The sequence below is a fragment of the Cucumis sativus genome, chromosome 5 (genome assembly GCF_000004075.3).
Source record: "Cucumis sativus cultivar 9930 chromosome 5, Cucumber_9930_V3, whole genome shotgun sequence".
Classification (NCBI taxonomy): domain Eukaryota; kingdom Viridiplantae; phylum Streptophyta; class Magnoliopsida; order Cucurbitales; family Cucurbitaceae; genus Cucumis; species Cucumis sativus.
Window position 1 is genome coordinate 562189 of NC_026659.2, and position 136513 is coordinate 698701.

General features: G+C 31.2%; 19 protein-coding genes, 2 long non-coding RNA genes and 5 other non-coding genes across 37 annotated transcripts; 15 read left to right on the forward strand and 11 right to left on the reverse strand.

Annotated features, from left to right (window-relative positions):
* Positions 1 to 10972: 10972 nt before the first annotated feature.
* On the forward strand, positions 10973 to 13529 carry LOC101214502 (hypothetical protein). The gene is made up of 2 exons (XM_004145848.3): positions 10973 to 11523; positions 12726 to 13529. The coding sequence occupies exons 1-2, from the start codon at positions 11184 to 11186 to the stop codon at positions 13427 to 13429; spliced, it is 1044 nt and encodes a 347-aa protein (XP_004145896.1). The 5' UTR covers positions 10973 to 11183; the 3' UTR covers positions 13430 to 13529.
* Positions 13530 to 15090: 1561 nt separating this feature from the next.
* LOC101213928 (cucumisin) lies at positions 15091 to 19994 on the forward strand. Its single transcript, XM_004145926.3, has 10 exons — positions 15091 to 15234; positions 15321 to 15415; positions 15930 to 16024; positions 16142 to 16388; positions 16569 to 17085; positions 17388 to 17491; positions 17601 to 17822; positions 17952 to 18063; positions 18395 to 18608; positions 19308 to 19994. Exons 1-10 carry the CDS (start codon positions 15145 to 15147, stop codon positions 19844 to 19846), a joined length of 2235 nt encoding a protein of 744 aa, XP_004145974.1. The 5' UTR covers positions 15091 to 15144; the 3' UTR covers positions 19847 to 19994.
* An 897-nt stretch (positions 19995 to 20891) lies between these two features.
* On the forward strand, positions 20892 to 25656 carry LOC101213682 (protein DETOXIFICATION 35). 2 transcript variants are annotated; one of them, XM_031885328.1, is made up of 8 exons: positions 20892 to 21329; positions 21965 to 22590; positions 22912 to 22968; positions 23249 to 23487; positions 23576 to 23694; positions 23873 to 23959; positions 24208 to 24273; positions 25500 to 25656. In XM_031885328.1, the coding sequence occupies exons 1-8, from the start codon at positions 21075 to 21077 to the stop codon at positions 25578 to 25580; spliced, it is 1530 nt and encodes a 509-aa protein (XP_031741188.1). In that variant the 5' UTR covers positions 20892 to 21074; the 3' UTR covers positions 25581 to 25656. The 2 variants fall into 2 exon arrangements, with proteins under 2 accessions (XP_031741188.1, XP_011656148.1); XM_011657846.2 differs by lacking the exon at positions 25500 to 25656 and having other exon boundaries at positions 20898 to 21329; positions 24208 to 24611.
* Positions 25499 to 25582, forward strand: TRNAL-CAA. The gene has a single exon. It is a non-coding gene; the product is annotated as a tRNA-Leu (tRNA).
* A 619-nt stretch (positions 25657 to 26275) lies between the features above and the next one.
* Positions 26276 to 32666, reverse strand: LOC101214264 (30S ribosomal protein S9, mitochondrial). The gene is made up of 4 exons (XM_004145847.3): positions 31775 to 32666; positions 27913 to 28353; positions 26778 to 26858; positions 26276 to 26674 (listed from the first exon to the last, which is right to left on the reverse strand). Exons 1-4 carry the CDS (start codon positions 32376 to 32378, stop codon positions 26583 to 26585), a joined length of 1218 nt encoding a protein of 405 aa, XP_004145895.1. The 5' UTR covers positions 32379 to 32666; the 3' UTR covers positions 26276 to 26582.
* A 999-nt stretch (positions 32667 to 33665) lies between these two features.
* On the reverse strand, positions 33666 to 33737 carry TRNAD-GUC. The gene has a single exon. It is a non-coding gene; the product is annotated as a tRNA-Asp (tRNA).
* Positions 33738 to 33807: 70 nt separating this feature from the next.
* TRNAD-GUC lies at positions 33808 to 33879 on the reverse strand. Its single transcript has one exon. It is a non-coding gene; the product is annotated as a tRNA-Asp (tRNA).
* A 69-nt stretch (positions 33880 to 33948) lies between these two features.
* On the reverse strand, positions 33949 to 34020 carry TRNAD-GUC. The gene has a single exon. It is a non-coding gene; the product is annotated as a tRNA-Asp (tRNA).
* Positions 34021 to 34667: 647 nt separating this feature from the next.
* Positions 34668 to 36123, forward strand: LOC101214743 (hypothetical protein). The gene is made up of 2 exons (XM_004145849.3): positions 34668 to 35224; positions 35742 to 36123. Exons 1-2 carry the CDS (start codon positions 34775 to 34777, stop codon positions 36030 to 36032), a joined length of 741 nt encoding a protein of 246 aa, XP_004145897.1. The 5' UTR covers positions 34668 to 34774; the 3' UTR covers positions 36033 to 36123.
* Positions 36124 to 37220: 1097 nt separating this feature from the next.
* LOC101213448 (SKP1-like protein 21) lies at positions 37221 to 43712 on the reverse strand. Of its 3 annotated transcripts, none has more exons than XM_011656351.2 (10): positions 43557 to 43712; positions 41302 to 41650; positions 40127 to 40348; positions 39797 to 39988; positions 39593 to 39703; positions 39220 to 39295; positions 38837 to 38949; positions 38527 to 38708; positions 38128 to 38258; positions 37221 to 37786 (listed from the first exon to the last, which is right to left on the reverse strand). In XM_011656351.2, the coding sequence occupies exons 2-10, from the start codon at positions 41335 to 41337 to the stop codon at positions 37770 to 37772; spliced, it is 1080 nt and encodes a 359-aa protein (XP_011654653.1). In that variant the 5' UTR covers positions 41338 to 41650; positions 43557 to 43712; the 3' UTR covers positions 37221 to 37769. The 3 variants fall into 3 exon arrangements, with proteins under 3 accessions (XP_011654653.1, XP_011654651.1, XP_031742131.1); XM_011656349.2 differs by having other exon boundaries at positions 37221 to 37791; XM_031886271.1 differs by lacking the exon at positions 43557 to 43712 and adding an exon at positions 41779 to 41985 and having other exon boundaries at positions 37221 to 37791.
* Positions 43713 to 45360: 1648 nt separating this feature from the next.
* Positions 45361 to 50823, forward strand: LOC101214020 (short-chain dehydrogenase TIC 32, chloroplastic). Its single transcript, XM_004145846.3, has 8 exons — positions 45361 to 45809; positions 46963 to 47194; positions 47374 to 47453; positions 47998 to 48151; positions 48587 to 48665; positions 49058 to 49142; positions 49824 to 49870; positions 50350 to 50823. Exons 1-8 carry the CDS (start codon positions 45704 to 45706, stop codon positions 50506 to 50508), a joined length of 942 nt encoding a protein of 313 aa, XP_004145894.1. The 5' UTR covers positions 45361 to 45703; the 3' UTR covers positions 50509 to 50823.
* A 335-nt stretch (positions 50824 to 51158) lies between these two features.
* Positions 51159 to 54887, forward strand: LOC101213775 (short-chain dehydrogenase TIC 32, chloroplastic). Of its 2 annotated transcripts, XM_004145845.3 has the most exons (8): positions 51160 to 51459; positions 51788 to 52019; positions 52204 to 52283; positions 52406 to 52559; positions 52844 to 52922; positions 53374 to 53458; positions 53730 to 53776; positions 54535 to 54887. In XM_004145845.3, exons 1-8 carry the CDS (start codon positions 51354 to 51356, stop codon positions 54709 to 54711), a joined length of 960 nt encoding a protein of 319 aa, XP_004145893.1. In that variant the 5' UTR covers positions 51160 to 51353; the 3' UTR covers positions 54712 to 54887. The 2 variants fall into 2 exon arrangements, with proteins under 2 accessions (XP_011654654.1, XP_004145893.1); XM_011656352.2 differs by lacking the exon at positions 53730 to 53776 and having other exon boundaries at positions 51159 to 51459.
* Positions 54888 to 55336: 449 nt separating this feature from the next.
* LOC101213539 (cell division cycle 20.2, cofactor of APC complex) lies at positions 55337 to 57797 on the reverse strand. The gene is made up of 5 exons (XM_004145844.3): positions 57453 to 57797; positions 56949 to 57221; positions 56566 to 56835; positions 55886 to 56467; positions 55337 to 55716 (listed from the first exon to the last, which is right to left on the reverse strand). The coding sequence occupies exons 1-5, from the start codon at positions 57549 to 57551 to the stop codon at positions 55573 to 55575; spliced, it is 1368 nt and encodes a 455-aa protein (XP_004145892.1). The 5' UTR covers positions 57552 to 57797; the 3' UTR covers positions 55337 to 55572.
* A 1703-nt stretch (positions 57798 to 59500) lies between these two features.
* Positions 59501 to 62250, forward strand: LOC116403663. The gene is made up of 3 exons (XR_004216426.1): positions 59501 to 59663; positions 60919 to 60977; positions 62124 to 62250. It is a non-coding gene; the product is annotated as an uncharacterized LOC116403663 (long non-coding RNA).
* Positions 62251 to 62342: 92 nt separating this feature from the next.
* On the forward strand, positions 62343 to 66359 carry LOC101213204 (protein DYAD). The gene is made up of 8 exons (XM_031885366.1): positions 62343 to 62352; positions 62400 to 62503; positions 62598 to 63265; positions 63363 to 63746; positions 64055 to 64172; positions 64256 to 64339; positions 65163 to 65648; positions 66029 to 66359. The coding sequence occupies exons 1-8, from the start codon at positions 62343 to 62345 to the stop codon at positions 66182 to 66184; spliced, it is 2010 nt and encodes a 669-aa protein (XP_031741226.1). The 3' UTR covers positions 66185 to 66359.
* A 432-nt stretch (positions 66360 to 66791) lies between these two features.
* Positions 66792 to 74217, reverse strand: LOC101213297 (8-amino-7-oxononanoate synthase). Of its 3 annotated transcripts, none has more exons than XM_031886185.1 (11): positions 73588 to 74217; positions 71506 to 71645; positions 71296 to 71403; positions 69982 to 70220; positions 69823 to 69864; positions 69244 to 69331; positions 68860 to 68993; positions 68111 to 68199; positions 67809 to 67953; positions 67636 to 67704; positions 66792 to 67194 (listed from the first exon to the last, which is right to left on the reverse strand). In XM_031886185.1, exons 1-11 carry the CDS (start codon positions 73829 to 73831, stop codon positions 67065 to 67067), a joined length of 1428 nt encoding a protein of 475 aa, XP_031742045.1. In that variant the 5' UTR covers positions 73832 to 74217; the 3' UTR covers positions 66792 to 67064. The 3 variants fall into 3 exon arrangements, with proteins under 3 accessions (XP_031742045.1, XP_031742044.1, XP_004145891.1); XM_031886184.1 differs by having other exon boundaries at positions 67809 to 67962; XM_004145843.3 differs by having other exon boundaries at positions 67809 to 67959; positions 73588 to 74211.
* A 298-nt stretch (positions 74218 to 74515) lies between these two features.
* LOC101212967 (PLAT domain-containing protein 3) lies at positions 74516 to 76029 on the forward strand. The gene is made up of 2 exons (XM_004145922.3): positions 74516 to 74727; positions 75308 to 76029. Exons 1-2 carry the CDS (start codon positions 74653 to 74655, stop codon positions 75791 to 75793), a joined length of 561 nt encoding a protein of 186 aa, XP_004145970.2. The 5' UTR covers positions 74516 to 74652; the 3' UTR covers positions 75794 to 76029.
* A 1537-nt stretch (positions 76030 to 77566) lies between these two features.
* On the reverse strand, positions 77567 to 79223 carry LOC101213053. The gene is made up of 4 exons (XM_004145842.2): positions 79165 to 79223; positions 78888 to 79077; positions 78074 to 78167; positions 77567 to 77868 (listed from the first exon to the last, which is right to left on the reverse strand). The coding sequence occupies exons 1-4, from the start codon at positions 79221 to 79223 to the stop codon at positions 77567 to 77569; spliced, it is 645 nt and encodes a 214-aa protein (XP_004145890.2).
* Positions 79052 to 82553, forward strand: LOC105435430. 2 transcript variants are annotated; one of them, XM_031886025.1, is made up of 5 exons: positions 79052 to 79552; positions 80527 to 81253; positions 81334 to 81480; positions 81569 to 82081; positions 82207 to 82344. In XM_031886025.1, the coding sequence occupies exons 1-5, from the start codon at positions 79311 to 79313 to the stop codon at positions 82213 to 82215; spliced, it is 1638 nt and encodes a 545-aa protein (XP_031741885.1). In that variant the 5' UTR covers positions 79052 to 79310; the 3' UTR covers positions 82216 to 82344. The 2 variants fall into 2 exon arrangements, with proteins under 2 accessions (XP_031741885.1, XP_011654656.1); XM_011656354.2 differs by having other exon boundaries at positions 79054 to 79552; positions 82157 to 82553.
* Positions 82554 to 83495: 942 nt separating this feature from the next.
* Positions 83496 to 86051, forward strand: LOC101212726 (serine/arginine repetitive matrix protein 1). Of its 3 annotated transcripts, none has more exons than XM_031885030.1 (4): positions 83496 to 84139; positions 84228 to 84315; positions 84401 to 84524; positions 84789 to 85720. In XM_031885030.1, the coding sequence occupies exons 1-4, from the start codon at positions 83968 to 83970 to the stop codon at positions 85533 to 85535; spliced, it is 1131 nt and encodes a 376-aa protein (XP_031740890.1). In that variant the 5' UTR covers positions 83496 to 83967; the 3' UTR covers positions 85536 to 85720. The 3 variants fall into 3 exon arrangements, with proteins under 3 accessions (XP_031740890.1, XP_031740889.1, XP_031740888.1); XM_031885029.1 differs by adding an exon at positions 85730 to 86051 and having other exon boundaries at positions 84000 to 84315; positions 84789 to 85511; XM_031885028.1 differs by having other exon boundaries at positions 84000 to 84315.
* A 12549-nt stretch (positions 86052 to 98600) lies between these two features.
* LOC101212651 (probable aquaporin NIP5-1) lies at positions 98601 to 103260 on the forward strand. The gene is made up of 4 exons (XM_004145841.3): positions 98601 to 99361; positions 101134 to 101553; positions 101632 to 101693; positions 102708 to 103260. Exons 1-4 carry the CDS (start codon positions 99143 to 99145, stop codon positions 102901 to 102903), a joined length of 897 nt encoding a protein of 298 aa, XP_004145889.1. The 5' UTR covers positions 98601 to 99142; the 3' UTR covers positions 102904 to 103260.
* A 1366-nt stretch (positions 103261 to 104626) lies between these two features.
* LOC101212485 (probable aquaporin NIP5-1) lies at positions 104627 to 107779 on the forward strand. 2 transcript variants are annotated; one of them, XM_004145920.3, is made up of 5 exons: positions 104627 to 104771; positions 105208 to 105364; positions 106735 to 107154; positions 107235 to 107296; positions 107437 to 107779. In XM_004145920.3, the coding sequence occupies exons 2-5, from the start codon at positions 105293 to 105295 to the stop codon at positions 107630 to 107632; spliced, it is 750 nt and encodes a 249-aa protein (XP_004145968.1). In that variant the 5' UTR covers positions 104627 to 104771; positions 105208 to 105292; the 3' UTR covers positions 107633 to 107779. The 2 variants fall into 2 exon arrangements, with proteins under 2 accessions (XP_004145968.1, XP_011654661.1); XM_011656359.2 differs by having other exon boundaries at positions 104645 to 104771; positions 105231 to 105364.
* A 1428-nt stretch (positions 107780 to 109207) lies between these two features.
* Positions 109208 to 111160, reverse strand: LOC101212406 (probable receptor-like protein kinase At1g33260). Its single transcript, XM_004145840.3, has 2 exons — positions 110545 to 111160; positions 109208 to 110214 (listed from the first exon to the last, which is right to left on the reverse strand). The coding sequence occupies exons 1-2, from the start codon at positions 110873 to 110875 to the stop codon at positions 109487 to 109489; spliced, it is 1059 nt and encodes a 352-aa protein (XP_004145888.1). The 5' UTR covers positions 110876 to 111160; the 3' UTR covers positions 109208 to 109486.
* Positions 111161 to 117243: 6083 nt separating this feature from the next.
* Positions 117244 to 117327, reverse strand: TRNAM-CAU. Its single transcript is given in 2 exon segments — positions 117244 to 117279; positions 117290 to 117327. It is a non-coding gene; the product is annotated as a tRNA-Met (tRNA).
* A 7644-nt stretch (positions 117328 to 124971) lies between these two features.
* Positions 124972 to 128461, forward strand: LOC101212243 (trihelix transcription factor GTL1). Of its 2 annotated transcripts, none has more exons than XM_011656360.2 (3): positions 124972 to 125883; positions 126012 to 127578; positions 127664 to 128461. In XM_011656360.2, exons 1-3 carry the CDS (start codon positions 125489 to 125491, stop codon positions 127916 to 127918), a joined length of 2217 nt encoding a protein of 738 aa, XP_011654662.1. In that variant the 5' UTR covers positions 124972 to 125488; the 3' UTR covers positions 127919 to 128461. The 2 variants fall into 2 exon arrangements, with proteins under 2 accessions (XP_011654662.1, XP_011654663.1); XM_011656361.2 differs by having other exon boundaries at positions 127668 to 127850.
* LOC116403852 lies at positions 125898 to 126276 on the reverse strand. Its single transcript, XR_004216760.1, has 2 exons — positions 126136 to 126276; positions 125898 to 125945 (listed from the first exon to the last, which is right to left on the reverse strand). It is a non-coding gene; the product is annotated as an uncharacterized LOC116403852 (long non-coding RNA).
* Positions 128462 to 136513: the final 8052 nt, after the last annotated feature.

Consider the following 136513-nt stretch of genomic DNA (forward strand, 5'->3'; position numbering starts at 1 on the left):
TAATTCTTTTCAATATTTTTCTTTACAATATCGTTTAGATTGGGATGATCGCTTTTTCTTCTAGATTGGGATGATCGCTTTTTCTTCTATAATCGCTTTTTCTTCTAGATTGGGATGATCGCTTTTTCTTCTATAGACGATCATTTAAATTTTGGTAATCAAATCTCAATGTTTTTCTTTTGAAGATTCTTTATTCGTTTTCCTTTCCTTGATTTTTTTTAATCTAATTTGATTTTTGAAATCTTATAAATAAAAAAGGCAAGAAATTCAAGGGGTGAAATGTACCTTTATAGGTTTAATTTTGAACAATTAAAAATCCAAAATTAAATAATAATTAACTAAACTGTACTTTAATATTTGAATTGTAGAAAACTAAATACTGTTTTTTAAAAGTTGATTTTACCTAAACCAACTTATTTCATAATCAAATCACATTTACACGCTATATCAAGATATTCTAAGGTTTTAATTTCAAAATTATAATATATTTAAAAGTTATATTTTTCTCAAAACAAATAAAACAAACTAGCTTAATGAATTAAAAGAAATTCCATCTATAATTTATCAATTCCAACTAGTGGGAGATATTAAATAAATAAATAAATATGTGATGTAATGGTGATGGTGTCTTGTGTGATATTGAATATGTGATTAACCAATTGTTCATACTTATTAAAGCCTACTAAAGTCTAAAACTAGTAACATTAAATTTATAGAAGAAATTAAAAATTTTAAAATCATATACCTTCCACACAAATTTGCACCAAAATTAAATATTAACTTAACCTAATATTAGGTCCATAACTTTCTTCACATATAATTATATTTCATTTTGCCATCAATTTCCACTTTTTTATTTTTAAATTTAAAAGCCATAATTTATATATTTGTTAATTTATGTTTGTATTGATAAACAAAATTATTTGAAAATGATTCCAATTTATAAACAATGTATATGTTTTCTTTAAATATTAATGAGAGATTGTAGAAAAAAGGAACAAATTTCTTGAAATTGCAAAGAGAATGTTGGATATGATAATTTTTAAATATAGGACTATAGTCTATAAATTAGAGAAACTACAATAATGATTTTGTAATTACTCTTTTGGAAAACAACTACTTCACACCTATATTTAACACAATGAGTCAATTTTTTAAACTTTTTTTAGCATACAATGAGAGAAATTAAACATAATTATATATAAACAAAAAACTAACTAAACAAAATGTTTATTTATACTTAACTAGAGAATTATTTATTCTTCAAACTATATAAGATATTTGGAGGGTTTCTTTTATAAAATAATAATCGACTTTATGTGTGCATTGAATTTCATATATAAATTTGATAATCAGTTTTAGATAATAAATTCATTCCATTTATTACAAGAGCAGTCGGTTTCTATTGAAGTGAATTTAATTTCATTAATAATATTTTTGTCGATTACAATAATTTTATATTTTTCAGAATATTACATCAAATTTTGTTTACAATATTTCAAGAAAATATATATTTCTAGAAGAAAAGAAAGAAAAAAAAAAGAATTACACCTATATTTATTCAATTAGAGGGATGTTTTTAATACGAGAAGACTTTTGAGTTTTGGAAAGGGTAAATCTTTTATCTCAAGTTATAATAATTATTAATATAAATATATTATACCAAAGTTTGAAGGCTAAGCTATAAACTAAACAATAATAACATAATAAATTAACATAAATTATACATTTGGTCCTCTCAACTATGAAAAGGTACCCCTAGGTTTATTATATATAATTAAACAGTGTCTTTCTAACTTTTATCTCTAGAAATTAAACTTTGGATTAAATCATTTCTAATTTAATCAACCTTATGATGTTAAATATAAATCAGTAATTGAGGTACAACTTTAACTAGATTAGTTAAAAGAAAAAGTTGTATAACGAAAAATAACTCATATAGATTATAACATGAAGTTGATAGAAGAGCGATCCATTTAAAACACTTATTTATGAATGAAATTATTGAGATTAATAAGTTAAAACATAGGGTTAGGATAGAGTTAATTAACATTTTAAAGCAAAGGTGGTAAGAGGGTTTATTGGTTGTAATCAAAGTTATGGACAAAGCTGATGTTGAACCAAATATGTAGTTTTTAATAAATTAAGTATTTTGTTCTTTCAATTATACTAAACCTAAAGTTTATTATACAAAGTGATAAATCAACAACAAATGTGACAAACAGATAACTAAACTAAATAAAATTATTCGTTTAATCAAAATATATAGTTTTTTTTGTTTGATTGTGGAAAGTGTTGGATACTTTTAAAGAATTAGTTTTATTAATATTTAGTATCATTTACTCTCTTAATCTCTACCATGCCTAAATTTTAGAAGGTATAAACAATAAGGTTTTGTTAGGGAATTTATCGACTACATAAACTCTCTTAGTCGAACTAAAGTGTCAATGCTTAGAGATACATATTCTCTGTGAACGAACAACACTAGCTATTAGCGTGTGTGAATAATGTAAGAATTAAGCTGTAAGCGAGGGTTTAATTGTTGATTTAATTAAGAAAATGGTAAATAATTTCTCTTCACATAGGAAAAAAAAGTCCAAAAAGGGGTAGCGTGTGGGGAAATCAAAGATGAGAAATTAGTTACCAACTAACTTACTTTTATCTTCAAAAGAAATGGCCAAATCTCTCATACTTTACATGACACGTGTCAGTTTCTCAAACACATGGCCATCTTGGCCCCTTTGCCTAACTCAAAATTCCAACCCCAAATCACTTTTTCTTTCCCCTCTCTCTCTCTCTTTAATCCATTTATTATTGTCTTTATTTTCCAACGTAGAAAGAGAGATTCCTTTACAACTCCAATTTTGCCTATAACTCTTTTCCCTTCTAGATTAGTTTCGAGAAAGGAAGAAATAAGAGAGTGGTTTGGTTTCAAATTTATTCCCAATTTAGAATAAATTCATCTCTTAACGTTACATGACTTACCCCATAAATTAACTTTTAATTAAAGGTTCTTAAAGATGAGTTTATCTTGATAATAACATAACGTGTCCTATTTTAATATAATCATCTACTATCTTTACATTATTTCTACCATTATCATATTAAATTTTGTTATGTGATGGTAATAGTATGCATTGAACTATCAACTTCAAATGTGTTAATTGTTTAGTTCATGTATATATCTAGATACATTTTCACATTGTAACTACCCAATTACACTATTACTAATGGATAGGTTATTGTGTGAAATGAAAAAGGACTAAGGAATTAAATTGGACACATCAATTATACTGTTTTAGTTTTGAATAAGGAAGACGGAAAAAGTAAAGAATTATGTTAAACATTGTCAAAGACTTCCATACGAAACATCATCTTTGGACTGTTTAATCGTCTTTGAACTTCTCCAACCAATAAGATATATATATATATATATATTCACACACACACACATATATATTCTATAGGAAATCATATTATTCACTCCGAAAAAGAAGTTTAATATAAAATTCACCAACCAATCAACCAAAAGAATAATTAAATCCTCTGAAATCTCTTTTCCTCAATAAAACAAAGTGAGAAAGAGAAAGCATTTTTTTTTTAAAATGAAAAATATTATATTATCCAAAATGGCAAAGGAAAAGCTTTAATAGAAATAGTAATAATGCCACGTGTCATATTAGTATATCATTTTCATACTTTGCATGAAATTGACAAATTATTATAAAGCTCTTTTTGCGATGGGCAATATCGTCATTTTGCAATCTTTATTTGATGCCAATTTTTCAGGAGTCGGTGAAGGACCGCCAACATGATGTCATTAATCCATCACAAATAATAATAATAAAAAGAAGTAAAATCAATTTAAAATTTAGAAAGAAAAAAAATCATTTTGTTTCCCACTCTCTCATTACTCTTTGAAAATTAATATTTTCATGTTAAGGTATATAGGTAGATATTTTTCTCACTTATGAATATCATAACTCTTTTAAAATGCATGTTAAGGTAATATTATATTACAAATACATAATGTGAACTATGTTAAGGTATATATATATATATATTATTTAGTAATATATATATATATATATAAGAAATGGAGGGGTAAAATAGTAATTTTGAGGAAACATAATGCGGCGCTTTGACCTGGCGAAACTGGGTTACCGGCAACTTGGAAAGAACCGGTAACGAGAAGCATTTGACGGAGTGCCGACTTAAAGAATCTCACGCGCAAATGACGAAGTTGACGCGCAAACGCCACCAATTTCCTTTGATATGACATTTCTTTCTCTTTTATTAATTTGAATTTTGTTTGCTTTGCAATTTAAGTCAATTACGCAAATTCATCATACAAAATTTAAATTTTAGATTCTCTAAATTAAATCTCATACATTACTAAAGTCATATTAAAGGTGTTAAGAGTCTTTGTTGAGTCTTTTAAAAATGATTATTAATTTAATATCAACACTTTTTATAATGTATCAAGTTGGGTGTAGGTTTGGTTTGAGAATCATTAGATTGGTGCCCCCTCCACAATAAATTTAAGGATGTGATCAATTCTCTCGTAATAAAAAAGATAAGTTGCTTTACCAATAATTTAATTCAATTATATTATTCTCATCTAAATCACTATATGATACGACTATAGTTTATATTTTGACAAATATTTCATCCTATTCACACGTTACCTCTACATATATAATCTTACTTTTATAAAGTTTTCTTTTTCCATCCGATAAAAACTTACTCTACAACATTTTTCGTTTCAAACCATTTACGTTTTCGATTAGTTTTATGTTTCGTAGAGCTTATTTTATTTTGTAAATTATAAAAACAATATTTTCAATTTTCAATTTTAAAATGTTGAATTATATTAAATAAAGATAAAAACGTACAGAGGTAAAATATGTCCGGTTATAAACTTATAAACTAAAATATATATTAACTAATTGTAAAGTTTTTTTCATTCAAAATTACACGTTATTTAAAATGTAATATCGTTTTTATTGAAATTTTTGTTTACTTATGTGTTAAACAAATTCTATATATTTTCAAAATTGAAAGGTTTTGAGTTCAAATCTTTTACCTAATTTGCATTTAAAAAGAAATCCTACCCTTTTAATATTGTAGTATTTCTATGTTATATATGGTTCCTTTAAATGTTTTGTTGTTACACTTGCATATGATCAAAACAAAATAATTATATTCTCATTTCGTTAATTAAAGTCTTTGCTAATGAAATGAGATGATATTTGTGACTATCCAAATATAATTTATATTTTAATTACATTATAAACGAGAGAGAATATTAAGCTCAAAACTTATCACGAATACTTAATCACTTGATACAATTAACTAAAAAATAAAAGCTTTTTATTAAAACTAATAATAATCTCAAATTGATTATTGTTTATATATATATATAAAGGGACCATTAGGAATGATACTAATTACTACCTACATCATATCACCTCCTCATAATTGAAACTACCCCTTTTAAGTTCATACATCATATTATCCTTTTAAAAACTTTATAGTATGAAATAAATTGTAAAATTAAAAAGAAGGAAATTAAAACATTTAGAAAAATAGGAAAGAAATCGGTAAATATGAAACAATAATGTTAGCAATATAATTGATCTTTTTGGTGTCGATTTTTCATTCAACATTTAACTAAAATTGGAATCTAAAGTGTATATATCGGCTCTTGACCTATATAATGCTACATTAAACCCTACTTGTTGTGCACTTGCTAAATAATTAATTATAAACTATTTATTTAAAAGGTAAATGAAAAGATGGATAGTGGTAATTATTTGGAATAATATTTCCTTTTATTAAATAGTTATAAGATGAAATTTTAATGATGGATCCATATTCCATAGTTGCATGGAATAGAGTGTGTTCATAGTCACATTCCTTGAAAACTAGTGAATATCCTAGCTAGTGGTAATTGATATATATCAAAGTAACTAATTCTTCGTTACATCCTTCCTTTATGATTAAATTTGAATCAATTTGTGATCTTTAGGTGGATACGTATTAGGTTTTGCATGCATTCATGAGTTTTTAAACCTAAATTTCATATGAGAAAATATTGTTAGTTTAATATCGAATTTCTCTTCTATACAATTCTTAAAGTAATTACTGCTAGTTAAATATTGAGTTTATGTGAGATCTAAAGTAATAGAAAACAAATTTAGTGGATGGTAACACTAATGTTTATACTTAAAATATAATTTTAGTAAACTAACAAACCAAAACAACTATACCTATAATTTCACATCTTTCCACACCAAAGAAACATCTTAATCTTAAGAAGATTTTAGAGCTATTATAGTATGAAAAAATTTGTTATAGTCTCGAGATTATGCGGATAATTATTCTTTTATCTCATCACCTTTGGTTCTTATACTTTCAAGCAATCAAAATTAGTTAATATACATTTAATAAATGTTATCGTTAATTCTATAAGTTAGGTTGAAGTTAATTTTATAATACATAATAGAAATTCAAGTGTTTTATTTAAGAGAGAGAGGAAAAAAAAGAACACACTGTAATTAAATGTTTGGATCTTTTTGGAAGTGGGAGGGGCCTATTCAGTTTTGAACTAAATTATTGATCCAATTTCAAGTATGTGTGTGTATATATATATATATATGTTACACAATATCAGTAGCAAATAATTGTGGCTTTTTACCTTTTGCTACCAAAAAGGTATTACATTCAATAGTTTGGAAAAAGGATATATGTGAAACAATTTCTTAAACAAACATCACCACCAACAAGCTAAGGCTCACCAACTAATATTAATTTAGGTTACTTTGAGTTTAATTACTCTCGCCCTTCATCAACGTAACTGATACGTTTGTATACGTACTCAAATTTCTCAAACTCCCAAAATTTACTTGTGAGCGGAGGTTATGTAAATACTATCAAATTTGTCTTTTTTTAAAGGAAAATGGGACATTTTTTTTTATATTATATTAGAATGCGTAATTATTTATGAATGATTTGACCTAGAATTTAACTTAACAAACCGTCTTGTGTGATTTCGTATCTATTAGGTGATTGTCACTAATTAACTTTTTTAGATATGATATAAAAACTTGAAGACTTGTTACACGCTTCTAACAATACATGAAACTTTTCATTACCTAACAAATAGTTTCAAAATTTATATAAAAGCTTATCGAATCGAATCGTAGTTAATCGAAGAGAGTAAATGAAAAAAAAAAAGTTATAATAATAGAAATAAATAAAGAAGCATGATGGATATTATCACTATTTCTGATAATAGTAAAGAAAAATAAGATACTTTGTTGATGTGGTCCTAAATTTAATAAACAATCTTTATCATATCTTATTAATCAATTAATATTGTTTTTGAAAAGAATAATCTTTTATACATTATGATTAAACTTTACTTCTAAACAAAAATAATAATAATTGATTGTAGGTTGGCTTAGGGTAGGTTCGTTCGTACTATTTTTAGTCAACTTGTGGTCCGTTTTCTTCCTCTCCTTCCCTTTCTTTTATCTAACTTTTTCTATTTCATCTTCGTCTAAACTATATTAACTTTATCTCTCCATATTCTTTTTATTCAAACTACGAATTTAGATCATCTCCAGAAACCCCTTTCGTTTTAAAGAAATATAGACTAATTTTCATAAATATAATAAATTGACAAAACATTTACAACATTTACGATGTTTGTGTGTAACAGAAAAAAAATGTGCATGAACTTGGTCATTTTTTAAATATTACAGATTTATCATTTCTTTTCATCGGCCATTTCTTTTCCCACTCTTCTTCTTGTGTCATTTATTTTTGAAATATTGATCTTTTTTAATCTTGTATTATTTCGTTAAAAAAATCATTTGAGCTCAAATACAAAGTCAAATCTAAACAATTATGTTAGTATCAAAACTATTGAAAAAAAAATCGTTTAGATTGAATAGTCAAATATAAACAATTATGTGGTAAAATCTCAAATATATTACGCGTAAGTTGATGAAGTATTTTTTATATTTTTTTATTGCGAGTCTAAGCTTTTTTTTCATTTTCGAAATTGTTGTAAATATTTTACGAATTGGTTGTATTTCTTAAAACATCCTTTCTAACGAGAAATTTTCTGTTTTATGTGTAATATATAAAATGAAGGTGAGATTAGGTTTAGATTGGAAGGAGAATTTTAAAAAATTGAATGCATAAATGTTAATAAATTTGATTATTAATTTGTGTGTGCAATATGATCTCTTAAATGATGAGATATGATTTTGTGCCCATACCAATAATCTCAATCTCAATCTCAATCTCAAAACTTTTAATTATTTTGGGTCAATTAATCCTTTTCATATAACAAAAACAGCTAGCACTTTTTTATTTTTCAATTCCTAATTATTATTATTTCCATTTTTAAAGAAAGAAAATTAAATTAAATTAGGTGGCTTTGATGTGATCCAAAAAGATAATGCATATGTTTATATATACTTCTATATACCCTATTCATTTTCCCTTTTCCCCCCTTCTATTTTTATCTTTGGTTTTTGTTTTTATTTTGTTAGTGCCTTTGTGAATGGCTTTTACTCTAATATAGTTTCAAGATTTCTCTTTTAAATTAACAATTATTTAATCAAGTATTAACCTTAATTCATAAATTAGACAACGAAAAATAGCACTCTAACATCAAAATATATCCATGTTATTCACTAACATCAATAATAATATGATATGAAGACTTAAAAAATAGTTAAACTAAAATTTACACCTATAATTTAGTAATATTCATATATTTATTAGACACACTTTAGGGTTTTTTTATTATAATTTTGTTAATTGACTCATTCAAATCCGAGATTGAAAGTTTGAAACAATGTAAATGTTCAAATATCAGTAAAAACCAAACATAATTTAATTATAATGTATTTGGATGACTTTCTTAAATGTTTAAATGAATCTTTATGAATATAAAAGAAGAAGAAGAATAATGTATATAATTATTTAGAAAGTCAATCTAAATGGGTTCTAGAGGTTAAGTTTATAATTTAATTAAATAAATTAAGAAAGTACTAAAACTAACCATTCACATTGGATTTTACAAATTGTTTACATTTAATTAAGGTATTATATTTTGGTTATCAGTACTATATAGTTATTGAATAATTTTTGTCTCGAAGAACATGCTTCATCTCTTAGATTTCAAACAAAAAAATTAAAAAAAGAAAAGAAAACATTATCACAATTATTTTTTTTATAACATCATTAAGTATTATTTATCTATACTTTTGATTATTTTACACACCACTAAAGTAATATTAACATAAATGGCAATGTTGATTATTCATTAAACTAATTTTGGCTTTAAATTTAGAAGAAAAAGAAAAGGATGAACATGTGGGTTGTTGTTGTTTTCCTTTCATCTCAAACATTTGGCTTTAGTGAATTTATTCCTATTGAGTTGTTTCCTTGGAGAATGGTGTTTCAAAGAGAAACCCACCCTTTTAGAGGCAAAATAATAATAACAATAATAATAATAAAAAAAAAGAAGTTAAATAGCACAAAAATAATAATAATAACTATATATATATATAAGAAACACAAATCACTCTCATAGACATTATATCAAACATGTCACATGTCACATGTCACATGCCCATGCATTGTATTCTTTTTTCTTGGTGTTTAAGATTGGCTCAAATTGGTGCTCCCATGGATCACTCACAATCACAAACAAAGAAATAGATTCTCTATCACCTTTATTTATTTATAATATTTGTATTTAAAAAAAAAAGGGTGTTGGGTGTGGTTCAAGCATCTTGACCACCAAAAACTAGGGAATTTCCCTAAAAGAATTTAATAATTTTTTGTAGGTACATACAAAAGAAAAAAGAAAACCCTAATTTGTATGCTTTGAAGAACTCATATCCATAGTGGGAAATTTTAAGAGAACATAATAGGGATATGGTTTGAATGGAAGCATTAGGAAAGGAATATTTAGAAAGTTTAAGTTGGTTTAGTTCAACATGCATCACATTAAGAAGTATAATGTGGATATTTGATAAATTGTGTTTGAGGATGAGAAAATGAAAAAGGGGAAGAAGAGGTGAAATAGTTTATGTTGTGTGAAGAAAATTCTTTGTAAGGGTAGTGACAAAGATGGAGATTCTTAGGGAATATTTATGTGTGGAAGGGGTTTGTTGGGGAATTATATATATCTTCCTTTTCTTTTTTAGGAATAATGTTAATGTAAACATTAATTTAATATTATTAATAAATAAAAATTATATATTATAGTACTTTTTATTAAACTACAAATTAACATATGCTGTGAAGATAAAAATATATTAATTCTAAAATAATTAAATAGATTATATATATACTTTTTATATATAGTATTTTTGTCTTAATTGAAGCATTAAATGGACAAAGGAAATTGAAAATAAGTTTCCTTTTTAGTTTAGAAACTTTGCCAAATTCGAAATATTTGGAACATAAAGCTATAATAAATATACCCTGATTGGGCTTCTCTGCGAAGGCCCACCAAGATTTAGGCCCATTTCTTAGGCGTTGGGCTCGGTCCTAAGATCCATCGCACGTTGGATCCATTTATGACCCAAGTTCTTAATTTTTTTTTTTTTTTTTTTTTTAGGATAGCTAATAGGTATAGATTTTAAGAAATTTACATTTTCATTTAAAATTTACCTAAACCATTAGAGAACATTAACTATTTTCCCCCAAATTGATATTGGATTAGGATTGACAAAAATCTTCCTTTACCTGTGAGTTTCCATTCCGTTGGACGAAATTTTTTTGATTTGATGGAAGATGAAGGTTAAACGAGAAGTATAATATAAACTTTCTATTGACTTCTGTTCTCATCCGATATTCAACCCTATATTCATTCCTTCATCTTTACTTGAACTAAAAAGAACATTTAAAATGCTAGAAAATTTATCGAAAATGATACATTTATAATTGTTTGATGGAATAGGGTTTAGTAGATTTTTGAAGTGATTGTTCTTTTATTACATTTTAAATTAGAAAAATTAATTTTAAAAAGTTATCTCATCTCCACCTTCACCCTTCAGCACTCTTCACTCTTCTTTCGGTTCCGGCGGTTTCGCAGTCAAGGCTTCCCAAAACCCTCCAAATACCCTCACTGGCTCATTAATTTACCAGCCATGGCCACTACACTCATCGCCTCCCTTTCTTCAAACCTAAAACTTCCTCTTCTCTCTGCAATTTCATCTTCCCCTTCAACCTTTCGACGCCAAACCCAAACCGTTCCATTTTCTAACTCCCCAATTCAGACCCTCTGGCTCAATCCCACAAGAAACTGTAATGTGATATCGCATAATCGAAGTGGGTTTTTGATTTCGAGGAAATTGGAATCTTTTACCGTCTTTGCTGCAGATTTTGAAGCTCAAAGTGATGATAGGGAGGAGAGTACTATGCCTGAGCGGTTCAGGTACTTGGCCAAAGAAGGTTCTGATCCTCCTGTGAGGTGGCCTTTCTTTGTGGGTAAACTCTTCTACTCCTTATGCTTTCTTTTTTTCTTGGTTGTTTTAGATGATTCAGAATCTGTTCTGTTTTTGGTCTGTTGAATTTTATCACTTCCTGTGAGTTTAATCTTCAAAACTTGTTGGTGAGCTTGGGATAGTTGAATTTAGGGTAGAAGAGTTTGCCAAAGTTGTGGTTTATGAAGAACAATTACTTTTATCATGACGCCTAATTCATTTAAGAGTGTTGGTACTTGTTAAGATCCTAACTTTGTTGATAAATCCTTTTGGAATTCTTTTCATTTTAACAAGAACACCTGTATCTGCAATAGTTTTTAAGCTCTATAGTGTTCGATTTCATTGCTTAGGTTATGGTACCCCATAGTCTGCCACCGCCTTTTTGTGATAAGGGCAAACTGCAAAGTTCTGTGGCATGCTAGTTTCTTTGCTATCTTATAGGATATTTGGATTGAGCGTTATAATAGGATCTTCGAACAAGTTACGACCTTACTTGAAAATGATCTGTTCCATAGGTTTTACTACTATGTCCTTGAGTTCTAAGTTCTAAGGATCTTTAGACTGGTTGAGAGACTTAAGACCTCTATGAGGCATTAATCTCTGGGCCTTTTTGTTATTACAATCTTCGTTTGATTCTGTTGGATTTGAGTCTTTTTTGTTGTTAGTTTCTTGCGCTCTCATTTTTTGTTGGTTATTTTCTTTTTGTATGGCCTTGTTTATTTGTCTCTCAATAAAAGCTCAGTTTCTTACCGGAAAAAAAAAGGAAATTTTTTTGGTATGGACATGTGAACGTGCTTGAACTTGGACACTTTCCCTATTCCATATGTAGTTAGCCTAAACCATTTAGCAAGTTTATGAGTTTTGTTTCCTTCAATCACTTTCACATGCTGATTTGGATTCTTAGTCATGTATTCGACTCTGGTTCATGATAATTCCCATCTGACGAGAAAAATTGGAAAGCTTGTGGATTAAGCTTAATCTTGTTCATAGTTCCCGTTGAACCTCGTGCAAATATGGTATTTTTGTTTTGTCCCAAACCACATCTCCTCACAATATGAGCAGCTTTAGCAGCTTCTTTTTTTGCTTCGTCCCCTGTTGTTAATCAGAATAATTCAATCTTTATTATATAAAAAATTTGAGTTCTTTATCTTTCGGTATCGTAATTGGAAGATGAATTTACTACTTTTACCTTTGTTTATGATGCAGCTCTTCCATTTCTTCTCTATGCGTGGAGAGCAGTCTTGTTTGAACTTGGTAACTGGAGAAAGATTGTTGTTAACCTCGTCGGCTTTGTGGTATCATTATTGAAAGGTGCCTTGGCCCTCATCCTCTATGTTATTGGAGATCCTATCACTTCTGTGATAAGAGGTATCGAGACAGCTTTCTACACGATTCGATCATTCCACTCAAGCATAGTTGCATATGCTCCCGTTTCTGAACTGACCACAATAATCATACTAGCCTCAACTGTGCTTGCAATATCAGAAGCCAGTGCTCCTGATTCCGTTAGAAGTCAACCGTATCTTCTAACATTATCAGGCCTTGCTGGCTACGCAGCAGTGCGAGGTTACATTTCCGAGCCTTTCTTCTGGACAATTCTGTTGTGTGTATACGGTTACTCCAGCTTTGTCAAGAAGAGAAACGACGTAAGTTCTGCATTACCTGCTGCTGCTGTTTTTGCTGCCATTGGAGAACCATGGGTAAGAATCTTAGCTATGGGTTCATTTCTGGCTTTAGCCATTACTCACCATTGGAAGAACCTTTCACAAGGAAAGAAAGAGGATGAAGATGAAAAGGGTGTGTATCGGTGGGATATTCCCTTGCCTCTTTTGGGTGTAGCTTTAGCTATTGGAATTCATGGTGCTGCCAAATGGGCTGGATATAGGCACTTAACATGGATGATTGTTTGAATACAAACACTTAAATTATGAGGATATTGATTTCAAAGAAGAGAAACTCCCTAATTTATCATTCAATGTATATTTAAAATTTTCTGTCTTTCTAGTTTAATCATCTAATTTTACTTTGTACAAAGATGATATCAAGGTTTTACTACATCTATTTTTCTGTTAAAATGAATCCTACCCTATTTTTAAAACTATGTTGATATGTGACGAATGATGGATAGAAGCAGCTATACGTTAATTAGAAAGTGACAAACAATAAAGGATCTCATATTAACTTAGAATAATCTTTGAAAATTCAAATCTAGAAATAAAAATTTTGGAAACTTAAAGTGTGGAAATGAATGTGAAGGAGCCGGGCAGTTTCATGGATCCTTCAGCTTGTGGAATTTATTGTGTTGGTTAGTATCATCTTTTTCTATTGCCCCAATTAATTCAATGAACCTTATTTCAACAAGACCAAGTCAAATATTATATAATATTTACAATTTAGTTCTTACTATAAATTGTAACAATAATTTAACACTATACTTTGTAAACTTGTAACAAAATTTTGATCAAAATTAGAACTACTTGTATTTAAATTACATTTGATTCTCATCTTAATCAATTTATTGATCTACGTGCACTCATATTTCAACTACCATCCGCACTAGAATGACACTTTCAATTATGTCAATGACGACTCACTTTGGTTATCAATTATTTTTCACCGTTTTGCTTTTTATTTTAGCTTTTGAAAATTAAATCTAGAAACGCCTCTTTCATCTCTAATCATCTATTTTATATTATTGCTCTAATAAATCAAGAGGTTTTGAAAACTAAGAACTATTATCTATTGAAATATATTGAAATTGACAAATTGACATTCGTTTTAGTAGCCATTTTATTTATAGTTTTTTGTTTTAAAAATTTATGCATCATTGTTTTTCAATTTTCTTATCATAAGTTTTACTTGCTTTGAACAACATGAGAATTATTTAGTTAAAAAAGAAAATAAATTTTCAAAAACAAAACCTTAATAGAAAATAGATATATGAGAAAAAGTAGAGTTTAAAAAATAAAAATAAATTGATATTAATTTGAGCATAAGCATGAAAAATGAAGTAAACTCAATAGTCAATATGTAAGAACATTCCTCTATATATATATATACACCGACTTACATATATAACATTTATTCTCGTTAGACATGGTCAAGACATTGTAGGTTTATGTGTATATATATATAAATGTGAACTATACTTTCGAGCTATGATTTTATCAACATTTATTTTAGCCTAAACCTCTATAAAAGAAGAAAAGAAAAGTAGTATTTAACTAATCAATACATTCCAAGGAAGAAAAGGTGTCTCCATGAACATTTATATCCTTTCATCTTTTTTAGCAATAAACTAAATAATTTAAACTTTAATTTTAGTTTTGAAAAATGATAAATTGATATACATTTGGGATCGCTTTCAAAAACATCCTCACAGTTTATACCAAATATACACTTGATTAGATTAGTTCACTACCGCGTTATGTATGAAGACCGAGTAGGTGGTGAGGGTTACTTTCAAAGAAATTAAAACAAAAACCAATAATACTTTCATTGTTGACATTTCAAAATGAGCTTTTCATTTTTCCACAAACGTTTCAATCACACTTTGGCATATAAATACACATTCATATCGTTTCAATATAATTCATAAAGTACAATATTATATTTCTTATTCAATATGTCATCTCTTTCAAGGCTTCTCTTCCTTTGTCTTTGCTTTTCTCTCCTGTTTTCCACCTCAGTTTCTGAAGATGACCAATATCGAAAGGTATTATAATTAAACTTTAATCTTTATTTTTTTATTTATTTTGGATCTGTTATATGTAATTAATATGATTATAAACAAATTTGCAGACATATATTGTATACATGGGAAGTCATCACCAAGTTTCTTCAGCTCCATTATCATCTCATCATCATATGAGAATACTACAAGAAGCAGTTGGCAGGTGATGGTCATGTAATCTATATAGATATATGAACTTTAATTTAATAGGGTTTAGACTAAAATTATTGATCCATCTCTTGCTAGTCTTTGAATTTTTTGTTCGTGTTTTTAATATATATAGACCTTCTTTGAAAAGTACGTAAGTTAGATCGTCGGTCATAGCTTTTTTAATTAGCTATAAGTTTTTGTCATTATATTCGATATAATGTCGTTTCTTCAAATGGATTGATTTCAAATATTGTGACTGCAGGAATTTGATATGGAAATTAAAGTCTAAACTCAATCATTATATTGACTAGCTTGACTTGCTAGGATAAGATCAAAGAAAATTTGTTAGACAGTATATTTTTCTTAAAGTCGAAAAATCTATTAGATACTCTTTAAGAACTCAAAGACATGTTTTTGACCTATGCATGTATCAGTATTGAATAATTAATTCATTATTTGTATGATCAAATCGTCAAATAATGTACTGAACTATGAAGAAAAATAAAAAAGCAATACGTTCATTTCAGTACCTTCGCCCCACACTGTTTGCTCCATAGCTACAAGAGAAGTTTCAATGGCTTCGTTGCAAAGCTGACTGAAATTGAAGCCAAGAAAGTTTCAGGTACCTACATATTTACTTTCTTTAAATTTTGATTTCTAATATCTTATTCTTAATTTGTCATCTGCTGCAACTTTTTATTTTTATTGGTCCATAATGTATTTTTTTTCTTAATTTTAGAAATGGAGGGTGTAATTTCGGTATTTCCAAATGGAGAACTGCAACTTCACACAACAAGATCATGGGATTTCATGGGAATGAGTGAACAAGTTGAGCGAGTACCATCGGTGGAAAGTGATATAATTGTGGGAGTATTTGACACCGGAATTTGGCCGGAATCTCCCAGTTTCCTTGACCATGGATATGGCCCCCCGCCGCCAAAGTGGAAGGGTTCTTGTGAAGTCTCAGCTAATTTCTCTTGTAACAAGTACGTACGTTCTTCACTTAATTACCATCAAGTTTTTTCATTCATTTTGAGAAGTATGGAACTAAATACTAAAATGATTACATGTAAATCACTTGTTAATAAATCAATTTGTTAACTATCAGTATTTCGAAAAACACGCCATAATGGAGCCTAACATAATCTTGAACATGTTGTATATAGTAAAATCATTGGAGCTCGGTCATATCGTAGCGATGGTCGGTATCCAATAGACGATATCAAAGGTCCAAGAGATTCAAATGGCCATGGAACGCATGCAGCATCGACAGTAGCAGGTGGGTTGGTTAGACAAGCAAGTATGCTTGGTCTCGGCATGGGCACGGCAAGAGGAGGAGTCCCGTCGGCACGTATCGCAGCTTACAAAGTATGTTGGTCAGACACTTGCTCTGATGCTGACGTTCTTGCAGCATTTGATGATGCTATTGCCGATGGAGTTGACATTATCTCTATGTCCGTTGGACCAAAAAGACCGAGACCTAATTACTTTCAAGACCCCATCGCTATTGGAACTTTCCATGCAATGAGAAATGGGATCCTTACATCAACGTCCGCCGGCAATGAAGGTCCATTGCATTTCACTGTTACAAATTTCTCACCTTGGGCTTTATCGGTGGCAGCCAGTACTTCCGATAGGAGATTTCTAACTGCTGTTCAACTTGGAGATGGAAGAAAATTCAATGTAAGTCAAATATTAAAACTAGTTCGTCAATTTGAAAAATACACGAGCCCGATTACAAGTTGTGCAAAATTTATTTCTTTGTCAATTTTTTTTTTCTTTTCCTCTTCTTCTCTAGGGTTGCTCGTCTTTCTCCCTCTCTCTTTTTCTTCCTCCACACATTATATTTTTCTTCTTCTTTTCCAGCACCGCATAAGTGTCCACACGAGCAGCACTGATGCGACTAACATCGATACAAGCAAGAGAGACTAAATATTAATTACATGGAATTGAATATGTGCTTTTCATTTGTTTAATTATGACAGGGGGTAACAATCAATACATTTGATTTAAATGGAACACAATATCCATTGGTGTATGCTGGAAATATACCAAATGTTACTGGTGGCTTTAATGGATCCTTCTCAAGGTAACACTCGATATATTTAATGGCTATATTTTGTACAACAATTTTTTTAGTTTAATTATACTTTTAATATTTAATAACATTATTATTCTGTTTTTTTTGGTGAAAAAAGATTTTGTTTAAGAGACTCAGTGGACAGGGAATTGGTGAAAGGTAAAATTGCCATTTGTGATAGTTTTGTGTCACCATCAGATGTGGGTTCTCTAGAAAGTGCAGTTGGAATTATAATGCAAGACAGAAGTCCAAAAGATCTAACATTCGCTTTTCCCTTACCTGCCTCTCACCTTGGCATACAGCAAAGACCTCTCATTTCCTCCTATCTCAATTCAACTAGGTAATATTAATTCCTTATATGCTAGCTTCTATGATCAGTTTTATGGGATATATTGTATGGATAGTTTAACCTATTTCTCTATATTTAAAAAACTCCAATTAATTAATTAGTTGCATGATTTGATTGCAGGATTCCAACAGCAACTATATTGAAAAGCACTGGACTGAAGCTTCAAGTGGCTCCTTTGGTTGCATCTTTCTCTTCCAGAGGTCCGAATCCAACATCCCCGTACATTCTTAAGGTAAATTAACTTCTAATAATTCATTCTTGAGATTGAGTTCTATAGATATTCGTCTCAATCTAAATGAAAACCTAAGAGAAGTTGTTTTATTATATGAATTATATCACACAATATCAGAAAATAATACAGAACTTTGTACACATAAGAACTCAATCTTATATTCTTGAAGTTATCTTCTTCATATCTATAGTCCTTCAAATATTATAGTCATGTCTAAAAGATGCTGAGTCTAAACGAAGAATCACGAATCATATATAACAAAATTCAAATGTAATATTTTGTAAGTAATTTTCTATTTTGTGATTTGATACATTTTATTTTGGAAGTGCAGCCAGATGTGATTGGTCCAGGAGTTGAAATTCTTGCAGCATGGAGTCCTTTACGTTCACCTTCAAATGCTAAAGGCGACAATAGAAAACTTCTTTTTAATATAATCTCAGGAACTTCAATGGCTTGCCCACATGCTACAGCAGTTGCTGCCTATGTTAAATCTTTTCACCCTTCTTGGTCTCCTGCTGCCCTTAAATCAGCACTTATCACAACAGGTAATTAATACTTTTATATATGTATATATATTTCCTTTTGTTAAATCACCTATTATGATCCAAAAATTTATACATATAGATGAAGGTAGATTTAAAACTAAAATGAACCAATAAATTAGATTATTGATGTGAAAATCTGAACAAAGAAAACATATTTAAAATGAATTTGTTTTGAAGGTGAAAAAAACATGGTTTGTAAAAAAAATATATGCATGTTGAATGTGGTGTTTGTCATACACTCTAATGGTTAAAGTTGGAAAGTGAAAGAATGTGAAAAGTAGAGAGTATAACGGTAGGATCCTGATTATCTCATATGAAGTTATACTGACGTGCATTTATATATATATAGAGAGAGAGAGAGGAAATTGATTTGGGGTATCCATCTGAAAGTTAGACTTTACTTGGCCCTGAAGGGACCAGGGTTGAACTTGACCTCGAACTCCAAAGTCTAGGAGAAGTTAGGCCTAGTAACGTTCCTCACCTTTAGCTCCATCATCACAATCTTGTACGTCTTGGTCCTAGTCTAATTTTATCTTTTAGATCTACCATTTTGTTCTAAAATGACAGTAACAAAGACCAAATGATCAACTAAAACATAGAATCAAAGCGTTTCAAGTTCTAAATTGATTATCTTTTTCATATTATTGTCAGAACATATATATAGAATTAATTAACACAATTTAAATGTATGTAATGCAGCATTTCCAATGAGAGGCGACCTTTACCCAGAGGCAGAATTCGCATATGGTTCTGGCCATATAAATCCACTAGGCGCAGTAAATCCAGGATTAATCTACAATGCTTCTGAAACTGACTACATAAGATTTCTTTGTGATGAAGGTTACAACACCACTTTTCTCCGAATAATCACAAAAGATAATTCTACATGTTCTACAACCCAGTCTATACGAGTTTATGACCTAAATTATCCTTCTTTTGCCCTTTTCACACATATCTCAACCCCATTTAGTCAAACTTCGAAAAGAAGAGTCACTAATGTTGGATCAACAAATTCTACCTATAAAGCCACCATTTCTGCTCCTTCAGGGCTTAATATTACTGTCAATCCTTCCATTCTTTCATTCAAAGCCTTGGAAGAAGAGCTAAATTTTGAGGTCACATTTGAAGGAAAAATCGATAGAAGCATTGAATCGGCTTCCTTGGTTTGGGATGATGGTGTTCATAAGGTTAGGAGTCCTATAATTGTCTTTGATTCCGATACCTTCACTAGGAATTAATAACAAGTTTGTAATTTCCTTGTATTATCTCATTACCTATGTGTTCTTCAAATTATTATTAGTTAATAAATTCTCAAGTTGGGACATATGAATGTATTAATAATTTAAAAGTTCGTTGTTTGAATAATAATTACCGTTTCTCGGTTGCTTTTTTTTAAAAAAATTGACTAAAATATATAGTGTTAGTAAATTAATACTAATTAAACTAATAGACACACTAATAAACATCTACGTGTGATATAATTTTTAAAAATGTCCCAAATATATATGATTCGAACTAAAATTAATTTTATTAATTTAGTTTAAATTATACGATAAAATAATTGTTTGTTTATTTTTTTAGAAAAATCATCAAATATATTAGCATTTTTATTACCAACTTTGAAAATTATATTCTTAAACGGGGAATTAAGAAAAAATAGCAAATTTGACAAAAAAAAAAGTCAGTAAAATTTCAGATTCTATCAATAACAAACATTTTAGTATAGGTGTCATTAATAGCTAATGATAGAAGGATATCACTTGCTATCATTGATATAATATAAAAATTTTAATATATTTTGCTATTTTTAAAAATATCTCTTCCCAAATTAAATTTCTTCTGATAAAGTTAAAGATAGTTATTGTAAATATAATAATTAGATTCAAAATAATTATGTATATAACAATATTTTTTTTAAAATTATAAATATAGCAAATCTATCGAAACCTATAAAGGATAGAAGTCTATCAATGATAGACCATGTTGCAAATATTAATCTATATCAATAGTCTATCAACAATAAAAATTGATCGCAAATAAATTTTGCTATATTTGTAATTTTTAAATTACCGCTCATTATAATTATAATTAGGTAAAAGTTAGTATTTTACAATTTATTGAGAGTGGAAACGTTTAATAATAATGGAAGAAAATGGGAAGAAAAATAAAAAGATAATTTGATTTAAAATGTATTAAAAATACAATTAGAGTATAATTAAAAGACAAATGTTATTTTAATTGTTGGGATGAGGTGGAGGTAATAGAAGGGAAGAAGAAGAAGTTGCATGATCCTAACGGCCAATATAAGTAGCAACGAGAAGCTTTCGGAAAGGCGCCATGTTCCACTTTCATGACCTTCAGATTCAGACTCCCATGGTGGCTTACCTTCTACCTCAAAAATATCCTTCCTAACCTCCATTTCTAGTCTTACACACATCCCACCCAAATACACAGAAAATAATAATAATGGAAGCTCCTTTGCTCAATGGCGTCGCCGAAGCCGACTATCCGCCACTCAGAACTTTTAGCGACCTCAAGCGTGTCTTCTTTGCTGAGTCGACGAAGCTCTGGAAGATTGCGGCGCCGATTGTTTTTGGTATAATTTGTCAGTACGGAATCAATTCACTCACTAGCATTTTCGTTGGCCATATAGGCGACGTGGAGCTTTCTGCCGTTTCTATCTCTGTTTCCGTCATTGGAACCTTCGCCTTTGGTTTCATGGTTCGTTTCCTTCTCTCTCTTTCTCTCGATTTTTTTTTTTTTTTTTTTTACTTTTTTGTCTGTATGATAAGAATCAAGAATTTCTCAGTGCTTGTTTATGAACTACTCTATGATGAAGGATTGATTATATTATATCCGTGCTGTTTTGATTATGTCCGTTTTCTCTTTCCAGATTGATTTTTTTTATAATGTAGGATCACGACGGGAGAGTGATTTTCTTTCTCGTTTTGCTAAATTTTTATTACTTAGAAATTGTTCTCCAGGTTCTGGATCTGGTAAAGTTTTTGCTGATTATGCGAATTCTGTCTTTAGATATGCGCTTAGTTCATTTGTATCTACCTGTAAGAATTTATGTGTTCTACTATGCTAGTTTTTCTTCTCCTGTTAGCTAAGATGAAAATGGAAGGGGCTCAGAACAGATAATTTTATACGAGTATTTCAAATTAATTGAAATGTGGCTCGTTAAGCAGCAGCCATAGTGGTGGCCTGTTGAATAATTTCTCGGAGAAGTTATTCCTGAGATAATTGTCTAATTTTGCTTTTAAGTAGAAGACGAATATCTTTCAATTGTGTACCTCTTCTTCTGATTTTCCTATTCTTGACTATCATTGAATTTGATTTTCTCTAAAATGTAGCTTGGTATGGGAAGTGCACTGGAGACGCTGTGTGGCCAAGCTTATGGCGCTGGACAAGTTTACTTGCTTGGCGTTTATATGCAACGTTCATGGATTATTCTCACAGTCTCCAGCTTCTTCATTCTACCGATTTACTGGTATGCTGAACCAGTCCTGAAGCTTCTAGGACAAGCAGATGAAATAGCTGAAGTTGCAGGATGGTTCACAAGGTTGCTAATTCCTGAACTCTTCTCAATGGCAATTGTTTTTCCCACCCAAAAGTTCCTTCAAGCCCAGAGCAAGGTCAATGTCCTTGCCTATATTGGGTTAATGGCCTTATTATTACATGCTGCAATGCTCTGGCTCTTTATTTTCGTATTCAACTCGAACCTAACTGGTGCAGCTATTGCAAGCAACATTTCAAGTTGGGTTACTGCTATAGCACAAGTTATCTATGTTGTCGGCTGGTGTAAAGATGGATGGACTGGTTTGTCTCGCGCGGCTTTCAATGATATATGGGCCTTTGTTGGCCTTTCCTTTTCATCTGCAGTAATGATTTGCCTTGAACTCTGGTATATGATGAGTATAATTATTCTTACTGGCCATCTTGATAATGCGGTATATGCTGTTGGTTCCCTTTCAATTTGGTAAGAACAGAACTTAGTGCTAATTGAATGGCATTATGTTTTACGAATATCAATTGCACCCTTCTGTAGTTCGTACAACAAAAATTAAGTTTTATGCTGAATAATATGATTATAGGCATTGCTTGAGAATGGACAGCAAGTTCATGGCATAATAATGAGATTACAGGGTGATATTCGGTTAGGGCAAGGAAATAAAACCTTGTGAGTTGTAAAGCATGCAGAAATCATGGATACTTTTCTTACGAACTTGAATTTTGAAGTAGGTACATCTAATGAAGGATGTCGAGGTTTGATTAATCCATTTACTTCTACATTTTTCAGCATGAACATCAACGGATTCGAGGCAATGTTATTCATAGGTATAAATGCTGCCATTAGGTATGTGATTTTCATCCATTAAATTTCTTGTCCCTCCGACGGCCTGTTATTGCATCTGACTATTCTAATACCAGGGATTTTAAATCATAAATATAATACTGTAATATATGAATAGTTCAATTGAAAGTTTATCTCACACTCCAAATAAACTATGATGTAAATAAAAAACAGAACAATTTGATAACATGCCAATGTTTGATGTGTCAAAATGTATTGATTGATCTGCGTAGATAATAACTATTATTAATGTATTGAATTTGCAATTGTGTCATCTTCCCAGCGTGCGGGTTTCCAATGAGCTTGGACAAGGACATCCATTGGCAACCAAATATTCTGTCTATGTAACAGTATTTCAGTCTCTCCTTCTCGGATTACTTTCCATGGTGATTATCTTAATCACGAAGGATCATTTTGCTGTCATTTACACCAGCAGCAAAGAAATGCAAGCTGCCGTCTCTAAACTAGCATACCTTCTTGGAGTCACCATGGTTCTCAACAGTGTCCAGCCAGTAATTTCAGGTACCAAATCCACCATGTGTTTACAAGTCGGCAATAAGATAATATAAGATTCTCCCTTTTTTAAAAAACTTTTTTCCGAGTTTTTCAGGCGTTGCAATTGGAGCTGGTTGGCAAACGTTGGTAGCATGTATCAATCTTGGCTCTTATTATGTTTTTGGTCTTCCCCTTGGTTACCTTCTTGGTTATACGAAACATTTTGGAGTTCAGGTCAGTAAATTTCCTTTCCCTTTTCACCAAAATGAATACAAAACGGTCAAAACTGAAATTGACATGATGATTATGGGAGTCTTTTGGGAGTTCCCAACAACCTTAGATGTAGAGTAGATCTTATATATTCTGCATGATCAGCCATTCCAAATGTAACATATATTCTTTATAATCACAGGGACTGTGGGGAGGCATGATTTGTGGACTTTCTCTCCAAACCATTCTGCTTCTAATCACACTCTACAAAACAAACTGGACCCATGAGGTAAGTTTAATCCCTACTAATTCTAAATCTCTCCCTCTCATCACAATATAGCAGTCAACTCTGTTTCACATATCGAAGGTTCAATCTCTCATATTGACAGTTGTGTGTTGTACTCAAATGTGATACCATACCATCAAAATTGATTTGAATGGTTACATAACAAAAGTGATTCTGAAGTTCACTTCCAAACATGCTAATTAAAATGGCTCGGTGGATGCATAATTAATTAAGGAAATTACATTTGGCAGGTGAATCTGTCGATAGAACGGATGAAAAGATGGGGAGGACAAGAGGCCAAAATTGACGTTACAGCAGCCGATTACATATGAAGTACATAGTCAGTAAAACAGCTTGACCTATTGCTCTAACTTAGCTTTGATTTTTTCTCTCTCTCTTTTGGTTCCAAAATTATTTCTGTTCCTCCTTAGTTCTTCATGCCGATCTAAAATAATTAGCTCACAAAAGATAGAAATAAATATAATTTTAAATAATTTTTTTAAAAAAAATCCTTATAGTCAGCAACTAAGCTCTTTCCTTCACTTATATAGACATTGTGTTGTTTGTTTTCTTTCTATTTATTCATAGTTCGTGTCTGTCCATTTTCCTACTTATTAGTCTTATAAATTTCAAATCTTTGGTTTTCTTTCCCCCATTTTTAATCATTCAACATTGTTCCATTTTAAACTTTATCCAAAGGAAATATTTGGGATTATAACATGTTTAAGAGCTGAGAAGTAAACACCACAAAAAATTTAGTAACAGTTTCAAGAATTAACTAACTACCCCTTTGTTAGATATTATATTAAATTTGACTCTTTCTAAGTTTAAATTTCATCCAATCAAATTTCTAAATCAAATCAAGTAATTAATTATCCATTCTTTAGTTTCCTTACAAATTTATAGCAAGACATTATTTGTTTTTTTATTGATTTTTTTTTTAACCGACTGAGCGATAATTAAACTTTCAAATCTTAGAAAGTTACATTTAGACGAATTTTATTTTATCTTTTTTATTAAGTTAAAATTATGAGCGCCAATGTAACTTTATTATGGATGTTCAACATAGGTTAAACATTTGAGTGATTATTATTAGAGTTCTATGCCAATTAGGTCAAAAACCAAAGTAAAGTGCAACACAAGAAGAAGAAAAAACAAATAATTCCTTACCTAGTCAACTAATCAATCTATCTACGACAGTAAGAAACACCAAAATATACAAAGAATTAGTAGCGGTGATTTTCAAAAGTTGTCCAAGAAGGATAAGAATAAGAGTCCATGGATAATATTTTTAAATTTAACTTTTGAACAAATTTTAATAGTAACTTATTCAAATTCTGGGCGTTAGACAAAATTGTGAGTTAAAAGAGTTAAAATTTATTCCTTGAACTGAGTGCAAGAAACAGAATTAACTGAAAGAAAACAAACCTTTGTAAGATTGAAAATTATGGACTGCCTCCTATTTTGTGGTTATGTTAAATAACTATAGAGAAATGATTTTTAAGTTATGTATAGTTTATTGTGAGATTAGTTTAGCATCAAGTCAGGATGGCCGAGTGGTCTAAGGCGCCAGACTCAAGTTCTGGTCTTCGAGAGAGGGCGTGGGTTCAAATCCCACTTCTGACACTATTTTTGTTTTCCTTTTTTCCTCTCATTTTCAGGAGGTGACCTTCTATTGCCAAGAAAATCCCCATTGTGCCCCTGTTTTATTTCAAATATAAATCTATTTTCATTTATTTATTATTAAAGTCGGTCTGCATAACTTCTTCCTAAATGTATAGTATGCATAGTTACGAAAAATAATTAGGGTTTGAAATATTGACATGAACATCAAGATATCGATGGTATGGAAAAGTTCTTTCCAATGGATTTTTCTTTTTTTGAATAAAGCTATTAATGAGTTTATCCATAGGAATAGATCTAAAAAAATAAGCAACATCGAGATAAAAATGGTCGGTTTCAATACGAATTTTTGAAAATCAAGAAAAAAAATGTTAATATTAACTAAAACACTCTGAGATCTATTGTGATGTTGTTCCTCGTTAGTATACTTCCAAAGGCTAAAAGTTCTCGCAACACGAAGTCTACATACAATTTGAAGAAAAGAGAGTGAAAGCAAGAACAAGATGAAAAATATCAATCCTAGACTTATTGATCTTTATACCCTAAGTAATACAATCATCTTATCCATTCTCAATGTCCTTTAAAATCGAAACCAAACATCTCCAAAACGGTTCGGCATTGTAAGGTTATGACTTAAGAAATCAATCCATTAAATTTCAATGAGAAAATGAAAACAATAATAGAATTAGAACGTCCTTGTGAGGAAGAGAGTAGTAATATAATATAATTAAATGTTCATTACATTACAGTATGGGAAAAATAATATCGAAGAGTAATAACCATCGAGCAATAGAATAAATCCCCATGAGAGAGAGAGAAGGGAAAGAGTGAAATTCAATAGCTTAGTGCTAATCTGCTAAAAACAAAAAGGGTATTTGGAACAAACAAATTGTGTATACATTACAAAAACGATGCAAGAACCAATCTGTTTGTAAACCTTTAATCAATTTATTGCAGAAGAATAAAATAAAGTTGAAGTTCCATACAAGTACACATGTATATCCTAACGCTTCACCCATTGGAAGCTCTTTCTTGCTTTCGCCTTACCTGGCTTCTTTCTTTCTACGACACGTGCATCTCGAGTCAAGAAACCACCTACCAATCCAGAAAATTTGGTCAGTAAAAATACAAAAAAAAAATGCTGGTGTATCAGTTTCATCATAGCTAACCAAGAAAAAGTGTAATCGTTTCATCTTACTTGCTCGCAATGGAGGACGGAATTCGGGTTCCCAATTCTGCAAGGCTCTGCTGATCCCCAGCTGAATAGCTCCAACTTGACCTGAAGATTTAGAGCATTCAGTGAGTTGAAAACACATACGAAGAGGATAGAGAGAAGGAAATTTGTATTTGAAACAGATGGAAGCAAAAACAGTTGACTTTCAATGACTTAGAGACGGGACAAAACTTCAGAAGAAGCATAAACATATAAACAGTAAGGTCGAAACTCTATTGCATCATTCCCAGTATAGTCAAAAGCATAAATGCTTCCATCCAACAATTAGACTGCGGTGCTGGCAGTAGTAGATCTTCTATGATAATGCGATAAAAGAAGTATGCTACATCTGTCAGTTTTAATTAACATATGATAAGATGATCAGACGCCAATAGTAAAGGTGCGTATTAATGGAAATAGGTTAAAGGAGGCAGCACTTAGATTGTGAATTAGTTATAAACGACCTACTTTTATGTCCAAGTCATATAATGTAAGAGAGCTGTGATGCAAACAACGCGGAACTTTATTATCCCATGTCCCCAAACGGGGCGAACGATGAGGAACTTATTGAATGGGAGTAAAAAAGAAAGTTTCTTCCGCGAACAGAGATACTCAGCTCTGGAAAAGAAGGGTGGGGCATCATTAAGACCACGAATTCTATTCTATGATGAAGCTCAAATTTATTTGAACCTTTATGGTAGGAGAAAAAATCAAAGAAGTTTAAGCACTCATTTCATGGCAACGAACTTAAGCACAGACTGAAGTCCCATAAACATTTATTGTTGTCTCAATCTTAACATGATCACTAACTTATGCATATTCTATGTTTGAATAGCCGGGTTTAATCACGTGTGATGAAATGAAGTACTATACAATGAAACTGATAAGTTGCAAAGTAGTTGCAAGGAGAAAGAAATATTAAGAAAGCTTTTCGTAAAAGAGAGATAAGTACACAAATAAGACAAGGTGATAAGAAGTGTTAACCCACACAATGTCGGATAGTGAAAAGAAAATGGGCTACAGCAAGCGGAACACAAAAACCATGAACACAAAATTTAAAAACAGACATATCTAAATCTAAAGACATAACGAGAAGTGTTAAATGTGAGCTTAAGCTTACCCGTTGTACCACCTCCTTTAACAGTACATGAGACATCCCAAAGGCCTAATGTTTTGGTCTCAGCGAAAGGTTGAAGAAGAATAGCCCGACTATCAAGCATTGGAAAATAGACATCAAATTCTTTGTCATTCACTACAAACTTGCCATTTCCGGGCTGAATCCATACACGAGCAATGCTGCATTTCCTTCTACCTGTGCCATATGCTCTTCCTTTGTTGTCGACCTGTCTCACTCTTGCTTTTGCAACCTCTTCTTGTTTCTGGCGTTCAATTTCAGCTCTTGAGGATTTTCTTGTGTTTTTCTCATAACGCATATCCTCTATTTCAGTTAGAGGGGGCAACCCCTCAATCCCTTCCAAATCTTTCAAAGCCATCAAACTGTCTATCATATCATCCGTGAATCCTGATGCAGCAATAAGATCTCCGAATGCTCGATTAGGACCTGCAGTTGTCATATTAAATTAATCAAATAATTGATTAAAAAAGTGAAATGTTACAGAAGTGCACCCAGGATCCATATTCCAAACCATCAACAAAGTTCTGTTTTTGTTTTTTTTTTTAAAAAAAAAAGGGACAAATTCACCCGACTGATACAAAAATAATAGTTTATCATTATTAATATTATTATTATTATTTTGATGAGAAACAGAGATATATTCAACCAAAAATAAAAAACAAAACAAAACAAAGAACAATCTGACGGCAAGGGGTTGAGATAACCCCTCCTAAAAACTTAGTTAAAGAGAGTATTTCTGTCGTTAATAACCATCGAAAGGATATAACCACACAAAAATTTGTAGTGATTTGTGTACACCAAGAAGAAATGTGTTGCACCAAATCCCAAAAGGAATGAAAGAAGGAGCATTTATCTTTAAAAACATTACTATTTCTTTCCTTCTAAAGACACCAAAGAAGGGAGCAAATTGCATATCTCCAAAGGACCGGAGATCTTCCCCCCTACCACCAAACACCTTTCCATCAAGCCCTTCTAAAATATTGCATAAGGAAACCACATTTTAGCCTCAAACCGACAGTGAAGAATAATGTGAACCTCCTTTCTCAAGCTCATGGTTTCAGTTGCTGAAGGTGATATACCGATCCATTTAGTTTTTCTTGATGAGCTGGTGCACCTTGATTTGGTAATTCATACAAATTCATCTTCTACTTCATTCAAAGATTTCTATGCTTAGAGCAGTTTTCGCAACTGGAAGGATCTAGCAAGTTTGTTTGTTAGTTCTCATTGCTCATTTTTATCGCTGTTCTTATCTCTTGTAGCCAGAATTTTGTTTCTTTACTTTTCATTCTTTTTCTCCCTTTAGGAGTTTGTATCCTTGAACATTTTTCTTCCTTTTTTATTTATCAATGAAAAGTTTGTTTCTAGTTTAAAAAACAAGGTTGATCAAGCTTCTCATCTCTTCATCGAACAGTCAACTCCTAATCCCAAAGTCACACATTTGTAGTATCCCATTCCAACAATAGACAATGAAAACCTCTTTTTAAATGGAAATAGCATAAATATCCAACAATCTTAGAGCTGAAGTTACTGTTTCGCTCATTCACACCCCTTATTTTCCCAAAATAGTACTCTCCCAATTTCCACAATAACCACAAATGGGATGGTTAAAAGTCAATAGAACACTATTTCACCATATTAAAAATAATCATCCTTAGCAAATAAAGATAGTTGATATTTGATAATCAGTAAGAATATGGAAGCAGAGAGCAAACTCATCCACACAGATGCGTCAGGCTGCCAGCCAAGTAACATAACTATAACCATTTTGTTTTATTTTTGTTTTTTGTTTTTTGTTTCTCTTTTCTCTATTCTTGGACAGGAAACCCAAATTTGGATGGATATATGAAAAGTTAAAAACTAGAAATGGTAAACATATAAAAAAAATCTCTAAAACCAAAACCAAGCGAACTGTAAACTGAAAAAGTTCAGAAAAGAAAGCATCCCAAGAAGAACTAATCAATGAATAGCTACGAAGCACTATGGATAGAGTACTCTAGAAAAGCCACAAACTTTCACTAAATTAATGCTTTCCTCCAAGAAAACCAGCCCAGTTCTTTCAAAAAGTGCTTCTCAAATCAAAAACTTAACAATATTGACCCATAACACTCATCCCTGAAATTTCTGTCCCGTAATTGCTTGCAATAACAATAACAAAAGGGGTAGGTGATCTTCTCCAATCTCCAGCAATAAAACAAGGAGGAAAAAAACTAGGATTTCTTGGAGATTTTCTTGGAATTCTGTTGCTTGGAGCAAAACCTCGAGAAAAACCAACCAAGAGTCAACATTTAAATTTGTTGAACTATTTAACCAGTATAAAGCTGAAACAAACGAATTTCCTAAGAAACTCACTCTAACATTCTCATTAAACGATTTAACTGGATTTCTCTTATACTAAACAAAACTATTTAGTTTAAAAATGAATTAAGACTAAAGGAGATATCTTTAAGGGTCTACAAGTACATTTAGCCCAAGAAGTGAAATCCAGTTAGAAGGATGAGCCCCAAATTTACTCATAATCTAAGAGAAATAGGTGCATAGACAATAATACAAGTTACTAACACAAGGTTTCTCAAAATCTATCTTGAAGATAACCCCTTCCTACATACAAGCCTTGTACTCATCAACTACCTCATTGACAATAAGGATTTTATTGATAAACAGTCAACCTATGATAAAACACTCAGAAACATTGTTAGGGAGGACAATCTAAACCTATCAAGAAATAGCTCAGCAATTACCTTATAAAAGCCGATGATAAGACTAACAAGTCTAATATCATTAGCTCTATATGCAATCACCTTTTAAGGGATAATGCAAATTAAGCTTTTGTTCAAGGATAACGTAAGGATTTCACACTTGGGAAACTCACTTAAAACTTCATCCATATCTTCCTTAATGAGCTCTCAATTTTCTTCAAAGAATGTCAATAGTGAAACAATGAAGGTCTACCGCACCACCACTCTCAAGACTAAGGATCGTCTTCCTAATTCCTCCATAGAGAAAGTGGCATCAATCCCTAATAAAATGCATCGTCAATCTAAACCTTCTAAAAACAGTTATTGATGACAAATCACTTTTTTGTTTGGTTTTCAACTATTGAAAGTATTTCTTGGTCAAGCATTTGCACCAAACTATTGTGTGCGCTTTTCACAAACAAAACAAATTTGGGAGAACCATGCTCTTAACCACACCAAAAGCACTCCTAAGCGTAACTTAAGAAAAGATAAGATGTCCTCCTCAACTACTTCATCCCCAGCCACCACCTGACCATTCTCAGCCTCAAGGGAGGTAACGTCAGCCTTATTTCTCCTCAAGTTTGCAATTCATTGAAAGAGAAAATCTGTGAAAGAGGTGTAAAAGTCGCCCACTTTTTGGACTCACCACACTACAGCCTTTTGTCTCAAAGATGCACCATTACTTATTTTGATTGAAAATACATTCCAATACACATCTATAAATTTAGAAATTTGAAAACCTTGTGTTTACAATATTAAAGAGCGCAAGGGGCATATCAGCTAATATACATCATAGAAGAGTGACGAACCAATAAAATTAACGAATGACAATCCTTTAAACTACTACACATGAAAAAATAAAGAGTTCAATGGCATCAAACCTACATTTTTTCCGTTCTCAAGCTAAACGCAAAAGCAATGAGTCAGACCATTATTATGAATTGTCAATCAGGATAGCCATCAAATAATCAAATAATCTGGAAGACACCAACACTTAACGAACCTAAATCCCCAAACGATACATACATATCCAAAATTAGTAACCCATTCAAATGTATTAATATGTTGAACTTGAAATATAGTCTTCCAAATCTAGGGGGAGAAAAACTTGCCTTTAAGAACGGCAGTGAGTTCCTGCTCCTCCTTTTCAAGCTTCATTGCATTCTCCTTTTCGAGCTTCCTTGCATCCTCACTGCTCTCAGTATCCACTTCCTTAAGCCCATCCCCAAATTCACCAATTTTGACTTCACCCTCCTCAATGTTGAAGACATCACTCTTTTCTTCCTCTACCAGGCTCCACACGTCGAATTTTTTCTCCATAGGCCATTCATCATGAGAAACTCCATCTTTATTTCCTTGAACTTCCTTCTCTAAGCTCGCAAAAAGATCCCCTTCCGCATCCTGATCCCCGCTCTTCGACGTCACCCATGAATCGTCCTTTCTTGGAGCAGAGTCTTCCTCCGCAATGCCGTCAAGGTTGTCAGCTTCCTGAGTGAACAATTGATCAAAATTTTCATCGTTTTCCTGTGAAATTTTCCAGATATTGCTCGTCGGTTGGTCTTTGCTTCCACTGTTATTATTGTTATTACTTCCATTATTATTGGTGGAGAAAAATCGGGGAAGGAGTTGAAAACTAGGAGTTTGAGCTGGTGGTTTAGTGGAAATCAAGGCGAGTAATCTGACATGAGAAGGTTTAGGAAGTAAACGGGAAAGCATTGTGAAACAGAAGATGGCTAGGATAGCAGAGAGAGGGCCGCAGCGCTGAGTATTTTGAGAGAGAGAAGAAGATTTTCGTGAGGTAGGGAAGACTACGAGCGAACACGAGTAGATCTAAATGGCGGAAATGAAAAGAGAAACGAGCAGTAACGACGGCGAGCAACGGTGGCGAGTGGCGGCGACGGCGACAGAGGTGGCTCTGAAAATGTGAAGATGCGGCATGAACGCTGGTGTGATGAGCGACGAGAATTTAGAAGGGTTTTTACCGAAACGAACCGTTTTGCGAAAAGGGAGAGACTAAGTTTTTTTTTCCTTTTTTCTTTTTTATGATTTATGAAATCCTAACAATTCTATATTTATATTTAAAGAAGGTAAATTAGTAAGATTTAGTTAGTTGATAATTAAAAAAAATAGATTAGAAATATAAGATAAAATTACTAAATAAATGTAAGAAAATTTGAAATATGAATAGGATTGAAAAAGTATAATGGTTGAATTATTTGGTAAATACTTTGAAGTTAGGTTTTATCTCATTTTATGAGTTTTAAGAAGTTGGTAGATCAAAAATTCTTTTTTTAACATTAGTTATTTTAATCATTCATTTTTCTCTAATAATATTTTGAAATAGAAATAATATTCTTTAGATGAATTTAAGTTGATTTTAAATTACCAAAATTTGTTTGACATCATAATAATTACAATTGAAAAATGTTCAATCTCTTAAAGATTATATAATCATATACATATTTTTTCTAAATAAAATATTTTGAAAATGATTTTATACTTTATAATAATTTAAACTTTCGAGAGTATTGATCTCTTTTAGTTTTGCATTTTAAAATGCGTTAAAAAAATGACATTGAAGAGTTTTATTTATTTATATTTTTAAGTAAAATGTAAGCTGACGATCAATTAATGTGTATAAACCGGAAGACATATATATCAACGTTGAAATTTTATACAATAACGTAACGAATAAATTATTTTACATAAATAATTCGAATTAAATCTTTTAAAATTATATAACAGATAACAATAATCTTAATATTTTATCCACGTATTTAATTACATTTTCTAAATTTAAATTTATAATGTTTGACATTGGAAACCACTTGATAACTTAAAAAGAAGTCTTAATTTTTTTTTAGAACAAATTCAATAAAAGTAATTTAAAAGATTAATTTTTAGAATATTTATGAAAAGATATTAGTGTTTTAAGGATATACTAAATTGAGAATAACCAGGACGACGTCGTTTCATATATACCAAATCTTTAAAGATACAAAACGCCGTTGCCGGGGATCGAACCCGGGTCACCCGCGTGACAGGCGGGAATACTCACCACTATACTACAACGACTTCATGTTTAATCAAGTTAGTTTTTAGTTTAGATTCTTAAAATCTTTGAAATTACCAACAAAATTATTATCGCCGCTGCCGGGGATCGAACCCGGGTCACCCGCGTGACAGGCGGGAATACTCACCACTATACTACAACGACTTGATGTTCAGTTAAGTTATTTTTTATTTAGATTCTTAAAAGCTTTGAAATTACCAACAAAAATATTATCGCCGTTGCCGGGGATCGAACCCGGGTCACCCGCGTGACAGGCGGGAATACTTACCACTATACTACAACGACTCGCTTGATAGTGAGGTTTCAATCAAACTATTTTTCCACACCTAATCAACTTAAGTTGATGGGTGAAAGATTATCTATTGCATGGGGAGGGGATAGCATATTAAATGTTCGTTGATCTAAAAGTTATATGTTGGTAAAATAAATATCTAGTTATATGTTGAAGAAACAAAGAGTTGTTTAGTTAGCTACCAATGACAAAACCTAAATATTTTTATTAAGATTATTTTTTTTAACATCTCAAAACTTTATTGTTTGTTATCGATTGTTATTGCAATTCTCACACTAAAGAAAAAAAATAAGAGATACCAAAATAAGAATAAGTAAGAAGATTCTACACGTTTGGCTATTATGTAGCACTTGTTTGATAGTGTAAACACATACATATGATTTTCTTTGTAAGTTACGTGGCTTAGAGTATACTTTTGTGTTTTAGGGTTTTTAGAATTAAAAAATCAAATTTATGTGAGTGGTATTTTTAATTAAGATAAGGACAGAAATGGAATTTCCAATAGAAGGCGATGCCCAAATAATGCGGGCCCACCGTAGTTTCGTATGGCTAAGATCCAATTTTCACGTGGTAAAAGCCTCCGCTACGTGTCCCGTAGAACCAACCAGAACTCGTCACGTACATACTCTCACCCACAAATCCCTCACAGCCTGCCACATGTCTCGCTTTCCTCACCACACTCCTTAAGCTCTCATCTTCCGTTTCCTTCCTCACTTCTGAGTAAAAAGAAGGACAGAAGGAAAGAAAATGTCCGGTGGGGTGGGACCTATATGCGGTGACATAAGCCTTCCGAAGGAACAAGAAAGCATCCACAAAGAAGCATGGGACCCAAAGCAAGGCGGGGGCAGCGTTGGGCGGAGGAAGGCGGCGGCGTTTTTGAGTCTTCGGCAACTGAATGCGCTGGCGGTGGTGATTATATTTTCGGCAAGTGGGATGGTTTGTGCAGAAGATTTGGTGTTTGTGATGTTTTCGATTATGTATATGTATTTCCTTTCAAGAGTGGCGTTTCCGAGGATAGGAGGCGCCGGAGATGCGGCGGTGTTTGGCCCGGAGAATAGGGTGCTCCGGCTTTATGTGTTATTTGCGGCCATGGTTGGGCTGTTTCTACCCGTAGCTTATATTCTTGAAGGGTTTTTTGAAGAAGATAAAGAAGGCATTAAAGCTGCTTCTCCACATGTCTTTCTTCTCGCTAGTCAGGTAAATTCTTTTTCAGTGACAGAATAGGATAGATTTTGCATGTTTGTAATTTTTTTTGGAAAATTTTACTGTATATATGTTATTTTTTTAATACTTGGGTCGATTATGAGCATCATCAATCTTACAAGTAAGGATGGTTAACTTAGATTTTTTTTAGTACAGCTGCCCACCAGATGAGCTAAGCTGTTGTTGTTGGCAGTGGTTATGTAGATTTAAGTTTAGTCTGTATGTTTTGCCTCGGAAAAGTATTAACTACGTTTTATTCTCTTAGTTTTGATTTAGTTTAAGCATAGGTTTCATATTTAGATACAGTTTGTTCTCTTACTTTCTTTTTTGTTTTCAACATCTTTTCTATATTTCTATATAATTTGTTTTGATAGTGTGTATGAAAACTCAATCATTTGATGTGTTTTAAGACGACGAATCAATCAATAATATTAATTAGAAAATAAATAAGACTATGCGCCGTGCAATACATGTTGAATATAATCATTGTATAAAAATGTTGTTTTGACAGGTTTTCATGGAAGGCGTGGCGGCGAACGACAGTTTCTCGACGCCAATCCGTGTGTTTGTGCCCGTTTTCTACAACTCGAGAAGGATCTTCACGCTGACGGAGTGGCTACGAAACGAGTTCGCCAAAGAAGACAAGGAGTACAGCGGGTCGGTGAGGAGGCTGATGGTGGGAAGAGCCCTTGCGGTGGCCAACATGGCGCTTTGGAGCTTCAATCTATTTGGGTTCTTATTGCCAGTGTATTTGCCAAGAGCTTTCAAGAGATATTATTCTCTCTACAAATCCAAAGATTGAGAAATCTTTGGTTTTCTTTTTTGTTTATTGCCGATTACCCAACTTTGTTCTTCAAAATAATTATTGTGGAAGACAGACTTTTTTTAAAAAATTAAGGTAGCAACATGTTCTCTTCTAATTCATGGATATATATATAGGAGGTGAAGATCATAGAATAACCATTGAACTTTTATATTATTATTATTAATTTTGACAATATGTGAGTTATGGACATTCCCATAGTATAAGAACTAAGAACTATACATTAGTTGAGATAATTGGCAAACTTTATAATAAATATCGACTTTGATATATCAATTGAAAAATTCATTAATCTAACAAATTTAATAACCTTCTTTAAAGGGTGAGAGGATCTATAAAAGAATTTTGGTTCTATATATGAAATGTAATTATTACGTAATTAAATTCTTATATTATGATATGATTCTTTTTATCTTTAGTTTTTTATTTTAAAGTTGATAGTATAAATTTTCTATGTTAATTTGTTTTTAGTCCAAAGTTATTCAAATTATGAGGATTAAATTCTCAAACTTTTTTTTTATAATAGAAAACTAAAATGGTATCTTATTTTAATTGTTTTAAATATATGGTGATTTAGTTTGATTGAAATACATTTCGGTGCTAATTATATCAAATGGTCCATGATTTTTATGTAAGTTTTAATTTGTATTTTAAATTTGGTTGTTTGTCCTCCATGGATGTCTCCTACCATCCCTTACTTTCCTGTGAAGTTAAGAGTGTTAATTATAAAAAAAATTGACCTCCAATCTATGCTTTAATTCCTTTAAATTAATTTAAAAGTCCCCATATAAAATTTGAGATATTATTTGACAAAATCTAAGGTAAAAGTATATTATAAATATAGATCTATTTGTGATAGGCTTAAATAGTTAGCCGTCTATTATGACCTTCAAATCTCTTGTAAATCTCTTTTTAAGCACATAAGGTGACTCTTATCAATAATTAAATTAACCTATGATGGTTACATTAACCAAGTATTATTAAAAATAGTTGTCACATCAAAGTCTGTGATTTAATCCCCTAATCCCCCATTCCAAGAAATCAAATTTATAAATTTATGAGTAAGTTAAATATATGTGTTAGTGGCTAAGATAGTGAGAAGTGCTCATCTCTAAGACAATTATGTACAAACACAAGTGACGATTACTAAAAGAATAAAGAATCAAATGACCATCTTCTCTTGAATTATCACCAAAACCGCTTCACTATTGAATAACAAAATTGGGGGTTACAAACAAATGGAAAGAATTAAGATTACCATTTTTATGCAACGGACATTAATTTCAACCATAATACATTTTAGCCAAAATAATGCTGGCTCAAGTTACAAACAAACAAAATGGAAAAAACCAAAAAAAGAAAAAGAAAAAAAGGCTCAAGAAAAAGGGATGAACCAATTATGCTCTCAGCGATACAGCGCCAGTTTTTCCTCTCCTCGCTCGCTCCCATTCCTTTTATGACTCTCTTTCATTTCTCTGCCATACAAAATCTCACAAAACAAAAATTTGCATCCTCCTCACGTAACAATGCTTATAGATCTTCCCATTGACCATTTACACTGAAATCCTGCAAACTCTTGCTTCCTTCCAAGTTTCCAACAGTAGCTTTCTCCCAGAATCTGGCTTCATTCAAATCGACTGAGCTACCGTATTCATGTACTGGAAAGCAGAGATCTTCTCTAACTGGCACTACCTCTGAACACCGACAGGAAGACTACTACCTCCTATCAGCACCTGTTCTAGACATATCAAATAAATGCACCAGTCACTCCAATAGCTCTACTTTAAGAACTTGGAACTTCGTGGTTATCTAATTCTCAATTGTACAGTTTAGTTTAGCGATTATCTAAAACTGAAATGCTCCACCCCTCAAATCTTTGTGCCAACCCATTTCGATGGTATCACCCTGTACTTAATACAATATTTGGAAGACGAAAAATGCGGGATATTTAATTCTCAACTAGTTATCGCCTATTTTAATCAACCAGCACCCAGCCTTTGTACTTCAAATATGATATTACCATCGTTAAAGACAATTTCCTCTAAGGATATTAAATGATTAACACAAAACTTACTTGTGAATCTGGGCGATGAACCGTTGCCAGTTAATACTGTCACCAAGTTTCTTTCTTGGCCTAGCGATAAAATTTCTTGCACTCTTTCCGGCCAATCTGAATTCAATCTTCTAGCAAAGTCTTCTACTTCCCTGCATCCACGAGAACGACCAACTTAAATGGTAACCAAAAGAAGTTCATTTCGAGGACGACTCCTGTCAGCTATACTACACACTACTGGAAAATATGATTCTGACTTCAGTACGACAGCAGAAGACTAGTAAGTAGTAGAAGAAGAATAACAATTTTTTTCACAAAAAAAATATTGTCAACTGAGGTTATTGTACAACACTTGCCCAACTGCTGAATGAATTTTTTTGAAGAAAGGGTTCAGTACAAAATTCATTTGGCATATCTAACCTATCAAGTTCCTCTTTCATAGCAGGATCTAGATCATCATAAATATCAGCATCATCGAACTCAATCTTTGATGAATACATGGCAGCTGCTGAATCCTGTGATTTCACAGTTCTACTCGGAGATGCCCCCAAAATCTGGTTAAACTCGTTATTCTGGCAACAAGAAGGAAGAGCATCCAACTCCTAAACAATATAAGATAGCAGAGTTCAATTATCAGAGCTACTTCTGATGGGGAAAAGGGAAGTTTTTATCAGACAAAAGGCACATATTTAGACAGACCAAAAACAAAAAACTACGCACAGATACAAACCTCTATTTTATCATGGTTCCCATTTTCATTGGTGGTTGAAGAAGAATCCTTCTGTTGATCTTTTCTCCTCCGATTTTTCTTTTTGTTTTTGTTTGTTTTAACTGCCTTTGAATCTGCATGTGGAAAAATGGTTGTTGAATTACAAATAATAAATAAGAGACTTCTAGCATTGAAAATTTCAAAAGGGCAAAGATCGGTAGCAACTTGTTTACAGGTATTTTGTTGCAAAATCTTAGAGATTGCAAAACCACACTTGAGAAAAGCAAGCAAATAAAATTCAAGGTGCAATACAAAATCTATAGGATCAAAATAAAAAGACAGCCCAGTTAGAAGTTCCATGAAATGAGAGAGAGAGCAAAAGCAGGTGAATAATTCTCAAGTACCTCCATCTCCTCCATTTATAAAAGACAAAAGGTCATCCACTGATCTATCATCCACACGCTCCTCGATCTCAACATTCTGAAAGTTGTGAAAATGACATGGTAAAGAACTAATGGAGGATTAAAATTAATAACACAACCCAAGGTCAGATCAAGTATACAACTCAGAGCCTTAGAAAGTGCTAAAAACAAGGAAGTGAACAAAGAAGCAAAACACATAGATTTTGGGATCACTATAGGCTCTTTTGATCTTGTGATTTTTTTTCTTATCAGAGATTACATAAATCCTCTTTCTCCAGTATTTTATTATTTTTTTCCAAAGAACTAGCCTCCTGTCACATCAGTATTGTTTCCCATTAAAGAAAAGGTAATGCACCTTCAGTTTCTCTCTTTCTCTTAATTCTTTCCTCTTCCGTGCATATAATCTATTTAAGAGCCGAATGCGTGGATCATCTGTTATGTTTCGTAAGGGCTCCAGCTTTTCCTCCTGTAGAATTAAATCTGAGTGAGACATTTAAACTGAATATGTGGGTGTGTTTGTGTTGGGGTCTGAGTGTGTGTGTGTGTGTGTAGGACACACCTCTGTGAGATCATCAGGTAGATGAAATGTCTCCCTTATCTCCTCTGGAGTCTTTCCTTCAATAATTCGTGCAAGTGCTCGACTAGTTAGATCAACCAAAGGTTTCAATTGGAGACTGTCAGCAGCAGACGTCAACTCACACAGCTTTTTCGTATCCATGCGAATGAATTTCTCATCAAATGTTTTACGCTCCTGAGGCAAAGAACATCCCATACTCATTTGTAAAACGACTACTGAGTTGTCCATAAGTAACATCATCCATTCAATCTCCACAGCTCCATAACAGATGACAGTGGTTAAAGGTCAGAACAGGTTCAGAGATATACTGACCTTATTGGAGCGACCTGGTACTTGATGAAACCTGCAATAGTCAAGAATTAAACCTAATATAGCTGGATTCACTCGCTGTGGAAGAGATATTGCATAATTTTTGGAGGATCCCATCCCTGTTTGTAGTATTTCCCGACAAATCATTGGGCAAAACATAGCAACCTCTTCTTCAACTTGTTGTATTGAGCCATCAGCAGTTTGAAGCCAGATGTAAGACTTCATCTGGCAAAATCAACATTCCACAAGAGAATCAAGCAACAAATAATGAAGTGGTTGATGCAGCAACTTCGAGAAGTGTTGAATTTTCCTATAACTATTCCCAACTGTACCCTAATCATAAAACTCATAAAATGATCTTCTAAATCCATTAGATATATCATGCAAAGGGTGTGGGTGAGGTAAAAAAAAAAGTCCAGGGAAAATTTTGCGCCTTGGCCTAAAGCCAAGATAGTTCTTTGAACTTGGTATAAATTTATAAAGATTAAAATCCTACTTTAGTCCATGTACTTTGTTTTTCGTTCATTCAGTGCCTGTAATTTTTGTTATAGTATTTATGCCTGCATATATTGAACTCTATTGTATAGAATGAAATAAGGGAGTTCTCTCATATTTTGCTCTAACTTTCACATGATATCAGAGCCCATGAGCTCAAATGGGTATTCAGTCCAATAAAATGAAAATGAGATTTGATCAAGATTGGTGAACCCAAAGAGGCACCATCTCGAGGAGGCCATGTAGAGACGTTGAGAATCCCACATTGAAAAAACCAAGGGGACTCACACTCCTTTTAAGATAGATGACCACTCCTCTCATTGCCGATTAGTTTTAAGATGGAATCTCATACTATCAACATGTTTTAACTTTTGTTCCTTTTGGTCTTATACTTTCAAAATGTCTAATTTGGACTTTGTACTTCTAAAAAGTACCATTTTGATCCCTAAATTTTACACAAAATAGAAACCCTATTCTTAACAATACAAATTTAAGGCTACATTTTAAAAAATTTAGGGAATGGAGCCGCGTGCTAGAATTTCAATTGGAAAAAAAAAAAAAAAACAGTTTTTAAAATTACAAGAACCAAAATAGACACTTTCAAAGAACAAGAACCAAAATGAATCAAAGCTTAAAGTATAATTGTTAGAAATAGTATTTAAGCCATTCATAAAGCAATGTACCTCTGGTTTGACTACCGCCATAGCACTTTCAGACATCTGATGTAGCACTTTGCGGTTGCCGCACACAAATGAAGGTCACGTTAGCAATTATCACTCTCTTTGAAGAATAATAGCATAAGCCTTTTGAACCTCTTGAAGGTATTAGGGAATCATATAGAAATAAAAAATCTACTTCTTCAAGGTCCTAACTTGACCTTGTTGAGATTCGCAACTCTTTATCAATACTGCCAATGTGGATAAAAAGGTGAACCCATACAAACATGTCTCTTATTAATGCTAGAAGTTTAGAGAGCTAGCGGCACTACACAGAAGGGGCTTGCAACCAAGGACTGGCAAATAGCCAAAAAACCTGAGTTCAAAAGAAATAAAAGCAAGCATTATTAGAAAGATACACAAACTATATATCCACCTCCCGTCACATGAAAAGACATACTAGATTATACTTGTAACATGTCAAAATAAAAGAACATGACATACCTTGCACACAAGAATTTGTGTTCATCAGAACAAAGCACCATTTCATAAAAAAAAAAATAAGCACAAAGCATTAGGGGTGAGCATGATAGACCAAAAAACTGAGCTGACCGAACAAAATGAAGTCAATTGGGGTCAGTTTTGGAAAGTTCCAAATCGAGAATTTCCAAAAAGTATTTTGAGGTTGGTTTGACACTTTACTAAACCAACTATGGTCGGTTCGAGCCGACCGACCGATGACCACCCCTGCAAAGCACCATGTCTCAGATAAATAAAATAAATAAACTCTGGTTCAATCAATTTCTTATAAATAAAATAAGATAAAATAAATTTGATTTATTTTATAAAATTTCTAGTTTGAGACAATGTCGTGACTCTAAGGTAATAAATAGGCGGTTGGAGTGGAGGATATGACAAAACTTCCAACCCATAAAATGGTACACCAAAAATAATTGTTTATAATTTTGTGATAGCTCAGTTAAGTAGGGATATTAGAGTGAATAAAGGATTAGGGAGTTCCTCCTCAATCCGCCTTTAGAGAGAAAGGTCATGTCTTGTGGTTTGCAGGAGTGTGAGCTTTGATGTGGGTCTTTTGGAGGGAGAGGAACAACAAAGAGTTCACAAGTGTGGAGAGGGACTATAGTGACATTTGATCCTTCGTGAGGTTTCATGTTTCTTTTTGAGCTTCACTTTTGAAGACTTCATGAAATTATTCCCTAGGTAACATTTTACTTAGTGGAAACTGAAACCCCTTTATTTTAGCAAGGGTTTTGTGGGTTTGGTTTCTTTACACCCTTGTATTCTTTAATTCTTTCTCAACGAAGGTAGTAATTTAAAATAATAATAATAATAATATTTTTAAAAATTTTGGGATAAAATATAAAATAATTCGATTCGGTTGAATTACAGGATGAACCTTACAAGTTCCAGCCTTCCAGGAAGTACTCAATTACTATGGTCAACAGTCAACTACAAATGCAAGCTCAACAACATCCTTCAACTTTAGCCCCATTAATTGCATTATTCTATAATTAAATCTAATTATCCATCCAAAATTTTAAACCTAGTCACGAGAGGCTAATCTCAAAGAGAACTGATAAAAACTTCACTCTCAAAATCAAGTGTCAAAAGCAAAGAACAAAATACTGATGAAATTTCAAAATTTTTGTGCACTGGCTTACAACAAGAGCACCTTGCATAGATATTTGAAACAACTTCAATAATAATTAGCTACTGAACCCCCATTTCTAAATCCTGACCACACTTCAGCCACAACACAGGATACGTTCCAGAAATTCTCGATATTTCTGCATATTTCATAAAACATAGTACATACAACAGAAGCCGAGAATATCCAAAAATTTCCGTTGCCCAGATTCCAATTAAGAGAGAACGGAAAAATGTGCCCACTGCAGCTACATGGCACAAACGAACAAACTAAAACCACCCAAAAGCAAAAATTCAACACCCATTTCCTCTTTTTCTTTTCATAAAAACAAACAAATCTAATTAATTAGAATAACAAATCGTATCCTATCACGACATATTAAAAAATAACAGACTTCATTACCAATGGAACCAACAAAAAAAGAAAAAAAAAAAAAAACTACCAAAACCAATTCGTACCTAAAAACCAAGCTCATAATCAAAAAACCCCTCTTGAAGTTAATGAGATGAATCAGAATCCCAACCAATAAGAGGTAAAAAGACAAATTAAAAAACGGTAATACACGAAAGAGCTGGAAACATAGGGAAATGAAACACAAAACATAAATTTGTACCTTGATAATGGAAATGTTGCACAGCAAAGGAAAGATTGGAGGGGAAGAAGGAGGGGAGTGAAGCTAGGGTTTCAGACAGGCCTCTGTAGATATTCTGCACTTTCAGATTTTTCTTTTTTTTTCTTTTAATTACTATTAATTTTTTAAATTTTTTATTTTTCTCTCTTAGGCTTTCAGCTTAACAATTTTGTGTGCGGTTCGTGTTCGGCACGTGAGCTCTATCAACGAAGCTGGCCGCCGCACGTGACGGTAGTTAGGGTTTCGGGTGGAAGACGAAGTTGCCCCATCACACTTACTCTTCGCCGGAATCTTTTGGGCCGGGTTGCCTTTTTGCGTGGGCCTTCCTCACTGGGGGACTACTTTCCCAATTTCTCTTATTTACTTGCTCTAAATTGCAAAATAACTTTTCCAACGTAAAAATTGAATTGGATCCTTTAATTTTTAATAGTGGTACAAATTGAACTTCCAAATTATAAAAGTTATATTTCTTTAAGAAAAATAAATCATGTTTACAATTCAACAGATGAATGGTATAAAAAAGAATTTTCTCCTTCTAACTTAAACATTGATCACCAAGAACGAGGTTAAGAGTCTATTCCTTGTTTTCTCTATTAGCCCAAGCCCACCGCCTAATGATTGTGGGTAGCAAAATTTGATGATCTAAACATAAAACTTAATACAATTGGTATTGTTTTATGCAAGTTTGAGAGCTCCGTTTTTAAATTTGATATTATAATTATAACGAACTGTTTTTGTTCAAGGAGATAGAATGGAGGAGTGAACCTAAAGTATTACTAAAGGCAGCAAGAAATTAAATTATCCATCTCAAATCAAGGAACTAGCACCTAATATGAAAAATGAGTTTTAAACTCATAAATTCGGGACATATATCTTAGTTATTTAAAAATTATATATAACTAAAATTCGATTTAAAGGAAAATTATATTTAAAATAATTGTTTTTTTATTCTTTTAGATTAAGATGTCAACTCCAATATTCAAATCACAAATTGACTTACTTAGCTTGAAAGTGCTATAAAAATAAATCGACCATTTTGTTTGAAAGGATTGAAAAAAACTATTTGAATGAATCTTCTAACATTGGATTAATATATAGTAACTAAATAGTGTTATTGCTGTGTGTTTGTTCTCAATCATTGGAATTATATGCTTTTAGCATATTAGTCATTAGTCAAATAGTAGTTGTTTAGTTTCAAAAAAGGCAATTTAAAATGGACATAACTTAGAGACTTAAGATACACTTTTAGAAATAGTTCATTAAAGAAAACAAACTAGCTTTTCTTTAGATAAAATACATCAAATAGCATTAATTGAGGCCAACAAAATTCATCACATCCTTGTCAGCTTCCACAATTTGGACAACCCACACCAACCACGGTACTCAATCAATAAATGAGTCATATACTAAATTTTGAGAGAGGGGAATGTAGTTCAAGAGTTGAGATTACTTACAAAAAAAACCAACTATAAAGTATTGAAAAAGGTAAATAATCGAATAAGTAAATGAGTGAAAAAAGAAGATTAGATTCTAAACCATTAGAACATAATGAATTTTGTATTATAAATCGGATCTAAAACATTAAATTCAAACTATAATAATCTTTTGTGGTTTATGGTAATATCTCTAATTCGATATCAAGAGAGTAAATCGATGCTTTTATGTAATATATAAACTAAACGAACACGAATTTGAATTTAATTAGGCAGTAGAAGTTTTTTTTTTTTTTTTTGTAAAATCAACCCCTCCTATTTTGGTCAAAATTTTAAAAAGTTGCTTAAATCTCCCCAAAAGAACGAATCAAGGTGGTAGCTGAGCAGCTCAATCACGATATGGGTGTGTTAGAAATGGGTTCTTAATATCGATATCAATAGCGTTTTTTGGTAATTCAACGTTAAATCGAGCAATTATTACTGGCAATTGATATTTCTTGATAGTTTGTTACAATACAACGTGAATTTGGACACGAGTGTCATGCGCGGAAAGAGGTGGCAGAATGCATGGTTCTTATTAACGCAGTGATTTACCCGGCGGTGGTTGGTTATTAGAAGCATAAAGTTTCAGGCGAATTTGCAGATTCGGATAAATCCCGATTGGGTTTTCAATTTCTACTCTCTTTAATCGAAGCAATGTGGTTATTCAGAAGAAAAGGGCCATCAGGATTTTCGTCTTCTTCCACTGCCGAGGAAGTTACTGATGGAATCGATGGCACTGGTCTTACCGCCATTGTTACAGGTCCTAATTTACTTAAAGCACTGCTTCATTTTATGTTTTTATGTGAGTTGTGAACTGGGTCTCATCCTAATTTCCCTTTACTACTGTACACCCTTCAATTACACATCTCAGTTTCTTGAGTTTGTTTCAGTTTATGCTCATAAATCCTTCTTATGTATTCGAAACTTGTGGGACTTTCGCTTGTCTTCTTCAAGTGTTTCTAGGAAAAATCTGGTGTGTGATTCGACTTGCAGTACTGAGAGATGGGATTTCATTTATTTTTTTGGTAGCAAAATTACATAGGAAGTACCTCTGCTCTACTTTCGTAAATACTCGTATTCTTGTAAAAGGAGGTGGAGATCCATGAAAATTTCTGTTAAAAATGGAACTAAAGTTAATGGTATGGCGGTGATGTCCTTGAAACGGTGTGAAGTTGTTCAAGTTTCAATTCTTGTTTATATACGAGCAGATTTCTATAGCTATTTTTTAAGCACAGGGAAAAGTTCGAGAGCTATGTTTGTAATCTCGTTTTTGTTTTTAGTCCTATTGCTTCTCCTCTTAGCAAAGTTTTCGTACCTTCATATATTTCTATAATAATTTATTTTGGACGGTAGTAGTTCTGCTTGTTTTACTATAAGCATGTGGGTGAGGATTCTAATAGTAAAGACAGACGACTTTCATTACACTTTTTATTCTACAAACTAAATCAAAAGAACATCTGAAGACGAAACATTATGACAAGCAAACTATGGGGACTAAAAGAATATTCTTTAACAAAAGAAAATGTCGGTACGGCTTTTGTCTTCAGATTTCTATTGCTGTAAGAAAGAGGTTGAGGAAAGAAATTCCAACTGAAAGGTTGTTAGATGATATGACTTATGAGCCATAGTTGTTTGGTTTCTACTTTCTTTGGAAACGAAAGGTTGATGACTTATTTATATATTTAATCTGCATTCTTAATCCTATTCTACATGTTTTTCTAAGTATGATTGGTGATTAGTTTTACTATTTAAGCAAGCATTCTCTTGGCTGGATGTTCATTACTCAACACAGGATTAATGCTGAAACTACATTTCTGCAGTTTCCTAAATTTTATTTTGTTTTTGCTTTGGAACCAAACTTTGCTAGTTGCTCTTTTCAAAATACTAGCCTCTTATTCTTGCTGATGTTACAGGAGCATCAAGCGGTATTGGCTCTGAAACTGCACGTGTTCTCGCATTACGTGGAGTCCATGTCATTATGGGTGTTAGGAATTTAGAAGCTGGTAGAAATGTCAGAGAAACCATCGTGAAGGAGAATCCCTCTGCAAAAATTGATGCCATGGAGTTAGATCTTAGCTCCATGGTGTCTGTAAGAAAATTTGCCTCAGATTACCAGTCGTCTGGGTTTCCACTTAACATCCTCATGTAAGAATTGATAGCCATTAAGTGTGTTCACCAGTTTGTATTTGTATTGATTCACTGCTTATTTATCTCTCCTGCTAGTTGTGGATTTACTTGCCATGATATGTAGCTTATCCAATTGATGAAGATGTAGGACAAGTTGGTGATTCTTTTTCATCTATTTTCTTTCTTTGGTGTGGAAGTAACAATGCAGGAATAATGGCAACCCCTTTTGGACTTTCAAAAGATAACATAGAGGTGCAATTTGCGACAAACCACATAGGTAAGTTTATGTGATAGATCATTTATTGCATAATGAAAACTTCTAATCTCTGTGAACTTGCGGGAAGATGTACGCGATACACTCTAGACCATTGGCACATCTAGAGTTTTGTTAATGGATATGGAAAACAAACAACTTGTTATGACTTGGCATGAGGCTGGGAAATTGAGGTTGTGGCCATGGGGAGATTTGGCAGTAGGCCTTGCTTAGCTTTAGGAACTTCTGTTTATTGCATCAATATATTGGCTGCTACCCGGAGATACTCTTATACCAACTTTCATTATGCTGGATTTGTTTCTTATTCTCTGCCTGTAGCTTATGTGATTTTCATGTAAAAAGATATGTCTTGTTATTTGTCTTCCTCTGTATCTTTCTCTCATGTTCATAGCAAATAAGATCTCCTTTCAAACAAAATCATGTTTCCTTTTTCTGAAAATAGAAAGGATGGATAGTTCCTTGGTGTACACCAACTATATGGAACTTAACGTATTAATTTTCTGCGAATAGTTATTTCTGATCTGATTTATACTTTGAGTCCATGCAGGCCATTTCCTTTTGACAAATCTACTTTTGGAAAATATGAAGAAAACTGCCGCTGAAAGTAAGAAAGAAGGAAGAATTGTAAATGTCTCCTCTGAAGCTCATCGTTACACATATCCTGAAGGCATCCGATTCGATGGAATTAATGATGAATTAAGGTAAAAAAATTTAAGCATACAAAAGTAAGAATGGAATGAGTTTTTGTTGTTTGGAAGCATTGTTTGAGAATTGGGAATTAAGTGCTTTGTGGTTCTTTGTTTATCTCCTACCTAAAGGAGGATGACTTGCAACTCCTTGCATTGTCTTGTCTGAAGACTAGAGACTTAAAGTAGTAACTCAGTTTGGGTATTGTTGCCTTCTTTCTGTTTTCTCGGTATTAAGCCTTGTTATTATTACAAACTCATCTTGACACCTTCAATCTACCATCTATAAATATTGTTGAGGATAACGTGTGTGTGTGTGTATAATATATTCAATCTACCCTCTATTAAGAACTTTGATAAAATATCAAATGTTTGCCTATCAACTTAAGTTTGATAAAAGATCATTTGTTCATGTAAAGTTTGATGGTTGTTCTAATTCTCTCATTGTAGGTATAACAAAATGCAGGCTTATGGCCAGTCAAAGTTATCTAATATTCTGCATGCCAATGAACTTACCAGACGTTTCAAGGTTAGAGTACTTCTCTTGTTGATGAAAATAAAAAACCAAAATTGAGAGACAAAAAACAACAAATCTTGAATGGCACAAGATGATAAATTTGAGTTCAATCAGTGTCTTCCGAATTTATAACTTTTCTTCACTGTCCAAAACTTCGTAAATCCTATTATTACTTCTCTACCCTAACGTCCTTATGGGCTTCGAGGACATCCGATAAAATTGGAATGGTATTTACTGGAATGTCTGATAGAGATGTTCTTGTAGGGAGGTATTTATGTGCTTCATTGAGATCAGGAGCTCATTTTGTTGACTTTTTGGTTTACAGTTTCGTTCTTTTTTCTCCTTTTGTTTACCGAGGATGGTTGTGGCAAACCATTTAATTTTGGTGGTTTCTTCTTGTACAGGAAGAAGGTTTAAACATAACCGCAAACTCACTCCACCCGGGGATAATCACCACAAATCTTTTCCGACACTTCAATTATGGCAATGGTAATAGCTTAGGTTTTGTTTGATAGTCATTTGATTTTGGATTTTTGTTTTTGAAAATTGTATTTGTTTCTAATTTTCACAATTTTTTTACCATGCTTTTCACCTTATCTAAGTAAATATTAGAATTCTTATCCATATTCAGAAAAGAAAAATTTATATACTTCTAGTTTTCAAACTTTGGCTTGAATTTGAAACCACTGCAACAGAGGAAAGATATAGGTTTTTAAGCTTAATTTTTTAAAACTAAACACCAATTGTTATCAAACAATGTATAGTTTTTAATATCACAGTAAAGAAATTGGGAAGAAACTAGCAGATTTTTTAAGAAATCATTCTCATTCTTAATTTAGCTGAACTTGATATCTCATACCACATTGATGTTCTTACTACTGCATAGATGAACCTCTGCTGATATTTTCTCTGTTTTTTTTTTTTTTTTTTTGTTCTCAAATGGATTCATTTCTTAAGTTCTTGTGATTTTCTTGCTTCTTTTTACCATCTTTTTTGTTTGACAATTTCTTTCTACACGACTCTTAAATGCAGTGGTTGATCAGTTCAGTAGACATCACTCTTGAAAATATTTTCCAAGAATTTTACTAATCCAATATTTATGTTCTACGATAACTATCTTCTACATTAGGAAATAGCTTCTATTCAACAAAGCGTTTGTTTTCCTTGCAGGTATAGTAAACACCGTCGGCAAAATCATGTTTAAAAATGTTCAACAGGTGAGCTTCATGCTGTCGCCTCTACTTTACCGTGGTTTTCAAAAACTGAGATATCATCCTCATTAGTGAGGACTTTGGACAAAATTTACTTATTCAATATACTTTTAAATGGAACTTCAACTACGTGCATGGCTTTAAATGAGATATCATCCTCATTAGTGAGGACTTTGGACAAAATTGACTTGTTCAATATACTTTTAAATGAAACTTCAACTACGTGCATGGCTTTACTAATATTGAAACGATCGATATGTTTTGGGGTATGTTGTTGCTGTTAAACCATCAATTAGTTTATAATTCTTCCATGATTCCTTATTTTGATCTGCAAATAGGCTTGTGCCATGTGTACGTTTTTTTTTTTCTTGTTCTCATTTTAGGTTTTCATATATTGTAATTAGCTGTTTTCCATCATATTCTCTCCCAATTTTCTCTCCTTTTTCTATAGGATTTTATTTGTTAACACAAGTCTGAATTTGCAGGGTGCAGCAACAACCTGCTATGTGGCATTGCATCCACAAGTAAAGGGAGTGAGTGGTGAATATTTTATGAATAGTAACGTACACAAGGCAACCCAACATGGCCAGGATATGGACTTGGCTAAGAAACTTTGGGAGTTTACCACCAATTTACTCAAATAATCTAACTTTCTTCAAAAGTTATTTTCTAGTACAATATGGAGATTTAAAACTCCAATGTTAAAAGAGAGTACATGTCAATTCCAGTTAAATTATGCTCACTTTGCTAATTGTGATATTTCTATCTTATTAGATTGTGTTAAGTTGTATTGTATGTGTTTTTAGAGCATTACCTTAAAAATAAGGGAAGTGGATGTAGAGCTACTATTCAAGTGATTTCCAAATTAGTGTTTGTAACGTATTGTGTAATGTTAAGGCTGACGTTTATTTGTTTCTATAAATATTGATATCTTTATTCATGGATGACATACAAAGAAAGAGTTTTCTCGTGTATGCCCTTTTCTTCTCTCTTTTACCTTTTATTTTGACATGTGGCCAAAGAGTTTAGACATGATTTTCTTTTTAATAAAATGAATCTTTGATTTTTAGATGAATTGTTGAAGATCTCTTTAAACATAACAAAATATTTATATGTATAAATTATCAAAGTCCATCTATCATATAGTGTGCGAAAACTTTTATAATACATTATTAAAAAAGGTAATAGTTTAAACAGTAAAATTGTAAAATTTCACTGATATACATATTTATATTTCATGTTTTCACGAATTTGACATCGATAAATCGATATGATGCTTTAGTTAAAAATATCAATTCCAATTCAACATTTCATCACATTTCCATATTTAAAAATTCACACCCATATTTCCATGGATATCTACAATTCAAACCTTGGCTGCGTGTGATTTAATTCTTAAAATTTCTGTCCCCTCCAAAAAAAAATCTCGAAACGAAGCAATTTGCACTTGGCGAGTGGGCGTGACGATTGATCGGATAGAAAGAGAGGAATGTGGTTTGTTAGCAGGAAGGGGCCATCTGGGTTCTCAGCTTCTTCCACGGCTGAAGAAGTTACACAAGGAATCAATGGAACTGGCCTCACAGCCATTGTTACAGGTCACTCTCCACCTTACTTCACTTCTCTATTGTCAAACTGATTAAACAAATGGCCCTGTTTCTTATGAATTTTGTTTCTGTTACTTATCAGTATTTGCACATATAATATGCCCAAATGGCCAAATGTTTCCACAGCTATGTATTATGCAATGCTTTGCTTTGTTCATTGACCAAATTATATATTCACTGATAAAAAAAGTAAATTAATGGGTAAGCAATGAGCATAATGCTGAGGGTTTTGGTTGCGTTTGGTGTTTGGTGAAAATTAAAGTTTCAGTTTTTGAGGAGCTTGGATTTTCTCATCATATGGTCTTCTGCATTAACACAGGTGCTTCAAGTGGCATTGGCACTGAAACTGCTCGTGTTCTTGCATTGCGCGGAGTACATGTAGTAATGGCGGTTAGAAATGTAGCAACTGGTAGGGAGGTTCAAGAAGCCATTATCAAGGAAAACCCAACTGCTAAAGTTGACACCATGGAGCTGGACCTGAGCTCAATGGCATCTGTTAGGAATTTTGCTTCAAATTTCAAGTCCTCAGGTCTTCCACTGAATATTCTTGTGTAAGATGGCAAACTGTATGAATTTCTGTGCTACATTTGCGATCTGAATATATGGATCTTCTTATTTCTTCATCTAGCTTATGATCTTCATGTATAAGCTGTCCTTGCACGTATAATTTATTAGCAAAAAGAGGAGAAAGTTGAACATTTTCACCATTCGTAGTTATCTTTTTTTTTCGTTCAGTAATAATGCAGGAGTCATGGCTTCCCCCTTCTTGCTCTCGAAGGACAAGATAGAATTGCAGTTTGCAACAAACCATGTGGGTAAGTACATCATCAATAGAGAAGGACTGATTGCTGCTCTCTTTTGTAGTGGATGATAGGAATTTGATGGTCGAGTCATTCTTGTTCTATGGTGCCCTTATTCGTGATAGTTCTTTTCGCAGGACATTTTCTTTTGACAAATCTACTGTTGGAGACATTGAAAAAGACAGCAAAAAATAGTGAAAGAGAAGGAAGGATTGTCAATGTCTCGTCACGACGGCACCAATTTTCGTATCGTGAAGGCATCCGATTTGACAAAATCAATGATCAATCAGGGTCCACTTTCTATCACCCTTTGCTATAGTTCTTTTTCTCCCAGGATAAGCTAAATTCACGGTTCCTTCAGAACATATCTGTTCTAATTAGAGGTTTGTGAAGGGTCTGAGGGACGTCCACAACATTAAATATGAGGATTATTTCCTTGTTATTTCTTGGCTTATAACTTCAAATCTAGGAAATTTAGAATCAAATTCCTGCATAATATCGTTGCTATGCTATGGTTGTGACGAATACTGTATCAAATTTGAACCATATAATCTCTACTGATTCATTCTATACAGCTATAACGGTCTATCTGCATATGGTCAATCAAAGCTTGCTAATATTTTGCATGCTTCCGAACTTGCAAGACAGCTGAAGGTTCGTGACATGTTTGTTGAATTCTTTATCTTTTTATAAATTTAGGCAATCAAAGAATGGTGCAATTGGAATGTGACAGATTGCATTATTGTCATTTAGAGAACACATAGTTTGCTTTCGGCTGAAAAAGAATGTTGTAAAACGTTTAAAAGTTTGGGTTGAGCAGTAGTTTAACATAATGTTAAACTAGGATGTCTTAGGTTGAAATTCTCGTTACACATTGTTACCTTCAAATGATTATCAATAATCCACTTGTTGGGTCTCTCTAGTTTCAAGTCTACAAATAAGGGAAGTGTTAAGCAATCTTAAGGTTTTATGTGTTGAGTAGTTTAACACTTTTCAATTTTCATTAAAAACCAGGCTTTGGTGTTGTTTCTACCATTTTTTGCTTTTTTATCCTTATAGGGTAAACAGACACTATTACCAGGCAATCATTTGCTTTTTTAAACAGGAAGAAGGGGTGAAGATCACTGCAAATTCACTACATCCTGGAGCCATTCCTACCAACCTATTTCGTTATCATAACCTCATCAACGGTATTAAATCTTTTATTGTACTATTTTTGGTATCATCATCTAATCATTTTCATAACGCTCTGGATTTCAACTTGCATATTAAGCATAGCAATACTGTGCTCCTTGATGCTAATAACATGTTTTTCACGTCTCTCAGGTCTTTTTACCTGTTTCTCAATATGCTTTGTTGCAGTATTACCTTTTTGTTGATTGTTTCAGTGTTGTGTTGCTGCTACATTACATGTCTTTATAAAATTGCTTTTCTTTTGTTTTTGTCCCAAATTTCGTGGAGGTTTTCTTGGTGTTCTGGGTAAACATGTCATGAAGAATGTACAACAGGTAATGGTCTAGTTCAGAAAAAGCTATATGCACAAATTTATTGGCCTTTCGCTTCTGCATGATTACAAAATTTAGGCTTCTGTTAAAGCTTTTTCTACTTTGACCAAAAGATTTTCGTGTTTGAACTAACCTACTTTATTAAAATCCTACACAGGGATTTAGCACATGTTAATTACTATTGAACTATGCTATATTGGTGATTTTAATCCTATTCTGTTCTGTAACTTTTAAGTTCTAAACCTTAAAGGTTGCGTTAATAGTTGATAAACTTTGTATAGAAAATATTTCAGTTAAATCATTTGGTTGTATTTTGGGATTCATTCTCCTGCTTTTTGAACAAATCTCAAAATTTGTCTTAAATTAATTTTATCTAATTTGGTAAAATAATAACAAGAATTCTTATTCAAGAAAGAAATTAATAAATAAATAAACAAAAAGATGTTTGTGTTAAATTTTTGTTAAATAGTTTATTAAACAATTAAAAAATAGTTTTTCTAATGAAAAAATCATGAACAAGAAAAGAATTGAATCATTTATAGTGAGAAAGGTTTCTATCAAATTCATTCATTTAACAAATTTGATAGCCTCCCTAGTTGCACCTGCATTTGGTATGGGAACAGTTGTGTTTCCCCCATTTGAACTTTTCAATTAAACAATTCTAATCGCACACATTCTATCCTTTAAAATTAGATAGTCGAAAACCTGATCGATTGATATGAACAGTGAAGAAATAGTTGTGATTATTTTTCCGTTTTCAGGGAGCAGCGACAACATGCTATGTTGCATTGCATCAACAAATCAATGGGATCAGTGGCCAGTATTTTGCTGACAGTAACATAGCCAAAGCAAATTCACAAGCTAATGATAGTGAATTGGCAAAGAGACTGTGGGATTTCACCCAGAAGTTGGTATCTAGTGGTTTACAAACTCCTTAAAAGCTTCTATAATGCACTCCTCATTCATCTGTCAATTTGAATCTTGTAAATGAAACATCTCCAACTTTGTTAAGATTTTCAGGTTACATCCCGTGTTTAATGTGTAAGTTTTCTTTTATTAACATTTGGATGATTACGATGATGGAATTGAAAGAATCAACTTTGAACTTTGAATATCTAGGAGGAGAAACATAGTATGTCTTTCATTAATATGTTAATGGTTAGGAGTGCAAACAAAGTTCACGTTGGTTTGAAAAGAAAGTGACCGATAAATGAAGACAATGATTTTAATTGATACTATCACTTAGGTGGAACTTTTTATAGTACAAATTGGAAACATGAGATTTAACCTTGGGACTTCTTTGTTTAGAATGAGCGGGGTAGCAAGAGCTTTTTTTCCCCCTCAAATGTGGCTACTAAAAAAAATCAAATCTATAAAATCTATTAAAAAATTAAACATTTCAAAATTTTACTTCAGTAGTTATTCTCTTTCCTCAAAAAAATGTTCTTTTTATATTATTGTTTTCTTTTTTGTTCATTTAAAAAGAAAGACTACCTTGATATCTCATTTGAAATAATGGCGATCAATCTGATAACACAGAATTCGGAAAGTACACAACAAAAATTAAATTAAAGATCACATTATTATTATTATTATTATTCTGGTAAACTTTATTTGCGAAGTACATTACAAAGGCATTCTCTTATGCCTGTCCACAAAAAAAAGAAGAAAAAATAATCTCTCTTATGACTATATAACAAATACAACAAAGATGTTGTAACCTAAAATCCTTCTTTGTCAACCTAATTTGAGGTTTTCCTACGTATGATATGTATTGAGAAAGTATGTACACACAAAATTTATCGAATACGATTGATATGAGCAAACGGTTCTGTATTATAGGATTTTGGAGTAGGTTTAGCTACTTCAGGAGCTCCAAAAACATGCCATAATCTCAATGTTTCATCTGCTGCTGCTGAAGCCACGGTGCACCCGTCTGGACTCTGTATGAAGCATCACACCAACACAAAGCTATTCAGTCTATCAAAGCTTAATAATTTATTGATTTAAACTACTACGAAATCCAAAAAAAAGAAAAGCTTAATTATGATATACATATTTGTTCATATTCATCAGAACACTCTTTCCTGATTTGTGAGCAATGTAAATTACCTGAGCCATGAAGAGAACTCTTGATGTATGACCAGTGAGCTCTCCCATCTTCACCATTGAAGGGTATTTCCAAAGAGTGAGCTGGTTCTGAGCGAACCCATGGGAGCTGAGCAGTTCTCTCTCATTTTTATTCCATAGTAGAGCACACACTTGAGAGCCAGTATCAACAGAATTCAAACATGCTCCAGTGTGGGTGTTCCAAAACTTAATGGAACGATCTCCACTGCCTCCACCAGATGCGAGCAAGTTGCCTTGGAATGGACACCATGCAAGAGCCTTGACTGCAGAAGTATGATCCTCAAGCCTATGAAGCCATTGGGTAGCTGAGTTTGAAGATGCTGTTGCTTTGTCCCAGATATGGAGGACATTGTCATTTCCTCCACTTGCTAATTGTTGTCCAGATAATGACCATTTAAGCCCACAAACCTCTTGATCGTGGCCTCTATAAGTTTCCACTATGTGATCTCTAATTCTCACATCATTGTTAATGATCTTCCCGTCCATTCCTCCAGTTGTGAGAATGTGATTGTTCCATGCCAGTGAGCCCACTCGCATCCTATGGCCACCCCTCAAAGTTCTTAGCTGCCATCACCCAAAACAATTCAGAATTCAGATCAATATGCGTTTTGGTGAATGTGTATAAGAAATTCATTTTAGAAATGGAAGTCTAAGAAAGAAACCTGTCTATTCGATAGTGAATCCCAAAGCTGTACTTCAGAATTGTTCAATCCAACAGCAACATGTCTTCCATCAGGTGCCCAATTCACACTTGTTACAGGACCAACTTCGTCATCAACCGTTACAAGTTCTGAAGTAGAGCCATCTTGTCCATTCCACAAATAGACAGAGTTCCCAAGAGCTATAGCAAGCACATTGGTGCTGCCCCAATCCAATAAGTTCAAGTAGTAATCATCAACAAGATCAGGAGCATCCAATGTCTTTTCAGAGGTCTATCATAACAAAATTCAAACATCAGAAAATACCCAACTGATGATTTCTTCACACAAACCCTACCATCTTATGATTGAGAAAAATTATCAAACATTTAAAAACTGCAACTCACCTGAGGGATATGACGACGGGCCTTGACGGGTTTATCATGAGAAACAGAGGAGAAGAACTCCTTAGGTATCAACTCAACTGGTGCGGGAGGTTTGTTCTTGAACGCAAGGATTCGAGTTCGATTCATGTTCAGTGTCTCAGCCAACCGCTTCTGATAAGCTTCCTTAGACGGCGAACTGACAGAAGGATTTTCCTTACCTTTCATCCCCTCAGTAACCATATAATGCGCATAATCAAAATCCATAGCCGATCGATTCGGAATAAACCTATCCAACTGCAATCACACAAAGAATTAACCATTTCAAGTTCAGTATCGAAACAGAGAGAATTCTTTGATTGAGAAAAATAAATACATATAGAAAAAAAAATCAAGATTGATTCGGCTAAAGAAAACCCAATTAAAATTCAATAAGCAAACAGAGAAAACCCAACAATTCGTAAAAAACTCATATAACAAACCGCTCATCTTAATGTATATAATGAATGCAAACAAAGAAACACTTACATTTTCTTTGGAATGCTTTTTCTGAAGTTGCTGTTCTTGAAGGGGAAAGCGAGTGTTGTTAGATTTAGAAGAAGAACTATTCAAAGATCCTGCATCCATAACGTTAATTTTCCAAAAACAAAACAATAATGCACAAAAAGAACAGTAAAAAAAAAAAAGATATAACAGATCAATGCGGCGCTGCAGCAGAAAGAAACCCCTGCAAAAACTTGAATAAAAGAAATTCGTGAAACTGTATGTTAAAACAAACAATAACCAAAGAATCAAACTCAGAGCACAGTGAAGAAATTCAAGAGCGAGCGATATAGAGAGAGAGAGAGAGAGAGAGAGAGAGTTGAATTGCGAGTAGTTACAGAGTTTTTTGATATGGGACTTATATAAGGCGAAAGAGACCATCTTAGATTTCGACCGTTAAAACATTCTGACGAAAATACCCTTTCATGCTATAATTAGCCAGTGTGTATGAAAGGGGTGTTATCGACAATATAATACGGCCACCGAATCCGCTTATGTTGTTTAAGAAATAATAATAATTAATTATAAAGAGCCGTTGTGTTGGCTCATTCCATTTTTAGGAAAAATAAATGAAATAATAATACTATAGTTTGAAAAAAAGATGAGAGAAAGATGGTATTTAGGTTTGAAGGAACAAAAATTAAAGAAAAAAGAACATCAAATTAAACTTTAAAAGTAGTTTGGAGCGAAAGTAAGCTTTCCTTTAGTGTTGACATTATACCTATTTTTAGAGGTAGTCTAATTCAATAATAATAAAGAGAAAAGTTTATGAACTACACAAAATTTAGAGAAATTGTAAATAACATAACATTTCATAAAATATTAACACTTAAAAATTAAGTATCTAAGTTTTTTTTTGTTTGAGTTCACCTATCTTGGACCGAATACCTGTTTGTCGTTTTGGGTTGTTTGGTGGGCTCTGTTACCATGTTAAATTTGATAGCATGAGGGGTTCCATTGGAGTTCCATCTCATAACCAATTGACAATTAGATGAGTATCTTAACTTTTTCCAAAATGTTCTCTCAAGATGGTGCCTTTTTTGGTTCTTCTATCTTAGCCTGAATACCCGTTTGAGTTTAATGTACTCTGATACCATGTTAAATTTGATAGTATGAGGTTCCATCTCATAACCAATTAATAATGTGAGAAGTAACTCATCTATATTATATGAAGTATGAGTCTTTTTAGCTTTTACAACGTGGGACTATCAATTTCTCCAACAATATATATATATATACATGTATATAATTGAAAGTCCAAATAGTAAAATATAAAAGTACATATGGGATACATAATTAATAATTTTAAGACCAAATAAATACACTTAAATCGTTTAATTAAAGAAAAAACCAAAGTATACCAACATATATTTTTAGTCCACGAGTATTAGTTGAGCTCTTTTTTACTTACACCGTGTTTTACCATTACACCTTATTTTATATTTACTTTGTATACTTTACAATCTTACTATTTCACTCGTGTAATTAATTCGATTTTTCTTTTCAAATAGAGAAATTGTCAAAAATAGCAAATTTGACAAAATATTTATAATTTATAACAAACATGATACACGGATAACATTGATAGTCATTGATAAAAATCTATAAGTTTATGTTATTGATAGAATCCAAAAATTTTGTTGTAACTCGTAAATATTTGAATTTATTTTGCTATTTTTAAAAATATTTCTTATCAAATTTTATAATTTTATTTGTAAATGTGTACTAATTATCCCTTTTCATAACTTACTATAAAGAGGCAATTACTTCAAATAATAACTCTAACCATTTCTGAGAAAAATTATTAGCAAAAAAATAGATTAAATGAAAGTAAACTAAAAAAAAAAAAAAAAAAGGAAGAAATATGTTTGGGGGTAAATGTGTAATTTTGATAATAGTTGTAAATTGTTATGTTTGATTTTAATTAATGAATAAATTTAACCGTATTTGTTGAAGGTATAGATAGGGGACCACAAACATGGAAGGGTTTAGGGAAGAGAAGGCCAAGGTCACGTGAGGTACAACACGTCCGGTAAAAATTCTAATCATTACTTCTCCTTCCTTCAAATATCACTCCCTCTCTTCTCTGAGTTTCATGCAGAGATCGTCTCAAAACTGAAATCCATTTCGCTCCATTTCTTTCTTACTTCTCTGCTCCCTTAAACCTCAACACACAGCTTTCGGAAAATTAAAAAGGTTCTTCAATATAATCTTTTGATTTTGTTTTGTTTTGTTTGTTTGTTTGTTTTTTTTTTTTTTTTCTGATTATTATCAAACGATATGAGTCTTGAATTCAATCTCTACGTATTACTACTGTTCTTCTTGATCTCTCAATAATCGAGTTTATGATTTTAATTTAATTTGTTGTAGTTTATTGATTTTTTTTCTTTTTTGTTCTTGTTTGGAATGTTAGTTCATCCAAGTCTTTAACTAATATATATACGATCACTTTGTTGATTGTTGTATGTACTTTCGAATTTATTCCAAGTAAGTACTAATCTCTTTTCTTCTAATGTTGAACTTCCTGGACTTTTGCCTCCATTTTTTAATTTGTTGGAATGTTCCTATATATACTGTCACTTACTTTATTTGATCTGTACGGTGTTTCAAGAACTGGATATGGAAATTGGTTTGTTGGTCCTCGTTAATTTTTTTTTTATCTTAACTTGAGCTCGCGATAGGTTTCTTAGTGTGTATTTAAGTCTGAATCGATTGTTTTAAGTGTTGATCGTTTGTGATTTAAGTAGTGCAGGTATTTTGGAATTGATCGATTTTGTTTAATTATTTTAGATCATGTTTGAGTTGCAAAAACAGTGAAATAGTGAAAGTTTCCGCAAAAGGATTAGAAATCTTTTGACCTAATTTTGCTGCTGTGTACTTCTATTTCACTTTAGTTCGTCTACTTCTTTTTTGTTTTTTCCATTTTAGATAGGTGTTTCAACTCTTTAAAACGTTTCCGGTCAACTCAGTGAGTCTGTTTGGTTGCTATTGCATTAATTATTTATCAATTTTAATAGTAGTATATGAATCCGTTCTCTACTGTTGTTCGTTTTCTGTATCTCTGTAATTTTCTTTTCGTTTCTGAATTTCAGGGTCTGAAAATATTGCTATTTCAGTGCTTGTAAGCTTTTTCTCTCGTAGCCGCAATAATAAAATCATTTCCGTTAATAAAATAATAAAGGCTTTTGTATTGAACGAATCCCCACGTAGGAATTCCTCGTTTCCTTTTTCTTTAAAACATGAACCGTAAATTTTCATTTTGAGGAAAAGCCTCTGTAGTTTTAATTTGGGCATGTGTATTTATTTAATTCGTATCTGTAAATTAATCAAATGCAATGTCCCCATAACGATCTTTTCTTTTATTCAGTTATTGCATTCTTTTCAGATTAACTGCTTTTATTTTCATTCTTATTTCATTGATTTCACCGTTAACGAATCGTTACATGGACAGTTTTTCAGGTTTTCAGAATTATGGAGGCAAGCTCGTGCGTACTTGATGATGCAGCTGAAGTTAGCACAATCTCTCTCTCTATATATAACACATACACACACCTACAACTGTAATATATTCTCATATTACCAATTTGCAATCCCACGCGCATTCATATTCGTCATGTGTCCACTGTCGTTTCTTTTTACTACAATAATAAAATTTAACTTTCACTAAAGTCCCCTTTGCTTGCATACGATATAATCGTTCTTTTTTTCCTAAAGAAAAAGAGAGAGATACATCCAATTGTTCAGAATTAATTTAATCTACTCGAGCCAGGGCTTGATTTATTTCACTTACCCTTTTATTTTTATGGATAGACCATTTATTTCCGTTACTTGTGTGAAACATATAGAGCTATATTGAAGCTTATTCAATTTTAGTTTTCTTTTATTTATTTTTTATAATTTTAGTCTATATATTAACAGTAAACTTTAAATTTAGTCCCTATTTTTCAAAAAATATTTTGTTATCTATTGAATTTCTTTTGCTGTCAATTTTGAAAATACATTCACTTCCTTGTATTTTGCTTGCATGAAAATTGTTATTATTATTTAATCAACTTTGATAATTGTTTTTAGATTAAATTTAAGATTTATTGTAAGCATACAAACTATTAAAATTGTCCAATTGAAAATATTGAATTAAAACGGAACAGTTAAAAGACCAAAATAATTTTTTACTTAATAGTAATATATAAAGGAAAGATCCAAAAAGAAGGGATTAAAAAAATAAAAAAATAGGACGACTATAATTAATGCACATACTTTTATGTCCCCAAAAAGGATATTTACTTCTGAAAATTTACTTTTTCTGCATCGTGTACGTGTCGCAGCTAAAAAGCACAATATAGCTAATTATGAGATTAGAAAACCACATGCACGTAACAACGGGTAATGCAAATTTCTCTTCCTAAATTTTTGTTTTGTATATATTTGGTGCATTATCACACACGCGCAGACATTGAGCCGGGTAAATTAGTACTATCAAAACCGTTTCAGGTGCATAGTCTGGGCTATTGTATTGTAGGCGGGTTTGTTTCTCAGTCATTTGCATTGAAGGGAGTCTGTGTATGGTAATGAAATTAGTGGTCGATATATATGTGTAGGTTTTATACTTTGCTACGAATAAAAGATGAGTATTTAAATATTGTTTTTGTTGATCAGGATATGAAATTGGCAATGTACTTGAAGAATAGGCAGGAACATAGCTCCGTAGACGCCGCACAAACCCCTGCATCAGCCAGACATGCGCTGCCACCATCTAATTCAGCTGTGGCGACCTCGAGTTGTACCGCTGGTATTGACAGCAACCTCCACTCCTGCTTCGAGATTTTTATCTACCTTGTCCCCATTTTACCCTTTGTTTGGTTTAAATTTATGCATATGAGGCAACGTTTGGATAACTGTGATTCATCTTCTCATTTGGCCTTTGTGAATCAGAGGGTTACCTGGAGCAAATAAAAGTGGGTTCTTTCTATGAAATAGACCACTCAAAGCTTTCACCTTCTACCCCAGAACAGCTAAGGGCAATCCGTGTAGTCATGGTATTTTACCAAATTCACACAATATATATTTATGATCTTTTGGCATAAAATTTCATGTCCTTTAATTCCGTTCTTTGTTCATTTGATAATGCAGGTGAGTGAAAAGGATGAAGTCAATGTATCCTTGAGATACCCAAGTGTTTATTCGCTTCGAACACATTTCCGTAACTGCAACAATCCAAATGAAAAAGGGCTCCCTGGACTAAATGAGAAGTATATAATGAGTTCAAACATTGCTGGAGATGCACTCTACCGGAGAATAGAAACCGCGGAGATTGCAAATGGAAGAAATTCCTGGAGCTTTTGGATCGGACCGTCTGAGAACACCGAGAGAGATCGAAGCTCGGGTTCTGGTGGGGAGGTCAACAATGCAGTTTCAAAGAAGGGGATTTGTTGGTCAGAACTCAAGTTCACTGGGATGGTCCAGTGGGGTAGCCGGCGGCAAGTTCAATACATAGGTCGGCACGAAGATAAAAAGATAGTAGTTTTGTCAAAATCGATCGATCAGCTGGATGAAGCAAAAAACGAGAGTTTAGGAGAAGTGGACAAGAAAACAGATCAAGAGGATGAGGAAGAAATATTTAAGGTCGTGAACGACACATATGGAAAACGGAACAACCTCAAGAGGAAGCGCTACAGCCCTAGAAACGTTCAGAAGAATCTCAAGAATGCACCTCCTCAAAAGAAAAATGGGGTAAAACTCCGTAATACTGGTAGGAAAAAAGAACTGAAGAAATCTATTGACAGATGGTCGGTTGAGAGGTGAGAAACCCTGATCGAATATTTACTCGTTTTAACTTTGAAACTTTCAAATTAGATTAGTCGTCTTTAATGGGTTGCTTTAATCATAACATTGAAGATATAAATTAGCGGAAGAGAACATGCTGAAGATTATGAAGACCAAAGGAGCAGTCTTTGGGAACCCAATACTAAGGCCAGCCCTGAGAGCTGAAGCTCGAAAGCTGATTGGTGATACGGGCTTGCTGGACCATCTACTGAAGCACATGGCTGGAAAGGTGGCACCTGGTGGAGCTGACAGATTCCGTCGACGACATAATGCCGATGGTGCAATGGAATATTGGCTGGAGAGTGCCGATTTGGTAAATATCAGAAGGGAGGCTGGAGTGCAGGATCCATATTGGACACCGCCACCTGGTTGGAAGCTGGGTGATAACCCTACACAGGATCCCATTTGTGCCAGGGATATCAAGGAGCTCCACGTGGAGATTGCGAAAATTAAGAAGTAAGTTATTTCTTTCTTTTCTGTGGTTGTTCATATATGTGGATGGTCATTTTTTCCTTGCTTCGAAATCTTGATCTCTTTCCTCAAGTTCTAATTATCAGAGTAGCTGTCTGAGGAAAAATGATTAGATTTTGCATTTGACTGCCCCTAGTAATCACCTTGTACATGTTCAAAATACAATTTTTAATTGTCCTTGGCCCTACTTTATCCTTTATCTTTTTATGATCTAATTTTTCTATCTGTATAACTTTCCCGAAATGTTGGCCTTGGATCTATATTGCACTGTTTTATTGGGTAAAAATGTACAGATCCATTCAAGAACTGGCGTCTGCAAAGCAACAAGATTTAAATATCGTGACTAAACCGAATTCCGATGTTACATCCACAAGTCTGGACCACGAAATACATTCCTTGACTGCATTAAAGGTGATGATTTTGAAAAGGACTAATTAGTTCTTTCCAAGGCCGAATTACGCATACTTATTATTTCATTTTATGCTCAATGACAGGAAATCTACAACGAATTGATGAATAAAAAAGTCAAAATCGAGGAACAGCTAATAGAGATTTCACTATCACTGCGTGGAATGGAGGTAACCAAATACTAAGCCTGTAGTTTTTTTTTTTATTCGCTGATGTGCGTGGTATGAAATTTCTCCGTGTTTTAGTAAATCTGCTTGAACCACGTGCTTAGGAGAGATTACATTGCAAGTTATGTTCACGATAATTAGGGAAAGTCTTATTTTTGTTTTGTTTTTCTTTTTTCTGATATGAGGACAGGGCAATTTATAAAATAAATTATGATGTCAATGTTACCAACAAAAATGCACTAGTTTCACACTACCACCTTTTAACACACACCTTTTTAAACCCACCCCATCAGAGAAATACAAACCGATCAAATGACACTTTTCTCGTACTTTTTTACTTTTAGAAGAAATGAACTTTGCCTACCGATGTAAATTATAACGTAGTTAGAAGTTACACGTGTCAAGGGTTGGACAGGCCAAATTATTTGATCAATATTGAATTGTGCACTTATTTTTTTTGAAGAAGGAATAGTTTATTTATTTTGAAATAGCTATCGTATGATTTATTGCAATCACATTCTACTATCAAATATGGATGATGAGGCCACAACTTTAAAAATATATATATATATATATTTTTTTATCATAATAAAAAAAATAAAAATAAAGATGAAAAATATAACTTCTCTTAGCTTCCCCGGGAAATAAGTTCAAAATTTAAAAGGACCACCTATTCGATAATTACAGTATATCATTTGAGTACTTGACTACTAATCATACATGGTAGATCATAACTTAGATATCTATATTCTATTGAGATCGGTGACGGGAATATTCCATTAATGCGATGAACAAGTGCATTAATTACAAATGTTGAATGATGCAGGAGACGACAAGGAACCTAAAATCAAAAGTGGAGAAGGGAGAAGAAGAGGGTAATATGGTCGGAAAAACGGAGGACAAGGCAGCAAAAATCCGAAGGCTAAAGAGTGGGTTCAGGATTTGCAAACCACAGGGTACGTTCCTATGGCCAAATATGGGAATGTCCCCTCAGCTGCAGGATGATGAACCTTATTTTGTGGTCCCAACCCCACCCTCAGTTTCTTCAACGACCACTGCTGCACCACGCCTAATCTCACTCTCACCCTCACCCTCCTCTATTGGACCCCACCCCACATCCCCTGTTAAGCCTTTGGCCATGCGTCCACTCACCACAACCACTACCACCACTTTCTCAAATATCACAACAAGCCCTAATCTCATCAACCTTAATGAGGTTCCTCCTCATGGACCTTGCGACCTTGCTTTCTGTGGGACACTCACCTACCAACGAAGGCACTCCAATGCTACTGCCTGCCACGACTTGCCAAATGTATGCATCTCTCACTCTTTAACCCTTATTTTTTTAATATTGTTTGATCTTAATTTATCATGTGTCCATTTTTTTTTCTCTCTTTTTTGAAATATTTTAATTGTTTTTTCATGTGTGGGAAAGTGAGAGGCATGATAATAGGTCCATCCTTAATATTACTCTTTGAAAATTAACCTTTATTTATTATATTTTTATAAAAATAGTTTTTAAAATTTTAAATGTTTATTTAAGAAAGGTGAAAAACAATCACAAGTTCAATAATTAGAAAGTTATGAAAAGGTGGGGGTTTTTTTTTTCCATCAATTTTCTTTTTTCCAATTTGAAGATTTTAAGCAAATTTCATTAATTTTCTTTTTGACACCATTTTTATGTGTATGCAGTTGGTATGTGGAAATCAAGAGAATGATGGTGTGGAAGGAAAGGAATGCTCAGGGTCTCCTTCCTCCACTCCTTCATGGTTGCTGATGAGAGATAAATGGTTGTTGGATCTTGCAACCTCTAAATCATCTCTAGATCTATTTTCAGAAGGTGAGTGATTTGACTTTGGTCAGTTTTAATCAAGTAGGTTTGGGGATTAAAATATAGATAGTTCTATTATATATCAGCCTAACTTCATTTAATTACGTGTGTGTTTTTGTTGGGGGACGGTATACGATACAAGTATAATTAGTGTTGTAGAACCTAAATTGACAAACCGGAATTTGGAGGAAATGGTGGTGATTATAATGGTGTTAGTGTATTGCATTGATATTTGTAAAATTGCTTACTCAATCCCAATACTACTAAACAAGAAATAATATATTCGACAAATGTGAAATTCGAACAACGAAGGAAGTTTCTTTTTCGGGGTAGAAAATATTAAATAATGGATTAGTTGACAAATTAAGACTTATCAAATGGTGGGAAAAAAAATTACATCAAAGTATTGGTGTATTGTGATGATTTATAAACTTTTTATATTTCATTTTCTTTTTTTAGAAAAAAACAAGTGGAATTTCTTGAATTTAAAGGCCTTTTAGAGCGAATCTACTAGTTGGAATTGCAAAGTCACAATTTTGAACTTTAAGTGTGGCAGTTCAATTTGTTTTACTATAATCAAATACAAATATACAAGAAAGAAATTAAGGGGAAAAAACACTAAAATTTACGTAAAAGATCTATTAATATACGAATGAAAATCACAAAGCAATTATCTATGGCAATGGTGGGATTAAATCACAAACAATAAAGGGATTAAAAGTTTTCCCACCGACTCAAATAATAATGTCATAAGCTTAATAAGAATATATATATATACTGAAGTTAACTACAAATGGATACAAAATTTTAGCTTCTGCTTAGACAAAATTGATGCAAAACAACCTAACCATGTAAACAATCAAGGAAACCCAATGAGAGATCTCAAAAGATCAAGACCTACAATCTTGCGAACCTATTAGAATTACCATTAATAGCGATATCTTGAAACCTAATGCACTGCAATAGTGCGCTGGTTAGCTTCTTCACATCTTCTATTGTATGCGTTGCGCTCAAGGTCACCCGAAGCCTGAGATGGGAGTTGATGACAACACAATGACACGGCAGTTGGTCAGATCAGTTTAACAAGTAAAGGTTTTACATTCTTAAACGTACAATTGATTAGTCCAAATTCAAAGGCCTAGCACGTTGGCTTATAATAATAATACAGTATTTTCTAGAAAAATTGATTTCAACTTTGACATTCACCATCTCAAACTTCTTGATGGAGATTTAATTGGTTTCTATGGTGATAAGTGGTACGGACCATAGGCAGAAGAGGCATGAGGATTGGAAGAGTGTACATACTCTTAAAGAAATCAGCTCCATTTTGAAATAAGAATGCATTTAAATACAGTAAGATATTCAGAGATTAGTGTGTTTGAGCAAATATGTTAATGAAAATTGTGAAGTAAAAAATCAAAGAAAATCTCAAGAAATAATATTCTATGAGATTCAAAAGAAAGCAAACCTGCATGAGTTGGCTGGAACTGTGGGAGGCCTTATAGCAGTCACATGAAAACCGGATTTCAGCAAATGCCTGTTCTCCAAAAGAAAAAAAATGTGTACATAACAAAAACAAAACAATGACACATACGGTTGAAACAGTAATTAATTAAATGAGTCGAAAGGGTGACATAACACCTGCTGGCTTTCAATGCCTTCCCTTCACTGCCTACAATAAGAGAGATTATGGGGCTTTGGATGGGGATTCCAGTCAAATCACGAAAATCTTGCACCCGATTCCAAATTTCCCTTCTTCGCCACATTTCCCTCTTCGCCACTAAGACTGCAGCTGCTAAGAGATGGACTAATTAATAGCATGGAATTTCAAGATTGGATAAATGGTAAGATTAGGCAATGTGGATTAATGGTCTCTTCAGAGATTTGCATTTTAGTATAGAGTAACTGTTGAAGTCATTGGAGTGATTACAAATCTACTCTACCATGGCCAGCAGCAATAAGAGGGATGGGTGCAGCAGTTGAAAATATAAAGGACCGGCCCCTTGATTGAATGAGCAATTTCCATCTTTTGCTGCTCGTGTCGAAGGAAGAAAATCATAAAGCCAATCAAAATTAATTTTCCAAAACTATGGAAAAGAAGCATAGAATGTGTTGCCTGTTAATACATGGGGGAACAGAACACAATCACATAAACAGGTGGATGGAAAGCAGGCTAAATGAAATTATCTTTCTCTAATTAAAAAAATAAAACATAGTAAATCTTTTGTAGAAAACGAAGCATTCATCTAAGAATAAAACGAAAGGTCAAGGGCCTAACCAAAAACAGCACACCCAAACCAAAGGAGCCAACCAACTAATATAAAATTGGGCTATCTAATGAGTAATTACAAACATTCTTTGAAACCCGACACCATAAAGGTGTTAAAACCTAGCTTAGCTAACAACCACATCTCCTTCCAAGCTCTCTCCAAGTCCCTAAAATTTCTACTATTCCTTTCAAGCAAAAGTCTCAAAGGACAACAATGAAGCCAACCTGCCATGTCAAAACATAGCAAGTCTGGATCATACGTCCATATGGAAACAAGTGTTCAGTCATGGACTCATTGGGCATTTTGATAGCCAATAAAGAAATTGTTAATGTCGATCATTGCACCTGAACTTAAATTCTAGATATTTTTAAAGTGAGAAAAAGTTAATATAATGAATGAGAACAATGCATAACAACAATTACCTGCATGCTATGAACCCACCAAAACACCCTGCTGCCTTGCTCAAGGTGCCAACACATATGTCAACGTCTCTTTCACAATTGAACATCTCGGCTACACCCCCACCATTTTTGCCACAAACAAATGTTCCATGAGCCTGACATTTGCATGAACAATATTACTTATGCTTCTTACATATATATTTAGCTTTTGACTCAAACAATGCATATTACAACTTATATTAAAGCTCTGACCAAAAAAACTAAACGAAACGTGCAGAAGACAAGAAAAAATTACACATAACACCAAAAATGGAATTGATAGCAACAAACGACTTCCAAAAGATCATAATGTCTAAAAACAGCTTCAAAAAATTCTAAATAAAACATTGAGTTCAAAATACTTACATCATCAATAACTAACAAAAATCCATGCTTCTTGCGAAGCATTGCAAGCTCCTTCATGGGTGCAAAGTCTCCATCCATGCTAAACAAGCTGTATTATGAATAAGATACATGTCAAATACCGATTTCACACTGGCAGTTAGGACAAAGGAAAAAAGTTCGGACCTAATAAATTCAGTGAAAGGCTAATGGAAGATGATGCAAGAGACATAAGATCATATCAAGTAGCACAATCACCAAAGTTGTAGACTACCAAATAAGCTACTGAAATGGCTGCTTTCATTTGACCAAATAGAACCTCATCACTGGAAAGCTGTTTCATATTATGAATGAAGTTCACTGACCATCAGCAAATGCAGTGATTGACTCTAATTGGGTATGTTCTGTGTGAGTTCCTACGGATATTAAAGATTTGTGTTCACTATATCAATGAAAACTTTGCTATTTTAGAAGAACAACACACATAAATTACAGTATCATCAAAGCACGCATACTGGAGCAGCTAAAGTTTGTTGGTGGCCATTATATAGTCAAGAAAATGAAAAGATAGAGTTGAAAAAACCACTTGTATGCAGGACCAACCTATCAGTTACGACAACTTTCTTTGTAAGTGTGCAACTTGATCTGCCCAAAAGAAAAAAAGGAACAGTTATAATTTGGAAGCAGGAACAAAGCATCTGAATATATCAAATTAACATATAGAGAATGAAGTTAGAAAAAGGTAAAAAGAAAAAAACACACAATAAGTCGTTAAGATGAGCCATATCACAATGCCTATAGATGAACAGTTTCACATTTCTTTGTCGCTCTGCAAGACGAATGCCATCAATAATAGATGCATGATTCAATGAATCAGAAAATATGGCAATCTTCTGATCATCAGATGAAGCTTTGCCTTCAGTTAAGAGCGAGCCAATATTTCCTATCGCTACCATCAATGCCATATTGGCTGCAAATCCAGTAGGGCAAAGAAGGCAATCCTAGAAACAATAAAATTATTTCACAGTTGAGCACACATAAAATATGAATAAGCAACAGAAGGGTTAAACCTAAAGAAAATCAGAAAGAGATTCCTATTATTCACGATACATGCAAATTACAAAAACACTACATTGATCCAATATGTGAATTGCTTGCTTCAATCATATAACATAATTCGTGCTATATGGTCCAAAAAAAAGTTAAATGTTCATGTTAAATGTCTACACTGAATTTATACACCTTCAACGAGACAATGCTCTAATAATGAACCTGGAGACAATATTACTTAAACAATGATAAATTATCTGTTCAGTTTTCACAGTTGAATGTAGAATGTAGTAGTAATGATACTGAAGTATTTTTCATATTTGGTTTGGTTAGTAAAATTTGTAACGATACAGTCAAAATTATGTAGTCATTTGATAATGTGAATTTACTTAGATCAGGTTATATGTATATAGAAAATTCCAACCTTTTGATTCACCTAACTGTTCTTATTTTACATTGCAAATGGCCATTCACCCCTATCCTAATGAATATTTTGACAACCAATCAAAATACTGGAGTTTTCAAAATATTCACTAAATGAAACAGTATTTTTATACAGACATTGGGCCCTCACCTATGGCAAGAGGAGAGGCATCAGGAGAAACTCTTGCTAGAGCACCTTCAGGCAGGCACTTGCAATGATGGCCATATAGTCACAGCGGAGTGTCAGAGTAAAAACTGGTTGTTTTTGTGTTTAGTTTACCAAACTAGCATCAATATTTTATCATCTGCCAGAAACATATGTTGCAGCTTTTAACTCTTACAATGTGTTTCATTTTGTATCATAGTGTTTTTCATTTCTCATGTGTAAATATCGCCCTATATTGTAACTTCTATTTATTTAATTGTGACTTGCTCAATCAAGCAACATTTGACAACTATGAGGCCTTTTAAATTACACTTGTGTCGTGCTTTGTAAAAACTGAAATTGATAATCAGTAATTGGCCTGGATTTATCTATGTTCATAATGTGTATACATTCGATGAGAGTACTTCTGATTAAAGCATTAATACTATAATACATACCTCTTTCTTCTTTAACTTGGCCAAGCATGATTCTAGCAGTCTATGATGGAAGGTATATCCACATATTAGGGCAGAACCCCTGGGGCCCATTCTATGTTCTAGGGCTGCCTGGTTTAGAATGGAGTTTTAGACACTTTACAGAAAGAGTAAAGTAATACATGTACAATAGAGGCAGAATTTCTTTTGACGAGTTAATATCCTTAAACACACCTGTGCAGCTGCTCTTCCTATTGTTGGATGGGAACTTAATCCTAGATAATCATTTCCAGAAAATAGAACTAACTTCTTGAATTGTTGAGGATGATCCACAAGACATTTTATGGCACCGCCTTCGGTTACAATCTCATCTCCTATAAGAACAGAGCAAATTTACATAAAACAAAGGAAAAATTAATTCTCTGAGAAAACACCAAGCAGGTATGTTAAAAGAATAAAAAATAAAGGACCCACTGTCCCAATAATACTAAGCCCATGGCGATATAAGACATATAGGACACTTTTTTTAAGGATAAATAGTTTAACTGATGATATGAAAATTTTCCCTTTTATTAAATTATTTTGCACAAAAGAGTAATTTCAACAACATGGCATGAAATATTAGAACAATGTGCGAAGTAGAAACACCATATGACACAATAAAAGTCAAGATAAAGTAGATGAGGGTTGGAAGAGTTTGTTATGGGTCGAACCACGTGTTTAAATGTTGCTCTTAAAGAAGTTCTGGCCTTTTTGGTGGGTTTTTTTCCTTGGTAAGAAACTGACTTTCAGTAAGTAAAATGAGAGAATATACAAAGGCATATAAAAAAGCACCACAAAAAAAAAGAGACTCCAAAAAAATGCCTAGACTTGCTCATAACTAGCTATTATATAATACAAGATGCAGCGCTGATACTTAATGCCAAACAGACTATGTCATTCAAGTCAGACAGTACGAGTGAAAATTGTTTTGATATATTTTCTTGATCTTCTTTGGTCATATGATCAGAACTATTCCAACAAAATTAATCACATCCCAACATAGGATGATTCAAAGACCTTACAACTAAATGCTTAGATCTCTCACTGACTTCGATATAATCAGTTAGAACCCATGAGATGCCTACTTACTTTCTACAAGCCAGAGATCTCCATACTAACATTTTGATAACAAATCATCCTTTTGTTCTGGTCAGACGACAAGGGTGACAGAGAGAGGCTTGCATCATCAGAAGCAGGCAACAGCCAGAAGGTGTTGTTTCCATAGAAAGTAAGAGGTTCAGGGTAGAAGTTGATGGCAGGTACAGAGGTAGGGTAGCAAAACTAGAAATAACTCTCTTTTCCCATCGATTGGATTATGGCCAAACTTATCCAAACTTAGATGGGTTTCAAATTCACACATCAATTAAAAACAAGGGACAGTAGCAAATTTAGCCATTAGATGCAAAATAATTAAGTATATAGCAACGTTTTTAAAAAATTGCAAATATAGCAAAATTGATCAAATTCTATCAATGATAGAAACCTATCACCAATAGACCATCTTGTAAATATTGATCTATCATTGATAGATCATACAAATCTATCAGTGATACAAGTCTATTAGCGATAGTTTTGCTATATTTGCAATTTCTTTTAAATGTTGTTATATCCTTAATTATTATTTCTAAAATGGTCATCAATTATAATTAACCTAAAAACAAAAGTATAGGACTTTGCTCCTTCAAGGTCCATGAGTTTAAAAAAATGGTAAACCTGTTAGGTAAATTTTAAACTTCAAGAGCCTGTTTGGTAAAAGATTGAAAGTTTAGAAATCTATTAACAACTCCCAAAGTTAAAAGGACGAAACTTATTCCTAAACTGAACTATTTGATTAAGCTCAACAATGCAGAGAATCCAAGTTGGGAAATACAACTCCAAGTATGTTAATTTCCCATGACACTTTAGTTGTTGTGTGGATCACGAAAAGTTCTTTTTTTTTTTTTTTTTTGAAGGATACGGAACTTTTCGTCGATAAAATAGAAAGAGGATTAATTTCTTAACTCCAACTCCCCTATCATTTTATTTTAGCACCGATAGTAATTAGGTATGATAATAGTATTTATATACTGTCGAATCATTTGCACATAACAATTGAAGTGGACGGACGTTTTCGAATTAAAACATGCATGGAATATAACAAACAGATACAGCCACTACACAATTCACACACAAAGCATCTGTATTATATTGACTCACATTGCACAGACAATATGAACAGTGGGTTGAAGCTGTAATGCCACCTCATTCCCACATAACAAAAGCAAGGAAGCATACCGGAACTGGGAATGTCAAGAAGCCATTTCTGGACAGTGGACTCTGCAATTTCAACCTCAACAGAGGCCCTATCCCATGGTTGCATTTCATCGAACACCTTCAATTCATCATCTTTCTTCCCTTCAATAGAGGCTTCGGGATTGAGTTTCTCGAGGGATGGTGTAATGGGTCTCAAAGACCTGAGCAATTGGAGCAACCCAAGCTTCGCAAGCGCCTCTTCTACACAGCAATCCCACACGCTCATCCTCCCACGAAAAACTGAAGAACGATGCAACTCTGAGGCAAACACAAAGAGAGAAAAGTGAAAATTTCAAGGCGTAGCTGAAAATTTGCTTTGAATTAGTGAAACTTTGAGAGAGGAAATAGGGTAGTTGGGGGGGTATTGAAGCATTGTGTTCGTCATAAATGTTTGTAGAAATTATGCAACAAAGAAGATGGGTTTTCAGTTAGGTCTTAGTTAGGTGATAGATTCGTAGGAATCAAGGATTTGGATTTGGATTTGGATTTTGTTGGATTGGATGCTTGGTATGATTTGGTGCTTTTGTCCCTTTTTGTGAGAAAAATATGCAATCAAAGTATTTCACTTTTTAGAAGGTCAATGTTTTCTATTTCTTTCTCTCTTTCTTTCTTTTGAAGCTCAATAAGACTAACTTTTTGGCCGGAGAGACTACAACATCTTTTCATTTTTGAGAATTTAATATATCTTTATGCACATTCTTCATATGTGTCATTGGTGACTCCTAATGGATTGAATTTACAATGTATTGTAATCTCAAACCTATGCAGTACAAAACTCATTTCAAATATTGAGTGAATTATACTTTCTATTTTAACCTATAAAAAAAAAAACCATGAAGAAATAAAAGTTGTAATTAAAAAAAACTAATTTTGATTATATTAAGTTGAATTTGGTAAGTCAATCAAAAGCTAAGCGTTAATCTCTGTCCTAAACACAGAGTGGCTAACCACCTTCTCCGGCCAATCGGAGCAGTATATAAACCAATCATCGCCATCTCCTTATGCCCTAATTAAATCTCTATACAGCTATCGGAAAAAGTAAGAAAAATGGCGTCTCCTTCCCTCTGTTTCTCCATTATCTTCATCGCTCTCTTTTTCTCTTCAATGGCTGTTAACTCTTCCGTAAGTTTCTTCTCTTTTAACATATTTCTGCGTTTTTGCTTCTCATCCTCATTTGGATCTATCACTGAAGCTGCGTATTATATTCATTCACTCTGATCTAATTTGCGTTTCTGTCTTTAGTAATCGAGTTATGGCAACATTTTAGACTGATCTAATTTGATTGTAGAAATGTAGTTTAGAAAATTATCTGATTTCTTTTGTTGGTGATTTTGTTTTGATTGTATTCAATTGAATGATTGATCGATTCATATTTCAGATCGATTTAGAGTTATGAGAGGCTAATTATTTGGAGAAATCTTGTTTGGAAATTGCAAGATAATGCTCCGTTTAACTAGTTGAATAATGAACTAAGTGAATGATTCACTTTTCAGATTGATTATGTGTTGCGAGAGGGCAATTGTTTTGAGAAATGTGCTTAGAAAATGGAAACTCATGCTCCGATTTCTACGTTGATGATACACGATAAAGAACTGAGTGAATGATACAATGCAAGCTCATTTTAAATAGTCTAAAACGCCATAATTTCTGAACGGATTGTGTTCCATGAAAAGTAATGAAAGTGTCTTTCCGGCGCATGCAGGAGAAATGCGTATACACATTGTACGTGAAGACAGGTTCAATTCTAAAGGGCGGAACGGACTCGAAAATCAGCGTGACACTCGGTGATTCAAGGGGCCAATCGGTGGAGATTTCGGATCTAGAATCGTGGGGACTGATGAAACAAGGACACGACTATTTCGAACGGGACAACATCGACATATTCAGCGGACGGGGCGTGTGCTTGGAATCGCCGGTGTGCCGACTGAACCTGACCTCCGACGGATCGGGGTCCCACCACGGGTGGTTCTGCGACTATGTGGAGGTTACGTCGGCGGGGCCGCACAGAGCATGCTCACAGACGGCGTTTTACGTGGATCAGTGGCTGGCGACCGACGCGCCACCGTTTCAGCTGACGACGATTCTGGACGGGTGCGATGATTGGTTGAGTGGGCATGGAGCGTCGAGGCATATGCATAGCGGAAAGCTGATGGTTTCCAGTTCCAAAAAATCTGTTGCATCGGAGTGAAGTTGATCGGAAAGGCGGGTGATTTTTCTTTTTTTTTTTGGCAGTGGCGCAACGTGCGGAGTTTTGGGAGCATTTTGCTGCTTTATTATTAATCAAATAAGGGACATTTTCTTACGTCATTATATATATTGAATTTGGATGATAGGTGTAAAATTTCTATAATTTATATCGAGATCGTATACCATTGGATTTTATATGTGTATGGAATTATATAGGTAGAGATTATAGTAGTTTAATTCTTCCATCTCTCATATATATATATATATATTAAAAATATACAGTGAGGGGGAGATAGATAAGACCTTAAACCTTTGGGTGGTGATTGGGATCTCACCACAAAGTTTATATTAAACTTAAATAACTTTGTTGATATTGACATAGCCAAGTAATTGAAGGTATGCGTTCAAATATTTATAAAATTGTTTGTGTGAATCTTTTTGTCTATGTTGGTGTGTGAAATTTGGAAAGAGACTGGAGGGTTGCGTATTTCAACTATTTTTGTAGTTTAGACTCATCTCTAAAGTTGGTTTACCTAAGAGTATTTACATTGATGTGATTTTAAATTGAGTATAGTTCGATGAAAAGTTAACATATGGATTATTTAGCTAACCTTAGTATGGTGTGAGTTAGGTTTTCCTACCTACCTCTAAAGTTGCATGGTACCAATTATGAACTCAACTTAGTCATTTATCTTCTTGTGAAACTCTACTTCCTTTTCGGACTCATAGAATCCTATGCTGACTAGGGATGTTAAAAAAAAACTTAGTAACCCAATTAACTTGGATTACCTAAAATTTCTGAAATTTTGAAGTAAACTAGTTAGGTCTCATGTTCAAAATTTTCATTACATCCTTGTTTGCGTAGACCTTTGTCTTTCATTCAATCTCATATCATCTCACTTTCATGTTTCACCTCGTGTTCACTACTCAAAGTCTCAAACCTCGCCAGTTTGAGACATTTCTTGCGTCTTCACTTGACATTTCGCTCGTTTTCAACTTAGACCTTACTAGTCTCAAACCTTTCACTCAATCTTGCCTCTCACAATCACACCACTTGGTCTTAGATTTTAACTCATACCTCACATTCTTGTCTCTCAAATCAAATTGTTCCCTCCCCATATCAATCTCTTTTAGCCTCAAATTTCACATATTCTCTAGTCCAACCCAACTTGAAGATATTTGAGTTGGATTGACCCTTGTTGGTTGAACCAACAAGGTTGTAAGTATAATTGAAAATGACTAATCGGTCCAAAAAAAGAAAAACTCTACTCAACCAAACACAATTTGCGCACACCCTAATATGAACTTTTAGACTACTCAACAATTTATTATTTTTTAAAAAGAAAGAAACACCTTCCACTTATCAATTTTAGAAACATATTCAAAATGTCTTTTATCAAATTCAATAAAGAAAACATATCACAACTAAATTTGGATGAAATCTATAATACAAACATTTTTAGTCCCAAAATTTACACAAACATGAGAAAACCAAAACTAGAAACCATTACAGAGTTTCTAAAACAGGAAACCAAAACAAAGATGGACAAACAAGCAAATCCTATTCTGGTAAACATAACCCACCAAAAATGTCAAAAGAATTGCAAAAACAAACACCATGAACAAAAATGTGCACAACTAATTTAAAGAAACTTTAGAATACCAAAATCCAATCTTTCATAACTTAAAAATAATAATAAAAAGAAGAAAATACTGCAAAAAGATCAAGAACAGATTGGATGAGTTGAACAAAGTTTTGATGTCGTCAAATTGATTATGAAGAAGAAGTCTTATGGGCTCGAGTCACCATCACCACAAGCAGCACAACAATGGAGATTAAGAATGAAGTTCTTAGCTTTTCTTCCAACACATTCATTCCTTCTCCACTCCTTTTCTTATCATCATTTTCATTTCCACTATGAAACAAGTGGTTCATCAGCTCTGTGATTCTCTCAATCACTTCCATCACTCTAGTTTTCGTGTTGTCAAAAATCCATCTGACAATGTTCGTCGATTCGTTTTCTGAGTGTTTGTCAGGAGAGGTTTCCTCTAAATTTTGGCGAACTTCATCTTTTGCTGCACGAAAAGAGAATAAACAAACAATGTCTAATTTGTGCCATGAGATAATTTTGTTCAGTGTAAAGGAAATAATCATTTTAGACTTTACTACTATCTTGTTATTTAATAGTTGTTCATATTAATTGCTTGATCATAGTTCTATTGGTTAAGAAAAAATAGAAGTTGAAATCTCTCCTAAAAAAAAGTCTTAAAAAGAACCAACCTTCATGGAATGAGTTCCTAAGATGTTGCACTGCTTCATTGTTCATTATTGCTTCCCAAACCGCTTTATCTGATGATACCGACATAACCATTTTCTACGTACACCATGCACCAAATGCACCAAAAGACAGAGAGAATTTTTAAATGGTTAAAATTGTTTTTATCATATTTTATTTTAGTTTGAGTTTAATAACTCAAAATCTATTTATGCGTAATTCAACATCTCCAAAATATAATTTCACTCGTCAAAATGGATTTTGAAAGATTAAACACTTTTCTTTCAGGTGATTTCAAAGATGATTTTAACAAATTTTAGAATGAGTCTCAGACTCTCAAACTCAACAATAAGATAACATCTACTCTCCCTACTGAAGTATATATAATGTTAGAGAATAAATAAACACTCATTTTGAAATAGTAAAGTGAAGAACAAATTACTATATAAAAAATTAATCAAATATTACTTATCAGATACAAAATTTAATTATTGAGTATTCTATAGAATGGTTGGTTAATTCAACTAATTACATGACAAACTTAATATTTAACAAAAAAATAAATAAAGAAAGAATATATTAGTATTTTTTGATAATTCAATAACTATTATACATTTTTAGAATTTTGTTACTAAATAGATACAAAATCAAGAACTAAATTTGTAATTTAACCAACAATAATATATTGAACCAATATAATAAATCAAATAGAAAAAATAAATAATAAAAAACTAGAAAATCCATAATTGCAATTTTAGAAAAAGGGCATTCCATTTTTATGATATCGTTAAAGATAAAGGAGGGAATAGCAAAAGTCACCTGAACTGAAGGGTCAGTCTGCAATAAATGAAAAGCATCATAAACCCTTTCAACTCCAAACCCACCCAACCGCATCTCCAAACACGGTTCAATCCAATCCACATCCGACCCGACCGGCGAAATCCGGTTCACCAAACCCGTATACTTCCTCGCCTGACCCGCTTCATCGTTCTCCTCCTGACCGAAAACCCTATACTCCGCGAAGTTCAGTCCGAAAAATCACAAGAAAAACACACAAAATTCAATGGAAAAAGGGAGCTAGAATTCGAATTCGTACTCGTGAATCGCTGAGACGGCGCCATGAACTTCATCCAACGTCGGAACGGACCATTCCATTGAGTCCTCATAAACCCTAGCGCCATTTTCAATCTCAATTCCGTCCTCAGTAACCCACTCGAACTCATCACAGTACGGATTACAGAAATGCCAGCCGGCGGGAACTCCGTTAGTGGTGGAAACCGGGTACTGGCTAAGGGAAGTGCTCGACGACAGGCCGTGGAAATTGGCGGAGCCGCCGGGGCGTCGTGTGGCTCTGGAAGTGGAAGTCGGAGAGGAAGGTCGGTTTGTGGGGGTATTGGCGGCTCTGGCGACGGCTCTACCGGCGGTTCTGATGATGTTTCCGGCAGGTCCACCTCCCATGCTTTTGCCGCGGAACATGATGATCGGTAAAAGTTTGTTTATTGTTGTTCAATGGATATGCTGGTGTGTGCCATGACTTTTGCTGTAGGAATATGAATGAGTTGTTTATTGTTTCTAGTTTTGGAAGTGGATGAAGTGTTGAATTGGATTCATTGCCATTATCGCTCAGTAATTTTTCTTTATTTGTGGGGCTGTTGTTTGTTTTTTTCTTTTGGGTTAGAATTTATCATTTGGGATGTGGTTGATGAAAGGGATAGGAAGGTATGGTATGGTTTTGTTAGCCATTTCCATCCCCGAGAGATAAGGTTTCAATCTTCAATTAGGTTAAAGTCTTTTTCTTTCCTTAAATTAAAATAATTAAAATTACTTTACTGGTTTTTTTAAAAAGAAATAAACTATTTTGCTATTTTTGACATTTTTTCTATGCTTTATTTTTTTTATTATTGTGACCATTATTAGAGGCACAGATAAAATTTGATTCCATGTATAAGATCATGAGTTTTTTTTTTTTTTTTTTTACTTGCGTTCTATGTGAAGTTACGGAAACAATCAATCAAAGCACCCATGGTGGCCATGGACTCTTCACATTCGCTTCTCGCTCATTTAAATTTTCAACTTAAATATATGAACATTTCATTTCTTTCTTGTTTTCTTATTTTCACTTTCTCTTTATCAAACACTTAAACTCGTTGATTTTGCTAATTCTCTGAGTTGTCGTTTGGTGTTTGTCATCCTTCTTGAGCACAAAGCTGTTTGGATTTTCTCGACTTTCTACAATACGATATCACTTTTGATACTCTTGATTGATTTATAATTTTTTGTTTTTGTTGAATATGGTTTAGAGTGAAAGTTGATGGGCGAGAATGAGTATCAAGCAGCAAGTGATGATTGAGATTATCAAGTAGCAATAATTTTACATAATTTCAAAAACTTAGCTTGCCTTCTAAGCTTTTACTATATATTTTTGTTCGAGTTCAATTTTACTTGTTTTTAAATGTAGGACTAGAATGACTCGAGGTTTGAAGATTTCTCCTAATAATCGCTTTCCGGGTCAAGCTTCGAGCATGTCGTCGCACATTGGGACAGCAAACAAGATTGTCAAAGAGAAGCTTACCCCCAAGCAACTGGACTTGTTCAAAAGGACTGTATTTGGACGATTTGTGGATATGGATCTGGTTTTCAGCAGCCCATTAGTCCATCATATTTTATTACGAGAGGTGAAGGACGAGAGGCCAGATGCTATGAGCTTCAATCTGAATGGTATTATCGCCACCTTCTCCAAAGAAGAGTTCTTGTTGGTGACAGGATTATGGCCGTCACCTACCAAACCGGTTCCAAGGGTTGAAGCCACTAAATCACTAGGAACAAAGTATTTCGGCAATGAGTTGGTGGTGGACATGAACCCCCTTACCTTTGAGGAAAGATACAAGAATTTGAACTTCTACGATGACTTGGACGCAGTGAAGGTTACATTGGTTTATTACACTGAGTTGGCAATGATGGGGAAAGACAGGACAAAGAGTATAATCAACAAATCACTATTGGACGATGTTGAGGACTTGAAATACTACAATAGTCTCGATTGGGGACATATATTATGGGAGAAAACGTTGAGGGGCCTTCAAAATGCACTAAAGAACAAGGTTGATATGTACAAAAAAAAGGTCAAATTGAATAAGAACTATAATGTAAAGTATAGCCTGCCTGGTTTTCCTCATGCATTTCAGGTATTATCTATTCCATGTGTTACATGTTATCTTTTATTACGTTTCTTAGATGTTGGACTAATAGTTTATGTTGTTTGTAGGTGTGGGCATACGAAATCATATCGTCAATTGCTGGTAAAGCTGTTACTCGACTGAACAATGAGGCGGTGCCTCGCATCTTGAGATGGTCATGCTCGTATTCACTTCCTTCCAAGTTATTGCAGAGAGACGTTTTCAACTCTATGAGGGTTAGAACATACACAAACCCCGTGTCTTGCATGTAAGAGACTCAATTTTGTGGAACTAACCTTATTAGCTTATGTTTGGTTTATGTAGATAGTGATTTCTCCTACACTTATTATGTCGGATGCGGAAAAGCAATTTAGAGACAGTGAGGTTGATGAACGACCCATATATGTAGTAGACCAAGCCAAGAGGGCTCCATCAGTGATTGACGTCTCTGAGGATAGTGATGGCCCAAAAGATGCTCAGGGTCACTTCGATGACCATGATCTCCACAACGAGGATATTTCAAATCCCCATTACGAGCATCTGCAGGGTCCACATGCTAAGCATGAGCGCAGTGACAACTGCGATGCCCACAATGACCATGACATTGACAACAATTCCGAACGTTTCATGAGGGATCATGTGGAGGATCGTCTACCAGAGCCTGAAATGAGCATGAAGAGGTGCAAAAGGGAAGGAAAAGCACATAAGGAGCACAACCACAACGTGTTCTCCTATCTGAAAAGCTTAGATGGTCGAGTGTCAAGGGTCGAGGACACATTGAAGGAGATGAAGTCGGACTTGCAGACCATTACTTCTCTATTGCACTCGTATTGTAAGGTATGTTTATTGGTGGCATGTTTTCATAATTGTTTCGGCTTGAAAGTGAAGTAACAAAATTTTCTTATTACGTAGAGCAAGAACGTGTTTAATGATAAGAATGGTGCTTGCGATTTGGATTCCAGGCATCCTGAACCCACATCTCTCACAGCTCCTTCACCTCACATCGAAACTACTACTACTACTGGGTTGGATGATGAAAGGGCCATTAGAACAGCAGAGTGTGAAATTGTTCAAGACATGGAGCTTCGTAAATGGGGTTTCAAGTTCACACTTGCTTAAGTATATACTAAACAATCTTAACTTGTATTTCACTCGTAGTTTTTGATTTGTACAAAAGGCACCAGGTTAGATTGTAAATTGGGGATGGAATTTTTGGGACAAAATTTAGAAAAAGACCCAATGAATTTTGTCTTTGTGTTAAAAAATATCTACTCCCTTTCAAAAGTTGCAATACATAAATATTTCAAAACTTTTATTCTAGAGGAAATTCATTGGAACATTGGATAGAAATTGATACTTTGAACAATGTGATCATGACTTGAAATAAACATTGAATCACAGTTACTATCATATCGTTTCACTTCTCAATTTTCATCCATCATTCTAGCAAATTCCAAACTCCAATCATAGCTTTGAAAATATATCTAAAAATGGTTTAATTGAATGAGATAGAATGTGTAGGGTCAAATTGATTTTCCCCAAACGAAAAACTATTTACTTTAGTTCATTGATTTTATCTAAATTGGTTGGAAGTGATCCAACTGCCATCCATAGAACTTCCAAACATGTCTTGATTCTACAACTTTTTAAAAGTAGAGAACAGGAAAAGAACAGAGAATGTATTTAATCTTGATTTTAATCTTGCTCCCACTTTGTTGCATCTCAATTTATAAAAAAAATGGTGTAGAAACAACAAATCTATACGAAAAAAAACGACTTATCTTCACCACAAGTAGTTAACTCGTTTGTTAAACAAGACAGCAATTATCAAATCAAAATTAATTATTTGATTTCATCTCTCTCAATTACTGAACTATGAAAGTATTGATGGATAGTTAAACTATTAACAATTTCTGTTTGCTAATAATATGCAGGCCATTACATTCAATGGACGGCATTGGCACAAGCCACAAATGATTGATTATAAAACTGTGATCTATAGAAACCTTTTTATATTTTAATGCAATTTGACCTTTTCAATTGGTTATTAAGTGAAATTGTACTGTTTTATTTAAGTAATACAACAAAGAACAAGGAATAAAAAAGATATCAAATCACTATACAATATCGATGGATCCAAATGTTTGAACTTAATTCCTTTGAATATACATGATCTCCACTATTAGAAAATCTATAGTTTAATAAGTTAAATTGTAAGTTAAATTTCTCATGTTCTCAAAATACTCCAAAGCTTACAAAAAATATTAGGCAAAATTATATAAAATACCGATTTCAATGTTGCATGTAAAAATTGATAAACATATTCAACTAATTGCGACGTCAATTTACATGAACATTTTTCACACACATCAATTGCATCCTAATTTGATAATTTAAAGACTCTCCAAACGTTTTTTCAAAGTTGAAAAGTTTCATAAGTGTAAGTGAGGGAAGACAAATGTCTTGTATGGACGAATATGGTTATCCAATGATTCTTAGAGCTGCACTCCCATTTTAAACACTTTCATAAATTCTAAAACAAAGACATCGAAGATGCCGGCAGTGATTCTTCCATTTGTCTGAATTTTCGCTTCTAACAAAGTGTCCTCGTATTTGTTCTTAAAAGCATCATCACACATCCTCTTCAACTCCAAACCAGTCTCCATTACCATTCATTCCATATCCAAGGAACAAGTTTCAATAAAAAAAGCAGAAACTCCACCATGAACAATGGCAATGGCAGCAAAAACAGATGGATGATGGGTCTTCATTCAAAGGGTCGAAAGGAAAGAGACAATGAAGATCTCCATCTGTTCCGAGAGCTTTATAAGCGCGACAAGGAACGTACTGCCTGCTTCCTTCTTCCCGTCGATGACCTTGAACACAACCATGGTGGTACTTGCCAATTCCATGGTCTTCATCATTCAAACCATTCAGAGTTTTGTTAACTTTCTTGATAAGCTTATAATTTTTTCTTTTGCAGGGAACTCTCCATTCTACAGAATTCATTCAATCAAGAAAGAATCTGGATTTGGACACCTTTTCGAAGGCAACAAAAACGACTACGATTGGTATTAAAACTCATCTTCCTCTGATTCAGAGTTTGTTTAATCGGTAAATTTTCTTATCTAATCTTCATGAATTTGCTTAGTGAAGGCTTAAAACACCACCAGCAACTCCTTTATTTCCATCTTTGGAAATGGAAGCCACTGCTCCTTCACATAAGAATGCTCAGAAAGAGACGCCACTTGTCCAGCCTCTCTCACAACCACAGTCACAGGTGCTCTTTCTTTACAAAAGTTTCATCGTAGAAAGAATCATAGAAATGAGAATCTTCACTGTTTTTATCAAAAAAAATCCACACCATTGGAGATGTCCTCCTGGTCCTTTCCTTATTTAGCCAACGTGAGACTTAGGACTCAGCCGACCACATAATTAGCTCTTGATTTTCTTCTATGGTGTCTCTCAACCCACATATATCACTTAATTATCCATTTAATCTCATCTCTCAGTATCACCAAATCCTTGGTAATTTTCTGGACAGGCTTCAAGCAATTCAGAATCAACAAAGAAAAGCAGTGGAATTGAGAAATCTCCAATCACAAAAGCAAAAATACCATCCAGATCCATCACTCCCAGTAATAGACCACGTATCAATTCATCAATTGATCCCAAAAACACCAAAAGAACCACAAACCCATCTCCAAACCCAAACCATAGAATCGATCAGACATCACAAATAGACCTCACAGTCAAAAGAAACAACAACATAAAACCCACAAATCTTAAAGAAAGTTACACAGATTATCTAACATCAAACCTCTTGAAAGGATCAACAAACAGTGTAAAGCCAAACCAAAACCAAAACCCAAATCCAAGAAGTAGACCGACATCCCCAATTGTGAGATCGACAATAGCATCTCAAATTCCAGAGTTCTCAAACGAAACACCTCCAAATTTAAGGACCGACCGATCGAGCTCGGTGACGAGAGGTCGACAACCAGAAAACGTGGAGAAATCAGAGGCGAACCCGAGAAGGCAATCGTGCTCGCCGAGCGTGACGAGGGGACGGAAAGTGGAGGTTGCGAAACAGGAGAAGAACAGAGGAGGAAACTTGAGCAATAATGATCAGAGAAGAACTGAAACGACGAACATTCTTGGAAGTAGAATGGTTGAGAGAGTGATGAACGCGCGAAAAGCAATTGGAAATGAGGAGAGAGATGTCAAGCCGTCGAGACGAAGAGGAATCGGAGAATTCAGGCAAACGGTACGCAATTCTTTGTTTCCATAGTCTTCCATGAATGACCCACAAAATCAAATTTGAAAATAAAGATTTATAACATTAAGCTTACAATCACTTCCCCCTGCTCCCTCCTCTTTCTTCCCAATGCTCCACCTCTTCACCATTTTTGAAAAAAAAAAAAACTTCCTTTCCAGTTTCCACCATTGAATTACGCTTACTTAAATTTAAACTCTATAATACAGATTCGTCAGAAATAAGAGTGAGAGAAATGATCAGTTCTTCATCATAAGGATGTTCAACAAGAAATGCAAAGATCGTACAAGTCAAATGATATAGTGTGGTCGACATGTAAAATATTGTATTTGTGATACATAATCTCTTACGTTTACCTTTTGCTATTATTATTACTTTTACTTATATACTATTTGTGTTCACGATTACTTCTACAAATAGTATTTAGAGCAATGGTAATGATTTTGGTTGTAACATGTCAATATTATTTTGAAATAAATTAGTTGTTGTATAGATGTATTTGGAATGTAATTACCATATTAATTTACAATAGCTAACCTCCCTCCAAAAAAAAAAAAAAAAACCTATAACTATGCATTCGTATCTTGAATGTTCTTCGAAATAACTATAATTAACATACATAATATAACATAGGAAATTTAGAATTAAAGATTATATAAACTAAAATGGACTAAAATTAGTTTTTTTTTTCTTTTTTTGGTAAGAAAGTATTATTGATTTGATGAAGCTAAGTGGGGATACCCTATACAATACTTAGCGTTCTTAGATTCGATTGTTGGATCAAGGCCTAAATGGTAGTTTAGATTATTGGGCCTGGCCCAATATGTTTATTTATTTAAACCGACTTGTTTTTCAGTAGTATCACACTCAAAATATTTTTATGGAATTAAAAAGAATCTAAAATTCAAAATATATGGTTTTACAAATAAATGATGAAGCAGATGAATATATTACAATTGAGGGAGAAGAAGTGATTGCCTGTTCATGGAAGTAAAGGGACCCATTGAGAAAATTATATATATTTGGACAATAAGTTGACTTGGAATAAACAAAAATTGGTGGGGCCAAAATAAATGGAACTTAATTAAAATCACTTCTCAATATGACAATACATTGTATTTCTCTTCTAAGGGAGGAAAGCTTTTGATTTCATATCATTCTTCTCTTTTCTTTTATAGATTTTAGATTGAGGATGAATATCAACATTTCACTATTTACATTAAACTAGATCGTGTAAAACAAAAGGTAAGTAATTAAAGAAATTCATGCATATGAAGTGAGCGTGAGCTTGGTTGGTGGGATGGAAATTCAATTCCTTACATCCATTTGTTGTTGTACTAGAAAACGATAGTATTTTAAAGATATTAACGGAATCATACATAAAGCTAGTATACATTCATTTCGAATTAAGAAGATAAATGATCGTACCTTCAGTTGAATTTGAATCGACGACGTAGAGAGAGTTTGAATAAATACATCCAAAACAACAGCACTACCAAAATCATACCAAAATGGAGTCACTCTCTTTCTTTTTATACACACACTAACATAAAGATAATAATTAGAATTGAAGTGATCACGTCTCTTCCCATAAGTGCTTATATCTTTAATTACTACTTAAGCACTTAACCCTAATCTGTGAAATGTGAATTATATTCAAAAGAATATGGACCTCCAAAAACATGATGAAATAGTTTACTACTATTATGACACATGCCCAAATTTTACTTTATATAATGTCAAATCTATCCCTAGCAAATTAGTCTTGCATGCACTTATATAGATAGATGCATGATGAGTGAATATATGAGGTCCAAGTTTTATATTTCCCAATGCTCACAATTTCTAAAGGAAGTTTCAAGTGTTTTGTGGGGAAAATTCAAAAGAAAACATCATTATTTGGAGAATATTAATTGAAAAAACAACAAAAGTAATGAAGAAAAATAATCCATATGTGGTTATTGATTATAGTGAAATAGGAACTCATTCATAATTTTCATTGGACCCAAACCAAAGAATGTTTTAGAATATGACATATCAAATAAGAAGGAATGGTAGGGGTTGACAAATTTGTTGGCTTTCCACTCAAAAACTCTCAAATCTAAAGGCCACAAAATTTAAGCACTTTTGTGTATTGTGGTTTAGAAGTGGAGGCCAAACCCCACATGCTTTTTTTTTTTTTTTTTTTTTCTATTATTACTATTTTTTATTTGGCTTAATAGAGAAAAGTAAAGAGAATGTCAACTAATTATATTGAATTGAATACATCCACTTTTTCTTATTTATTTTTTGAAAAAACTTTTGAGTGCATCATAATAATGCAAGAGTTATGATTAACATTGAAGTTTTCTCCATTCTTCTTCTCCTTTTTTTATCATCTTTTATCTTTTCTTTCTTTTACCATTTTGATATAATAAAGTTTGCTTCGTTATTTTCATTCTAAATATAGTTTCTTTTTTATATTAAATGTTCACAAGAATCATGAGTCTGTTTGTATAATAAATATAAGTTTGTTATATTAATAGTTACATTTTCAATGGTCTAATTTTCTATGACAATCAACTTCGTTTTTGAGCTATTCAAGTTGTAATTAAGATCGTTTTATAAAATTAATTATTTTTTTAATTTTAAGATGGGTTGTCTACCTTACTATATTTTAAAACTCAATTAATTTTTAAATTTTTTTGTAATGGAAAAATTGAAAATTAAAAATCTATGTAATTAAAATAAAATACAAACATGGCACACTTCCAATTATTGTATTTAACCAATATTTTATATTCAACCATTTGATATAATTAAGTTTATAATTATTACTCTCGCATCTAATTGTTTTATGTCTTCAAGAATGTTTTTAGAAAACCAAGAAAAAAAATATAGCTTTTATTTTAGGAATTTGGTTAAAGATATTCAAGTGTCTATTTAGGTAAAATGAAATAATGATGTCAAAAAATTCATTTAAAAAATAAATATGAAATAGTTGAAGACAAGACCCACTTAGTTAACTAATAATTAATGGATAATATAATCAACTAATTTCTACAAAAATATTAAATCAATATTTAAATATACATTATTGATTTTGCTCTCATTATTGCATAAAATATTCCTAGGTTTCTTTAAGCTTTGAACGAGAATGTATTTAATTTATAGTGGAATTTGTCAACTTTGTTTAGCTTTGTTGAATTATAACTTGAATAAAATTGAGTACAATATTGAGTTCATCCCCTCTTCTTGAAATCTCTATGTTAATATATAATTTTTTCTTTCTTCATGTCTGAATGACAAAATAGTCAAATATTAACAGTTCATTATAATAATAAATAAATAAATAAATAAAATATAGGCTTCATCAAAAGAAATGTTGGCTCATCACTTTTGAATTATTTGTAAATAAAGTATTAAAATGTTGACATAAATTCATTCATAAATGGATTTTTATTAATTTCGTCTATGTATGTATGTTCTTTTTTGAATTGTGAATGATAATTGTAACAATATTTAAAATGAAATTATCATTTATATTAAAAAAAAATTATTGTCCACTTTGAAGTTTTTAGTAAAAACTATGCAAATGCAAATGTCCAATTACTTTAAAAAAATTTAGACTTCTATATTTTCATACATGAAATAAAATTATGTATAATCATGTCCTTAAGAGAATGTTCTTAATCACTAAGCAGAACGTTTTCATATTTATGGTTAATTACCAATTAATAATTAGTAATAATGCACACAAACATATAGAATAAAAGAAGTGGGAGATGACAAAAGTGAGCATTAAGCACTTAATCATAATCATAATTAACATCTAATATAGGTGATATGCATAAACTTTAAAGTTCACATTTTTTACATTTTAATTTTGTATCTAATAATAGGTTACCGACATATTTGATAATTTAACAATATTATCTATTGATCCACTAGACTCTAAAATTGAAAGTTAAGGTTTGATTAGACACAAATTTTAATTTTACTCTAAACATATACTAATTCATATCTAAAAATTTTCAAGTATAGTCATAGTCTATATATAGTTCTTATTAAGGGTTTGGGTTTAAAAATGTAGTGTATACAAATTAAAAGTTCAAGAACATATTAATTCTTCTAAACCCCATTAGATACATATAGTTGTAAATGATTACATACAAATAAAACACAAGTTTCTGTAATCAACTTTAAAAAAAAGTATGCCAAACAATGGAAATAGTTGACAATAATTAAGTACATAGGTGACAATATTTTTCACACTTCGAGATTTGGGTGTGGAAACTTCTTAACAACCCAAAATTCTTAACTATTGATTTTGGGATATGGTCCAAATCATATGATGATGTCTTGCATTAAGCAGTTGTTGCTTATGGCCAACTTCAAAAGCTTTGAGAAAAGAAAGGAAAAAGGGAAATTAATGAATTGTAAGATCACAAACACAAAAGAATATAATAAAAAGGAATTAGAAGAAATATATATATATAATAAGCAAAAAGAAGCAACAAAAAAGGATGAGCACCATGATGAATGAAGATCAAGAATCTCACTTAACAGTCAGCATCAACATTTTCCACTACCAAATGAAAATAAAATAAAAAAGGGATCAAAGAGAAAATAAAAACCTCAAATACAAACATAAACCCTAATTTCATATATATAGTCAAACCTATTCAATTCTATGCTGTACCTTTCCCATATTCAATCATTCTAAGTCTCTAGATGGCCTTCCATCACACAAAAAAGGGCCTTTTCTTCCTTTTAACTCTTTCCAAATTTTGAGTATCATTCACACCACTTTTTACAATTAAATAAAATAATAATAATATATTTCTTTTAAATAATTGAAATTATTACATGGGGTAGGAGGGATGAGTGTGTTAACACTTTTAATTACACTCAAACTTAACATACTTTAATTTTAAGTAATAAAAGACTCTTAATTTTGTTCTTAAGTTCTTTTTTATTAAGTACTTAGTTAAAACATCCATTATATAAGGATGTATGTACTAATTTCTTATAAGTTACTTGCATAAACATGAACATTTAAAAGAGAATTAACTTTTTATTTTGTCTTTGACCTCTGTGTTCACGTTGAATCTAGATGAAATGTTACATTTTGAAAGAAAATGAAATTTAAAGATTTTAAATTGAAAGCACTTTCTAATTTTTGTTTCTTTAAAAAGTATTTCTTTGTGCATTCTTTCTTCTTCTTCTTTTTTTTTTTTTTTTTGGTTTATTTTAAACATAAAATCCTTATAATTGGTAATCGAGTGTGAATATTCGAGATAGAGATTTATTTCAATTAACTATTTGAAAAAAAAATGTATATATATATATATATATATATATAATCATAAAAACCTACCTAACATATACCACAAAAAAGTATTTTAAAAAGTGCTTCTAATAAAACACATTTAAATAGTGTTTTCCTTTTGTTTTGTTAGAAAAAGTGCTTCAAACAAAAATATATTTTTTCCAAAGTCATATATTTAATAAAAAAAAATATTCATACTAGGCAAGAGAACAAGAAAAGCCAAGGATAATAGAATTGAAAAAGAAAAGTGGATTTTTATTGGGGTGTAAAAGAGTGGCCCAAAATTAAAGAGGAGGGAAGAAAGCAATAATAATTAGTAGTAATTATTATATTTTCCAATAAAATAAAATAAAAATAAATAGTGATAGTAATAATAAAGCACAAAGCTCTGCCAAACCAAATCATAAATTTAAATTTTGTGAAAGTCACAATTTCAAAAACTGAAAATTCCTTTTCTTTTCAATTTTTCATATATATTATTGGATTCTTAGAATCGTGATTCAACCTTTGCTATTTTAAAAACACTCTTCCACTATGTTCTGTCCCCCAACTCTATAATTCTAAACTACACCTCTTAATTGAGCTTAATAGAGTTAATTTTAGTCTTCAAAATATGTAAACACAAAAGATAATTATATGCATAGTTGAATTATTAATTATTATTGATTAATTTTATATGCATGCTGCCATGTTGTAAAATTTTTACAATTTTCTTTGTTCAGAAAATTATTAATGGACCTCCAAGGAAGTTATTTCCAATTATATTATACCTACGTTTACTTCCATAAAAAATATATATATTTCACAATTTTTTTGAAACAAATACATCACATATATAAAATAACCTAAAAAGTAAACTTGTGGATAACTTTTCTAAAAAAAACATTTTCCCTAATTTTTCTAGAACTCTTCTATAGACTATAAACTTAATTTTCATAAATCAAAAACTAAAAAAAATAAAAGGTGAATTTCTTATAAACTTTCTAATACTCCTGAAACTAAGTTATGGCTTATTGTGAATCAATTTTATAAAAGATTATAATCTTAATTAAAATTGTTAATTAAATAATCTTAACCTGAATGTAGTAAATAGTCTAAAGAATATTAAAAGTGGGGAATGATGTGCGTAGAAATCGAATGAATGCATTTGGGACGTGGGTATAGTATAAAATCAATAAAATACATTATCTAGAAAAATCAATAAGAAACAAAAAGTTTATAAATGATCTAAATCTTAAATAATATTTTTCGAAATTGAATTAAATGTACGGAGTCAAATAGGGGGGAAAACTATGTTCATTCAAAATAATAATTAATGACAATAATAATAGTTTCATTAGAGAAATTATAAGTATTAAGTACAATTTATTTTTAGAATTTAATAACTTGGGCTGGCTTGTTTTGTCACCGCCTACATCGCTGGGAAGCTCCATGGCCTACTCAATAAAATAAAAGAACTAAATAATAATAAATATGCCGTAAATGTAATTATAATATTATAAACGTAGATATTCATAACCATATATACTCTAATTTAATTTTATGTTGTAATATTTAGTTTATTAAATTTAATAATGTAATTTTATATCAGGACATGTCCTATAGAGATGTGGTGTAATATTATTTTTTTTTTCTCTTCCAAATTTGCTCTATTTGTTATTATTGTTTATTTTATAATAAATAAATAAAAGATTCCAAATTAGTGGGACTAAGGGAAGTAATTAAAAGAAGTTAAGAACGTGATTAAAGTACTAATTGCAAAAGCATTTTCTATAAATACTTTAGCCTTGTCTTTCGCTACATCCCTCCACCATTCTTCCATCTTTATTCTTTCTTCCAATTTTTTATTTCCCTCTTTTTTATATATATATTTAATATAATATTATTTCAACTTTATGTATATTTTAGTATCTTTATTGTTTTTAGTTGTTAAATTATTATAAACCAAATAATACTTTTAAATGTTTTATTTTAACTATTGAAGAAGTTTGAATTAGTTTAATTTGTTTTAGGAAACACCGACTGAATTAAGTTTGTATTACTAAGTTCATACCCTCTCAATTTTCTATCATTTTTTTAATGGTTTTTTGCTAATCCTAATTAACCTCCAAATTTTTTACTTTTCAGATTATTTTAAATCTTATTCTCTCAAGTAACACATAAAGTCGAATTTTTTTCATCCATGAGTTTAACAACAAAATCATTTAAGTGTTTGTTTCGAAAAATTTTCAAACTTTTTAAGTATTAATAAATAAAACATTTTAAAATTTCAAGGATTTAATTTATAATATAACTTTTTTTTTCTCTAATCAGGGTGGTGAGTACTAAAATATGTAAAACTAAAATGTCTAATAAAGTTAGTTGATCAAAGTGTGTTAAATAACTCGTAGAAAGAAAAATAAATTGTCTTGAATCGATGTTGAATAATAATAAAATATAAAGTAGCATTTAAATAAACCAATATTATATATATTTACAAACTGTTCTTAAAATTATCTTCTTTAGTTCAATAATGTTATTATAATCGTTATCATTGGTCATTATTTCAACTTTAATTACGTGAAAATGAAGCCAAATTATATATATATATACACACATTTAGATATGTTTATACTTTTACTTGCTTTTCAATTGGAAAATGGTCTTACGACTTTTAGTATATGGTTTAATTTTAACATTAAATCTCTCTATTATTGCACATTTTATTTTTGTATCAAACTAAATAATAATGCCCAAAATCTTTGAACCATTTAAAACAATCTCATTACATTGACTTAGCAACAATTAAGGATGAAATTAATTCCATCAAATTGCTAACTCTCATCATAGTTGAATTTTTATTTCCACGAGATTTAGAGTTAAGTTATGTATATATTATGGCTTCCTTTCATATTAACTCTACATATTTTTAGTAATTAATTATATCAAATTTGATATTTTTATTAAACCAAATGACGTTAAAGATACTTATATATTATAAAAAAAAATATATCATTCAATATTGACCATAAACTTAATTATTGTATTTGTTTTACAAAATAAATATATTAATTATAAAGTAAATTTTTATATATCTACACACAATTAAAACGAAAGGAAACAAAAGTTTTTAAAAGTTTGTCTTCGAGATTTGACGTCCTTTTAAGATGTTCCTTGAAGCGGTATCTCTATAATTAGATGCTTGAACATCTTATACTATCAAAAAATAAACATAATAATTTAGATATTTCTCTAAAAAAAATTAGATTCTTTTCAAACAAACAGTCCCTAAATTTATTTAATTAGTAGACGAAAAAAATAATGCTAATTAGCTTTCAAAATAATCACTAATACTACATCAAAAGGCAACTAGGAGCCTAGACATAAACAATTCTAATACTTTTTCTTTTTAATACTTCAACTATGCATGTTTGATACCTTTGTAAGCAATATTTTTAATGTTTAACATTTTAAGAAAATAATCATTCTACAGCAAAACGATGAAAAAGGTTTAATTTATTATTGTTAAAATTCATAGTTAATTAGTCGTTATACCTTTTTAAAAAAATTAAAAATGGAAGTTTATGTATAGGTTTAATTTTTACTACTTTTTGTTTGTTTAAACTATTTCAATAATATATATGATTGTTATGTTGGCATAATAATGGGTGGGTGGAGTTCATTGCTCACTTCCAAATGGAAAAAAAAATTGAAAGAAAAAAAAAACTCAATCCACCCTCAATAATAAGCACTTACATGTGATTATAGTTAATAATCTTTAATTTATATAAAAATATATTGGAAAGTTTTGTATTAATTAGATATCCTAAGTCAACTTGATTTCTATACTATTCTTAAATGACATCACAAATATCATAGAAAAATAGTCATTTAAAAACTCGATAATAACAACAATTGATTATATAAATCTTATTTGTTGACGAAACAGTTGAGAGAGATAGCTTCCAAAATAAAATTCTCACGAAAAATACGTTTGTTATCAATGGTCATAATTATATAACGTTAAAAAGTATATTTCTCTCGACGTTGTACAATACATATATTGATTAGACTCTTAGTAATTAGATCTACGACTACTTTAAATTTATGAGATTAAAAGTTTAAATTACTTTATATCTTCAAAAATAATAGGTAAGTAAAGCTTCCTTTAGTTATAATAAAAAGTATCAACTAATAACTATATTAAAAATACAACTAACTTTAGTCAAATACTAGAGTCTAAACTTATACATATGATTTCAATATATAATTTAATTGTGGGATATTTCTATTTCTCAACCTCATAATGCATCACAACTATTATTTTGTATTATAAGATAAGATGAGGAATTACTTGGAACTCTTAGCTTTTTCAACTATCTAATTTGTCATATAGTTAGCAATAATGTACTTTTCCTAATCTATGATACATGTTGGCCAAATGTGACATGTACTATATGTCCAACATGGTCTATACCCTCCAAATCATATCATTGGTTATTTAGCATTTTACTCTTTTAGCCCCTTATGAACTCAACTTCATAACCATGCATGTGAATTAAACTATTTAATTTCATATATACTTCACCTTCTCCTCTTTTCTCTTTTACATTTGATTTTAAATTACAAGGCCCTTTGTCTATTTCATATTTTAATTAACGAGCATGAAACCAAAGTTGAGATATCGCAAATATATATAAATGTGATTTTAATTTAGTTACGTTTCTTTACCGATCCATTACACTAGTGTGCAAAATCTTTCATAATAACAATAAATATTTAATAAACTAATAAATCATTTAATGATGGTGTCAAATAATAAATAATAGGTAACACTAACATATTTTACAAATATTATATAAAATATCCAAAGTTTTTATAGGTAAATTTAAAATTGTCACCTAATGTTTCTGTACAATTATAAGTGAAATCAAATCATATACAAAATTGACAAACTTCAGGGTCCAATCTATTATTTTTTCTTCAACTTTTTCGATAACCATCTTACCCAATGGATGTGGTTTCAACATCATCTTTTGTCCGTACATTACATATTACATTTTTTTTCTTCTTGAAATTAAAAGTTAAATTCTTTTATGGTTCTAAAATACATGTTAACAAAGTAAAATCAATTGTCAAAATATATGATAAAATTTGTATTATTGACCTTAAAGCTTAAGTCGAAGGTTTGACGAAAATTAAAAATTAAAAATTAAAGAAAGAAAAACAAAATAAATTAACTTTTGTGCATTTAGTATTTATTATTGTTTTTTCTGACTCCCATTATTGATAGGAAGGTTGGTTTGAGAAAAGCAATGACAATGATGAATCAATAAATAATAACAATAACAATAATTAGCTCTAGCACGATTGAATTAATTTAATTCACACATTCCAAATATAACCCATGAATCCCCTAAATCTTTTCACAAAAGTTTGTGATTTTTTTAAAAAAATAAAATTTTCTTTAATAATTTGATTACGTTTAACAAAATGCATCCTACACCACAAAAAGAAACAAATCAAGAGCCATAAATAAAAGTCATCAAAGCCATAATGTTTTCTTTTCCTTTTGTGAGTTTGGTAAAAGTGGAGTTTGAAAATTTTAACCTTCAAAAAAGTTTTTGTTAATACTTTTAACTAATTAAATTATATTTACATACATGTGTATATATATACCTCAAGTTTAAATAAAATATATTTCAAAATTTTTAGCTGAATTAGACTTATGTTTTATAGTACTATGATTATTTCTCATGACGAGTGTAGTCGAATATATGGTATAGCTAGACATGTATCTTTGTGACACTTTACTTCAATGATTTTGTAACGTTATAATAATACTATTTAAACAAAGTAACAACAATTAACGTATATCTAAATTTTAAAAATGTAAAAAAAAAAAAAAAAAAAATCTTCAACTTAATTTTTTTTTAAAAAAAAGCTCGTTTATATTAACAAGTCTTTCCCCCTAAAAAAAGAATAGTATTTTTCTATATAAATTTCAAAAGACATATTTAACTATAATTTATTAGTTTTGAAAAAAAAAACTCTAAAATAATATTAAGGGTCTCGACTAAAATTGAATGCTTAAAAAAGTATAGAGATAAAAAAGAGAGGAGACTAAAATCGTAATTGAACCAAAAATAAATAAAGTGAGATAGGAGAGAGAGATAAAGATGATAGGAAGTGATGAAAGCTTGGTTGAAATGGCCAAAATATGCTTAGTTTGGTGATGAAACAATGAACACTTTTTTTTAGTAGTATTATTGAGTGGTTAGCGTGGGCGGTGGGTGTTATTTATTTATTGGGTAATTGGGATTGTTACAATATATATCTGTGTGCATGTGCGGCCTATTTGTATTTGCTTTCTTAGACTAACAATACTTTGCCTTAACATTATTCTTCTTCTTTATTCTTCTTTATTCTTTTTCTCTTTTGGTTCTTTACTTCCTTCAATTTCACCCTTTTTACCTACCTCCAAAAATTCTTTCCCATCCACAAAAATGGAATATGTTAGATTATTTTTTTCATGACGTAAACAAAATCGAAATGAATTAATCAAGAATGATATAGTGAAGCTTCATCGCTAGAGAGATAATAATTTTATTTTGTAAAGAAAAATAAGATAATGTAGATAATAATAAAAATGAAAGAGTTTATATGTATCCATTTATTTTCTTTTTATTTCTTTTAATGTTTTAAGGATGAATGGAGGGGATTAAGATTCAAATTCTATTCCCTAAATTAAAACAATAACTTCCACATTGTTTATTGGTTGATTTTTAATGAGGTTTAGGTATTTTTGTGTTAGTTTAGTATATATCAGCCCTTTTTCCTAAACCCTAGTTTTGTGGGTTTAGTTCTACAACTTTTTAATGGATATATATATATATATGATTGAGACCTTTCTATATTTTTATATGTATATGTATAGTTGGTTGAAAGATTAGAATATTTTTAATATTTATAACAAATAATAAAACATGAGTATAACTAATCAAATTCGGTTATAACTTTATTTCTTTCCTTGAATTTAATGTAATTTTTGGTAATGTAATGGGTGAAGTTCTAATTTAGTTTTAAATAATTAATATGAACCTAACTCAACGATCACTTGTATGTAATTAAAGGTTATATATCACTCTCTCTACCTCTATCTACCTCTAATTGTATTAAATGATGAACCTATATGTATAATTAATTTTTTTTTGTGTTTAAGGTTAGAATTGAAAACACTACAAGAAATTAAATTTTAGATATTAAAATTTAAAATTTGGATATTAACTCAAAAAAATCAGTATTTCTTTTTAGTTTAACAATAGGAAGGGTGATGATTAAAATCATTAACATAAAAAAACAAAAATATATCAACAAAAAAAATATACAAACAATCTCTCACTTTAGCACAAATCAAATCGTTGAATTACATAGTAAGTGATCATGTATATATTTTATTAAAAAATGTTCTCACTTTAGGAGGTGATATTTTATTTTTCTTTGTTGTTTTATATATTTTGAAAAAGGAAAAGGAAGGTTTATGAAGAAGGGCGAAATGAATGACTGTGAGGAAAAGAAACCCAAAAGAAAGTGGGTGACTCTTAACATTATATCACAATGCAAAGAGCTGTATAAAGCCAAGTCCATACCCATTGACTTTTCTTCATTATTAATTTCAACTTCTTTTTTCATTTACAATTTTCCCATTAATTTATACTAAACTAATAATTATAATAAACAGTATTTCATGGGACTTTGTTCCTCTCTATAAATTTGCCTCTTCCTTCTTCCCTCTTCTCTCCATTCTCTTACTCCCGTTTTAAACCTATCTCTCTCTCATTGTTCCCCATTTTCTTCCTATCTCTTTTCTCAACTAATCTTAATTCCACAACTCCATTTTGGTTTTTTCTTCTTCACTCTGGATTTTCTCATTCAACCCATCTTTCTTAGGTTCTAAATTAAACTAAGCCTGGCTTCCTTCTCTTCAACAAATCTTCCTTAACTTCACATTTATAAAAGCTTCCAAATCATGTAACTTTAGCCCCTTTCTTAATCACCCCCTTCAAAAAAAATCCCAAAAAAAAAAAAAAAAAAAAAACATTTTAAAAAAACTTTAGATGAATTTCTCTTGTATCCCAAACTAAAACTCTAGTGTTTAATATCCTGGCTAAGCTTCCAATTCTGCCTTAGAACAACCTTTATAAAAACCTTCAAATCATGTAACTTCGTTCTTTTAAATCTCCATCATTCCAAACCAAAAACCCAAAAAAAAATATTTGATTTTTTTAAAAAAATACCCAGAAGTTAGTTTAGTGAAAAAAGAAAAAAGAAAATGCCGGAATCGGAAAGTGGAACGCCGGTAGCATCGGCGCCAGCGACGCCGGGGACGCCGGGAGGGCCGCTGTTTTCCGGGCTCCGAGTAGATTCTCTATCGTACGATCGGAAGTCAATGCCGCGGTGTAAGTGTTTGCCCGTGAATGCTCCCACGTGGGGCCAACCTCACACGTGCTTCACTGATTTCCCTGCTCCTGATGTCTCTCTCACTCGCAAGGTACCATTTTTTTTTTTCTATTGCATAATATGAGTTTAATTCCTATTTATGCTTTTGTATTTTTCTATTTTGAATATATTTTGTACATTTCTTTAATACAACACTTGATAGGAAAATTCGAACCTCCTCCTCCTTAAAGATGAGGTCATAGATCAAATTAGCATTTAATTAAGTTTGTTTTCACTGTTTTTTTTTTTTTTTTGTGAGTTTTTAAATATCTAAACAGCATTTAAGTTCACAATAACTGATATTATATTTTTGGATAATAATATCAATTATTAGTACAATAAATAGTGGTTTTTTTTAGAGAGTAGAACTTTCAATTTTTGACTTTTGATACAACCAAATGACAATTTTTGATCTTATTATAGGGTCAAAGTTTCCATAATAATTAATGGGTTTTGGTTGTGTATCTCTATAGGATTTGTGTTGGGATTTTACCCATTGATATTTAAATTATTATAAATAAATATTGTTCATTTAGAAAAGAAATGAAGCATAATAGTATTTTTTACATATATATATATATATAAACTTATTTATTTATTTTATTCTGACATCTCTGACTTGGATTGGATTGTTGCATTTTGAGCATTCAATTATTAAGTCATAACAGAAGAACTATCTCTTTAAATAATTTTTAAAAGGTTATGTTCTCAATAATTGATCTCAAATTTTATGTGCCTAAAATGACCCCTCTTTGTTCTTTTCCTTCATTTTTAATTTATAAATTTAGTCATGTGATATATTTTTTAAAAAAATTTAGGCATCTATTTTCTCAATCCTATCCTTATTATTATTTTATTTTAATTTTAAATAAAACTATAACAAAATAAACCTATAATGTAAATTTTAAAATATTTTTAGATGTAATTCTATTAACTATTTTATCTTGTTCTCCAAAGTATTTGGAATTAAAAGAAAATTGAGAAAATATTGTAAATAAAAAAATTAGTAAAAATATTTATAAAGTATAACAAAATTTCAATATTAATAAAATATAATTTTTTTATATTTTATAAATATTTTTAGTATATTTTGATCATGTTTTTTCACACTTTATTTATTTTGGTATTGCTCTCTTTGAAAGTTTAAAATAAAAATATAAAAATAAATAAATAGCATCATCTCTTTCCCTTTTATTTGTTTATTAACTATGGGGAGAAGGCACCTAAACAATAATTGATGAAGATAATCAAAACTATTATGTGGATGGCTATTTTTTTTCCATAAACAATGGAACTTTTTTTTTTAAGTTAAGAAAGAAAATGACATTGCTTTTGTATAATTTAAATTCATGTATCTTATATTAGTTTTGTCGTCTATATATTTTCTTATTACAAATTAATTTAGATATTCTTAATTTTACAATAACATAACGACAAAATAATATTTTTTTTAAAATATCTTAGTGCACATTTTTTATTTTAGCTTAATATATGTTTGAGTCCATAATAATTTTTTTAGAGACATTATTTCAATTTAATTCATATTGATTAAAAATTTAGAACTTAGTTCTTCTAGTTCTTAGCTCATCTTTTTTTTTTTTCCCCTTCAAAACTCGTGTTTTTTAAACGCAATTAAAGGTAGACAAAATTTTGGACTTAGTTCTTCTGGTTCTTAGACTTTTTGTTTGTCAATTAGTTCATGAATTTTAATAAATATCAATTAGATATAAAAGTGAGAGATGAAAGACTTATTATACATAGTAATTAATTTCTTGTTTATTTAATTATGCTCCACAGCTGACCATTTGCATTGTTAATATCTAGTTGGGAGCAGAATTTGTGGGGACATTCATCTTGATATTTGCTGCGACGGCAGGCCCCATTGTGAACCAAAAGTACAACGGCGTGGAAACTCTGATCGGAAACGCGGCATGCGCAGGGTTGGCGGTGATGATTGTAATTCTGTCAACAGGACACATTTCCGGTGCACACCTGAACCCATCACTCACCATTGCCTTTGCTGCCCTCCGCCACTTTCCTTGGGTTCAAGTCCCCGCCTACATTGCCGCCCAAGTCTCCGCCTCCATTTGCGCCTCCTTCGCTCTCAAAGGGGTTTTTCACCCTTTCATGTCTGGTGGTGTCACCGTCCCCTCCGTCAGTATTGGCCAAGCCTTTGCTCTTGAATTTATAATCACTTTCAATCTCCTCTTTGTTGTCACTGCGGTTGCCACTGACACTCGTGCGGTATGTTGTTTTTCCTAATTAACTTATGCTCTACATGATCATTCGTATTCTTTAACAAATCTTTTCCTTTTCTTTTAGGTCGGAGAGTTAGCAGGAATTGCAGTCGGAGCTACAGTGATGCTTAACATTCTTGTAGCCGGGTCAGTTTTTTATCCCGACCTTTTTAATAAAAACAAAAACAATATGCAATTATGTATTATGTATTATATAATTAAACGTTAAAGATATGATCGGATATGAATTCGTAATTGATTTTCATACACTCAAAATATATTTTAAACTTCGTTCCTAAAGGAAAAGCAACCTCAATCATTCGTAAAACAAATAATTTTGAACATGTGCTTTTCATATCACTTTGATTGGAAGCTCAAACCCAACTTGTAGAGAATTTACAACTGAAGTTTAAATAATATAAACAATTTCTTACTTTTTTTTATTTTTCCAAACAAAACGTACACAATTAGGTGTCAAAAAGTTGACATTTTTCCCACTTTCATAATATAGTGTTCCATTTTTTCCAATAATTTCATAACAAAACAAAAGAGAAAGGAATCTCTATTTCAACGATATTTAATTATATACTTATAAATGACGACAAATTGTGTTCTTAGTTCCACTTTGTCCTTTTCTTCCCATTATTTTCAAGCAATAACTTTTTTTGTTCTTATGAAGTTTGGTTCAATTATATGAGAAATACTTCTAACTTTTGAAAAGATTTTTTCTTTTTGTTAAGTTTTGAACCCTTTTTTGAAAAATAGCCTTAAAATTCAAAATAATTCGGAAAAATAACTTTCCTTTTGAAAAGAAGGAGAATTGATGTGTGATGGATGTGACATTTATCATAATTATACAAATGATTAATATAGTTATAGCCATTTATTTTATAATCATTAAATTTTACATCATTGTTTCGTGTGAATGATGGATGGAATGAATTAATTGAGTTAACTCTTATCTCTATGCATTTCACCTCGATCACACTCGTAAATATCGACAATGAATGTGATTGATTAAAAGTTTGAAGATGAAGTAGCATCCATGGGCCACTAAAAATTTAAAGTAATCCCAAAACCTTTGACTTAGAACCAAAAAGAGAGAAGGAATCGTTTTTTGCCATTCATAATTAACGAAGACTTTTGTGGCATTAATGTCAGGCCCTCAAGCGGTGGTTCGATGAACCCTGTTCGAACTTTGGGACCCGCCGTGGCTGCTGGAAATTACAAAGCATTGTGGGTTTATCTGGTGGCGCCGACGCTTGGGGCAATAATTGGGGCCGGGACTTACACCGCCGTCAAGCTGAGAGACGACGAAGTGGATGCTCCATCGCAGGTAAGGAGCTTCCGGCGTTGAAATTCAGACGGTGCGAATAATTTGGCTATGCATAGCATAAAATAATAAGTAGTGTACTGTTGTGTGATTTGTGGAATAATAAAGTTGAGAAGAAAAGGCGATTGGTGATTACTGAGACTTGAAGACTATATAATCGTCTCGATTCAGATTGCTATGTTGGGTGTTTTTATATGCGTAATTGGTTTCTACTTGCCGTCTTCGAATTCAGTTCTTTAATTTCGGGGTTTCTTTTGTAAAAACATACAAACTTTTGTGTTCTCTTTATGGTTGTGATCAAATGTGGAATACACATCTGGTCTTTGTGATATATATGTATAATGTATGGGCTTGTTTAGTATATGGTTTGCATTACTTGGCTGTTTCTTTTTTTCATTTTGATAATGTGTGAGTTGGGCAAATCAAACATCTAAATTGATAGTATAAACAGTTTTATGTTCATTTAAGCACGTTGATTAATTAGTCGTTATACTATATAAGTGTAGCATCGATATATATTGATCTTGTTATCACATTTTATATATTACAATTAAGTTGTCACCTAATTAAGTTAGGGTATATTCCATAAGTAAATTAGAAATTTTGTACAATATACTGTATTCCAACAAAAATTATGACACAAGAAATAAACCCCATCATAAAAACTAATAAACCATGATGTATGCAATTTATATTTATATATAATTTTAATATTATCTAATCTACGTATATACTTGAGATGTGGATGGAAAGCTTATAAATTTTCATGTAGGAATATAGAACAAAATCAATATTGCAATAGCAAAACTTTGAGAAACTATAGTAAAATTATTTCAAATTTCATCGTATTAATATTTATAGTTAAACGTTAATTGAAGGGACCAATAATATAATTTTAAATTGACCATAAGAGCAATCATATATATCATAACGTACGTAATGTGCCTATGACTATGCCTAAACATTTAAAGGCCAATTGAGACAATCATTGTCATTTTGCACATCCAAACTACTATTCCCCACACCCCTTTTTTCTTTTGTTTGAGACAATAAATATTGAATTACAATCAAATGAAAACAATTCTTCAAATAAGCTATGTGTAATTGTTCACCTTAGGATGCCCCCTTCTAGTTTTCTAGATAAATTGAAGAAAGAAAACCTATGTGTGTGTGAAAAAAATGCTAATAAAATTACAAATTTATGTGGTCTCATTTGTAAGGGATAAGAAGATCAATATCAAACAAATTCTTCCTTATATCTTTATGAGTCAAAGATTGAGCCATACCATTTCGACTTCGATGAATCCGAATATAATAATAACAATGAGAAATCTTGGTTGAACTAAAGAAAAACAATATTAAAATCATACAAAGGTGTTTTTATAATAAAGTTACCATCATTTAATTTATGAAGGCATCAAGGTAAAAGTAAGGTCCCCCACACACATTGAAGAATTGTTTCCATTGCTAAGAATTAATATGGTTCCCTGCCTAGTTGGCTTCAGTTGAATTTTAATGCTAGTTGACTAAAATTTATAGGCTTGTTTTCTTTAACACTTGAATTCTTAATCAAATTCTCAAACCTAAAACATGTTTATGAAAATTTGCTCTATAGTGATCTAATGAGACTTAATTTTTTGGTTTTGTAAGCAAAAAAAACTTGTGGTTATTTGAGCTTCCCACTTGGTCTTCTTGATGCTGCCAAGTTGGAACCTCTTTTAGCAGTAGACTTTTATTTATTCATTAATGCATTATTTGTCTCTAAGTTTTCAAAAAAGAAAAAGAAGTGTAACGTTAAGATCACTCTTTTCTCTTCTTTAAATAGATGGCAAATGATCTATTAAATGATGAATCTCCAACAACTATGGTTTGAGTTAATGTTAAGAATACAGGTATCCTCATCTCTCTAAATCTTTTCAATTTTAATTGGAAGTCTTTACTATTGTTTTTTAATTACAGTAAATGTGAGTTATGAATTTAGAGCTGGAAGTATTCGTTGTTAATTATTGTCTAGTTTTTTTATTGATTTTTATTTCTTTATTTTATAATAAAGATATAAAATGAACTTAAGATACCAAAAAAATATTTTTGACGAACTTGAAAAATAATAGTTTGGCTATGGGTAAGAGAAGTTAATTAAACTTAATCTCCTAATTTATAAGTTAAAATTTTCTTTGTGGCTTAGTTAAACTTTAGGATAGTTTGATAAACGACAAATATTTTATAAATTGTACGTTAAAAGTGAATTTCATCAAATGGTAGAAGTTAAGTTGTAATTATATGGACTAAATTTAACTTTATTTAAAAGTTTGATTTCTTTCTTATTAGTAAACCCTAAAGCTTGTTTTTAGAGAAGAGAAGAAGATAAAAGACGAGAAAAGAGAGTTATTACCTTATTGAACATTAGAAGCTAATGGCGTTCGAGTGTATACATGTAGACTCCCCAAAGCGAAGCCACACTCTTGATGTCTCTCTCACTCGAAAGGTAAAATCTCTATCGTAAAATATTATTCTTTGTGTTGACTAAATTTTTAGCCCTAATAGATGTATTTAGTTTTTAAAATTACTCGACTTTTCCTTTTACATTTATTTTAAATATTGATATGATATTTTTAAATGATCAAACAAGTAAACAAAAGAGTGTGAGAAAGATAACTTTTTAATTAATATCTTTAATTTAAATGCCAATGCCAACATTTAAACAATTCTTCAAACGGTAGTATTTAAAAAAAAATCTGTGTTTAATATATTTCTGAACATTATAAATACCAAATAAGAACTTGTATCTAATATTTATTTTACCGAATTAAAAATTTATTATTAACAAAAAAATAAATAGAAAGCATACGTAAAATAGGTAACAGAAAATAACATATAATGTTATATTAACTTTTGATCAAGTTTGCTATAGAGAAAATTAAATTTTATGTTTAATAGATCATTCAACAAATTTAATAAAATGTTAAATAAGTCAGCAACCTATTAGATATACAACTAAAATTTCAAGTTATTATTATATATGAAAAGGAAAGTTCAAAAATTATTAGATAAAAAGTTATTATTCCCAAAATTTCAACTACTATCAATTTATAATAAGGACAAGCTCCGCTTAATTGCTCGTTTGAATTAACTTAAGAAAAAATGTTTATTAAAAAATACATTTTTATTTGAACTTTTTGGATGAAAAATATTTAAAATATGCTTCAAAATTTTTTTGGAGTGGTGTTATAAAATGGTTCTTTTAAAATTAAACACTTTATTTCAAACACACCAGGTGTGGGCTTGCAGAATCTGACCTAAACTATGATTGGGCCTCATAAGGTTTTACCTACGCTTATGATTGGGGGCGTAAGGCTTTTGCCTAGCCCAAACATAGGCTTGGTCAGCCCAACTAATATGGCCCAATGACGATGTTTATGAGTTATGGGTGAAACTGAAGACAAGAAATCAAGTTTATCAGAGTTACTTCTCGAGAATGCTACCACTTTTTTTTCCCTTTTGAAATTGGATGAGGACTTTAAACTCTCTTTTCATTATGGATCTAAAAATTTTGTTTTGTTATCTACTTGTTATCAATATTTGAAAGAAAAAACCAACCCAAAATGTGAAAATTTAACAAAGATTTGGTCATAATTATATAGCAAACTTTATAATTTGTGATAATTGAAGAATGATTTACTTAAAACGAAAAGTTTATTTCTAATATTTGCATCAAAAGTATTGCCTCAATATAGTTGAATGAGATATAAATTAAGATTTCAAAAGTTGAAGATTCGATCATTAAAAGTTAGCAAACTATTTGGAATTTGAACGGAGCTTCTAGCTAATATGAGAGAATTTGAGTGATATACAAAGGTGGCAGCCGAATTTGTGGGCACATTCATCTTGATATTTGGTGCAACAGCTGCACCCATCATCAACCAAAAGTACAACTCCCCCATGTCACTGATCGGAAACGCAGCATGTGCCGGCCTAGCTGTGATGATCGTAATTCTCTCAATAGGACACATCTCGGGTGCCCACCTGAACCCGTCGCTCACCATCGCTTTGGCCACCCTCCGCCACTTCGCTTGGGCCCATGTCCCTGCCTACATCACCGCCCAGGTCTCTGCTTCCATATGTGCCTCCTTCACTCTTAAAGGCGTTTTTCACCCTTTCATGTCTGGTGGTGTCACAGTTCCGTCCGTTGGTACCGGTCAAGCCTTTGCTCTTGAATTCCTCATTACCTTCAATCTCTTGTTTGTCGTCACTGCTGTTGCTACAGATACTCGAGCTGTAAGGGAAAAAAAAAAAAAACATTCTTTAATTGTAAGTTTTTTCATAGCATAATAATCAACATTACTTGATCGTCACAGGTTAGAGAGTTGGCCGGAATTGGAGTTGGAGCTACAGTGATGCTCAACATTCTTATTGCAGGGTCAATATTTCTAATTCTATCTTCTTTCTTCTCTTTAATTTTGAGGATTGATTACATCTCGAGTGAAACCAAAAATAAAATGAAAGTAGATAATACAACGTATGAAAATTGATTGTACGTATGAACGATATATATAATAGGCCATCCACCGGTGGTTCGATGAACCCAGTGAGGACTTTAGGCCCTGCGGTCGCCGCTGGAAATTACAGAGAACTGTGGATATACATGGTGGCTCCTACACTTGGGGCCATCGTTGGCGCCGGAACCTACACCGCCGTGAAGCATAAAGATGATGGAATAGATGTTCTGCCGGAGGTGAGCAGTTTCCGTCGTTGATAGTGATGGTGGTAGCTAGCTATAATGTTTGTGTTTAAATGTTCCCTTTTGCTTTGTGTATTATGATCATTAATTAATTATAGATATAACTTTAGTTTTTGTCATATATATATGTTGCAGTACTCTCTAATATTCACACAAGTTTAACAACCATTATTTGAAATATTGAGTTTGACTTAAACCTAAACAAAATGTTGTCAATATTTGTCTCAAAACAATCCTAAAGTGAATGACAAAAAATAACAATGTAGTTGGAAGAGTTTGAGGAGTCCTTTTACTCATTAATTAAAAAGTTTAAGTTGACGAGCGAAAGTAAATTTAATATTATTATATCAAACTAACACGGTCTTTTACTCGAAAACGTTAATATAATTATATTTATAAACTTTATTCATTAATTACTTAAATTTTTTCTTTCACCAATGTGCCATAACAAATGAAACAATAGCTTTAAGTGAAAAAAAGAACTTAAAAGACTTAAAAGGAACTAAGCCCCACAAGTCAATTCATCTCGATTGAAGAGGTTCTTTATTAGTATTTAAACAACCAACCAAATTAAATGACGATCATTGACTACTATTGAATACAACATGCTTTCCATCTATCTATCTATCTATATATTATAGCTTTGTTTTTCTTTCAAAAATACTTGGTGGATCTTACCTTTCCTTTCTATTCAATATTTAGGTCTTTTAAGACATTATACATATAGTCCATCCAAACTAAAATTTATACGATTGAAACTTTCTTAAATACAATACTTACATCCTTACCCAAATTTAAAAAACAAAAACGATTTTTATATGTTTTTAAAAATTTGCTCTATATGAGTGTTCACACGAGATTTCGAAAAGATGTATTTCGTGAAATTTAATTTTGATATATTGATGAATATAACGGATACAATCTCTGGTATTTACTCATTTGATGTCTTCTCTCGAATACAAGTTAAAACTTAAAATTTATTGATCTTCAGTCTTCAGGGTGTTGTAGTTGCAAGTCGATTTGAACTTCGATCTTCTGGAATTCAAGAAAAGTTTAATCTTTGGAATTCAAGAAAAGTTTAATCTTTTAAGTCATCAATCTTTCAGAAGTTGTTGGTCTCGAGGTTAGATATGAACTTAGAAGTTTGAATCAATTCTTTTTTCAACCAAAAACCTCCTCAAATGAATGACAAATGTCTCTATTTATAGAGAAACTTCATGGGCTTCAGGTGGACTTGGACTTGGACCTATTTTCTTGGCAAGCTCAAGCCTCTTGATTAGTCCAATTTTTCATCGAGGCTTGAATTGGGTTGGATACGAAAAAACTTTGACTAACCAGATCTAATCAAATTATTGTAATGATGTGACGAAATTTAATTGGTCGAAATTTTTTGGTTGAAGAATGAGAAATGAAAATAAACCTTTTGTTTAAGAAAAAACAAAATAAATACTAAATAGAACACAACTAAAATTAAACATTGACTAGGAAAATTTTATTAAATTTATATATTTTATTTATTTGCATGCTAAAAAAAATAAAATAAACAAAATGGGGTGACATAATATATATATATATATATAATAAAAATATAAAAAAAGAGTATGAATATTAAATAAAGAGGTATAAAAATGGGGCCTACAATTGGCAGCCACATAATTCGAAATCTGTTGGCAAAATAATTGGTGTTATGGACAACAAGTCATCGTCGGTGATGGCAACGTGTACTCCATCCTCCACGTTTCACTTCCCTTCTTTTTTCACTTCTTTTTTTCCTTCTCTAAAACAAACAAACAAATATTCTTCCCTTCCAAATATTACAAACAAACCATTTTTTACATTTAATAATATCTACATTTACATTTCTCTCTTTTACCATCTCCCCATATCCAATCCTTTACTGCCACGTTTCACCTCCCCAACACTCCCCATCTTTTCCCTCATCATCTCCACCACCTCTCCGATCCTCGGCCTCGGTGCCGGCGGCTGTCTCACGCACTCCGCCGCTATTCCTATCAACGCCCCTGCTTCATCCACCTCCAATTCCCCCCAGAGTTTTGGATCAACTAATTCCAAGACCTCCGACGCTTTAATTCCTCCCCCGTCGCGAACTGCCGGAGGTAAAATTGATGTCAGAATTTGACCCTTCTCCGAACAGAATGCTTCTTTCCCAGTGACTAGCTCTAAAAGAACAACGCCGAAGCTGTAAACATCGTTTTTCTTTGAGGCGATTCCGGTTCTTAGATATTGGGGATCTGTATATCCTGGAGATCCCATCATCAATTGCTTTGCTCTGAATGGGCTAGACGGCGAGGATGATGATGATGGGTTCCCCACCGCGGACGAAAATCCCATTTTTGCAGACCCGAAATCGCATAATTTGCAGTTCAATTGCTCGTCTAGTAAGATGTTTGATGATTTTATATCGCCGTGAACGATTTGTAAACTGCATTTCTCATGGAGGTATTCGATTGCTTGTGCTAACTGAAAAGCTATGAGTAGCCGGATTTTCCATGGAAGAACCGACGCCGCTGGCCGTCGGTGGAGCTTCTCTTGTAAGTTGCCATTTGGAACATATTCGAATACCAAAGCTCCTTCATCTGCAATTTTCAAATAAATTAATAAGTTAAACCTTGATTATGGGATTATTAAGTTAAAATAATTGGTTAATTGAAGATGGAATTGAAATAATTGAATTGCTTTTATTCTTGAAAGAAAGCATTATCCTTTACTGTCTTTTTTGCTTTATTCTTTTCCTTTGTTTCCTCTCTGAATTTGAAACCACTTTTTTTTTTCCTTTTTCTTTTGCACTAATCCAAACTTAATTATTATCAACAAACAAAAATGGTAAAAACAGCTCATTGATTTACATTCTTAACTGAACGAATAAAGAAGAAAGAAAAAGAAAACAGAGTCACTCTGTTTCTCACCTCGTTCATCACAATAACCAACGAAATTGACAATATTACGATGACGGAGTTTGAGAAGAATGTCCAATTCTTGCCGGAACATTCGGTTAAGCCGCTCGCTAGCGCCTAAAATCTTAACGGCAGCGGCCATCCCCGGCGCCGTCCGAGCAAGATAAACGTTGCTGAAGCCGCCGGAGCCGACAAGAGTGGAGAAATTCTTAGTGAGAGACTCGATCTCAGTCCAACGAAACCTTGTAGCAAAGAAACTCTGTTGAATTTGAGCATCGAGAATGGTTTTTTTATCAGCAACTTTGGATTTTCTCTTAACTCTAAAGAAGCGGAGCAAACCCATTTGGAAATATCAAAAGTTGAACAAAACCCCAAGTGAGGAAAGATTGTGAAGTGGAGATGGGATTTTTAAGGCATAGGGTCGGTGGGTAGCCAAAAAAAGTATTTCTTTTTTTCTTTTTTTGAGAATGGGTATGATTGAAAAAATTGATATGGTTGGTGGAAGAATAGGGTTTGGCTGAGAAGCTACGAAGAAGAGAAGATGAAAAGGGAAAAAAAGAAAAAGAGAGAGAAATTTAAGACTAAGGAAACAGCCAAATGCAACACCTACAGACCATTCACTCGTGCGGAGGATTTTATATTTTATGGGGTTTGTTTGTTTTGTTTTGAGCCTTTGGATTTGGGTGTTTTCGGGAAGATCAGATGGTGAGGAGGCATTATCTGACACTATTTGGATTTGCTTTTTCTTTTTTTAAAAAAGTATTATAAATATAGTATTGTAATGTAAATAGGACAATAAGTATAATAAGATGACGAATAGATTCATGTACCTAAGTTTGGGAATTTTGGATGTTGTTCATATGGAACTTTAAAGTTCTCCTCTACCCCTGCGGTGGTACCATAAACTCATATTGACTACTGCTGCTTTCACCCATGCTCTACTATTAATATGTTTCTAATTCATACGCTGTAAAGTTTACATGGATGAGTTTTTCCCATAAATGTTAAAAGAAAATGAACTTACTTGATAAATTTATAAACAAATGTGAAGGCTTTTTATAAAAGAAAAAATGTGTGTTTCTAGATAAATGTAAAATTTTGTATTTGTTATTCAAAAACAATAGTTTATACCATCAACCTCTCTTCATATTTTAGGGTTGTGTTGCATTTGTGTTTAATAATTACTTGGGTTTTGATTTTGTGTATAGTAATTCTTACCCAATTTGAAAGATACAGTGGATTATTAAATATTAACATTAAAAATAATGATAAAAGTATGAATTAATCATACATCTCTTGGTATCAGTTGAATTCTGATGGTTTTGGTCAATGATGCACTAGATGTAAAAATAAAATACATGTGTTGTGAGATTTTTGTGATTATGTGCATGAATTTTTCTTTCTTAAAATGTCACATGTAAGTTTAATATTTACCAATTCTGACTCAAAATTTAAAATTTGGAAATTTGTTGGAAACATAATTGAGAATTAAAGTTGCAAGAACTTATTTAGACGTTTGTTAAAAAAACTAACTATGCAGAATAATTAGTCATGAACTTTAAAAACTGGATACAATAAACTTGTAATTCAATGTAAAATTAGAGAGCACCACAAAATGCTTGACATCATAGTTATATTGGTTTGTTTTATATAATGAAATGTTTTAAGTTTTAACTATATTCTATCACCAAAGTCATTTCTTTAAAGAAATTTATGTCTATGATTTATTGAATTGATACCCTAGAATCAAGATGTTGTAAATGATCGAAGTAGACCGTAGAAAAGATGATTTTCGATAAGTATTCGTCAACGAAAGTTGCGTTATGAAAGTTTTGACAATCAAAGGTGACCGTTTAAGTATGTCTCAAAGAGGTAGTAGTAGTCGCTTGACTCTCAAGGATAGTTGTTTGTTAAAAGGTGTATTCGTCGAAGTTAAATTAGATTCATTAATCGTAGCTAATTAGTGAAATCATACCAAACACGAAAATGAAGAATATGAAATGAATGCTAGAAATATGGAGTTTAGGAAATTAACACAAAAATTAGGTGTAAATTGTAATTATGGTGCAGATATATACACGATAATTAAGTATGAAATAATTGAAGGAGAGACGGTCAATTTGCCATTTGTTTGGTTTTAGTCAATTTTATCATTTCCAATATCAATTTTAGTGATGTCCATTTCGTTAGTTGAGCCAATTTAATCAATTTGTTAATATGTTTTGATTGATTTTATTAATTTTGTCCATTTTCTTTCGTTTTGATGTTTTCTGTATCCATTTTTCTTAGTTATTATTTTTTAAAATAATGAAAATGTTAGTCTTGATGTTAACTTTTATAAAAATCTACTTTTATTTTATTTTATTTGATTAATTCTACACCCCTAGAATTATCATTTTACATTTTTACTTATTAAGAGCACAACACAAAAATTATTAAATCACAATTAGAATTTGGTGAAAAAGGCACAATTAATTAAGAGTCTATTTTAGAACATTTAAAAGGGTTATATTGTTAGTCTATAATCAATTTGTTTTATTTTCCATTTTAGCCCACAACTTCATAAAATATCTATTTTTCTCATAAATTATTCAAAAATAATACAAATGATCGTATTAAGACTTTGATGAGTATTTGTGTCTTCTTTAAATTCAAGATTTTAAATAATGTCCTTACTCCAAAAGAAAAATCAAATTATGTACGAAAGCAAATATGTTGAAATAGGTCATACAATGGGACGTTGGATTTTAGATTGTAGAGTAATAATAGTGATAATTCAAAATTATGATCACCTAATCTTAAAATGTTTGTGTCTAATTTCATTTTAGATGTTAGAGTAATAGTCGTAATCATCAATTTCTTCTCTATATTGTTTTATTGGAAATAGAAAGTTCTGTTTAGATTTGATCTGGCATTATTTTTCCATTAATACATCATGGTTACTTAAAAAGGAATATTAATGGGAATAAGAACAAAGCTTTCTTAAAACTCAATATTTTATAAGTAAGAAAAAAATTGTATTAGTTAGAAACCAAAAGAGCAGTGTTATTTTAATTTTTAGTTTGATTAAGAATTCAAATATTTGTTTAAAAATTGTTAAATAAAATTTTAACCAAGTTTGGTTTTGATAAGAACGCACTTAAAAATAAATAACAACAAAACCAAAAATTATTTTGTTCGTTTATGGTAAAAAATAGAACTTTGTTTTCATGATTTAATAAAATTTCTCCATGGTTTAATAAAATTCTCCTAAATTATTCTTACCACTGAACTTATTTATGAATACTTTATTCTAACTATATAGATTAAATCTCTAATCAGAAGTTATAGAGATTAAATTTGAATTTTTATACATACCATTAAAAACTAAATTTATTATTTAACAAAAAAAAACCTAAAGTCAAATACTAAACTAAATAATTATTAAATATAAACCTAACATTTTCTTATGAAAGAACAAACGGACAATTGAAAGAAATTAAAAATATTAGGTGTCAAGAGATGTCCCTTAGGAACAAGTGGTTGCTCTTAAAGAACACATCAAAAACGAAGAAGAAATAGAATAACATGGAGTATTTTTTAAAACAAAAAACCAAACTAGAAAATCAATTTCAACTTTGATTGTTTAAAGGTGCACATTTTATGTTATAAAAATGTGATTTTTAAGTAGACGATCATCCATCTAAAATCTTCGTTTATATCAGTATCACTTCGTTAACGTTTAAGTTTAATTTAGCATGGAAAAGTCATAAATTTAAATATTTAAAAGGGGTAAGAATGAATAAATTATGATTTTAATTAAACAACTATCCAATAAATATATATATATATATAAAGGCAAAAGGAAAATAGAGAGGAAGAGAAAAAAAGAAAAGAAAGGAAATTGAGGAGAGGTTCAAATGAAGAGAACCACGATTCTTTTGAAAATGAATGTGTCAACAAACAAACACGCGGCATTCAAATGGATGCCGCCTTTCCGCCTTCCGCCATCAACACCATCTCCTAATCAATTCTTTAATCATTCATTTGATTGGTTAATCAATTAATTTCTCACTAAAACCATGCCTTAAAATGTCATTTATTTCTCTCTTCCTCTAATATTTATAAATATATTTGTTGTCACTGTCAATTCCACAACCACTTCTCTGACGTGGCCCTCGACGTGGACGTCTCCGTTTACCTCTCTGTTTCCTTCTCAATTCTTTAAATAAAAATGTGCTAACACCTCATGTCTTCCTTCATTCGATTGATTCTCATATTTTACTTCATTTCTCCAGGTTTTATATTTTTCATACAATAAACTTAGAGATTAAAAATATATGATATAGAATTTAATGGATGAAGTGAAAGTAGTACATTTTGAAGGTATTGTTCGAAATATTCTAGGGAGTCTCGAAATTATTATGTTTGTGTTAATTTTTAAATTTTGGGTTTTTGTTTAAATAATTGTATACTTTGTGAATTAGTTGAATGAAGGAGACAGTTTCTGACTAAATGAACCAATGTTTGTGATAATGATACCACCAATTATATATTTTCTTGATCGGACCAAATATGCTTTCTCATTTCTTCTCTCTCCTTTCCTTTTTTAATATTTTGCCCCAAACCCACTTTCAAATTTAATAATTTAAGCCTATATATACATGTAGTTTAGTTTCTAATCATCTCTAAATATTTTAATATTACATGTTTCTTAACTAATTTTTTATATTGAATCGAACAGACACGTTCTTCCAAAACTGATATGTTAACAAACATAAACATAAGAATGCGCTATGGAGTACTTCACTTTATTTGATTAAAAGAAGTTTTTAAATTAGATCAACAACTCAACTATAATACGACATAAGTTGATAGATGATACGTTTTTTAGGTCAACACAAATCTAAATGAGTAATATCGTGTGAATTAGAAAGTGTTACACGTTTACCAAACTATCAAAGTTAATTTATAGCACAATTAATCATAACATGTAATAGCCAATGATTTGTAAAATTATTATTAATGATTCTAAAAAAAGAGGCTAAAAGTAGTCAACTTAAAATAATAAACTGGACTAATTTTGTAAAAAAATATTCCTACGTCACCATAATACGAATATTTGGAGAATGAGAATTATTTATTTATATTCTCTCGTTCTAATTCTATTACTGTATACAATCTGCAAAAAATACAAAAGAATCAAGACAATTCAAACTTGATATTTATTCCAGAAAATAATTTGATTTGTTATACTTTTCTATAATTTTTAAAAAATAAAGAAACATGACTTGTTTCTTATATTTTGATATAATTGACATTTTAATTAATCATTTTAAAACAATTGTCCTTTTCACGAAAATTCTTCTCACAATTTTTTGAGTTTTGTGCGATATGGAAGATCATTTCACCACATATTTAGAGTCCAAGTGTCTAAAACTTCAATCAAATATAAAACAATTTGAAAAATCAAATATTATATATATATAACAATAATAATAAGTGTATGCTAAAATTATAATGTTAAGGTTCTTGTGAAGCACTTCTCAAAATAATAATAAACAAATAAATAAAAGTTAGGGGTTTTTTCATAAGTTGAAAAATAAGAGGCAAAGGCTTTGGATGGGCCTTATAGGGTTTTCTCCTCATGTTTAGAAAAGCCCAGTAAAGGCCCAAAACATCTAATTTCATTTTGTGTATTTTAGATTTTAAAAGACTAATTATTTACTAAAAAAACCCATTAAAATTTTGATCAAGATAACCCTATGGAGGTAAAATAGGTGGTTTGATCATTAAAATCGAGGTTAATTTTAACCTAATTTTTAAGGACTGACTACATATCAATTATTTTGAAGCTAGGCGTAATTTTACAAATATCTAAAATCTAATTAACCTAAGTGGAATAATACTAAATTATTTTTTATTCTACGGAATAGAAATGATAGAACCATATCATATCTTATTGTTGACTTTTATAAGAACCCTAAGGAATTTCACTTTTAGGAACTTTTCAAAACTATGAAGAAAACATTATTATGAGTTGATTTGATGGACTTTGGGTTGTCACCTAAGCTTTGAACTCTAAACTTTGGTGTTACCTTTGGACTTGGGGGACCATTGTATTTTTATTGTAGCCTTAATTTAATTTTTCAACCCCTTTGGACTGCATATTCTTATATATATTCTATGGTTTTTTTTGGGCTCCAAATGGTTTGTCCCAAATTAGATGATTTCAAGAGAGACCAACACTTTAATAAGATACCCTTTATGTGCAGAGTTTGTAATACCCTTTTAATTACTTTGGACTTCCTTCAATAATCTCTTGCCTCGCCTTATTTTGTAGGGACATAAATCTTAGCCAAACAGCATTCCTCTATGCTATGGCAAATTAGTGCTTCAACCTATCTCTGTTAAATCATTGTTCTACTTTCAAGTCTAGTTTTTTATACTTGAGTTTTGAATTTAGTTTTCTATTGGTCTTTAGATTTTTGCTCATGTTTACTTTGATATATAGACTTATGATAAAAAAATATATATATGTATATGTTTTAATCAATTAAGTTATTTGTCATTGAATTTAATTTATGAGTTAGATATTCTAAATTAGTAAAAAATATAAAAATTTACTAGGAAATATTTTTAGCATATTTAATTAAGATATTGAGAGGTCAACTAGATATATAATTTCAAGACAACAAAATTTAAATAAAAAAAAAACGAAAAAAGAGTTTATGGGGTGAGAGAGGCTCGAACTCTCGACCTCAGGATCACTCTAAGCTATGAGACCTACGCGCTAGCCAACTGCGCCACCACCCCATGTTGTTGGGAAGTAATTTATATAATACCTAAAGTGCTTTGTTGAGACGAAAATAATTACATTTGAACATTACACCAATACTTTTATAGCTTCAAGTTCAACCAGTTTTCAACGGTAATATCAACAAGGGATTAAAACAAAAGTATTTACGTGAAGGTTTAGTAATTAGTTAGATGTTGTTGCTATATCCAAAAATGTGGTTTCACTTTGTTGTATTGAAAAAATTAAACTTACAACAAGAAACTCCAAAGTGAATCCAATAGAAGGAAATGAATAGGGGTTAATTAGGGGAGATAGGAGTTGGATAATAAATGAAAAAGAGAGAGAGAGAGAGAGAGAGAGAGGAGGAGGAGGAGAAGGAAATGGAAAGGAAGTGGGAAACAACAGTGGGATTAAAAGAAAGAAAAAGGGGAAGAGGCATGTGGGAATGATATTGTAGAGATGGAGATTGCCAGGCAGTTAGGGGGATTTTCCCTTACCCTTACACCCTGTACTCATATACTCATACTCTCTCTCTCTCTCTCTCCTTTTTATTTATTTCTATTGTCAACCCATTCTTCATTACTTTTCCACTATCTCCCCCCCTCTTCCTCTTAATTTAACCTTCCCCACTCATACATTATATTACACACCAAAACCATCCCCATGTCTATCTTATAAACCCGACAATATCATACTATATTGTGTACTATATGAACATATCTCCAACTTCGTCTTCCCTAACATACATCATTATATATACATATCATATTTTTTTAGTTGTATAAGTTTCACCCTTTAAGTTTAGTGTAATTGTGTCAATGTATAGTTCATTCTATAACATTTAGGATAATTGCAATGTTGCTAAATATTCAACTTATTGGTTATCTTTATAAAAAAAATAATAATTTGAGAAGCTAAAATGGGATATATAATTAAGTGGCTAAATATACTTTCTTTTTTATATATATACATATATAAAAAAGGTGGCTAAATTCAGGCATTTCTTTTCAAGGGTTGGGTTCAAAGTTTCTCTCACATTTGCAATGTATAAATATACAATATTACGAGTAATAAAAAGAAACTTTAAAAGTTAATTTCTTTCCCCTGCAATTTTCCCATATTAATTTCAAAGATATATTTTAAGAAATTAAATAAATAAAATAAATCAATTAAGAAGAGATAATATTGAAAATGAAAACAGATATATGTTAAATAATATAATAATACAATTAATCCTCACATACTTACATTTCTAATTTAATAATTTTCTCTCTTTCCTTTCTTTCTTTTAATTTTCTCTTCAATAATGAGTAGATAATAATGCACATATATATATTTTGATTAAAGTATTTATTATTATAAATGATTCATTGCATCTCGAGGCTATTGGATATATTACAGCCACAATTATTGTCTAATCTTGATGCTAATGATAAGTAATAATATCAAAAACCTAATGCTTTACGTTCTTATTCTTGCCAGCCAACTAATTTCATTTTCATTAATTAAATTACACTTAAACCTTAATTAATGAAAATATTGGGTTCTTCTTTTTCTATTATTCAGAAAAAATAAATTATATATATTGAAAACGCTCATGTAATTTAGTTTCTATTTTAGTTATATAAAAAAGAGTTGAATCTTTTGACCTTTAAAAAAACAATAAAAACTTTGTGTTATAATATAAACATGGTTGTTAGATTAAATAAGGGAAGTTTAATAATAAATAATAACCAAAGTTTAAAATGTTGGCACGATGATATATTGTTAGAAATATTGAAATCTCAATTTACGTTAATGTTGCATTGAAAATACCAATATAATAGTAGATTTTTATTGATATTCTGAAAAATATCAACTTTAAAAAATAATTTTAAATAAGATATAAATATCTTATGCTTTTAAAATAAGTTAAAATATTTATTATTTTATTACATTCATCTTTACAACTTTTTTTTTTTTTTTGAATGTTTCATGAATTGTATGATATAATGAAAATTTTTATTTATCTTTTGTATGAATGTTGAATTGATCATAGAAATATATGAATATTGATAAACATGTCGACATGAGTTGTAATGTTATAATAACACATAATATATGTTGATTCAACTAGCGAGTGATAGAATAAAAAGTAAACTAATAAAAAAAATTTGACTTTACCGATTCAAACTATCCATTATTTCTGTTCGTAAATATCAAAACGAAATTAATTTAGTGATATTTAAGTGGTGGAAGTTCAATTTCTTACCTCACCATACTAAAAATTTCTTTGATGCCTCTATTTAATTTATCTAGCTGACTTCACTCTTATATCACTTCACATGGAATAATAATTTGTAAGTAAAATCAATGTTCACACCTACAATTGTTAAATGCTTCTAAAGATAAATCTATTCAATCACATTGTTCATTCAAGGAAAAAAATACACATGCTTACAAGTTAAAGAACAAATGAATGATCAAATTAGTCATGTGTTAAAAATATTAATATGAATATTTTAAAATTTTCAAACAAAATATTTAAATGTTACTAATCACGAAAATTAACATGAAATCTTGTATTTCTAATTCATAATAATTTTTTTAGCTTATAATAAATAAATATCATACAATTTTGTTTTACTTACTATCAACTTTTAAAAACTAGCTAATGTAATTCCAATTTGTAGTTAATTTATAAGTTCTCAATGTTTACATATTTTTATAAATTGTATAAGTGACATGACTAAATATGTCAAGCTTGCAACCTATACTAAGCATCAAGTATTTACTTATGGTAGGATTAATTACAATATGTTAAAAAAAAAGTATTTCTATAAAAAATACTAATAGAATATAATCTAAGGTTCTAAAATAATGTCCTCAAATCTACTTTACATCCCAAAACTTAAGTGTGAAGTTATAAATTTTTTATACCCCATGGAGTAAATAAAAATTTAAGATAAATATTGTCCATTTTGTTGAATTTTATATTATTTGAATTCAATTAATTTAAAAGAAAAAGTATAAATGATGTTTGCTTCGTTATTAAAAAGCATATTTAAAATCAGAATTGAGATAACTTAGATTAATAATTTAACTTAAACAAATGAATAATCAGTATACGAATTGTATAAGCAAAACAATTGATTCCTTAGACAGATTAAATAAATTCAAACTTATTTTCTATATGCTTAAACAAATTCACACGCAAAAAACATAATAATAATAATTAATTAAGGTTTATAATCTTCACATCGTCACATGCCATCCTATAAATGTAATTAAATCATAGTCTTAAACAATTGTTTTAATTTTTACCCTTAATTAAAGAAAAAGGTATAACTATTTCATAATCTTATTTCCCTTTTCATTATTATTTTTGTTTTGGAGATTGAAAACAAATATTGGTGTGAGATTTAAATGAAAAAAGAAAATTGAAAAGTCCCATCATCATTTTACTATACATATATATATATATATATACACTTATAAACAAAACTATTATTAAATAGGAGATATGATTGAAAAAAAATTGAAAATTAAGAACCAAATCTAGACTTTTAAGAACATTACATGTGACAATAAAATAGTAATGAAATTTCTTTTAAATAAAATAATATTCAATTCACAACTTAAACATAACTTAGTGGTTAAAAAGTTGAGACCTAATATGAAATGAATAATACTTCTGTTTTAATAAAGTTAAGTTGGAGCTTCAAACTCTTACCCCCCTATATACTTTAACTTAAAAATATATTAAATAAAAATTCAAAGTATTTAATTGTGAATGATTATTTTCAACTAGTTTAATTATTGATCACTTTGTTCATGCCACACTATATAATAATATTTAATCAATACTCCATTTTTAAAATCATAGAAAATGCATATCTTAGAAAATAATTTAACATAGTCTCTCAAATTTTTCATAAATTTTCCAATAATAAATATCTATATTTTAAAAAAGTATACAACTTTTTTGCCCATAAATTACTAATCTACCTATCTATTATGTTGTTTAAAACCTAATAAACATAAACTTAAAATATAAAAAGTAAGGAGAGATTTTAAATATACGATTATTTTATTCAACTAAGTACAATATCTGGATTGAACTACATTTAAAATTAACAAAAACGAAACAAAACGAGAGAAATTGATAATAATTATATAGATAAGAAGCCAAGTCAAGAAGAAAAAGAAAAAACTGTGAAATCAATAATTTTATAAACAAGAAAATTGATAATACATAAACATCAATTTTGTGAAGTCAACTATGAAATAAATAAGTTGAAGGTAGAAACTATTATTTCAAAATTTCAAATACGAAAGACATAGAGAAATTATATAATTTAAAAGAGAGAGAGAGGAAATGGGTACAGAATTTATGCGCTGTCAAATTAGATTTTATTAATTGAAAATGAAAGAATAGTAAAGAGAAGAAAAAAAAGGATATATAGTGGTGGAATTTTGGAGAGGGGGAAAGTAAATTTACAATTATCTCCCTCACTCTCTATCACGTGGCTCCTTATTTAATATCCTTCCGACAACTTCGTTAAAACTACACTCATTCACCATGTGCCCTCTCCCTCTCCCTCCCCCTCTCCTATCTTTTTACTCTTCCCTCTTTCTTTTCTTTACACCCCATCTCCTTTTCAATATTTTCATCCATATATCCATTCTATCATATCAATTTTTAGGAGATTATTCAATTTGATGGGTCATACTTCTTTTTTTAAATTTCATAAATGGATGTTTTCAGCCTAAAGACGGAGAAGAAAAAGTTTGATGTAGGGATAGCTATTTGTCCCGCTAGTATATTTGCATCTATGGTGTTCATCAAACGGACCCCCCCAATCTCTAAGCTAACCCGCTATTCGCCAATAACCTAATTCCCTTCCCATTTACTTCAACCATTCATAAACTATCAAATCTCCTCCTTTTTTTTAATATATGTAAAAAAATTAAATTTTGTAACTTTAAGAAGTAAGTTAATTATATATATATAAAAAAAAAAGTATATTGTGATTTTATTTTCTGTGTGGTTTATATTTTTAGTTTCTATGAAATTATAATTAACAATAATGTGCTCTACATGTGCTCTCTCCTTATATTATTCTTAATGTTTGTTCTGTGCTTTCCATGGTTTTAAATGCATCCTCTCTCTATCTCTATCTCTATCTCTATATTCTTTCTTTTCTTTTCTTTTATTTCTTTTTATATTTTTATGAACTAAATCATCCCTAGTTAATGTTCATTTTAGTTCCTTATTTCTTAAAGAATTTCAATTTATTCCTCCTCGCATATTAAAAATAAATTAAACAATTAATTTAGTCCATAAGTCACTTAACTTTAATTTTATATATTATATCGTGATCATCATATTAGCATTCCACTAAATTTCCAAATTTATATCTGTGAATAGATAAGAGGATAGGTATCGGTGGTAATACTAAAAACATTTTAGTATGATAGTAAAGAGTGTAAAATTTGAAGAAATGAAGTGATATATTATTTATATAGAAGGGAATGAGGGAATCTGGGGAGTGTGTAAAAAATAAAAAGAGGGGGGGAGGGGAGGGGAGGGTTAGGTGGTGTCAATTTTTGGGAAAAGTTAAAGCAAAGTCCAATAATGTAAGGCCACGCCGACACCGGCACTCAAACCGTTGGGTCAAATCACCATTTCCTTTCCCCAAACCTATTTTCTTATCTTACACCTCCATGTCTCTCATTATTTTATCTCACTAATTATACATTTTTTCATCCTCATATTCACCAAACCAATTTACTATACATTCTTTTTTAATAAAATGGTTAACAAAATCTTTAAAAAAAATTATGTAACTCCTACATATATACCAACAATATCATCTTTCTTTTTTACAACTCACTCAATTGCTGCTGTATGGTTTTGATTTAGTGGACGTTTTTCTAGTAATTTCTTTTAAAGAACAAAGTGAGTATGGAAAAACTTGGATGAGGAACTAGTGTTAGTTTTTTTAGGATAGTCTTTCTTTATTTTAAGAAATAGTTGAAGATAAGTTAGAATGATGTTATTTGATCACGAAAGATGGAAGAGAGTGGTGGAGATATCATATAACCCATCTAAATCTTGAAATCACCAAGTCTGAGAATTACACTAATTAACTTAATTATCCTTATTAAGGGACTAAAGACGATGTAATTTTGTTATTTTTCCTAAATAAAAATATAAAGAGAAGCTTTATTAAATATTTTCAAAATAGTATTATCTAAACAAAATAACATATACTTGGAGTCCTAAATTTCAAGAAACCATCAAATAGGTCTTTGAAGTTTTGTAAAAAAAAAAAAAACCAAAAAAAAAACACAAAATATAACACAGTTTTAGAATTTATATAATTTTGTGTAATATTGCTTTGTTTTTAAGAATTTATGTAAGAAATTCAAGTAAGAAAAAGAAAGAGTTAAATTGTAAAAAAAAGTAATAAAAAAGAAAAAAGAAAAAAGAAAATGAGAGGTAATGAATAATGATGTAGTTAACATAAGATATGATTAATTTGAAAAAGAGAAGGATTAAAAAGAGTTGATGAGGGAAAAAGAGAAATGAGTAGAAAATGGGAATGGAAAAAAAAAATGATAAATGAGAATAATGAAGGGGTTTAAATATGAAAAGGACGTTTAATAAAATATAAACATAATTAGAAGTGTAAGATAAGATGATTGCCGGTTAGAGTTAGAATTAATTATTGTAAAAGGAAAGTACTGAACTGGAGTGAAGGCTGTTTGTCGATAAATGTATTCTTTCTCTTTTCTTTCTTTATTTTCTTTTTTTATATATAAAATTATTCAGTTTGTTTCAAACTATGAGAAAAATGATAATAATAAAAAAGCAAAGCTGCTGTCAACGCAACGCACCATCTCTTCTGTTGTATCAGTTCATTCATTTCATTTCACACCCAAATTCCCCTCTCTCTCTCTTATTTTCTTTTTTGTAACTATCTATATTTACTTTTAATAATAATAATAATAATAATAATTTCTTTGGTTCAATTTTAAAAACAAAATCTACTTTAATTTCTCTATAAATTTCGAAAATATATATTCTCTATTTATAATTGTTCAATTTAAGGTGAATTCAAACCTTACTAATTATTAAAAGCCTTATTGCAAACCAATGAAATGTAACAAAAGAAATACACATACATTTAAATACTTTATTCTAATTTTTCAAAACAAAATCAAAACAAAACCTGTTATGAAATGGATAAATAAAGAAAAATGAGGATGAGAAATTGCAAATTAATTACTAGTGATTATTTCTTTTAATACTAGTTAGGATCAAAATTATAAACAAGCATATATGTGAGAATATGAAATTAAATTTGAAGACGTTATTTGATTTTCTTTTTACTTTATATGTATAGAGAAAGAGAATCGAATTTTTGACTTGGAAGCTATATTTTATGAATTAAAAGTAATAAATTTAGTTGAATGGTAATTGATTTGTATTGTTTTTGTTGGGTCCAAATGGGAAAAAAGAAGATATGTTTTTTATATATAAAAAAAAAAGAAAAAATGAAAATTCTCTCATAATCATGAAAAAAGAAAAGGAAAAAGGAAAAAAAAGGAAGTATATCATCATCCTCATAATCCTCATCTCCATTCATTTATGTCTCTTTCTCTTTTCTCTCTCCTCTTAATTTTCCCGTTTTCTCTCTCTCTCTCCTCTCTCTTCAAAAAAAATTCACAAAAAAGAAAAAACAACAAACAACACTGTTAGTGCTCTGCAGCGCTGTTGTGATGAGGATGATTATACCTTCTGCTTCTTCTTCTTCTTCTTCTTCTTCTACTACTACTTCTTCTTCATCAGCTTCTTCTTCAACTTTTTTAATCCCTTAAATTTCCTTTTTTTTTTATATAATAAAAAAACATCAAAATCCTCCATAGCACTAACTCGTAGGAATTCACTTTCTGACTTCCATTTTTCTTCCAGCTGTCTTCTCCTTCTCTCTCTCTTCCTTTTTAATTATGGCTTCCTTTTAAATTCCTTCCTCCCCATTTCTCCATTCTTCTCCCTTTCATGGAGTTTCCCCGTTCCCCTCAATCCTCTCTATTTTCATAATTCCGTTTTTTTCTTTAATTTATTTATTATAACTTACTATATATCCTATCCTCGTCGGAGGCCGGAGTTTTCTTTAATCACATATATATATGGAACCACCCGCTCCTGGATCTGGATCAGGATTACCTGATCCATCTCAATTATTTAGAGTAGTTTCCACACCACCACCACCGCCGTCTTTAACTGTTGATACTACTATAAGTGATTCTCATCAAGTCGAAGCTGCTTCTCCGATTAGTAGCCGACCTCCTGCTGTACCATCTTCTTACGAGGAACTCATTCGTCTCAGCGGCGGCGGTGGTGGGGGTCAGATGGTGGTTGACGACGATGAAGCTGACGGCCGTAGCGGCGGCGGAAGTGGAGGAAGTGGTGGAAATCGGTGGCCGCGTCAGGAAACACTTGCTTTGCTTAAAATTAGGTCGGAGATGGATTCGGTATTTCGTGATGCTACACTTAAAGGTCCTCTTTGGGATGAAGTCTCCAGGTAAATTCTTTTTATTTTTTGATATATATCTCCAGATCCGTTTGCATGACTTTTTCAGAAATCTGTTTATGAAATCAAGGAGATTCAAAAATGAAAATCCCGAGGGAATTGGATTTGGTTTAATGCAGGAAGCTAGGGGAAATGGGGTACAAGAGAAATGCGAAGAAATGTAAAGAGAAATTCGAGAATGTTCAGAAATATTACAAACGCACAAAAGAAGGAAGAGGAGGGCGTCAAGATGGCAAGACTTACAAATTCTTTACGCAACTTGAGGCTCTTCACAACGCAAACGTGGCGCCTTCTTCTTCTAATTCATCATTCACACTGCCACACCCGCTTCCTGCAGCAGCAGCAGCAACAACCACCGTTGGCTTTGGGATTAGCAACCCAACTCCAATCTCATCCGTCAAAATTTCATCATCTTCTTCACAAACCCAAATGGGAATCTTTTCTACACCATCTGATCATTTCACTATCCGACCACCACCCGCCGTCGCTGCTCCTATGGGTGTTAGCTTTTCGTCGAACACCTCATCTGCATCCACCGAAGATGATGATGATGATAATGAAGATGAGGAGATGGGGTTTGATGTTGACCTTGAAGGGGAGCCGGAGAATGTAGCCGGAAGTAGTAGGAAGCGGCGGAGAGGGGTGATTAAAGGGAATAATGATGAATGGAGAAGTAGTAGTAGTAGCGGTGATCATAAGATGATGATGGAGTTTTTTGAGGGTTTGATGAAACAAGTGATGGAGAAACAAGAAGTTATGCAACAGAAGTTTTTGGAAGCGATTGAGAAAAGGGAACAGGATAGGATGGTTAGAGAAGAGAATTGGAAAAAAGAAGAGATGTTTAGGTTGAGTCAAGAACAAGAAAGAATGGCTCAAGAACGGACAATTTCTGCTTCTAGAGATGCTGCCATTATTGCTTTTCTTCAGAAATTTACTGGCCAAACCATTCAATTTTCAGCCCCAGCACCAGCCCCACAAGTGCCTCTGCCTGTACCTATGGCTGTGTCTGTACCTATGCCTACGCCTGTGCCAGCGCCACTATCTCCTGTCTCCTCTCATCAGCCAATGCAACCACAAACTCTGCCACACCTTCAGAATCAGCCGCCTTCAAATACAATCCCATTGGAACAATCAAAACCAAAATTTCAGGAAAATAGTCAAGGTGGAGATGGATCCTCAGAACCCATTTCCTCAAGATGGCCAAAGCAAGAAGTTTTAGCTCTAATAAAGCTGAGAGGTGGGCTTGAATCAAAGTATCAAGAAACAGGTCCAAAGGGTCCTCTGTGGGAAGAGATTTCAGCTGGAATGATAAAGATGGGTTACAAAAGAAGTTCTAAAAGATGCAAAGAGAAATGGGAAAATATCAATAAGTACTTCAAGAAAGTCAAAGAAAGCAACAAAAAACGCCGCGAGGATTCTAAAACTTGCCCTTATTTCAATGAACTTGATGCTCTTTATCGCAAAAAAATCCTTTCTACTACTGCTGCTGCTACTGCTTCTGATCATTCGGGTTCTTTTGAACAAAACCCAATTCAAAATATGGAAATTATTCCTCCATCAACAACTACAACAACAGATCATCATCTTCAATCTCAACCTCATTCTTCTTCCATTCCTCAAGGTTTATCCGCTACTCTTTTTGGTGAAGGAACTGAAGAACAACAACAACAACCAACATCCACGAAGGTAAAACTCGTTAACCCATTAAATAAAACCATCATTCTGATTACAACTCTTTTTATAAATTCCGATTATTGTTTTGTATTTGAAGCCAGAAGACATTGTGAACGAGTTGATGGAGCTGCAGGACGACGACGTCTATCGACGTCATCTCAACCAAGACGATGGCAACGACGAAAACAACGATGATTATTGCAGTGATGACGACGAAGACGACGAAGACGATTTACCAGAAGAAAAAAGAAACAGTAACATCGATTACAAAATAGAGTTTCAAAGACGAAACAATGTAGGAAACTCCAATGGTGTTGCAAGTGAGTTTCAATCAATGGCGGTGGTTCAATAGTATCCTTCATCCTCAAAACACAATACACCCACATCTCAATCTTCTGTTTCATTTACACCAAAAAAAGAAAAAAACAAATTCCTAACCCTTTTGCATTACAAGTCCCTCAAGGTACCATTCCTTCTATTTTTTACCTCCCAGAAAAAAAATTCATTTCCCAGACACATCTTATACTTTCCTCTTCCCTTTCCTTTGTGTTGATCATATGCATTTTTTTTTCTTAAATTTCTCAATGACTATTTAGTTTTTTTTTTCTTTTTCTTCTCTTTATTTATCATATATTATTCTTCTCAATTGATGTATTAATTAATTGTGAGAGGGGAAAATAAAGAAACTCTTTTGAAGGAATGAGATGGGAAAAAAAAAGAAAAGGGAAATTCTTTGATATGTCATTGAGATAGTGATGTTGAAGATTTGTATTATTTCATTCTTTTGGCTGAATAATAACGCTTGTGATATATAGTGTTATATGTTCCTTTATTATTGTAAGTTATATAAATCATATCTTTATGATAATATAATGAGGCTTCTGATGAGTTAAAAGGAAGTTGTGTATGTGCAGCTTTAACAAAGATGCTTAATTCCTAATATATATATATATATATGATCACATTATTATTATTATTATTTAAAAAATATAGAGCATAATATATTTTGAAAATAATTTTGTGTTCCTTAGAAAATGGAGGGAGGAAAGAGAAAGTGGGCAGAGAAGCATGTGATATACACACAGAATTCCTTTTGTAATCACATGTAATGTCTAATGGATCCACATTGTAATGTCTCCCAAAAATATATTTTAGCACAGCAAAAACTTTAGTTGCACACTACTCATTTCTTCCATTCATTATATATATATATATATTTCCACCCATGTGTTATGTTTTTATTGGATACAAAATTAGGTTAATACATCCACTTTTAATTCTAATTGAGTTTCTTAAGGTTAAAAGGTGTGTAATCAATTTTTAAACTTTATACTTAGCGTTGAAGACAATGTTTAACCCACAAACTAAGAAATAAATATTTGAGTAAAAATGTAGAATTTTCATATATTCTAATGTATGGTTGCATATGTAGTTATCTACGCAATTTCCCTTCAATATTTATCGATCTATACTAATATTAATTAATTAATTAATTAATTAATTAATTTACACTATTAAATTGAATTATCAATAGATATATTTTATGTTAAGCATTTTGTGTACTTATTATTTTATAATATCATATAATTAAAGGATTAAAAAAACATTTACACCCTTAGAGAAAAGATAAAAATCAAACAACTATAAATATTTTATCTATTTTGCTAATTTTAACAATTTCTCTATAATTAATCTATAACATCAAATATATATTGTTTTTTTTTTGGACACTTTTTAAAATTAAAGAGATCATTTACACCCAACACAGAGAAAAATTTGGACTAAACTAAAAAATCAAACCAAAGAATGGATGTGATTTATGTATTTAGTTAAATGAGAAAAAAGGGTAGGTTGGGAACTTTCATTTATTGCTCATGCACTTTAATTTTGAATTTATGATGGTTTTTCTTGCCTATGATCATGAAGTTTTATATATTAGTTCGTAAATCTTAATTAATCTTTTGTAGAATTTTGATACATAGTACAGTGTTGCATATGGTAGGTGGTCTTGTACTATCAAATGCTTTAATAAATCCTAATTGAATTATAAATCATGTTTTTCCTTTTTTTTTTACTTTGGATAATTTTGTCTATTTAATCCATCATTATGTTTATCGAGTTTTGTTACCTATACTAAGAATTTTGATCTAATGAAATGACATAATAAATGTTTATTTTGAAAGTATTAAAGATGACGTGAAATATAAATTTCATTAAAGAAAATTAATTTGGATATATATTTGGGAAATTTAGTATGACAAGTAAGTGACTACATTCAACCAATGTGTATTATGAAATTCATTTTTTTTCTTTAAGTTCATAGAATGCAAAAAAAAGAGTAATTATTTTATATATATTTGTTAGTAATAATAGAAATTTAATATTTTTTTGTCTTGATATATTTAATTTTAAGTCTTCATTTTGATACTTACAAAGAGGGCCACCTCATATGACAATGTTCAATATTTTATTTATAGAAAAAGAAAAAACAAAAAAATAATAATGGAAGAGTTTAATTTACAATATATTTTCCCTCAATTTATATTATATATAATATATTTGTAAAGAATTGAAAATACGAGCCATAAAATATATACTTTATTTTGCCCTCATATGACAATGTTCAATATTTTATTTATAGAAAAAGAAAAAAGAAAAAAATAATAATGGAAGAGTTTAATTTACAATATATTTTCCCTCAATTTATATTATATATAATATATTTGTAAAGAATTGAAAATACGAGCCATAAAATATATACTTTCGAACAAAATATTAGAAGTTTGAATTCCCTACTCTATCTATTTTCGACCGCGCATGTCACACATGAATCTTCTTAATACCATATGGTGTTGAATATATATATCATGTAGTCTAAACTTTGGTTAAAACTTAATCAAAATAATTAATAAGATGATTAAATTAAATATAAAGATCTAACAAGAACCTAGTTAATTTGACAATAAAATATATACTCGAGTTTCGATTATAAGACGTTGGAATTCTCGGCGAATAGAAACTAATATTCAATTTAAACAATTACTTATTATTTTTCCTTTCTTTTAATATCATATGTTTAATTATTTTCAATAGAAATAAATATGATTACAATCCTCTAACATTTACTTAAGTCTTACATATTCCAAATTTATATCGGAATCAAAATTTTATTATTACGTAATTGTTATAACATCAATCTTCCACACTTGTAAAAAGTCTCATGTATGATATAATATAACAATTATTACCGTATTTTTGCATTACAAAACTTAGCTTCAACTACCCATCGATTATATATATATATATTTTGAAATAGGGTAGATGAATAGTTTGTGTCAAAGTATCATATTATTTTCTATATAATTGACATAGGACGATAGTTATATTAATTATGAAAGAAAAACCACCTAATTAATAATCAAGCATCCCTTAATTAATATATTATTTATTTAGGAAATATAATTAACATATTGTTGGTGATACATGATTGTCATATTATATTAATTAGAGTAATTTTATAGAACCATATTCTTTGAATAATTGATGTATGGTTTAATAGCATAGTTGTTCTTGACTTATTATAATTTGGTTTAAGGCAGCAGCATAAGTACTTAACCTACCATAAGAGTTTATAATTAGTTCCAAAAATCCCACTCATGATCAAGTACTTTTCAAACAAAATCAATCATTAATCTAAAACAAAAAAAGGGATTATTAAGGATTAAGGGTTTCATAAAATAACAAATAGTGATGAGAACCAAATTAATTAATTAATAATTATGCATGGTTAAGCTTAAAGAAAGTTGGATCTCTATAATTATATTTTGTTTTATGAAATTCAAACCCTATAATGGTATTTTGAAAAGACTCCTTTTCTTCTATATGGCCTTGATTTTCCAAGTCTCTTTTTTGCTCTAACTTTCATATAATTAATTGAGGTCTCATCCTTTCAAAGTCCTAACATACTTTTCTTTTTCTTTTTGAAAAATTTCCCTTTTGTAGTGGCACTCCATGAAATTGGCTTTTGCTTCATCCTAAAAAATTATTTGTTTTATTTATTTATATTGTGTGTGTGTGTGTGGTGGATCCCTCTATTGTTCATATCATTTTTTAAAGAAGACAAACTAATTTAATATCTAATTTTGAACAAAATAGAACAACCACACATACACATGTTTGAGATATGAATTCTTCAATGCAATCTCTCTCTCTCTCTCTCTATATATATATATAACCTTAGACAGAATTGTGAAAATATTTACAAAAAAAATCATTAATAGTTTTGAAATTTTGCTATATTTTTTAATTATTTTAGTAAAATAGAAGGATTTAATTCTATGAGGTGGGAATATATAATTAAAAAGTGATAAAAAGAAAAAGTAAAGCATTGTTAATTTAAATTAAACAAGGTTGTGTTTAGTACTTTTAATGTAAATAAAAAGCAAAGCATTACGTGAAGGATTAAAAGTGTTGAAAGATTAGAGATAAAATTAAAATACTAAGCCCATCAAAACAGGATGTCTAACAACTTGTACTTATTTTTTCTAAATTAATTACAACAAAAAGAAAAGTGAAAGAAGTTTCAATTCAATTGCCAAACCCTTCTTCTTTATTTTATGTTTTAAATTAAATATCTATGAAAAAGTTATATATATATATATATTAATATAATAATTTTTATTTAAACTTTTTTTTCCTAATAAATTTAGAAGTGTTTTTGCTAAATATTTTTATCAATTTTATAACTTATTTTCAAAATTAAACTTAACATAAACTGCATTCCTCCTTCTTTGAATTATTTACTATAGGGTTATAATCATTAGTTCAAGAACTCAAAAAATTTATAATTTTTTTAAAATTGAAGTAATTTTAATCTCAAAATTTTCTACTATTTTTAAAAATTAAAAAGGGAAAAATTTGAAAGAATAAATGTGAGAAAAATTAATGGCATGTGAAATGTTATCACCAAACACAAAAATAATCCTCTCCCAAAAAAAACTCTATTAAAGTTCGAAATATTTCTAACTAAAATAGATGAGCATTTGAAACGAAACTATTATATGCTCGTTTTATAGTTATTTAGACCTCATCAAATTAGATGCATATGATTTCTCTTTGTTAAACAACCCCTGAAATATCAACTCTCTCCATTTTCATTTATTTTTGTTCAATAGAATCACTTAATTCTGAAGTCAAGTGATTTCAAACCCATCCTAAGCAAATAATTTGATCAATTATACCTCTCTAGCTAGCTAGGGAATCGTATTGAAAATTGTAAATTTGAAGGCTCTTAAAATACATAATATAATGGAACAATTAAAGGCTTGACAATATATATATATATGTAATATCTAAGAGTAAATTAATTTTTTGATATATAGATGAAGAAGAAATAATGAAAGGCCTTAGGAGTATGGGTATATATCCTAATAGGATATGATGATAGGACTTATGTGGATCCCCTTCAATCACCAACAATCTTACATATATTAATATCTGAATTACAAATTATATAACTTTTAATTTATTCTAATTTCATATTTCATTTTATCCAAATTTTAGCATCAATATTACTATTCCATAACAATTTTCACCCCATCTTTGAAGTATTGATTGATCTATATATATATATAAGAAAATTGTGAGCATAGATTATATATATGTGTGTGTGTGTAGAGAGTTGAATAATATGACCCTACTATACTTTGAATGGCACATGGATGAAGTAGGGTCAATAAAATTAGTAGTGCACATGGACTTTAGACTTAGACTAAGTTGGAAGTATCCCTATTATATTCAATAATTGTGTTGTACTTTGCTATAAAGTTTTTTCATACTTTAAGTTCACATTTTGAAGTATATGCATGGTGGGTAAAGGAAGTTTATAGAACTAGAGACCTACCTACGCCTCTTCTAAAATCTTAATTTAAACAATTAATTAAGTTGGTAATATAATCATGTTCTTCACTTTTCTTTCATTATTTTTGGAATTTTCTTATTGTTAATTATATTTACTTTTTATGTTGATCAATTTATAATATTGGGTTTTTTTCTTTTTTTTTTATTTAAATTCTGCCTTCATTTACTATTTTTACCATCTATTCAATTTTTGGTTAATTCACTTACTAAATTTATCCAAACAAAAAGAAGAAAAAAACAATGTGAAATCTTCATAAACTCTCTCATTTCAAATAAATCATGTTTGCACGAATTAAGTTAAATTCATACACAAATCAATCATTAAATTACTTTACTAAAAGAGGCATTTTCAAATATAGTCAAATAAGTGATCAAAATATTTACAAAATATAATAAATTTTAGATATATCCAATGATTGTATGTATGTATATATATTCTTTAGGTTAAACTTTTTGGTATGATAGGATGAATATATATATTGTGTGCAATGAAATAAAAAGGAGAGATATTATTGGTGAAGTGTAGTAGAGGAGTTATGTGGTCACATATGCATCATTCACTAAAAGGCCACATTATTAATTATTTCATCTTTGTAAGTACTACGCCTATATATCAAACTATAGTTTAAAATTATTTCCTTTTCTTTTTTCTTTTTCACTTAAACTTCTCATTGCCTTTCTTAATCCAACACTTAATACCTATCTTTTTTATTTATTTTTAATGGAAATTTCTCTCACTCTCTCTTGAGTATGAGATGGCCCAAAATCAAAAAGCCCAAACGAATTGAGGCCCAAATCATGAAACTATTTTCTTTTTTTTAATAAATTAACCTCTTCCATTAATATTTCACAATTAATCCTAAGTAACACTTTGGAACATTTTTATACAATTAAAGTTATATATTATTTTCAAATTTTCTATTGACATAAGGAATATTTTAAATATCATTAATTACATTATTTATTAAAAAAATTTAATTATTTTCTTATTAACCTTATTTTTCTAAATTTGAATTTTTTTTTAATAGTTTGGGAGTATTTTTACCAATAGAAAAATATTGAAACTATTTACAAAATATAGCAAAATTCATTAAGATCTTATATCTCTATACTCTATTATTATTTTGTTATATTTTCTACATAATTTTAATATTTTGCTATCTATAACTATTTTTGTTTAATTTTGGTTGATATTGGAAAGGAATGTTTTCTCCAATTTAAAAGATTTCACTTCTTTTTCATATTCTTGGTAAAAATCATTCACTTTTTGATTGAGATCTCAAGTATATATCGAAAATATTAGTAATATATGAAAAATGTAAATATATATCGATTTATTCAATCATGTTTATGAACAATTTCAAATGATTAACGGTGAAGAGGATGATGAAATATAAAAGGTAAAACAATAGCAATAAATATCCATTCAGAGAAGTTACAATGAAGAAAATGATACCAAAAATAAAAAAAATTTGGAGAATCTATGAAAGTTTTGTTTCAAACACATTGGGGACAAAGAATAATTTCACATGTTTTAGTTTGTTAGTTTGAAAATTTTGGGTTAAATTTCTTTGGTTCTTATTTACTTCTAACAAAAAAAAAAATCTTTAAAAAAAGTTTTCAAATAAGAATACAAATTATTTTTAGTAAGAATCTTCTCTGAAGTTAATTTATTTTTTCTATCCAAATGTTCCATCTTTTCTATTTCTTCGAATATCGTAATGTGAGTTTAAATAAACGTTAGTTGGTATGATCTTCTATCTTGTTTCATGCTACTAACAATTTTTTTTTACTCAGTTTAGTTAATTATTAGGCGACATGAGAATGATGGAGAAGTAACCCAAGAAAAAAACAAAAGAAAATTTTGATTTGTTTGTTGTACTATCTTACTTACTAAGCTAAGGTTCCAACAAGAAGTACAAATAAAAAATGGGTGAGACAAAACTTATACCATTTAATTATTTCCATTCTCCTTTTACACCCAAAAGTACTTCTTTACTTGCTTTTCCTTTTTTTGCATGTGAAATTATCCCAACCAACCACATCAAGTTTCCTTTTTTTTTTTTCAATTGACTTTTTGATCTATCAACCATATTCCACCTCCTAAATCTATCAACTTTTTATTCAATTTTAGAATGATCTATTGTCCTCCCTCTGCTTCTTTTTTATTTTTATTTTTCTGATAGTTCTTTTCATAGACAGAACCCAAAATAGCTTGCTCACAGTTTTGATTCCATGTAAATATATTCTATGTATTTTGTGATAACTCTCTTCTTCTATTTGTCCTTTTCCCTAAATAGATTAAAAGAAAACAAAACAAAACATATTTCATTTTTTTTCTTTGAGGTTTTAAGAAAATTTAAACAATGGATATGTGTAGTTCCATTTTGTAACAAGAGGACTGGTGGATATAATTAAACTCACTTTGTGTGTATACCGATGGTTAGTGGCATATATTGATATCTTTCTAGGTTCGGATCAACTCATAACTTACTAAAGTTTGTCAACAAAATAACACTAGTTTTCAACCACCACTTAGGAACAAACTAAACATGATACACTAACAAAAGTTTGAAGTTTAGATATTCCAACGATGCATTATAACCCATTTTAACTCTCGGTCGTTAGTCGTACCAAATTTTGGCTTGTGTTTCCAACGATGTTTGCTTAAAAAAAGTCATGCCAAAAATACCAAATACAAAAGTAAAAGTAAAGAGGAAACTGAGATGAAGAATAAAGGGCCATATCTCAGATCAGCTCACTTGAGGTATCATCCTCTATTATTCTTCCTTCCATCCTTTTTCAGCTATAAGGTTAGAAAATTCACTTCTTTCTTTCTCACATTTGTTCTTTTCCCACTTTGCACTGAATTTCAAACCTGTGTTGGAATCTTCTCTAATTAGGTTTAAATTAGTTTATTTCTTATAGCCAACTGTTGATAAATTAGTACTGCAAAAGCCAACGCTACCCGCTTGAAATTATCCATCTCATTATCCACATAAAATCTAGGTTATCAACCTGATTTTAG

Excerpts from the sequence above, each read along its gene's own strand:
- LOC101214502 (XM_004145848.3), top strand. The coding sequence starts at position 11,184 with ATGGCCACTACACTCATCGCCTCCCTTTCTTCAAACCTAAAACTTCCT. Across the intron at positions 11,524-12,725 it reads GAGGTGGCCTTTCTTTGTGG|CTCTTCCATTTCTTCTCTAT; the intron begins GTAAACTCTTCT and ends TTTATGATGCAG.
- LOC101213928 (XM_004145926.3), top strand. The coding sequence starts at position 15,145 with ATGTCATCTCTTTCAAGGCTTCTCTTCCTTTGTCTTTGCTTTTCTCTC. Across the intron at positions 15,416-15,929 it reads CTACAAGAAGCAGTTGGCAG|TACCTTCGCCCCACACTGTT; the intron begins GTGATGGTCATG and ends CGTTCATTTCAG. Across the intron at positions 17,823-17,951 it reads TCCTATCTCAATTCAACTAG|GATTCCAACAGCAACTATAT; the intron begins GTAATATTAATT and ends ATTTGATTGCAG.
- LOC101213682 (XM_031885328.1), top strand. The coding sequence starts at position 21,075 with ATGGAAGCTCCTTTGCTCAATGGCGTCGCCGAAGCCGACTATCCGCCA. Across the intron at positions 22,969-23,248 it reads GGTATAAATGCTGCCATTAG|CGTGCGGGTTTCCAATGAGC; the intron begins GTATGTGATTTT and ends TCATCTTCCCAG. Across the intron at positions 23,488-23,575 it reads TGTCCAGCCAGTAATTTCAG|GCGTTGCAATTGGAGCTGGT; the intron begins GTACCAAATCCA and ends CGAGTTTTTCAG.
- LOC101214264 (XM_004145847.3), bottom strand. The coding sequence starts at position 32,378 with ATGCTTTCCCGTTTACTTCCTAAACCTTCTCATGTCAGATTACTCGCC. Across the intron at positions 28,354-31,774 it reads ACTCACTGCCGTTCTTAAAG|GTCCTAATCGAGCATTCGGA; the intron begins GCAAGTTTTTCT and ends TGACAACTGCAG. Across the intron at positions 26,675-26,777 it reads CCGTCCTCCATTGCGAGCAA|GTGGTTTCTTGACTCGAGAT; the intron begins GTAAGATGAAAC and ends CTGGATTGGTAG.
- LOC101214743 (XM_004145849.3), top strand. The coding sequence starts at position 34,775 with ATGTCCGGTGGGGTGGGACCTATATGCGGTGACATAAGCCTTCCGAAG. Across the intron at positions 35,225-35,741 it reads TCTTTCTTCTCGCTAGTCAG|GTTTTCATGGAAGGCGTGGC; the intron begins GTAAATTCTTTT and ends TTGTTTTGACAG.
- LOC101213448 (XM_011656349.2), bottom strand. The coding sequence starts at position 41,337 with ATGTCTGAAAGTGCTATGGCGGTAGTCAAACCAGAG. Across the intron at positions 40,349-41,301 it reads TGGCGGTAGTCAAACCAGAG|ATGAAGTCTTACATCTGGCT; the intron begins GTACATTGCTTT and ends TGATTTTGCCAG. Across the intron at positions 37,792-38,127 it reads TTCATCGCCCAGATTCACAA|AACAGGTGCTGATAGGAGGT; the intron begins GTAAGTTTTGTG and ends TGATATGTCTAG.
- LOC101214020 (XM_004145846.3), top strand. The coding sequence starts at position 45,704 with ATGTGGTTATTCAGAAGAAAAGGGCCATCAGGATTTTCGTCTTCTTCC. Across the intron at positions 45,810-46,962 it reads TCTTACCGCCATTGTTACAG|GAGCATCAAGCGGTATTGGC; the intron begins GTCCTAATTTAC and ends CTGATGTTACAG. Across the intron at positions 49,871-50,349 it reads TGTTTAAAAATGTTCAACAG|GGTGCAGCAACAACCTGCTA; the intron begins GTGAGCTTCATG and ends CTGAATTTGCAG.
- LOC101213775 (XM_004145845.3), top strand. The coding sequence starts at position 51,354 with ATGTGGTTTGTTAGCAGGAAGGGGCCATCTGGGTTCTCAGCTTCTTCC. Across the intron at positions 52,560-52,843 it reads AAAATCAATGATCAATCAGG|CTATAACGGTCTATCTGCAT; the intron begins GTCCACTTTCTA and ends CATTCTATACAG. Across the intron at positions 53,459-53,729 it reads TTATCATAACCTCATCAACG|GTTTTCTTGGTGTTCTGGGT; the intron begins GTATTAAATCTT and ends AATTTCGTGGAG.
- LOC101213539 (XM_004145844.3), bottom strand. The coding sequence starts at position 57,551 with ATGGATGCAGGATCTTTGAATAGTTCTTCTTCTAAATCTAACAACACT. Across the intron at positions 57,222-57,452 it reads AAAAGCATTCCAAAGAAAAT|TTGGATAGGTTTATTCCGAA; the intron begins GTAAGTGTTTCT and ends GTGTGATTGCAG. Across the intron at positions 56,836-56,948 it reads CCCGTCGTCATATCCCTCAG|ACCTCTGAAAAGACATTGGA; the intron begins GTGAGTTGCAGT and ends TTGTTATGATAG.
- LOC101213204 (XM_031885366.1), top strand. Across the intron at positions 62,504-62,597 it reads GGGCAATCCGTGTAGTCATG|GTGAGTGAAAAGGATGAAGT; the intron begins GTATTTTACCAA and ends TTGATAATGCAG. Across the intron at positions 65,649-66,028 it reads CCTGCCACGACTTGCCAAAT|TTGGTATGTGGAAATCAAGA; the intron begins GTATGCATCTCT and ends ATGTGTATGCAG.
- LOC101213297 (XM_031886184.1), bottom strand. The coding sequence starts at position 73,831 with ATGAGCGTGTGGGATTGCTGTGTAGAAGAGGCGCTTGCGAAGCTTGGG. Across the intron at positions 69,865-69,981 it reads GCTCATCTTAACGACTTATT|ATCAAGTTGCACACTTACAA; the intron begins GTGTGTTTTTTT and ends TCTTTTGGGCAG. Across the intron at positions 69,332-69,822 it reads AAAGTTGTCGTAACTGATAG|CTTGTTTAGCATGGATGGAG; the intron begins GTTGGTCCTGCA and ends TTCATAATACAG.
- LOC101212967 (XM_004145922.3), top strand. The coding sequence starts at position 74,653 with ATGGCGTCTCCTTCCCTCTGTTTCTCCATTATCTTCATCGCTCTCTTT. Across the intron at positions 74,728-75,307 it reads CAATGGCTGTTAACTCTTCC|GAGAAATGCGTATACACATT; the intron begins GTAAGTTTCTTC and ends CGGCGCATGCAG.
- LOC101213053 (XM_004145842.2), bottom strand. The coding sequence starts at position 79,223 with ATGGAATGGTCCGTTCCGACGTTGGATGAAGTTCATGGCGCCGTCTCA. Across the intron at positions 79,078-79,164 it reads GCCGTCTCAGCGATTCACGA|GGTTTTCGGTCAGGAGGAGA; the intron begins GTACGAATTCGA and ends CGCGGAGTATAG. Across the intron at positions 77,869-78,073 it reads TAGGAACTCATTCCATGAAG|CAAAAGATGAAGTTCGCCAA; the intron begins GTTGGTTCTTTT and ends CTTTTCGTGCAG.
- LOC105435430 (XM_011656354.2), top strand. The coding sequence starts at position 79,311 with ATGCCAGCCGGCGGGAACTCCGTTAGTGGTGGAAACCGGGTACTGGCT. Across the intron at positions 79,553-80,526 it reads GCCGCGGAACATGATGATCG|GACTAGAATGACTCGAGGTT; the intron begins GTAAAAGTTTGT and ends TTTTAAATGTAG. Across the intron at positions 82,082-82,156 it reads TATTGCACTCGTATTGTAAG|AGCAAGAACGTGTTTAATGA; the intron begins GTATGTTTATTG and ends CTTATTACGTAG.
- LOC101212726 (XM_031885028.1), top strand. The coding sequence starts at position 84,041 with ATGAAGATCTCCATCTGTTCCGAGAGCTTTATAAGCGCGACAAGGAAC. Across the intron at positions 84,316-84,400 it reads AACAAAAACGACTACGATTG|GCTTAAAACACCACCAGCAA; the intron begins GTATTAAAACTC and ends TGCTTAGTGAAG. Across the intron at positions 84,525-84,788 it reads TCTCACAACCACAGTCACAG|GCTTCAAGCAATTCAGAATC; the intron begins GTGCTCTTTCTT and ends TTTTCTGGACAG.
- LOC101212651 (XM_004145841.3), top strand. The coding sequence starts at position 99,143 with ATGCCGGAATCGGAAAGTGGAACGCCGGTAGCATCGGCGCCAGCGACG. Across the intron at positions 99,362-101,133 it reads ATGTCTCTCTCACTCGCAAG|TTGGGAGCAGAATTTGTGGG; the intron begins GTACCATTTTTT and ends GTTAATATCTAG. Across the intron at positions 101,554-101,631 it reads TTGCCACTGACACTCGTGCG|GTCGGAGAGTTAGCAGGAAT; the intron begins GTATGTTGTTTT and ends CTTTTCTTTTAG.
- LOC101212485 (XM_004145920.3), top strand. The coding sequence starts at position 105,293 with ATGGCGTTCGAGTGTATACATGTAGACTCCCCAAAGCGAAGCCACACT. Across the intron at positions 105,365-106,734 it reads ATGTCTCTCTCACTCGAAAG|GTGGCAGCCGAATTTGTGGG; the intron begins GTAAAATCTCTA and ends TGATATACAAAG. Across the intron at positions 107,155-107,234 it reads TTGCTACAGATACTCGAGCT|GTTAGAGAGTTGGCCGGAAT; the intron begins GTAAGGGAAAAA and ends TGATCGTCACAG.
- LOC101212406 (XM_004145840.3), bottom strand. The coding sequence starts at position 110,875 with ATGGGTTTGCTCCGCTTCTTTAGAGTTAAGAGAAAATCCAAAGTTGCT. Across the intron at positions 110,215-110,544 it reads TGGTTATTGTGATGAACGAG|ATGAAGGAGCTTTGGTATTC; the intron begins GTGAGAAACAGA and ends TGAAAATTGCAG.
- LOC101212243 (XM_011656360.2), top strand. The coding sequence starts at position 125,489 with ATGGAACCACCCGCTCCTGGATCTGGATCAGGATTACCTGATCCATCT. Across the intron at positions 125,884-126,011 it reads CTTTGGGATGAAGTCTCCAG|GAAGCTAGGGGAAATGGGGT; the intron begins GTAAATTCTTTT and ends GGTTTAATGCAG. Across the intron at positions 127,579-127,663 it reads AACAACCAACATCCACGAAG|CCAGAAGACATTGTGAACGA; the intron begins GTAAAACTCGTT and ends TTGTATTTGAAG.